This window comes from Platichthys flesus, chromosome 12 (genome assembly GCF_949316205.1).
Source record: "Platichthys flesus chromosome 12, fPlaFle2.1, whole genome shotgun sequence".
NCBI classification, from domain to species: Eukaryota; Metazoa; Chordata; class Actinopteri; order Pleuronectiformes; family Pleuronectidae; genus Platichthys; species Platichthys flesus.
The window spans coordinates 6,842,178-6,951,252 of NC_084956.1; the positions used below are offsets into that span (position 1 = coordinate 6,842,178).

General features: G+C 42.7%; 4 protein-coding genes across 10 annotated transcripts; 2 read left to right on the forward strand and 2 right to left on the reverse strand.

The window, feature by feature from the left end:
* Window positions 1-1,768: 1,768 nt before the first annotated feature.
* fmn2a (formin 2a) lies at window positions 1,769-50,150 on the forward strand. Its single transcript, XM_062401329.1, has 17 exons — window positions 1,769-4,033; window positions 6,423-6,583; window positions 10,224-10,376; window positions 11,469-12,268; window positions 12,795-12,936; window positions 17,353-17,440; window positions 20,638-20,699; window positions 24,812-24,903; window positions 25,002-25,131; window positions 25,228-25,374; window positions 26,276-26,335; window positions 26,994-27,114; window positions 42,695-42,787; window positions 47,531-47,582; window positions 48,521-48,670; window positions 49,713-49,794; window positions 50,010-50,150. Exons 1-17 carry the CDS (start codon window positions 1,849-1,851, stop codon window positions 50,034-50,036), a joined length of 4,545 nt encoding a protein of 1,514 aa, XP_062257313.1. The 5' UTR covers window positions 1,769-1,848; the 3' UTR covers window positions 50,037-50,150.
* Window positions 28,625-41,148, forward strand: LOC133966612 (uncharacterized). Of its 4 annotated transcripts, XR_009923959.1 has the most exons (9): window positions 28,625-29,099; window positions 30,761-30,946; window positions 32,411-32,500; window positions 33,697-33,786; window positions 36,517-36,616; window positions 36,975-36,999; window positions 39,258-39,407; window positions 39,495-39,542; window positions 40,893-41,148. XR_009923959.1 is itself a non-coding variant. In XM_062401598.1 (8 exons), exons 2-8 carry the CDS (start codon window positions 30,767-30,769, stop codon window positions 41,141-41,143), a joined length of 906 nt encoding a protein of 301 aa, XP_062257582.1. In that variant the 5' UTR covers window positions 28,634-29,099; window positions 30,761-30,766; the 3' UTR covers window positions 41,144-41,148. The 4 variants fall into 4 exon arrangements, 3 of the variants coding, with proteins under 3 accessions (XP_062257582.1, XP_062257580.1, XP_062257581.1); XM_062401598.1 differs by lacking the exon at window positions 36,975-36,999 and having other exon boundaries at window positions 28,634-29,099; window positions 39,498-39,542; XM_062401596.1 differs by lacking the exon at window positions 36,975-36,999 and having other exon boundaries at window positions 28,639-29,099.
* Window positions 50,151-51,120: 970 nt separating the features above from the next.
* grem2a (gremlin 2, DAN family BMP antagonist a) lies at window positions 51,121-58,111 on the reverse strand. The gene is made up of 2 exons (XM_062401336.1): window positions 57,608-58,111; window positions 51,121-52,545 (listed from the first exon to the last, which is right to left on the reverse strand). Exon 2 carries the CDS (start codon window positions 52,542-52,544, stop codon window positions 51,966-51,968), a length of 579 nt encoding a protein of 192 aa, XP_062257320.1. The 5' UTR covers window position 52,545; window positions 57,608-58,111; the 3' UTR covers window positions 51,121-51,965.
* Window positions 58,112-59,628: 1,517 nt separating this feature from the next.
* rgs7a (regulator of G protein signaling 7a) lies at window positions 59,629-103,103 on the reverse strand. 4 transcript variants are annotated; one of them, XM_062401332.1, is made up of 18 exons: window positions 102,911-103,103; window positions 101,887-102,005; window positions 77,417-77,513; window positions 74,325-74,375; window positions 67,077-67,183; window positions 65,760-65,811; window positions 64,729-64,793; window positions 64,307-64,383; window positions 64,037-64,118; window positions 63,040-63,114; window positions 62,819-62,917; window positions 62,285-62,346; window positions 61,789-61,899; window positions 61,578-61,703; window positions 60,789-60,975; window positions 60,490-60,579; window positions 59,948-59,984; window positions 59,629-59,796 (listed from the first exon to the last, which is right to left on the reverse strand). In XM_062401332.1, the coding sequence occupies exons 2-17, from the start codon at window positions 101,962-101,964 to the stop codon at window positions 59,964-59,966; spliced, it is 1,380 nt and encodes a 459-aa protein (XP_062257316.1). In that variant the 5' UTR covers window positions 101,965-102,005; window positions 102,911-103,103; the 3' UTR covers window positions 59,629-59,796; window positions 59,948-59,963. The 4 variants fall into 4 exon arrangements, with proteins under 4 accessions (XP_062257316.1, XP_062257315.1, XP_062257314.1 ...); XM_062401331.1 differs by having other exon boundaries at window positions 101,887-102,008; window positions 102,911-103,102; XM_062401330.1 differs by lacking the exon at window positions 102,911-103,103 and having other exon boundaries at window positions 59,629-59,791; window positions 101,887-102,008.
* Between the last annotated feature and the right edge of the window lie 5,972 nt (window positions 103,104-109,075).

Genomic DNA, 109,075 nt, shown 5'->3' on the forward strand with positions numbered 1-109,075 from the left:
GAAATTTGTCTCCATGATTTTTCTTTGATGAATTTTGGTTGTTATATCCAGACCCTGTTCAAATTTATGGAAAGATTAATTCTGTCTATAGTAGTAATATTAACAAATAACTCCCGGTGCTAATATTCTAGTTGTTAGAGACATACAGTAAGTCTTTGTTTGCCTGAAATTGGTTGAAGTACAGAGGCGAGTAGAGATTAAGGTCACACACACAAACACACACACACACACACACACACACACTGGAACAGGTTTTGTTGGGAGGACCCATGCAGCTGACAGTCATCTGGTGATTGGAGGGATGGACTTAAAAGTGGCTCCAGGCTTCACTCAAACAAATGCAGCAAAAACTCTCTGAGTCAATGCAACGTGAGTGGGGGGGAGCCTTTATTTATTGTTCTGTTACATGAGACCCTCATCATTGTCTGACAATACAACAACATTAACCTGAACCACAAACTGAATAAACACCAGAGTGTTCATCGGCTGTAGCCCAGTCCTGTATGTTCCCTGATGAAGCTTGTAAGAGGCCTGTCAGACAGTGCTGATGGGAGATGGCCTCGGAGACCAGACATGTGATGAGGAAAATACCAACTTCATGTGACCCATGGCTAAGGAGCGGCTCGAAGGCAAAGACAAGCGCCCGTTTGTGTTGCTTCCTCCAGTCAGGGCTGAGCCACAGAGGAGAATCCAGCAGTCAGGCAAGTACACTCGTTTAAGTCCAACAATTTTAAGAAACATTCAAGACGCATTGTTTTTCCTCTATTTCATATATGATTGAATTTGACAACAAATTTAGCAAATTTGACTCACGCTGATGTGATTACATAATTTGCGGTTTAGAAAGAAAAGACTCAGACGTGTTCTGAAGCATTAAAAATAGAAGAAGAAAAGTTCATCATGAACACAAACTATATTGAATATGTGAAATGTTGATTTCTGGTAAATGTGCTTTTTTCTTCTTTGAATTGGGTTCTTTAATTTGAGACTGTATATATATTGTAATGGTTAGGAAAAAATTCAAAAAGTGGTGACAAAATATATAATTAATGTTATAATATGTTACTTTGTACCAAACGCATAGGCATTAATCACCTCCCATACCTGCTTGCTTTTAGACTAAAACATACACACCTATAAATGTGTTAGCTCTAATTTGTATTTAAAATGTTTTTTAGAGGCTTTATACAATGTACATTGTGATATATAATATACGTAATATATTTTTGATACTAAAATATAATCTTAAAATCATTGTTATTTCATAGTTTGGATGGTTTGATGAAGGTATTTTCTCAATTAATAAACTTTAGGTTGGTTCTTTACTGTAGATCACAAAGAGAATAATTTCCCCAAATCCATCAGCTGGACAGATCCATATATATTCAAGTCATACAGAAGCAAATTTTTACATTTCATGGTATTTTGGTGTGAAAACTGCAGCCGTTTATGATAAAATGTCATAGAAATTGGGTTGTCATTTATTTAATCAACCAAATAGCTCTACATTGTTCTGTATGTTACCACAGTAATTTCACTGTGTTGTTGCTATATTGCTGTCATCAGGAGAGTCACATGAGTCTCACTGGACCTTTTTCCTGAATTGCTCCACATATCAGTGTCTGTGAATTTAAATGTTTTTATAAATAACAGACATAAGTTCAAACAAAGTGTGAAAAGAAAATCAATACAGGAACAGTTTGTGATCACCTCACAGTGAATCAAAACATGTGACATAAGAGTAAAATTCATATGAAATCTGAGTCCTTTTAAACGTAATAAGTTGTTTTCTCTTCACTGCAGCCTCTGTAGATCATCTCCCTTCTGGATGAAGCCCCAGTGGCCAGGATGCAAAATATCAAGACAGTAGAGACCCAGGTGCCCGTTCTGAAAGAGAGTTTCTTCACCTCCACTTTCAAAGGGAGGAGGAAGAGCAGCGTTACCAACATCCTCCGTAAACAACAGCACTCGCTCCTTAATCAACAACACCTACAGCAGAGCATCATAGAGGATCACCAGCAGCCCAGAGGGCCATTTCTTTCCCTTTCAGCTGAAAATGGGCGAGGGCAGAGCACTCCAGAGCATCAGCGGCTGGCTCGCTCGACCAGCAGCCCGTTATGCAAGACAGCCGAGCGCGCAGGAGCAGATGGGGATAAAAAGGAGGGGCAAAAAGAGAGGAAGGATCAGAGAGTGAAAGAGGCTGTGCAGGGGAGGGGGGGGAAAAGGCAGTCAGTGAGTGGTAGGAAGCCCGCGGCTGTCAGTGCCAGTCTCCTCCTCCCCTCATCATCAGCATCATCCGCATCAGTGTTACCGAGGGAGGCAGCATCATCCTCGCAGCTGCCTGTGGTGGGCAGACAGCGGAGATTAGGCAGCTCTGAAAGTGCTCTGACCAGCAGAAGATCAGCATCGGCTGCAGCCAAGGAGGAAGCCCAGCGTGCCAAGCGTGCCCAGAGTGCCCAGTGGACCCAGCCTCGACCCCAGCCTCGGCCCCAGCAGTATGGCCTGTTAGCCAAGGGAGTGCGCCTGCTCAGAAACATGGGGAACCAGGAGACCAAGCTGAGGAAAGGGGGAGGAAGTGGCGGAGCAGCAGGGGACGTGTCCTGTGAAGGGGACGCTGATGAGGTGGAAGTGGACAAAAAATCCAAGAAGTCCAACAGCAAGACAAGTAAAGGGGAACACAGCGGTAAGAAGAAATCCAAGTCGGAGTCAAAAGGTTCTGTGTTTTCTGGCATCAGGAAGAGTTTGTCGAAGGCCAAAGGGTTGTCCAAGGAGGACATGTTGGAAGATGGAAGGTTTGCACACGTTGGCAAAGCGGGGCTCAAACCCGGTACAGAGGGGAACCTGTCAGCCGACGAGATGGGGATGCCATCAGATGTCGAGGGAGACTTCGGTCTGAACACAGAGAGTCGCCAATCTGTGGTGGATCAGCCTGACCGGAAGGGGAGCTCGGGGTCAGATGCTGACGTCTACAGTTTTCACTCTGCTGAGAATGAAGACCTGCTCTCTGACATCCAGCAGGCCATGAGGGAACAATGTGCAGCCAGTAATGGGAAACTCCAAAGGGTAAACGGCCAATCATCTGAGGGCATGACCTCCGAGGCAACCAAAGCCCATGAGAAGCAGTTGGATATGAATAAGGAGTTTGGAAGTGGAAGTAAAGCTAAAGAAAGTAAAGCGAATAAAAAAGCAGATGACAAAAGCAGTGATTTACCCATTTCCAGTAATTCCTCTGGTCCTGGTTCTCCGAGTGAGAGCGGTACAGAGAGAAGCAGTGGCAGCGTTTTACCAAAGACCAACAGCACGTACAGTTTCCCCGACACGACTGCCACCACCACTTCGTACGAGAGCGCAGAGGAGCCCCAGGACGACCTGGAGAGCCCGGTTTTTCACCAAGATCAGGGTCAAGGTAACCGGGCTGCACAGAGCAAAAACGTGTGCGTGCCGAGTGTTCGCTTGGACCCTGTGGTGGCCGGGCCCGGGCCTCACAAAAGTGTGAGCAGCATGGAGCTGTCGATGGAGAGGGAGGAGCGAGAGGAAACTGGGAGATGGGACTTCCTGTCCCTCAAAAGGAGGAAGAGTAGTATGTCTAATAACCAACTGATGACAGACGGCTCTCAACCCAGACGGACGTCCTCCAGTTCCACCTCCACTGTCAAGCTTTACCCTCCAGTCCACCCCTCATATGTTAAGACCACCACTAGGCAGCTCACCTCTCCCATTGGTTCCCCTATCACCAGCCCCCATGTGCCCAGGAGAACAGACGGAACCGACGCATCGGTGGAATCGTACGCGGCCCCGGGATTAAGGAGGCGCAAGCAGAGGTCCTGCTCCATCGGGGGGCCCGTCACTGGGTCCGCAGACTGGTGCACAGAGGTGGACGAGCACAGGGGAAGGCAGGGTGTTCGATTCCCCGAGCAGGAGGCTCCAGAGAGAAGTCAAGTGGGTGGGACCTACTGGACACTGGGGTCCAGGAGAGCACATTATGGACGACATCACTCCACGACTACAGGACCTTATCTGGATGTCTTCTCGGGTGAGTCACATGTGAACCACGTCACTAATCTGTATCCACACAAACATCTCTCAGAACAGGTATGAAGACTTTTGGATAAATAATAGACTGGACTTTTTATCTAGGATCGAGGAACGGTGAGTCTTCATTGAATGGTTAAGATATTGTATTATAAGAAAATGAATGTGATTTCAAGACTGTTGAGATCTCTATACATCCCAGTGATGAGAGCTCTCTATGTTGGTATGAGAGTGGAGGGGAGTTGTAGGTTCAGGTAACTCGGCTGGATGGTGTGAACCAGTCTCACCAGCCGGAAGATACAGGAATGTGTGAAAATATGAATGGACAGAAACCACGCGGTCTCAGATGAAGTCATGAATGAGGAGGCAGAGAAGAAAGGGATTAAGTAAGAATCAGTCTTCCACACTCATGACCTCTGGAGGGTTTACGTCACCGCCCCGACATATGGATCAAATCCCCCATTTATATCCTGTGAGCTCAAGCCAACGTTATACACTTTTGACTTTGAGAATGATATAAAATAATTTTCTCGTTGTCAACATATTCCATAAAATCCCTTCAAAACAGCAACATCACTCCCTTGATGTGTCGTTTTTATTGGGAACAATTTTCAGCTCCAGATGTGGGAAATAAAGATGAACATCAGTTTCCATGTTCATGGTAACGAAGGGTTGTGTTACCCAGAGCAACACTTTGATTTAATGTGTTTTTGAAAACAGTAGATGTTTACGACACAGACTTAGATCATTCATAACAGGATTTGTAGAACAATTACTTTCTGGGTTATGGTCATTTCATGGGATTTGTTCAGAGCTAAGTCTATGATCGGTATGACGGTGTGTGAATCCCCCAATGGGCCGAAGTTGACTTTGAAATAATGATTATGGAAATGTCCTTTTTTACGATTTTAAATCCTGGTGACTGACAAATAATCCCATTACACAAGTCGTGGTTTAAAAGCACAATGGCTCATGAAAACCACGAAGAATCACTGGTGGATCTTTATTGACAAAGTGATTTCAGAACAAATGAGTCCCTTTAAATACAACAGTGTCGCTTTGTGCCCTCCCTCTCTGCTGTGGTGCCTTCAAGAGCTCGGCTGCTCCGCTCTGTCTGCGCCCCGTGCTCGTCAAGCAGAGGACGGAGTGAAGCACAGCGACGCCATCCTCGTATTCCACCGGCCGAAAGAAAACACACACAAGCATGCATGAGCGCAGGCAGCGGGAGCACACAGGCACACACACTGAACACTGTTGGACACTAAAACAAAGTGACAGCTTATGTGCATGACAAAAATGAGTCATGATGTCAGATCAGGTGAATTTACTGTGGCTATACACTGGAGGTGGATTTTTATCTCCAATTCCTGTTAACATTTGGTCTCACTGACAAAACTGTAGGACTTTGTTTGTTTGTTTATCTGGAAACATTTTGTTCCATCACTCACAAGTTCATTCCTGACTGTGAAAACAATCGGTCACAATGTCAAAAAAACAGGCCTAATAGAACAGAAAGGGGGGACATGTAAAAAAGAAGCACATTCCTGCACAAAACAGGAACAAAACAAGATTACAAACAGAAAATCTGGATCTAATTATTTGAATTATTAATAAATCACAAAAATCCATGACACACTATTAGTTTTGTCCTTTCATGAGTGTTTGTCAACGAAACTACAAAGCCTTCAAATGATTGTCCAAACGACCATGAGTCATGAGATGAAGTCAGTTAAGTCACTGGTGTTGTCCCCTGAGTCACATGGTTTCAAAAGTATTGAACCAGTCTAACAACATTAACATTGTGTCTGCAGGGTCGGCCCCTCTGAAGTGAGAGAGTGCTGTTCCTTTAGTGGCTTCACGTACATATACCTATATGTGGGTCTTTTAGATTATTACAAATATCTATCATCACAGCTCTAAACAACGTCTCTTTTTTTACTCTGGTGCATCAAAAATAAAAGTCTTCATTCTCTGCCTGCACGCTCACCACGACAGACTTTGTCTTTGATTATATTCAAATGAAGACTCTGCAACCACATTACACAGTTGAACCACGTATGTACTTCAACCGAGTCAGTTTTAAAACCCAAATAGCAGATTCAAAGCTGAGAGCGTAATATGAGAAGCAGTGAGGTAACTTGATTTGAATATCATTAAACATTTGTACATTTTTCTGTGTTTCACAATTAACACCTTCTTTTTCGGCACCCATGAGTAAATGTTGCGAAGAAGCGTCTGCAAATGTAGGTGTTTCATTAGCACATGTGAAACTTGAGACTTCTGTCCTCACCTCTGTTATACTTATCTAAAAATAAGTATAAAAAATATTCATTAGACATCTTCTGCAGACCAGTTCCTCCACCGCATTTCATCTCTCTTTATGTTCCCAGGTCGTGTTTTGTTGGACCGGATGTGTATGCATCATGAAGATGGGTCCATGGAAGAGGAGGGAAAGGAGTTGTGTGGCCGGATGCTGGTCCAGGGTCTGCTGCAGCCCTTCAGCGGCTCCTCAGACCAACATGGTGACGGCTCGTCCTCTGCAGGATTTAACGTAAGACCATTCTCTTCATTGACACAAGCTTCTTTAATTCAGCTCTGCCCTGATCTTTGGTTTCGCTCTCAGACAGCATCGATTTTTACCTTGAATTAGAGTTGTGCTATTGATTTGTCCACTAAGCTTGAGACAGAGTGAATTGCATTTCTCACTTCTCAGAGCAAATCATAACCTGAAGACTTATAACGTGTCATCCTCTGGGAACTAGTGGGTGTGACTGGGTGTGTGTATTCCTGTGATGTGTAATTTTGCCTTAATGTTGACTTTTTATTTCACATTTTCATATTTCAATATGTATTTAAGTTCAAAGTTAAAAGGTAAAATTGAATGAAGTGTTTTAGAATAAATCAAACAACCCTAGACTGAGTAAAGTAGATAAAGTGAAACTTGTGTAAGACCCTATTAAAAAGTTTATCCCACAAATAATCATTCATCAAAGAGACCATGTGCTTATCAGATGAACAACTTCTTTAAGGCCTTAGTGGTTTTCTTATTTACTTTATACAGAGTCCAGTAAAACTAATTTAGTAAGTGTCCCCTTATATATCTCAATGTTACTGTGATTCATCCCAGAATCATTTCATTATCTGAAGAGCAACAGTGCATGTCGTCAAGTGGAAGTTGATTTCATGAATCTTTAATTCTTCCACTTTGCCTTGACACCTTTGACAGCCCCCCTCTATCTGGGTCCCTGGGTGTAATGTTAGTATACTGTGGGTTTCAGTTACATAGAACATACATGTGAATATAACTTTAATGCTGTTTTGCATAAACTCTGGAGCTGCTACGGGTCTTGTTATGTTTGTCTCTTGAAAAGCAAAGAATGTCAACAGATTAGTGTTGGTCTGAAGCCGCACAATGCACCTCCCCCACAGATTTACATGCATGGATGTAAACTGTACATGCTTATATGCATCCATAAACACAAAATGCTAAACACACACACACACAGGCACACAACAAAGATTGTGTTCATGCCCAGAAGCTGCTTTCTTCACAAGCCTCTCAAAATCAGTCACGTCTCATTCTGCTTGTGTAGCGTGCACTCACATTAGGCCACAAATGCAGAACGCTTCTCTTTTTATGTGCGACTCTGCCAGCGGCCCACGGCAGCATGAGTGTGATGAAAACACATGTGCACTCATACACACAATAAGGCAAGAGACAACCTTACATGTACAGACATTCCCTCCTATGGCTGGATTAATACCACTGCCTCGGACACTCAGTCCCACACACACACACACACACACACACAAAAGCACACAGACACACGTCTGTGCTTGCGTAGACCATCTGCTGACCATGTTATGCAACAGCTCCACATGCTGCTCTTCCCCAGCAAAAAAATGAAAGCCCCTCCTCCCTCTCTGCTTGGCCTGGAGTCCTGCATTATTCAGCTTGACCAGGAACAACCCCTGCTTGTTGCCACTGAGAGTCCACACCTCATTGTTGTTGCTCTCTGTCGCGCTGCTAATCTCCCTTTAATACATCTCCAGTTTCTTTCTCTGTCACTTTTTCCCATTTGATACCTTTTTAATATCTCAGCTCTTCAAACTCGTTTCAATTAAATCCTTCAGAAAATATTAACGAATCCCCTTTTCTCTTTTTCAATCTTTCTGTCTTTAATTTCCTGCTGCATCTCTCATCCCCTGTTTGTCCTGTATATGGCTTTTGTATCAGTTTCATTCGCTTGAACAGATAAAGGTTTTTTTTTTGCTCTGCATACTGCGTAGAAGATTTAGATGCATTTATTAGTCCCAAACACATGCACAGACATGTACAGGCACACTCATGTAGGTAGGGAAATTTAATCTCTGCTTTTGACCCATCTGGTGCAGGACACACAGAGCAGTGAGCGACCATGTACGGCGCTCGGGGAGCAGATGTTGGGGGGGTAAGGTGCCTTGCTCAGGGGCAATAGACAGGGTAGGGAGACTCTTGGATTTTTGGACAGATCAATCCAGGTTTGTCTTTTGTTGTCTCTCCGTGGAGTTGAACCAGAGACGAACCAGAGACCTTCTCTGCCCATAGTCCAAGTTTCTGCCACTAGACCACCGCCCCTCCTCTCCTAGAATGAAATACTCCATCAGCTTCAATCAGGGGAAGATGAGTATCTAAGGAAGCTATATAAATCCAGTGTCATCCATTTCTACAGTGGAGGAAACATGCTGAGTGGACAAATACTAATGAGTGGCATCGGCTTACATCAGCCTGGGATGCTTTTTTGTACCTGTCTGCATGTTGCTGGCTGCAGGTCAGGTTACCAAATATAAGCAAATTGATTTTCACCCCTCACAAGTCTCTGGAAAAGATTAGATACATAAAACATTCTAAAAACTTAACAGAGAACAGGCTGACACATGATGCATGCACACGTTAAGTAGATTTATATGCTCTGACTGTCCGATGAGCTACGTGTCGCTTTCCATTAAAAGTGACTTGCTGTAGGAAAATAGAAATCATCCACAGTCTCTGGAATAATGTGATTACCTCTAATGAAAGGACAGAACGTATTGTGACCTTCCAGCCGCAGAGCAGAGAACCCACATGACGAGGTTGTCTGAGTGATCTTCACACTGATCTTCAAAGTCTGGTCTGGTCTTTAGAGTCATTAAAATGAAAAGTGCTGCAGCATGGACGGACACACAAACACACTGACCCTCACATTAAAGTAGTTGCTTGTTTTGAGGTGAACTATTTGAGAAACATGCTTCACTGCACGGCCGAGAGATTAAGCAGTTGTCACCCTGACCAAGGACGATTATGTAACAACACTGTCTGACAAACCGTTTTAGCTGGGCATTTGTATTTGCTATGGAAAAGCACACACACACACACACACACACACACACACATTGCACACAGACTATACACAGCTGTGATTGTGAATGGAATCTTTTTCTTAATAGCAACATTAAGAGACCTGCTGCTAAAGAGGTTCTGTATTGAAGCAAGTAGGTAGTATTGTATAGAGATGTCCAGAAGAGGAACGTTTACAGACAAAAGAAAGGGAGGAAATGGTTCCTTCAGATCGTCAAGAACGTCATTGAATATTGCTCCTTTTTACAGAAGATTAGATATTGTACATTAAGGATTATAAAGGTTAGATATTAGCTTTTATAATCTTGTATTAGTCCCACAGCACACAGGACAGTCAAAATAGAAACATTGGTAAAAAAAATTGATTAAAAACTAGTCAAAAGTATTAAATAAAAATAGAAATTACGTACAAATAGAATACAAACTGCACATAATGTAAACAGTGTGAGTGCACATGAGACATTGAAACAACATGATGCTCTCAGACATTGAACTAGCTGCTAATTGGCTTTCACAGTGTCAGATTTTTGTTTTTCTACATTGGCTGTCTGCAAAAGAGGAAGGGAGAAGAGAATTGCTTTATTTTTAATGCTGCTCATTATCCTCAATTGTTTCCATATGTGAATCTTATACATAAAGAGCTATTACTTCTATGATTTATCTTCTAATCAGGATGCATTGCACTAAATGTTCACTCAGTGCAGTACAAGTACAAGTCCTCAGAAGGTTGCAGGTAGTTTGAAGCACAAACATCTGATCTTGGCTCCACTTCTACTATAAGAACATGGTTGTGTATTGAACTGTGTGCATGCAGGAGGAGCAGCTGTACACCTGGGCCTCTGTCGGCCTGCCGGTGGCTCCAAACCTGTGGGAACTGTACGGCGGCCGGAGCACGGGCCGAGTGCCGACCATGAGATCCCCTTTGAATCAGTCGTCCGCCAAGACTCCAGGAGCTCCACTCTCTCAGGTTAGTATTTAATAGTATGGTGGACCTGTCTACACTCTGTCTGTGTCTAATGCCTTGTTTGATTTAGAGTCTAATAACATCAGAAAGCAGTGTCTTCTTTTCGTCAGCATTTGACTGTACGTCCCTTTTTCAATAAGAACTCTATCCACATTGAATTAAAACTTTAAAACCTCACAGGTTTCTTGCAAAGTAGATTTTACTACTTTGAAAAACTAAATCACGTTTTACACTGAGCCCAAGGGAAATGCACCTTTCAGATCAAACCGTCTTTCTGATGTCTTAATTCAAAACTCTGGATGTACATTGTTTGCATCATAGGACTGTCACGACTCACAAATACTTAGATTGTCGCTTGATAAATGTAAGAGATTTAAATCAAAATTGCTGGTTGGATTATTTACAAGATCCAATATTATAACACATTGACAGATATCAATGAGATCATTGATTCACATTTGATCTTATTTTATTATCTGAAACAATGTCACTCATAGTTGCTCTGGAGAAACTTCCATCAGCTCAATTTCTCAACTTCCGTTCCCTCTTTGTCCACCAGAGGTCAGGCTCGTCTCGACAGACCTGTGGGATGTTGCAGCGACCCTCCCTCTTTCCTCCAGTAGTTCATAAATGAGGAAAGACCAAACTGCCCGAACATTCTCCTTAAGACTCAATGATGTGACCACAAGTGGGGAATGTGCACCAGCAGACACAGTCTCTCCCCATGTGAGGCCCAATGAGACTCTCTGTCTCTGGGGTCAAATCTCTCAGTAGCCCCTCGTCCCGGCTCTAACCAGTCTGGAGCCAGGGGTCTGATGGAGTCTAGACATCGTGGACTTCCCTGACTCCTCTTTCCCTCATAGCTCCGTCACTAAGCTCCCTTCAGTTGTGGGTGTTTTTCTATTGTGCACAGAGCGTAATTTATTGAATGATAGTCTGTCCAAGATTTAACGGCAGCTCATTTTCCATCTGACTTTGACATTTAAAGAACAAGTTGGGGCTTGATTAACAGGTTTTAAAGAATGTTTCATGTTGGAAAAAAAAAACAATGTGGCTGCATGTTAAGTGAAACTGATTTCTCTCGTCCACTGACAGACAGAACCCAGCAGGTTGAGGTCAGGTCAGTCGTCCTCGGAGGATGAGAGCTGTGTCATCCCTCAGCTGGAGAAGACCATCGAAGACCTGCGGGTGAAGATTGCTGTGCTGCAGGGCCAGCAGGTCTCCTCGGGCAGTGGGGAGAACATGGGAGCTCTGAGCGCTGCCCACCATAAGGCCGCACAGCCTAGAGAAGGTCGACTGGGAACGATGGGCCAGGAGGTGTCGGTCCAGACCTCGCCGCTGGAGGAGGGATTTAACTTTGTGCCTTTTGGCGGAGGATCAGGCGGCGCCTCGTCCTCCGCCTCCTCCTCCATCCCCAAATCCACGGAGAGCTTTGTTTGCACGTGTCAGCGGAGGCAACAGAGCAGCACCCAACCAGCGCCTCCACCCCCACCTCCTCCTCCACCTTTACCAGGGGGTGTCGCTCCTCCTCCTCCTCCTCCTCCACCCCCAGCTCCACCGCCCTTACCTGGCTCTGGACCGTGTCCGCCCCCGCCGCCGCCGCCTCCTCCTCCACCACCGCCAGGGTTTGGACCTCCACCCCCTCCCCCACCACCTTGCTTCGGAGGTCCTCCCCCACCCCCTCCCCTGCCTGGTATGGGCCCTCCTCCGCCACCCCCTCCGCCCGGAATGGGCCCCCCGCCTCCACCGCCACCCCCAGGCTTCGGGCCTCCACCTCCACCAGGCAACATGCCCTCCATGATGGTGCAGGAAGTCGCCCCTGCCAAGGCTCTGATCGAACCCCCCAAGCCAATGAAGCCACTTTACTGGACACGCATACAGCTGGAAGCTAAAAAGTAAGAATACGCTGCATAAAGTGAAGATAGACACGGGTCACTTGCACTCATGGTACACTCTGAACAGTAGAGAATTGAGAGGAAGCTTGTCCACTTAAGATAAAGATCAGCCGCATGCTGTGACGGCAATAGAGATGCTAACCTCGTGGAAAACGAAAGTGATGCAGTCCAGGCATTGTGGTCAGCAGCGAACAGACGTGAACCAGGTTTTCTTTCCTTAATAAGGCTTGGAAAGTTGTAGTTGAGTAAACATCTAGAAATAGAGCGCTTGATTTACTCGCCACTGAAGAACTTGATACCGAATTCTAATTCTCTGCCTGACAGATCGGACAAGTGTATCATTTATAGAGATTTACTCGACAAATGAGAAGCCATAAAACCCAGGAAGATAATCTAGAAATGTCAAAGATGTCTGTTGTGATGAGAGAACATGATTTAAGTCACGGGTGGACTTTTTCAAACAATCCACTGCAGATTGAAGATCGCCTGCGTGCACTGTAAATAACCTGGTTCCTCCTCTCTCCAGACAGGCGAGCTCGCTGGTGTGGGAGAAAATCGAGGAACCGACTGTGGACTTTGAAGAGTTTGTGGAACTGTTCTCAAAAAGTGCTGTTAAGGAGAAGAAAAAGCCAATTTCTGATACGATCAGCAAGTCCAAGGCCAAACAGGTACTGTGTACTTTATGGCTGTGTATTTGTCTATGGTTACTGGAGTCATGGAGGTGTGTGTGTGTGTGTGTGTGTGTACTTGTACTTATACCTTTGTGAGAGGTTGTGTGAGGCACCTAGTTTTAAGGGTTAAGGTAAGGGTAAGGGGCTAGGGATGACTGTCCAAAGTATAAAAGTGTGTGGGTGTGTACATCCTGGGTCACCCAATCTGACCCCCTCCTCTGGACTCTCCCCCTCTTCACCCTCACTCCTCCGATGCCCGTTCCTTTGCTCATTTCTCCTCCTCGCCCTCGGCCTCCGGGTTGCTCTGAGTGACAGGAGGAACCGCTACAGCCAGACAGTTATTATGTGGTGTGAGCTCTGGCTCCCACCCGACTCCCCCATGACCATCCAGTGGCACCGAGCCAATGTCTCGCGTGCGGCGAGGAAACCTCACGATGGTGATGACTGCTCAGAGGGAGAGAGGGGGGGGGGGGAAGGAAAAAGGGGAGGGAAGGAGAAGCCTGGGAGCCGTATTTCGTGATGTGGTTCCTCCCGTTGTGCTTTCTCTATGACTTGGTTGAAGAGTCCGGCCGTCCCCCCTTCCCCACTGCCCTGCACTGTAAGGCACTCCATCAATCTGAAAGTGAGACATTATCTGAAACCTACAAGCTGACCTAGTTCATATTCATATCTGGTAAAGTCACAGACTAAATCACTTGTTGCAATGTTGCTCTGAAATGACGACATTTTAACTCAAAGATTGACTTGCATGAAATGTATCAGTTTCCGAAGATACATTTTTTTATTCCCAGTGATTCTCCCGTTCCCATTGTCTTTGCTTCGTGGTCTGAAAGGTGAGAAATATCTGATGTCCTCTGGGACCATTTTGAATTTACTTTCCCTCCAGCTTTGATACTTGAGACTGAATCTGAAAAGCTCACTCACAGGGATGAATGGGCCTCATGAACTGTCACACACCTGGCAGATTTAAATTCTGCCAGACATTATAAGTAATGGTTGAGTTGACAATTCCAGTAAGAGCTAGTACAAACAAATTTGTGTTGCTATGGGATATGTGACAGAGGAATATTGGCTTGTGTTTTTGTGTTTTCAGACCTACACATAGTGAATATAATGTAGTATTAATGGATTTTGTTAATTTTGTGATACCTTGGGTTTTAAAGTAGTATTTACTTTCACAAATCCTCTCAGTAATCCCATCTCATTGTATACTTATGTTAACTGCTTATAATATTCTGTCTATAGCAGATATCCAAGCAGATACGGTTGTTAAATTTGCTCTGACAAACTGAAGTCGAGTACATGAATGAAACGGGTGGAAAACTCACCTTGCAGCTTTGATCCAACAGAGCACTAAAGTCAACAGCGAGGGGAAACACTAGATAAGCTCAGTGAGTTTGTCCTTCACAAGAAAAAAAACACACTTTCATAATGGAATTCCTTTTCAGACCCACTTCAGAAATAGCCGCCATCAAGCGTGTTGACACTAGCGGGAGCTGTCGGGTGATTACTTCAACACCTGAGAGACACAACCCAGGGAATTCACTGCTTCACAATCACTAATGGGATCTCGGCAAGGACAAAGGGCAGGGAGGTGGCGAACAACCACAATGAGTATCCTCTTCTCTAATAAAACCAGCTCTCCATACACTGTGATGTTCTGATTGATAGAGCTCTAAATAAGTAAACGACCACATCATGAGGCGGCTCGTGTTGTGGTCGTGTTGCTAAATTGTGCGAGACGGGAGACAAATTGAGTTGGGTGTGGGTTTAATTCCCCTGGTCGGCGCTGTTGCCGATGCTCTCTCCAGCACAACAATGGCGCTGCAGATTTTACGATCAATAACGGCAAAAATACAAAACATACGCGGAACTGCGAGTGACCCCAATTTGGAGCCAACCTTTGACATCTCCAGCTCGTGTGAATCCGCCCCAGGCCCCAAGACAATTGATCACTCTCCTGCTACATCCCGCTCTCCCCAGCACCCAGTGGGTTGTGAGTTTAACTGTTTCCCTGATTGGAGGGGACAAGCCTCCTCTGCAGAGCGACCACTAGGGAGCAGCTTTGACGTCAACTGGCAGAGGCCAGTTTAAAGGCCTCCGCTGACATCACTATCAGATGTGATGAAATGCTACCATGTGTCGGTGGTGGTTGTGTTGACCATTGCAGAGAGAAGGAGAAGCTGTTTTACAGATACAGGCAAAGCGGCTCAGTGAATGTTTGGTTCGTTTGTGTGAAGTGAATTTGAAATGGAAGATTTGGGACTTTTGTTTAATTCTACTTTGTCCAAATTAATGTTGAAGCACAGTTTAGGTCTTCCCAGTTTTATAAGAAGGTTAAATGAGGATATAGAGAGGAGTTTTACTTTGTTACTTTTATGCTGAAAACAATTTAGAAACGTGATGATTCTCGGGCAGGATCTGAAGGTTTAAAGGAGCGTCTTTTTTAAAAGGATATGGCCGTTTATTCGCGATGGACCTCAAAGATCATGTCATCTGAGGGAAGGTTTAAGTCGCACCATATTTAAAAGTATGTGTAACAAGTCTGTGGCTTTAGATTAACCAGAGATAGGACTCAGGAAGGGAGGTGTACTTTTTAACGCAAATCAGACACCAAGCCTTCCACTAGAAAAAACACCCAAAACAAATCTAGACTGGTCAGAAGTCAACATATGAATGTAGAGCAACTGAGTTCAGACTGATATTTGTTTACAGTTCATTCAACTAAAAGTTTTCTGTCCCGTGGTGTCAAGAAATGTTCATTAAATGCAAAATTGTGGCTGCTTATCGTATGAATGCATTTTCAGTAATGAACTTGAATGGAGGTAATAATCTCAAATACATTTAAGTGATTCTAATTATCAGTTTCAGCTTAATCCAAAGTTTAACTAAATAAACAGAGACAAATAGATCGGAGGGAATTATTACTCTTTGTTCGACGTATATTTCAAATCTCTTTTCGGAACTTTTGATGGAAAACATTATACCTCAGGGATTTTGTTTTGACTCAGTGCTGAATGGATTTAATGAAAGTCTCTATTGGCCGAACCCTGAAATGATAAATGGATCAAAAGATGAAGATAGGGTATATTTAAAAGAATTTCTTTAAACCAAACGTTCCCGACACATGGCTCTCATGAGACCAACAAAAAACCTGCTGTATCAGATTAAATTTTCAGGCTGTTTAGGATAATGTTGAAGATGTTCGTCAAGAAAAAATAATTTCAGTCACTGTGGCGGCTCATCCATCTGTGTTTCATTATAAAATAATAAAATAGGAAAGTGATCCCCTGTAATATCAGGGAGCTCCGCAAGGGACTAAACTACTGAACTCTTTAATGCAATTTAAACCTGTTTGTACATTTGAGTCTCAGGTCAGATAAAACAGGACTAATGTCGTATTCTTTTGAACGAGGCCAATGTTCACTCGCTATCACAGACTCGCTGTGGAAGCCGCTCGGCCTCGTATCTCAGACGGCCTGTCCCCTGAAGCTGTGGTTGAGCCAGGGAAACAAAGACAGTCGGGGCCCGGTGATATAACTTCCTGTGTGTTTTGAGAAGTCTGTGGTCTGTGTGATCTGGTTTAGATGGAAGCGTTCTGTCTGGATCGCAGTAGGCTCTGGGTTTCAGGGCCGGTCCCTCCACCACTCGGCTTCACCCAGTGCTTACTTAACCCCCCCCCCCCCCTTGGATCCAGCTTCTCATGCATCGTAACAACTGGCTTGATATTCAACTCCTGGCTCTTTGACAAGTGGAAGCTATGATTATTCAGCCAAGTCGAATATTTACATCGACGGTTTCGGAGCTGTTTAGATTTTGGGAAACGAGTCGTTTTGATTACAAACTATTATTATTTGATATAATGTAAACCCAAGCCTGCAGACTCTGTGTGTTTAAACAGTCGATCCATGTCATCACGCTCTACTTAGCAAATAAGCCTCCCGTTGTGTGAATGATCTGGAAGTTTTTAATCTCCAGACGGCAAGATGATGGATGTGGAGAATTCTGAGAAAATGGAACAAAAATATTAATCAGTGTAATTATGCGAGTGGAGAATTATGATTTTCCAAATGTTAGTGTGTATAGACTTAAGTTTTCCTCCCACAGAAAGAAGCAGACAGAGGGGAGTGATGATGATGTCTCTTGTTTTCCGGTCCAGTTATTACATCTATGTGTGTGTGTGTATGTGTGTGTGTGTGTGTCTGTCTGGGTGTCAGTTTGTCTCGGGCTACATTCGAGTTTTAGACCAAAGAAGGTCAAAAAGAAGATTTGTGAGTCAGCGTTTAAGGTTAGTGTTTGTCGAGTAGTGGTTAGGGTTAACCTCCAGAAGATAATGTGCGTGTGTAGTGTGTGTGCGTGTGTATGTAACGGAATGTGTAGTAGTAATATCCCTGTTCTCTCATCGTCTTGTAGGTGGTGAAGCTTTTGAGCAACAAGCGTTCACAGGCTGTGGGAATTCTGATGTCCAGCATTCATCTGGATATGAAGGACATCCACACTGGTAAGTGTCATGTGGTCCTGTATGCAAAGTGGTACTTTGTGTAGTTGTTTGACAATAGTATTCTGACATTCCATATACCTATATTTCATATCCTAGAAGTGACGATGCCTGTCAGTCAGTGGGATGTTCCACCTCTTTAATCCAAGCTGTAATATCCCAGTTCCTAAACGTGAATAAACTGGAAAGCGATGTTGTACAGATATTCATGGTTCCCAGAGGATGAATTCCAACTCTTGCATCGTAATGATGTTGACAGTTGTGGTTTCTTTCGAGTGAATGTCCTAACTGCTATGGGATGGATTCACAGGAAATGTTGTGCAGACCGTTATGTTCCAGTCAGGATGAATCATAACAACTTTATCTGTCCACGAACTACAACCACAATCAGGCAAATCCCCATCCGCCTCAGCTGTATTGAGCCATAGTTAGCTAATATTAGCATGCTAACATAGCATAACTAGGACAGTGACTTGGTGAACATTACAGCTAAATACCAGCATGTCCGAATTTTTTATGTGAGCATGCTGATGTAATTATATTTTACGACTACAATGATTTTCTAAAAAACGTCCACAGAAAACTGTGGTGAGAAGTTCTGTTTGTTCCAGTCTGCTGGGAGGAGGAGATTGACTCCTGGCTGTGGTCATTGCCGAATCTCAAACCGTAACTTTATCACATGTCACAATGTTTTTCCCAGGTTCATCTGGTCTCATTGAGCATAATCTCTCCCCATCGCACATCCCCATCGCGCTCCTCCGTCTTCCTCTGATGACTTGTCACCATCTTGTCTAAACGTCTTAGTTAACATCGATGTCATTTGGGAGATGTTGATGGGAACAGACTGTCTTCCTGTTTTAGTTTCTCTCTGATTGCTCGCCAGTCTTCGCTCATCCATGTGTCTAAACACTCTTCCCCTTTTCTCCTCCATCGTATTCAACACTTCCGCAGCCGCAGCCTTCATTACGGCTTCAAATCTTTCGTCTCTGTGCATATGGCAGCTGCAGCAAAACGAATGTGTGCCACCGAAACTGCAGATGTACATATTGTATACTTGTTGTAAAGCATTACTGTGGAGGGCTGGTTCCTCTGCAGGATCTCCAGAGCATCTCACTGACTGAATTTGAGGTTTCAGTCTGTGCCGCATCCATCAGGTCAGAGTGGGAGGGCAAGCGAGGGCCACTCTCATCAGCACTTTCATTCATCTCCTATGTTAGGACAGCTTTTGCCATAGTGCTTAATTAGCCCTGATTGGAAACTTCAGTATATCATGGAGAGTAAGATCAGAGTGACGATATCACAGTTCGCTCAGTATCATGTGCTTGTGTCTCCTCAAAACGGTGGGATTTGATCTGCTTTGCACAAAGTAACCCTAGAAAGTGTTTATTTAACTTTATCACGCTTTTTAATTGAAGGATTATTAGGCCTGAACAATTATAGCCTTAAAATGTGCATTGTTTCCCATTTAAAAAAAATAAAAATCCTAAGAAACTTTATATTTGCAAATACATTTGTTTTCCCATTCCTGAAATGGTCTCATGTTCCCTCATGCCCTCAGAGGTTTAAGATGATTAAAGAAGGTTCAAAGACGAGTGAATCATTCCATTTAAAACCTTTTAATTGTCCCTTCATGTGAAGTGAATCATTGATTTGTTTCCCCTTGATTCTGTGATGATGACGAGCGAAGCCCTCATCACCCCGGATATCTCTTCCAAGAAGAAAAACAACTTCTGAATCATCGGATTTTGATTGTGTGTTTTGTATGACAGCCCAGTGAGAAGGCAACACATTTGTCTTTTTTCCTCACAGCTGTTGTTGTTTGTTCTCAGACTTGGCCCGACACCCTGCGTGTTTCACAGGTCACTTCCGCGTGGTGTCTGCTTCCTGCGAGGCTTTGGAGCGCCGGTCACAGTTTCAGATGGAGGTTGCTGGCGCCTCGCTCGGGTTAACTGTGGTAGTCGAGGTTGACCCGGGCAGAAGGGTCGTGCCTTTTCGGTCACAAGAGATCCGTGTCAGAGCGGTGATAGGGCTTTTCACCCGTGTCTTTTAAAAACCCGTCACCAGTCCAACCAGCCAGCCCAGACTCTGGTTCACATAGTAATGAAAACCAAATGCTTACGAGCGCGAGAAACTGAAAAAAAAGGGAGAGTCGGGCAGAAGGAAGTTATTTTTGTGGTGGCTTTGGAGGAGTGTGAAGAGTTTAGAAGACTGACAGCAAACAACCAGGGGAAGAGGGAGTGGAGTTGCCCTTGTGGCATAGAAGTGATGAGATTAAAATGGTTTCAGGATTAAATAAAGAGAGAGAAGAGAATATCAAAGGTAAAAACATGACACAGAACTGACAGGATCAGTATTCTCTCGTTCTCTCTTGATCTTTTTTCATTTTTCTCTCTTAAGTTCACATTAGTGGAAAGCTTAGAAGAAGCCCTGTCATATTCAATGTCCAGACCCAAGACGTGACGCAGAGTGAACAGTACGCACGGAGTCAGGCTCCTTTATCCCGTCTGACACCCGTTTTCCCCCTGTACCTCAGCACCAAATCAGCAGATCAAAACAACGTGAGTAATTTGGACACCCACAGCAACGCGGTGAAATACATATATAGGTGTCGAGAGCTTCGCCGGCTGACTGTGCGGAGAGCAACACCTCAGCCTCAACACCGCAGACCCCCGGGCTCTGTTTGTCTTTAAACATTTACTTTCAAAGGATTAATGCTCGCGGGCGCCAGGTCCTCGCGCCGAGACAAAAAGGCGACACCAGGAATTCAAACACTGGAGTTCAAACACAGATCTTTGTACCTTTGACAGATTTTCTAAGACCTTCGTATTTATGTTTTAGTTTGTGGCCCCTTGCATGCTATCGTGATGAGGGGCTGATAACTATGTAACTCGCAGCATACACCGCATGACGCTGTCTTTTGGCCTTACAGGGATAGTTTTGCCCTTTTATCATGCCCCCCCCCCCCCCTCCTTCCTCCTTTTCAACTCCAGTAAAATGAAATCAGAGTTGAAAATGTGTTTCTGTGACTGTTTATGGTGAAAAAGCAACAATCTAGAGGTTCTGGAAGCGACGGCCCGGTTGGCTCTGGTTTGATTTCTGACTTGTTAACAGCGTTTTCCCTCGAAGGAAGCCCGAGAAATGTCATGACATGTTTGAGTGTTAACGTTTAACATGAACCATGTCGTCCTCTCCGTCCGCAGCCGTCCTAAATATGGACAACACGGTCGTGGATCTGGAGACACTGCAAGCCCTGTATGAAAACGTGAGTACAACAACACGCTGTGGTGCTACTTGGAACTAGACATTAGCCTTTATGGTTTCAACAGTAATAAACATTTTTCAAATCTTGCAGATTCTTTGACTTTGAAGGCGGTGGTGCGGGGGTGGGGGGGGGGGGGGGGGTGATGAAGTCTCATGTGGACAGTGGTTTCAGTAAAAACCAGAAGAAAATTCATTTCTGCACTTTCCTGCCAATGCTGAATCATATGAATACAAAGTGTTGAGCAACAAGCCCAGTGCAATTATTATACAAAGTAACAGCACTGACAGTTCAGGCTGATCCCGACTGCAGCGTCCAGTCTGGGAACAAAACTGTTTTCTCCCCCTGTCCCTCTGTGGTTTTGCAGTGAAAGTGTTATTTTGGAGCAGTTTTTCTGGTGAGAAATTGCCTGATGTACTGTTACACACTTCATGCCATATAGACGAAGACAACGAGGACGATCATTTTGTTAGAGAAGGAAACCTGAGAAGTCTCAACAAGCTGTGATGTCAACAAAATGGCAAAAAAAGAAAAGATAAGTCAGTCATCAGCTGTTAGTGTTGTTTTATTTGGCACTTGACTGAGGATAAACCGCAGAACATCAACTGCCATCCATCAAAGGATGAACTCCAGATCAGCCTGAACGTTTGTGTACAGTGTAGGTGGGAAAATATCCTCTTTTTTAAATGCTGTTCCAGGGTCTGTAATGTCAGCTCACCGTCGGGGAACTTACTTCTCTATGTGGAGCTCTTGTTCCACGCTGCACTTGAAGGAGTGAAGTCAAGGAAGTGTGCATTAGATACCAAAACAAACAGGCGAGTCCCGAGCTGCACTGGTATGTGTGCTGTTTGGCAGCAGAGTCGCTCCTATACACGTCCGTCTGCTGGACTGGGAAGAGAGCAATATATTTTACATAGTAAATATGTTTGAGGTTAAGTTTTCATTTCTGTCCGTTTGTCTGTTGGTTTGTTTGTTAGTGAACAAGTTAACACAAACACAAATTAATGGATTTCAAGTGAACGTGGTCACTTTTGTTAAGATGCTAAATTATCTGTTTTCCTTTCTTTTCTTCTCTGAGAATAATTAATGGATCTTGTTGCAGATCCAAATTTAAATCTGTACCTGGTGAATTTAAATGGGGTTTTATAAAGGAGGTGATGGCTAGGTGTATGCTGTGTATGCTCCACTGATGCTACTTATATGTCGAATTGCTCTTATGGCGCAGGTTATTGTTTGTTGTGATCTTTTGTTATCATGTTGAGTCACCAAAGTTTACAGACCCATAGTGAGTATAATTTCTCTGTAAGATTTGTTAATTTTGTGGCACCAAAGTTTTTTCCTTTTTCAAATCCACCCAATAATCCCACCTAATCCTATAGTTCTCTTCTATCCGACTCAAAATCCATCTTTAGAGAATTTAAATGTGGTTTCACCAGAGGACTGTCGGGCCTTGGCTGGAGGTACGAGCTCCACCGAGTGCCAGGGTAGTTTTTTTATACTGGATCTGATTGACTCCATTTTTCTAATGCCCCCGCACAAAGGAAGCGGTAGTTGGAAACCCACCAGTGCTTGTGTCATACGGCTTCTCTTGAAAACGGCTTCACTCAGCTCTGCCAAATTAAATGACCACATTGTATCAGATGATATTAGCATAAATAGAATTACGGGGCTGTCATCTGTTTTCCAACAAGTCTCCATTTTGGCTTCGAAGGCTTCATAGTAAATACGTATTCATCAACCTTCACCGATAGAAACTCTGCCCCGCCCAGTGGAAGCGGTTCAGGTCCCGGGTCAGTAAATAATGGAACATGAAAACGGGGCATGTTTTCCACATTTCAACAGCGATACAGTTTTTAAGATGCTGTGAAATTCCTGTGAATTGCTTTTTGGCACCACTACACAGGAGAGGCCTGGACCTTTGGCTGCCAGAGGCATATTAATAATGTTGATCATGGGAATGAGACTGGGGCTTGAGACGAGCTGTAGTTATGAACCAATGTGTCATAACTGAGGATCAAAAGTCCTCTAACCTCTCTGCTCACCCCGAGACTTCAAGCGCTCTCCCTCTCGCTCTGGTTCCGTCTCCCCCTTATGGCCCGGGGCTGTGTTATTGGGTTGAGGAGCCAAATTGTTTCTCTTTTGTATTGCGAGACTCCATCCTGTCTGTGGGTCTCCAGCCCCCTAAACCACAGCTGGCAGCACAGTCAGCCTGTTTTGAGGAATGCGAGGGGCTTCTAATGGTTACACCCTCGCTCCCTGCGCTCGGAGCTCGATCACACACTGCTCTCACTCTCTCTTTTTCTCCTCATACACACATGCACGCACACACAAACACACACACACACAGACACACACACCAATGTGCTCACAAACAAACATGTCGGCCCACACCAATGTGCACATGCTGTACTGTAGGACAAACACACCGAAGCAGGGACCGGGTTGCTCGGCCTCAGAGCTGTGGATTACAGCCACTCCTCTTTGAACAATAAGCCAATGCCATTGAAGGGGTCACAGTGATAGTGGGACGCCGCTCCCTCCCCTCTAATTTCCCCAGCCTTAATCTGGGCCCAGACTGGTTGTCTGAACTTGGCTCCTTTCAGCTGACGCTAGCTAAATGTCATGGAGGTCAGTAGAGTTATGGTCCCTCCGATGACTTTTAACACTACAAATCGTGTCCTCGTGCTTTTTAACGCCCTTGTGAAGTCTAAATATATATATGACATGATACAGTCATGTGGGCCTTTTCTCATGAATGGCCTTTCTTTGAAAAATGAGTGACATAAATCGTGATCAAGCCCTGGCTGGCTCAGTCGGTGCCCTGCTCTCAAAACGTGGCTAATGAATACCACTTGGCTCCCGCTCGAGTGCTGGCATCGCGAATATCATCCTCCTTTCCTTTGCATTCGATATTCCACATGGGCCTGTATTTCTCATGCTAACAGCCGCTGCAACATGCCCTAGCAATTCAAAGATCACACGCTAATGCCTACTTGTCCCCAATTACACCAAACACTGCTGGGCTCCACCGCTGCCCTTTGAAATGGATCTGCTTTGTGTTAAATATATTTACACTTGAAAAACATCTCGAGAGGAGGCGAAGGGGAGCTTGCCTTCCTCGGCAGAAGGCGGCAGTGTGTAGAATACTAATCGGGCCCTCGGTTGCGTTTGATGCCCGTGTTTGATGTTTTCCAAGGATCCATGCCGATGCTGAAGCCCCAGAGAGTAGGATGGAGAGGAAGAGGAGGAAGGAGCAGACTGCTCGGGCTCAGGGGGTCAACGGGGTCTGGAGGGACTGAGACAGAGTTTACATTCTCCTCCTGGGGATGGTTTCATTGTTTGGTCCGTGTGCGTCAGACCCATTAGCATCTATTGTCTTTGCCTCTTGTGAAACGAAGGGGCATTTCTGGCTCGTGTTTTTTTTTTAAACCACCTTGTATAGAACTGTGGTCCAGAGTCTGACAGCAGCATAATGGTCCGGAATGTACTCCGGCTGAAAGCAACTCTTCATCAGTTATGAAATTTATACTGTATAGACTGGCACACGTTACGAGTTTGAGCACCGAGTGGCCCAATTTCAGAATACTCTTACACTTGAGTGGAAGTTTGTCAAGGTCCATTTGGTCAGTGGTGTGGTGCTGTCAATCATCTCCTACGATCCTCATCAGAAAAAAAGTATTGGGCCAATATTGTTGCAGTATTATTTGTTGGCTTGTGCGGAGAGTTGTGAAACTGTATCTCAAGCCGTGTGTGTTTCATCAGATTTCTTAATGTGTACAAGAATCCACTAATGTGTGCTGGGATTAACTAATGTGTATTCAGAATGTGTGCATACTCGGATTTGCAAATGTGTAGAAGTGTGTAATGACGTTTGTGTTTATTGAGATGCAAATAGATCAATATTAGTGGCTGAAATGTTTTTTACTTTTTTTCCAAGTCATCAGTTACAACTCAGATGTTTCTCCCAGTTTGCTGTTGGTTTTTAACTTGAGAGCTACAGATACGTGTGTTTTTTGGAATTTGTCCATATCCACGATGTGTACCTGGTGGTATTAAGCACTTAACTAGTCATGGTACATTTCCTACCTAAATAGATCTGCACTTTAATTTGACAGAGAGCTCAAGATGATGAGATGGAGAAGATTAAGAAGCACATTAAATCCTCCAAAGACACGGAGGATGCCAAGCCGCTGGACAAGCCTGAACAGTGAGAGCCAAACCCTTCCCGCTGATCCAAATTCATTAAATGAATCACTGTGTCATGGAACAGATATGTTATCGTGATCCATCGTGTCCCCTCGTCAGGTTCCTGTTCCAGTTGTCCCAGATCCCCAACTTCTCCGAGCGGGTGTTCTGCATCCTGTTTCAATCAACGTTCCACGAGTGTGTCACCTCCGTCCTCCGCAAAATAGAAATCCTTCAGCGAGTGTGCAAGGTGAGCATCTTGCATGTCTCATTTCCTGTTTATTTTTTCTTAATTTAACTTCACATCTTTGTCTCATTTGTGTGTGTGTTTGTTTGTGTGCGCCAGATTCTCCAGAGTAGTCCGATTGTTCTGCAGGTGCTCGGCCTGGTGCTTGCTTTTGGCAACTTCATGAACGGGGGTAATCGGTCCAGAGGGCAGGCCGACGGCTTCTCCTTGGACATTCTGCCAAAACTGAAGGACGTCAAGAGCAGTGTGAGTGTTACACTGAGAGTTTGTGTCGCGCTACAAGAGCACACCCTCAAGCTGCATCTCAATTCAGGGGCCTCAATCCTCTCGGAGGCTGCATTTGGAGACATGACAGCGGCGCGACTAGACTGTCCCATTCAACGGGTGGATTCCCCCCCCCCAACATATCCCAGGATTCATTGCGCTTTGTTGACCTTTTTTTTTTCATAGAGCTTATTTGGCCGGCAAGCGACGAGAAGCTGGTGACACTGATCGAGGAAATCCTCTGTAGACCGGACTCGTCTCAGCTCAGCCTCTTGCGTCCCATGAGGACCACCGGCCCCCCCGAATCGGGACGCAGCTTCAGTAAAAATGTTATCCTGGCAAACAGAAAATACATGTTTGAATCTGCGCAATATGAGGAAAGGAGACAAGCCCGTGATTTATCTGCAACCGCAATGTTATTCTGAAATAAAACATTATACTTGAAAATATGTGATAAACACAGATTCCAGGAGCAGAAGGAGCCCGAGCCTCCCCGCTGCCAAACATGTAGAACGTAGCTGCAGCAGATTTAGAGGAGAGGCCATTCTGTTTACTGTTCTTATTTAATATCACAAGCGGCTCAGCGTACCCTTGGCACTGCCATATAAGGACACAGTGGTTGGAGTTTTTGTGGTGGTGGACTGAGTAAGGTATCCATAAAGAACATCAAACTTTCCACCAACTCTGAGTTATGACAGCCAGCCCCGCACAGTTGTGTTTGGTTGCATTGCTCCTCCAACGTCGTGATTTATCCCCGACTTCTAAGACCGCTGTTCTTATTCTTGTTTGCCCCGCGCAAATTAAATCATCCTGCTCCGAAATGATTACATTAATAAATAGAGAGGTTTTGGTTTATTTATTTGGATCGTTTTCTTTCTTTCAGGATAACTCCCAGAGTCTTTTGTCTTACATCGTTGCTTACTATCTAAGGCACTTTGATGAGGTATGTTTTGGTTCCTGTTTATTTGAATCACTTTTCTGTTTCAGACTAATTTGCTTAGAAATCCTTCCAGAGCTCTCTTTTCATCTCCCCTCTTGCCAGAGGATACCATGGCTTATCCTTTATCAAATTATTTATTTTCCCTTTCCTCATTTACGGCAGGAACAAATCTCTCTCCCTCTCTGGCTCTCTTCTGATCCGCTTTCTGTCTTTCACTCTTCATCTCCCGCTCTCCCGCTCCGCTTTGGTCTGGCTTCATTCAAACCTGCAGCCTGTTCATTGGCACAGCATCCAAAGGAGCGCTAGTGTAAATAATTAGGTTCTCCAGATGAGATGAACTCAGTAGAGTGCTGCCTGCCAAAAACAACCTGCATGACATGAATAGAGCTCTCATAATATCCCTGTAGTAACCCTGAAGGAGTGAACTGCTGTGGACTTTCTGCACGGAGCTTAATTCTCTTCTCTGTTGTACTTTCTGTCGTGTCTTCTCTGGGACGTTTGGGCCACTAATACATGCATGTAGGTCTCTGAGGACCTTTATTTCAATGTGGCCCTGTTGTGTACAGTATATACCAGAGAGGCCTGCTCTCATTTGAGGGAGATTGACTTTGACATTGATGTGTGTGTATGTATGTGATATTTTTTGTTGTGCTTTTACCAGGATGCAGGCAGGGAGACGTCCGTCTACCCTCTGCCTGAGCCCCACGACCTCTTTCAGGCCTCCCAGATGAAGTTCGAGGACTTTCAGAAAGATTTGCGCAAGATGAGGAAAGATCTCAACGGTATGGTCGCCGATTTCCATTCCACGATTTAAGTTCTGTTTGAGCACATTCAAAACTTTGATCATGTCATATAGCATCATGTTTAAAATCCCATCACACTGAGATGTATGTAGATATTTTAGAATATAGGACTAGAGGATGAATATCCCTTATACTTTTATAGGTCTTCTGCACAGTTTAAGTTACCAACTAACGATACAGGGTACGCTGAGGCTGCAGGTAAATCTGACTGGCTACTGGCTCGTAAGGCAGAACTATGAAAGCCATGTGCTCTGTAGATTAGACATCATTACCTCTGTGCTGTCCGATGCCATAGATTACGTATTAATCTATGTGCATATCTCCTGGTACAATGGAAAATAATTTCCCAACCCCTTACCAGCTATGGTTACGTGTGGATCCTGGAGGCGAGTCAACACGGAGATAGCATCTGTTTGTCGTACAGACGAGCTAACCAGAAGCAGATGGGACTTGTCAGATGTAGACTCCTGTTGAACCTGGCGTTCCTTTACTGTCCTCATGAAACAGAGATCAAACTATACAGGGGCGATGTCTGGGAACTTCCACTACCTGTGTGCACTGTCAAAGGTTCATGAGCCTGGAGGACTCTGTGGTGCAGCTCCGAATCCCCTCACTGACCCTGCGAGCCACAAACCTCCAACACACAACAATGAGAATTTCAGAATATTCCTGCGGGTGGTTGTGCACGTCACAGGTCGTCATTTCGCCCGGAGGGGTCCACAATGTGATTCACAGACCAGCTGACTAATAGCTGACTAAGTCGGAGCTGAATGGTTTAATATTTCACTCTATAATAACTTCAGCCATTCATTATTCAACCAGTTCCTGAACCAATACATGTGGTTCATCTATTACGAAACTTTTCATTTTATCTACTGACCAACAGAAATGTCATGAACCGTGATTATTATTCAGTAAAACTTTTATCATCACTGCTAATCAACTTCGAGGAAAGAGGAAATAAAACAACAGAAATGATTTGAGTTGGTTTCACAAGCCAAGAAGTTCGGAGACTGAATTTTCCGTTCAGCTCTGATTACATTTATTTAATCTCCCAGTGAAATCGATACACAATAAAATGAGATCCACGATGACAGTATGACCTCATGCAGAGACTTGATATGTTGCATTTCAACATATTAAACACGCAGTTGGCACATGGATGATCTAAAATGCTGTGTGCGAGAAATGAGTGTGCCCTGCTGCTGCATGTCAGGACCTCGGGATACAAGTGTGGCAATTGGATTATGCTTGACAAGCTAAACTGAGCTGTTGAGTGAAAGAGAGTCCTAATGAACGAGCCTGTTGGGAAATACTCCCTTTCATTACTCTGTCTCAAGTCACACAGCACACTTTCCCAACGCTGCACTTCCAACAGGTGGTAAAAAACCTCTGTGTGTCTTTTGTGTGTGTGTCTTTTGTGTGTGTGTCTTTTGTGTGTGTCTTTTGTGTGTGTGTGTGTGTGTGTGTGTGTGTGTGTGTGTGTGTGTGTGTGTGTGTGTGTGTGTGTGTGTGTGTGTGTGTGTGTGTGTGTTGGTAGACATGGTATTCAGGGACAATTTACCCGTTTACACACCAGCAATCCGCGGACCTTAGGGTAATTTGAGGACTATGCCAAGGTCCCCGAATTTCAAACAATTTATTTGCATTCGTGAGTGTCTGAGGAACATCCTCTCTCATTTTCGTTCATAGTCCTTTTTTACCATAAACCTGTTTTTCGGTGTATCCCAGTGTATAGCACAGCGCAACCTATCTGTGGTGCTTATACTGCACTCTCATACACATTTCTGACACACACGGTTCGATTTTGCCGCCCTTTTCACTGATTGGTTGGTTTGAAAAGTGGGTGGCGTCTACAGGCAGTTCGCTCCAAGGACCGCCCCGACTGACGGCATTTAATCTTTAAAGCCCATTTGAAGCAGCTGGCGACCTAATGGAAGCAGTAGAGGATTTAAAACATACAGGTAAGCATTAAAACTTGTAAATAAAGTAGATAATTGCATGAGGAAGGATTTTTACACCATAACAATAACTTATTAGTTATTAGTTAGTCTAAGTTTTTTTTTATTGATGCATATTTTAATGGAAATAAAGTAAGGCTAAACTAAATGGATATTGGCATTAGGTTGTTTTTACAGCAGTGCTCACGCATGCTGTTGAGGCCTGTGTTACCTGCACAAGCCTGCACTAGTAGTAGAGCTAACAGCTACCAGCTCTCAGCTGCAGCAGCTTCATAGTAGGCAGGAGAGGATCAGTCTTTTGTTTTGGAGGAATGTGCCTCGTGCTGTGTTGTGTAACCAGCTGTCTTGTGGACAAGAGAAGGTGAGGATGTTTGATTCTTGTTCATTTTAAGCCACAGTTGCTTTTCATGCCAGTGGAAGCTGCGTGTCGGGAGTGGCCATGCCCCCTCGTTGAGGTGCATGCTTCACACACATGATAGTAATGAGCACAGGTGGTGGGGATGAGGACAGAACATTTGAGCAGTTAGAGTGGTGTTTGTGTGCTGAAAACAGCTAAAAACAAAAATAACCAAATCTTATGTGATTAAAAAAGTAAGCTAACCGTGTTTCCACAGAGGTTTTTGGCTGTTATCGTTATTATGAAGGTGTAAAGTACAATAGTGAGGAGAAACAAAGCTGTGGTATAGTAACTGGTGCAGTGTGTGCCATTTAAAAATGCTGTTTAATGTTCATGTCGATTATTTAACTATTCCATAGCTAAAAGCAAGGATGAAATGTCAGCAGGTTTTATTTCTATTTCATATTTTTCCCTGAGACTGGGTTCTGTGTATGATAGAGACTCACAGCACTCACGTTGTCTAACATAGTCTTTCTAAATTAACATTTTGCATCTGGTAGAAAACAGGTTGAGCAGTTTATTATTTCAGGTTGTTATTTGAATTAATACAAAATGATGAAAAACTAATCACATGTCAGAAGCACTGATGTGATAACATCCTAAACCACTGTCCTTGTAAATGTCATAAAGGACCTTGGATCAGAAATCTGAACCCAGGAGTGTGCTATCGCACAATAGTCAAGTCATGCTGATGCTGCTGTAAATATAATTGAACGTTAATGTAAAGTTATATATGTAGGTTAAGTTCTTGTTTGAAGAAGCAGGACAAGGTAAGTGAGTGAGGAGGAGATATAGAGACTGAGGATGATCATTTAAGCAGATGAAAGACTGTATTGATTTGTGTGTTTGTTCCTTCTGGGTGATAATGATGGGACATCAATCCCACAGAGGTTCAATGCAGCTGATGTAGTTATAGAATCTCTGTACACTGAGATTATGTTACATTAAATGGTAGAGAGGTCAGTCTGTGGTCCAACACAGCTCTACACTAGAACAGACATCATCCTCCTGTTTATATTTAGTTCATGTGCAGCCTATTTCTATTGTAGAAATGGGTTTCTACCTTTTAATGGGCATATGTAAAGAAATTAATTTCGGTAAAGCATTAAGTCCTTTTGTATTAAATTTAAACTTGAATGTTGATTTATCAGCTCAGAATATGGCTTCTGCTCAGATGCCACATGTACATTACTAGACTTCTAGTACATAATAATCATAACAACAATCTTCTTTTTATTATGTTACTCTGGCTTTTGACACTGGCCAGTGAATCATGCAGAGGCGAAGGCGCATTAATCTCCAGAAATCTGGAGGGATGTCATCAGATGTCCAACATGGTGAGGTACCATCCACATCAAAGCTTTCTACAAGAACTCAAAAGAGGTCAACACATAAGGCCCAAAAAAAGATGCCTGCAGGGACATCAGCTGGTCGTCTTGAATGCTTTATTAAGGTATGTAACAATTTCAAGTTCATGGTTTGTGTAAACAGTTTGAAGCTACTTTTGGATGGTATGTGTTTGCATATTGATTGATTGTGTGCGTAAACTTAAGGAGGCACACCAACAGACTGTCCTCTTCTTGCTCTCATCACACTCTTCATTAGTGTTATTTTCCTGACCATCTCTTACTGCTTCAGGTACACTTAAGCCACTTTCACACATGAAGTGCACTCTGGACTTTGTTTGGACATCAATTGGTGGAACTGTAAGTGTGACCGCAAATGTCAGATTCAGTCACACCGGAATTAACAGGTCTTTAACGTGCCAGCTCCCTAATACAAAATCTGGGTAATGTCTGATATGTGAATACAACAGGTAATAGTCTGCAGGATTCACAGAGTGCTAGTGGGTGTGTTCATGATGTTGATGCATAATATGTACTTTAACTGCTTCTTACTTTTTTCTGATGGCCTGTATGTTATTTTGCACTCTTTTGTTGATATTTGATAAGTTCAAATACACGCAGTTTCGTTATTTTTAACATTAGTGATGAGTCCTTCTGCTGCATGCTCTGACGGTGCTCCTCCTCTCAGCTGATACAATTTGACATTTGCAGTAATGAGATCGCATCTGACAGTCTCTTGCGTGAGCTGCATATGTAAAAAGTGTAGGGTTAGGGTTAGTGTGTGTGTGTGCTGTCACCTGAGTGTATTATGGTGTATAAGGACAATGGTATTTAAGGACAATCTCAGAGGACGTCTTTCAGAATCTAAGGCAGAATAACATTTGAGTGTGTGTGTATTAAGCTCTGACACCAATATGACTTGGGTGGACCATACGTTATTTGGGGTCCCTCCCGTAGATGGGGTTGATAGTGGCATTACTATGGTATTTAAGAGTACTTGTACAACCTGCATTTGATCTTTATGTTAGTTTAATGGGAGTGATAAGTTTTCGTATTCATGATGTATGTCACAGATGTGGACCTGGTCACCAATAATGCATGAAATGCAAGACAAGATCATATTTAAAATCAATCAAAACAAATCTAGGCATGTTAGAGGCCTGGAGTCAGACAGCAAAAAGCTCACAGCCACCAATCACAGGTAGCGTGAGACCAAAATGGGTTGTCAGAATATAAAGAAGGAATCAAAAATCAAATTCATCCGTCACAATTAACTGTGATTAGTATAGTTCTAACAGCTTGCAGGCTGCCGTAATCAGACACTTCAGGTGACTACAAATACTTCCAAAGGACATTTTTCTCCCCACAAAATACTTGGAACCACAGTCATGATGACTGTCACATAATGTTAGAGGTATGAAGATGTAAAACGATCTAGAGAGGTTCCACTTTTGCTTTTTGTAAGCTGTATGTGGTCTTTTTCATCCTGACCTCAAATATCCCTTTTGACTACTGCATTCACATTACATTACTTTTTATTCAACTTTTCTTCCATTCATTATCTGCTACAGATGACGACCGAAAGAGGCCAGATTGAGATGACTGCAAGCAACCTGAACCAGTCAAGTCCAGTGCTTGATCCAATCACAAGGATTGGACAGGTAAGTGAAGTGTGCTTGATGACATGAATTGTGGCAAAATGTAGGGTTAGGGTTAGTGTGTGTGTGTGCTGTCACCTGAGTGTATTATGGTGTACAAGGACAATGGTATTTAAGGACAATCTCAGAGGACGTCTTTCAGAATCGAAGGCAGAATAACATTTGAGTGTGTGTGTATTAAGCTCTGACACCAATATGACTTGGGTGGACCATACGTTATTTGGGGTCCCTCCCGTAGATGGGGTTGTTAGTGGCATTACTTTGGTATTTAAGAGTACTTGTGCAACCTGCATTTGATCTTTATGTTAGTTTAATGGGAGTGGTAAGTTTTCGTATTCATGTTGTATGTCACAGATGTGGACCCGATCTCTTGCGTGAGCTGCATATGTAAAAGGTGTAGGGTTAGTGTGTGTGTGTGCTGTCACCTGAGTGTATTATGGTGTATAAGGACAATGGTATTTAAGGACAATCTCAGAGGACGTCTTTCAGAATCGAAGGCAGAATAACATTTGAGTGTGTGTGTATTAAGCTCTGACACCAATATGACTTGGGTGGACCATACGTTATTTGGGGTCCCTCCCGTAGATGGGGTTGTTAGTGGCATTACTATGGTATTTAAGAGTACTTGTACAACCTGCATTTGATCTTTATGTTAGTTTAATGGGAGTGGTAAGTTTTCGTATTCATGATGTATGTCACAGATGTGGACCCGGTCACCAATAATGCATGAAATGCAAGACAAGATCATATTTAAAATCAATCAAAACAAATCTAGGCATGTTAGAGGCCTGGAGTCAGACAGCAAAAAGCTCACAGCCACCAATCACAGGTAGCGTGAGACCAAAATGGGTTGTCAGAATATAAAGAAGGAATCAAAAATCAAATTCATCCGTCACAATTAACTGTGATTAGTATAGTTCTAACAGCTTGCAGGATGCCGTAATCAGACACTTCAGGTGACTACAAATACTTCCAAAGTGCATTTTTCTCCCCACAAAATACTTGGAACCACAGTCATGATGACTGTCACATAATGTTAGAGGTATGAAGATGTAAAACTATCTAGAGAGGTTCCACTTGTGCTTTTTGTAAGCTGTATGTGTTCTTTTTCATCCTGACCTCAAATATCCCTTTTGACTACTGCATTCACATTACATTACTTTTTATTCAACTTTTCTTCCATTCATTATCTGCTACAGATGACGACCGAAAGAGGCCAGATTGAGATGACTGCAAGCAACCTGAACCAGTCAAGTCCAGTGCTTGATCCACTCACAAGGATTGGACAGGTAAGTGAAGTGTGCTTGATGACATGAATTGTGGCAAAATGTAGGGTTAGGGTTAGTGTGTGTGTGTGCTGTCACCTGAGTGTATTATGGTGTACAAGGACAATGGTATTTAAGGACAATCTCAGAGGACGTCTTTCAGAATCGAAGGCAGAATAACATTTGAGTGTGTGTGTATTAAGCTCTGACACCAATATGACTTGGGTGGACCATACGTTATTTGGGGTCCCTCCCGTAGATGGGGTTGTTAGTGGCATTACTTTGGTATTTAAGAGTACTTGTACAACCTGCATTTGATCTTTATGTTAGTTTAATGGGAGTGGTAAGTTTTCGTATTCATGTTGTATGTCACAGATGTGGACCCGATCTCTTGCGTGAGCTGCATATGTAAAAGGTGTAGGGTTAGTGTGTGTGTGTGCTGTCACCTGAGTGTATTATGGTGTATTAGGACAATGGTATTTAAGGACAATCTCAGAGGATGTCTTTCAGAATCTAAGGCAGAATAACATTTGAGTGTGTGTGTATTAAGCTCTGACACCAATATGACTTGGGTGGACCATACGTTGTTTGGGGTCCCTCCCGTAGATGGGGTTGTTAGTGGCATTACTATGGTATTTAAGAGTACTTGTACAACCTGCATTTGATCTTTATGTTAGTTTAATGGGAGTGGTAAGTTTTCGTATTCATGTTGTATGTCACAGATGTGGACCCGGTCACCAGTAATGCATGAAATGCAAGACAAGATCATATTTAAAATCAATCAAAACAAATCTAGGCATGTTAGAGGCCTGGAGTCAGACAGCAAAAAGCTCACAGCCACCAATCACAGGTAGTGTGAGACCAAAATGGGTTGTCAGAATATAAAGAAGGAACCAAAAATCAAATTCATCCGTCAAAATTAACTGTGATTAGTATAGTTCTAACAGCTTGCAGGATGCCGTAATCAGACACTTCAGGTGACTACAAATACTTCCAAAGTGCATTTTTCTCCCCACAAAATACTTGGGACCACAGTCATGATGACTGTTACATAATGTTACAGGTATGAAGATGTTGAACTATCTAGAGAGGTTCCTTTTTTCTTATTTTTTTTAGCAATACTTGTTCTTTTCATCCAGACCTCAAATATCCCTTTTGACTGGTGCATTCTCACTATATTATTTTTTATTTAACTTTTCTTCTATTCATTATCTGCTACTGATGACGACCGAAAGAGACTTGATTGAGATGACTGCAAGCATCTCAATCAAGGGTGGGGTTGATCCCTTATCATGAGGGAAACGTTAAATACAAATTTACCTTTTTGCCAACGGTAGTAAGATACGGCTATTCAGACTACTGAACAAATATATTGGTGTCTCAAATGGGCTGTCTACAAAGTAACACTGTAAAGAGATTCTGTACTACAATTATAATCAAAAATATTCCATTCACTTTACATTAAAAGTATTTAAACATATACTAATAAATATTATGAGTAAAAAAATGTATTGGATTGGATTCTTCTGGTGTTTCTGGTGTTCTGCCTGACCAGAAACACCAGAAGAATCCAATCCACTTCAGTTGTGGTTTATTCCAGTCTTTGTGCAGAGCAGCGGCAGGTTATATGGCTGATACAGACAGGTGGTAGCTGGTCAAGGCAGTTGAGGCTGTTTTATTTAAACAGAAAATATGTAATGCGTTATCACTACACGTTAAACTTAAAACATAGGAAGCTAATGTTTATGGCTACCATGTAACTATTAAGAGCTAATTCAGTGTAATCATTCTAACCAACAATTCAAGTATCAGAATACTGCAACATTTACTAGGAACAAAGGAACTCACATTTCCAGTCAAACAGTTGTTGTATGTAGAGCACAGGGTTATTCTGCAGGTCAGGGCTTATACCTGAACTCAATCATATATACTGTATATTGGATTGAGTTCACCTCTTAATGATAGCAAATTTGTCCAAACTTAGTGTTGTAGTACAATCAATACGTGACCACTGATGTGTGAAGTGATTTTGCCAAAGGTGTATATGAGTGAAGAATACCCTCCAAGTATAGTATCTCTTTTTTACTTTGTAGATGGTTCCTGTGCACTCTTTGTTTTAATGGAAATTAGGTTGTAGCTCATTTTCTACCTTTTCTACAATTGGGAAGGACTGTTTGTGTTTTAAGAACGTTTCTCCAAGGAGCTATTGATCCGACAGTTGAGGATATTTCCAATTGTAATATGCATGGAGAAAGTCTGTTCTACTGTTCTGTCGCTCTGTACATACATTAACTTATCCCGTGCTCAAAAAAGTAATGGATTAATCAAAACTTGTATCTCATGCAATAGCATATTGAGTCCTTAATTTAATAAAACATTGTCTCAATGACCATCTCTAAGGTATTTAAACCTATTCAGAGCAATACAAATCCTGCAAACTAGTGTTTTTAATTGCATTGTAAATGGATTACACCTTTTTAGTGGGATTTTTGTTGACCTACTGCCCAACTTAGATGCATGTGCATTGTGTCTATTTTAAAGGGTATGTCAATCATGATTACAGCACCGTATAAATATATAGTATATTCAATCTGCTTTTTATTAATTTTGTTAATTGTTACTCATAAGTATCTTGAAAGATTTACCAATACATTTTTTTCTTTTTTTAAAGGAAACCAACTAATACAAACAGATTGTGAAATATCTTGCTTTTCAAATGTTAGACACAAACAAATGTTTCACTTTTGTTATTAGTGTCCGAAACATCGCCTAGTGTGCGCAACAATAGGCTCCTTGGACAAGTGCGTTCAGTGTGTGGGACCTGTATCCTCCTTCAAGTGGCTTCAATGCGAAGGTGAGTTTTTAATGGAGTATGTGGTAAATGGTAGTAGGTGGATGAATGTGCATTGTTCTAATGTATGACTGACCACACTGTAAAGAAAAACGGGTAAAAGAGATTTCATGATGAAATGAAACACTGCAACATCAATTTGGCAGCAAGTGAATAATTGTAATTCCAAAAATATTATGATTACTTGAAGAGGTCAATTTTGCCTCTTTTTCACTGACAAGGACTGAGTTAAATGGATCTAAGTTATCTTTTTTTTTTTTTTTAAACTGTAGTGTTTATCTACAAATCAGATTTATACAGTTTACAGTTCACATGTCTTTCTTTATGTCATACAACACCCATTTTTTCCACTTTGTTATAGAAACATCTTCCTTCAGTCAAAGTTGGTAGGTCATTCTCTCCATAAAGTTTATTTCTCTTACAATCCCTAACCATTGTTTTATGGTAGGAGATTCAGTTTTGTACCAGTTTGTTGTTATTGTTTTCTTAGTTGCAATCAACAGTATCTTGACTATATATCTATCACTTCCAGTTACACTTTCAGTTACATTTCCAAGGTACATAGTTCTCTAATGTTTGTCGTCCTGTAATAAATCCAGTTTGGTGCTCGTCAATTAATTCTGTCATGAAATTCTGATATCTCCCTGCTATAATGGATGTGTATATCTTGTAATCTACATTCAGTATAGAAATGGGTCTGTCATTTTTACAATATTCTGCGTCTTTACCCTCCTTGGGGATTACAGATATGATTGCTTCATTCCATGAGGGTGGCATTCTACCTTCCTTAAGTGTACAGTTAAAGGATGAAACAAGGAGAGGGGTTAGTTCTTCTCTAAAAGTTCAGTTCCAATCCGATGGAAAACCGTCACTGCCTGGTGATTTATTTGCCTTAAGCCTGGATATTGCCTTAGTTATTTCTTCAGGAGTTATAGGTGCTGTGAGAGCATTATATACCATGTTAATCCCTTGTTGTTTCCTAATTCTCCTTGCGAGAAGCCATGTGCCTTTAGGGCCTGTTTCATAATAATCTTGTTTCAGAAATCTAAGTTTTTCTCTCTATTTCGCTCCCTAATATCATATATTATCTATTTCCCCTTTAATATCCTTTATTTCTTGTTGGATTTGGGCTGTGTAAGTAGTTTGGCATTGTACCTCCAAGATTTTTTAGTCTTTCCACTAAGTTAAGATAATTTGCCTGCTTAAGTATTTTTTTGTCTTGACGTGATGGCTATTAATTTCCCCCTTATCACCGCCTTCATTGTGTTCCATAAGATTGTTGGGTTGATTTCTTCTGTGTCGTTTTCCTCAATGCTTTTCTTTATTTCATTTTTAATTTGTTCAATCGTTGTCTTGTTGTTCAGTATGCTTACATTCAGTCTCAAGGTAGAATTTTTCTTTTTATGCTTGTTGTGTCTACCCTATGATCCATTATCATGTGAAAATCACCAGCACATATCACTATACCTTCAGATTCTAAGGCCATGACTGAGAATAATGATTTTAAAGAATTGTTTAGTACTCTCTGGAGGAGCATGTACATTTATTAATGTAACCACCTCTTTCTTTAATTTCCCCTTCACCATAATATATCGTCCCTCTGTAAATCCTTGATTTCTTTGAGACACTCAAAATTATTTGAGTTTTGTATAAGTATTGCCACACCTCTTTTGTTGCTTTGTTTACATTTACTGTAATAGGTGTTTCTAAAACCGAATTTCTTCAGCTTTTCATGTTCTTCCTGGGAAAGGTGTGTTTCCTGCATGAAGACAACTTGGGCCTTAAGTTTTCTCATTTTCAAAATTATCTTAGATCTTTTAATTGGATTGTTCAACCCATTAACATTTAACGACACTAACGATATGCTGTTCATTTATAACTTCGGAGAATGGCGTTATGCATTTCTTTCGGGCCCTTATTGCAGCCATGAGAAAAAAACAACAGCCCAAAGAACATTGAGCAACTCAACACTGAAAAAACAACGAACTAAGACAGTAGGCACTTGCCCCCCACGTTTCCCCTGTGGGTTGAGGGGAAGTTCCCATGAAATATGGGGGCACCTCCTTGGTGAGGTCTATTCTTGTTATACAGATTCTCTTGAACATCTGTCTCATTATAGCTCACACATACACCATCCGATCAATCCTAACAATGAGGACTATTAAGTCCAATCACCCAGATCCACCTATATACAAACCCTTAGACTATTTATCTTCAATGTCTTTTATGTGTTATCTTTCACTTACTTATTCATGTAGATGCACTCAAATACTTTATTAGTCCATTCCTAAGTGATCTTTTTAGATGTGTAGTCAAGTGCCCAGAGCGCAAGTGATTCCTTGAGATGATATCTTCCTGTATGCACATCATTTAACGTGCTTTTCATTCTGAACGTCAAATCAAAAACATCTGGAAGTGCCTTAGTTCACTGGTCACTAACTTTTTCTTAGAAAACCTCGGAAGTTCTAACATATATTGTTTGAGCACACAATGGCTTTTTCTGTTTAACCTTACCTTTACCCTTGTGGATTTACCTAACTCTACTATAGTGAGCTAATATACAATTTCAAATTGTTAATTGATTAATTGTTAGCTTTTCATGTAATGATGATATATTCATGTTAGTTTTAATACCTTTTCCCAGAGGAAATTGCATTGAGTGACACTGAGACCAAGGACAGTGAAGGCGAGTCAGATGACAGTGACACAGCCGTCACAGCATCAGAGGCTGGAAATGCTGGTTGTGCATTAGCTTCTACACTCACAAAACAGGTCCAGGAAACTGCAGATTTTGGTAAGTTGCCATACCCTAAAGTTATGTTTCTATTTCTAAAATGTACCTTTTCCAGTGAAAAAACGACTTCTGTTGTATTGTGTTTAGCAGGAACTGTGACGTCCACAGTAGATGAGGCTTTTTGTCCGTCTGAAGGTAAGGCAAGTTTTAAGGTATTTAGGAATGGTATTAAAGAAGACTAATGCAATAAATAAAGACAGCATATGATTTAATCGAATAAAACAAAAGTATACAATTGCTGGTTAAGAAGCATACTACATAACTGCAAAGTTGGATTCTTGGTGAGGACCTCTGTTGCATGTCATACTCTGCTCTACCCCTGCATCTGTGCATCCCAGTTTCTCTCTATTGTACTCCAATTCCAAGATTCCATTAAACAGCAGAGTAACAGAGCCGAGTCTTTAATAGTTTTTAAGATTATCTTCCAACACTGCATGTATAATGAAGGACTGCATGTATAATGAAGGACGCGTGTGTGTGTGTAAAATCGAGACTTAGCCATCAGTCGCACAGAGTGCACTTTCAAACTTCTATTAACAAATAACACCTCAGGGTGGAGGTAAGGATCCACTGATTTGTGAAGTAATCAGTCCGTTTGCTCTAAATAAATAAATACATCGGTGATACTCATGCGTAAAGCTGCGTGATGGATGCACACAAATGGAAGGATGAGGAAATTCAGTTTCAATGATCACAGTTTTTTGTCCCATGGTGATGACTCATCAGTTAATGTAGATCCCATAGATCTGTGATCTTGGATCTTTGTGCTGAAGGGAGTCCAGTATTAGATTGACCGATGGAACAGAACCATCTCAATAGAAACACAGGCATATCAAAATTAATCTGTTCAATTTTATAGTTTTGGGGCATCACAATTTAATTAGTTGCTTTGCGTTGACCCTTTATGGTTGAATGTCCGCGTGCAGATGGGCAGGATATGAGGCAGAGCCACGTACAAACGTTCCCAGGTGAACTCGGGGATTACATGCAGAGCCAGAAGAGACATTGAGAAAGTTAAAATCCACAGCAGAACTGTGGAAAGCTCCCAAGGATGCTGAACAACCTAACTGCCAAGTATACAGGAGAACGGATGCTCATACCAAATATTGATTTTAACTTGGGGTTTTTCTCCTAACAGTATCTAAATAATTCTCAAACTATTAATGGTACTACTCCTATAAGCATCCCAGATTGATCTGCCTAAAACTTGTGCAGAGTACACTACATACAATATGCACCAATCATCCTCAACATAAAAAAATGAATGAATAACATTGTTTGAATATGAATAACTGAGTTAGATAAATCTAGTTGGGAAAATCATATCAAGTGAACCGTGAACAGGTAACAAGTTATCAAGAATTTTCATCAAAGAGACAATTAGTGGAATTAGTTGGAAGTTTTGAAGGATCAAAGTAGTCATCACATTTTGTTATCTGTTTGTGGGACAAATGTTTTCTACATATTTTACTGTATGTCTTCCAGGCAAAACTCATCAAGAACACGATTCCAGAAAAGTGAAAAAGAAGATCTGGTCCAAGGCTGAGGTGGCTGCAGTAATGCGGCACTTCAAAAGTCACATAATCAAAGGAAGACTAGCCACAAAATATGAATGCAGTCACTGCAAGATGGTCGAAGGCTCCGTGCTAGCACAACGAACAGTGCAAAATATAAGGGACTTTGTCAGAAACCGGGGAATAACTGCAAAGAGGCAGACAGAGCAGCAAAAGCTGTAAATCCACTGACTTTTGTTCATTTGTTTTTGTTTGCATTGTGGTTTGGCTGATGCCTTAACGTTTTAAAAAGCCATTTGTTTCTAAAAATGTGTTATTGCAAAATGGATACATGTAATACTTCATCAGAAAAGCTAATGGAAGTTCATAATGGACGTGTGTTTTGTTTGTAGCGTGTGTGGCTGCTAATAAAAAAAAACTCCAGTTCTGTTATTCTTCATTATTTGGTTAAGCTCAGAATTGAGATCACTTATTTTTAAGTGATCCCTGTATATATATTATATTGTGTTCTTATTTCAACATATATCTAAGGTTTAACCTAATTTTATGGTAATAAAATGATGGTCCCCCTTATGCTGTGTTCTGTCAGGTGTGTGTTTTATGTTAATGAGGAGCTATTTAAAAGGTGACGTCATTGTCCCTTTAAAGTCCCAACTTGGTTTGTTGTGTCCTCAAATGCCACAAAAGATTGATGTCTGCAAAAACCACAACCCAGTCAGGGCCTTGTGTATAGATTTCTGTAGCTCATTTCTACATTCTAAAGTGAGCTGAATTTTTTTCAGATTTTTTAGAGTGTGTTGACCTTACTCCCATTGCTCTAGGACCTCGGGAAAGGGTAGTCCCTGTTTACCACCACCGGGCCTGTTTGAGGAAAAAGTCTTTCGATACCATCTATACCCGTATGTGTGTGTGTGTGTGTGTGTGTGTGTGTGTGTGTGTGTGTGTGTGTGTGTGTGTGTGTGTGTGTGTGACACTTTGTATCGACTATTCCCCGAACCTGGTCTGTTCTCTATCATGTTTTATGTATCTTCGCTGCTAAACCAATCAGATGCCTGCTCCGTGTTTGCCAAATATTGTTGTTCCTCTGCCATAATGATTCTTGAGGCTGTTCATTATTTGCAATTCATAAAGACGGAGTTGCTCGCTGGGGGAAACGGACTTGCGTCTGCTCCGACCCCAGTGGCAGTGGCACATGCTGTCCCTACATAAATACATCATCACATGCTATACCTGCAGACCTCTTCATTACCTAGTCGGGGCTAGCTGAGCGCTCTAACAGACCCGGGGCTTCGATGACAGTTCCCAGAGGGAGGTTCTAATCGGTGGGCGGCGCAGAAATGGCCTTGGCTGGCCTGAAGGACATCAGCACAACACAGCAGCGTGGAGGGAGCTCAGTGTGTACCTTTCAGGTCGAGGCGCCATATGGTCTATGAATTACCATTTGCCTATTCCCGACCATCCCGTTCCCCTAAGCGTCTCATGACCTCTCCACCTCTAAGGCCTTGGCACAGTTTGTGTATCTGTTGTGTTTGCAGATTGTGCGTGACGATGAGTTTCTCCCGGGCTCAGAGCGCAGGCCTTCCTGGCTCCTGGGGGGGGGGGGGGCGTTATTAGTCATTATGGGTCATTATGTCTGAAGTTCAGCAGCGATTTATCAGAGCGAGCACGACCAGGGTGAAGTGCAATGTCAAGTTTGTGATCACAACAGAAATTCTGGATAGGATATTAATGCTGTATCGCTCTGACAGACGTTTTCCCCTCTTGCTGTTTCAGCGTGCTCGGCGGAGACGCAGAAAGTTTGCAAATTGTCCTCTGAAGAGATCCTGCAGCCCTTTAAGGACAAGATGGACACATTTCTCAGCCAAGGTGAGCCTGTTTTCCAAATCAGTTGAGACACATAACTGATGAGACTTTCAACAGTCTCATTAAAGGGTGATGTTCTTCATTTTGAATTTCTGTCAACAAATTCCACGAAAAAGATCAGAAGCAACAAGGAATTGATCCAACTAACAAGTGTTGTCTGATTTCCAATAAAAAAATTGAATGGTACTCTATTAAGCATCGAGTCCAACAGTCCACTTAGAAAATCACATTTAAATTCACCACATCCAGATTTTTATGCTAATCAGCACCAACATGTCCAAGGTCACAGACACTTATCTCCCATTAAAAACAATTAATCATTTACAGAGTGGATAACGAAAAAATATCATCCCCCCCCCAAGATGTTCAGATTGATGGGAAAGTTTTGATGAGTTTAAAATAATTAGTCTATTCATCATATTAATGAGAATATCGCCGGGCTAATCCTTTTAGATCTGATGAATCAATTGAAGCTGAGTCTAGTTAAACATAATGTTTTTTGCTCATGTGTGTTATCATCATGAGAGGGGTTCAAATTTAATAAGGCAAATAATGTTTTAATCCTGATTTAATAGGGTATTCTGTGTCTGTGTGCTGTTGGTATATCGGAGCTTAAGAGTCCTCTGTGGTGTGGGAGCCTGTGCAGCAGCTCATCACTCAGAGGGATGGAGGTCTTCTGTGTCTGCCGACACATTTCCAAATCTGTTTGATGCTGTTTTCACACGAGGGTTCACTCAGTGTTGTTTCCGCAGGGATGCGTGTTTGTTCCAGGGTGTATTGAATAACTCACAGCTATTGTTTGGAGTTTGCCTATCTGCTTTGATGGATTACGATCGCACTTGGTAGCAACACTGTTTACCCTGACGAAAACAGAGAACGTCTCATTCTGCCTCGCAGGAGGATTCAGGGTGGTTAGAGAAGGGGAACCTGTCACGCAGTCAAATTGAGTGCAGGGGGCCGACCTGGACGCCCAAGAAGATCCCATTCTCTTAGAGCTTTTGACATCATGAAATGTTTTTTGTCCTCCTATGTTTTTAAATCAGTTCCTGGCATCCTTTATTTTCCCAGTCGTCTTTGCTTCTATCGCTCCACGCGCGTTAAAAATGACAACGATGAATTTATAGAAACCGTGGACAATAAACGTGCAGCTTTAATATATATTGCATACTGCCTGCAGCTCTGCAAAGCTCTATGTACACTGGTACCATGAACTGGTTAAAGATCTCCTGTATGCGCCAATAGATCTATAGACAGGATAAACTAGAATGGCATTCAGCAGAGCCCATATCTCCGCCAAAGTCCAACTGCCCCCCTTATGAAACAGTTAGATTCATTAGATCCAGGTTTTGTTTTTGTCAAACTCTGTGATTTATTCTTTGAGAAATCAATGAAAATGTTTAAAAAAGGTCATATCGCACAGTGTCAAAGAATTCCTAGGCAGATTCCTGGATCCGCACAGAAGTTTAAAGGGTTCTTTGTTTGGTCACACCGTAGCCCTCCACTAAACTTCATGGAAATTTGTCAAGTTGTTTTTGGGTAATTCTGACAAACTAAAACAAATCAACACCAGACAATCAGGCAAGAAAACACAACATCCTTGGTGGATTTCCAACAAGACCATTTAAACCAAATAATTAAATCTCCAGTAACACTATTTGAGCAAGATAAAGCAAATTAATATTGTGTTTAGAGTCTAAATCCATAGTGAACGCAGTCTTGTTTGTTCCTCACGTCCAGCAGACGTCTCATGCTTTAATCTCAGGGATCTGACAAGTGGTTCCATTCAAATGTGTAGTTTGATGTGCATGTTTTTTAACACGACAAGCCAACTGTCATTCCCTGTGTGGCGTTGGCCGTGAACCCCGGCTACATCCATTTAACTGCGTCCAATCTGTCGGAAGGAGCCGGCTCGCAGGCCTCTCACCGACTGCTTTTGTATTCAAATGAGAGCTTAATGTGTAGCATGTGTTCCTGCGCGGTAATGCTCACTGTCCATTTTAAAGGAAGTCTGCAGATGAAAGCATGTCTCCCGTTTCCACCTCTCCCCCTTCTCTTTTCCCCTCTTCTCCTTTCTCTCTGTGTTTGGGAGAAATATGGGAGCTCTCTCTTTGATGCAAATGACGAGATCCCCCCCCCCCCCCCCCCCCCCCCTTCTGAGAGTCGAATGTACGCACCGTAACGTGGACATGTGACTTCGACAGGCTCCAGACGGGATTCTTGGGGTTCCTCCACTGCTGCGGTGAAAGAAAAAAAAGAACAACAGCCCAAATGTCTTATTTTTGTTATTTCTATAATTTCTCAAAGCCTGAGGTTAAACTGTTTCTGGCTCCATAGTTTAAGCCGCTTTTGTTTATTTTCTGACCATGAAACTAACCACAGAATAACAGTGGGAGCGGACTTGTCGGAGCTCGGCTGTTTGGTCTAGCTCAATTTTCCCCGCTCGCTTCACAAATTCTCATGCATGCAGACCTTTGATGGAGTCGCTGGGACTCGGGAGGGAGCATCGGCCATGTGATAATCTGTTTCTGATGGACGTATAGATCAGTGGGACTGGCAGACTCATCCTGTTCCATTATGGAGCTGGATGTGGTTTAATATCCAACCTAGGGGAATCTTTTTAATGTGTGTGTCTGTAAAAATCCCCCAAAAGTAGACATGTTGATGTTAGTTCAGTAACACAGACGGCACCTTTTAAATAATGTATATTTTGTGGTTCTCAATTATTATCATGTTGTCCCAGGGTACCACTTTCTCTTCAGATCTACCTTCTCATTCTACAAACGTCTGACTGTTGCTCGCATATCTCGAGAGCTGTTCATCTCCTCGGCTTCACAGTTATCACTGGTATTGTCGATGGCCTGAGAAAGTGCAGTGTTCAATTTGATACGTTTTGGACACACGATACATTCAGTATTAACAAACTATAAAACAGACAAACAGTGCTTAACAGTCAGTGTTCCTTTACATCCTTGGGTAAATATCACAAGTGCCCACGGGTCAAAAATTGGTCCACCAGCAATAATAACTGATATTTGTATTATTTTCATTTTACTTAACAGACGTTGATGTGAGTCGCGGGTGCTGATCCCGTCCTAACAGCAACATTCAAAGAGTTAGATCCAGTTCCAACAATTCTCTGCAACCTTAAAGCAAAACTTTTTATTTAGAAAAATTTTATGCAATGTTTTGTTTTGAGCTGAGTTACAAAGCTTTTATTTTGAAAAGTTTGGAAGTAGGGTCTGAAGATTCTGTCGTGTTGTTTAACAGACCTAAGAAATAGCCATAAAACACACACACAAACAATAACTGTTTCATTTTGTGAAGAACATTGGAGATAGACCCGGTAGGATGAACACAAAATAAAAAGGGACTCTATGATTTAGACTCTCTATGACAGGGAATGATTCAGAAGTCGCTCCGGAGCATTAACACAGGACAAGAGAGCCGCCCATTCCAAACAGGGAGGTCCAGAGCCGGCACTGCACTCATCAATAAGACGAACACCATGAATCGCTCAGTGTCGGGGGAAGCTTTCAGTAAAGTGTGTCAGAGTTTCCCTTAATTGATATTCAATGTTTCTAGGAATAGATTTCACATCACAACAGCATCTTCCAGGGTCAGTGGAACAGCAAGTCGCATCTTCAATCAGCTGAGCTGTCAGGACTGGAACACATTCCTGATATTAACATGGCTTTAGAAATTCATATTCCCAATTTTGATCTGTGTTTCGAGAGAGAGAGAGAGAGAGAGAGAGAGAGAGAGAGAGAGAGAGAATGAATATCATGGGCCACTGGGTGATTTAGCTTGGTGTACTGGTAGAGAGCGTAGTGCTGCTCTCAGCGGGTTTGTCCGGGACCTTTTAGATGTGGCTCTGGCTTCAATTACACGTAGCAACCAGATATTCCCAACACAAGAGAGCGGAGAGCACGGATCGGTGCCAGGAAAAGACTCTCCGTCCCATCTACTGTCATGTGTGTCTTGGAAAAGCCACGATGAGGCCATCTCTGGTCATTTGACAGTTTAAGCCAAAAGCAGCTTACGGGGGGGGGGACAGAGGGACAGAGAAGCTGTGTGGGAGAATTTATTGTCCAACCTTTTGTCCGTCAGCGCACTGTGATACAGGCCGGCATGAAATACAGCTGGATTTACTCCACTGCAGCTCTTTTATATATTAAAAAATCAGCCCCCTAGATTCTGAAATTTGATAAGTGGGAACCTGTGGGAATATCCTGACTGGGGCTGTCACATTTCACTGCTGTTCTCCTATATCATAATTTATAACACAGTCGAAAGGGGCCTGATGGCACATCGAGATAAATGTTGCGGCCTGCTGGAAATATCTCCTAATGGGGACCGTGGTGTCCAACTCCTCGTTTTCTTACCTTCTCCCTGTTACTCACACATCTCACTCACACACACTCGTACAGTCACTCACACACACACACACACGCCGTCATCTGTCTCCATTCGCAGTATCCCCCGCACAAAGAAGCACTTGTCCCGAGGTCTGCAGGACTCATTTGTCAGTTGTGCAACGGGTGGACAGTTCAACACTTAATAACCTGGTGGCACAACACTGACCTTGAGAAGACGGGCGGCTGTAAGTAATGGTGACATGTGGAATCCTCCTGCAGTTGAAAGATGGATCTTCTCCTGTGAATGGGATAATTCTCTGTGTACCACTGATCTGCTGTTCTTTTCACCCCCCCCCCCTTCACCCCCTCTCTCTTTTAATTTTCTTCACAGCCAAAACTGAACTGGAAACTCAGGACACGCAGCTGGCAGACACTCAGAAGATGTAAGGACTTTGTTTTGTTTTGTTTTTTAACCGTTTCCCTTCAGCTGAAGAGTAAACCCAGTCACTTCCGTTTCCGTCACGTTTGCTGATCACCAGCGATCAGACCATGTATCTGAAATTGAAAACGCGGAACGGCGCATTTCAAACGCACGTATTCTTCTCGCTGCACTGAAGAAATATAATCTCGGTGCTTTGTCAATATTTAGGCCTCCTGGTTCCTACAGTTACAGGGAAGGTGCGGGCCGTCATGCCAGGCCGGGCCGTCAGCAGACGGGAGGCCCCCGCCGTGTCGGTGTTGTTTATCTAAGCGGAGCGAGAGTAGACAGCCTTGGCTCCAGGCTTCTGTTACTGCTGCCGAGGAATGTGTTCCTATAGCACACTCCAAACAAAGAGACCCCAACCTGTCCACTGTATTGATCCACTGCGAACGGCGTCCGCATTCACTCTGTGCACCCCCCCCCCCCTGATATCCGCTTTGTGTGCAAAGTTGTGCATCTTTTCTTCTCACTCCTGCCTCTGCAGCATGTGGGTGTTTATACACACACACACGCAACATGGAAGTTGCGAAATGAATGCACGCCAAGGAGCTCGGTGACAACGCTAAACCCTGTGCATGATATTTATAAGAGTTTTATTTTCGGCCTGGAAGTTAATCCCACAGAAAACACACAATGACTGTGCGGTTTCTGTGTCAGTAGATGCATTTCTTTTTTCCCCTCACGCGTTTCCTCTGAAATGCAGAGTCATCGTTGGGTTGTGTTTTGTTCCTGTCACTTCACCACTAAGGCAGTAAAAAAGTATTTTATTCCAAGATTAACTTTCATGTTTTGCATAGTTGCGTAGCACAGCCCGATTTCACAACAATCGGTTGTATGTTTCTGTAATCTCATGTTGTAATAGTTTGGTCTTGAAGTAATGTTTTTGTTCTCTGCCCTCAGCTTCTTGGAGCTGAGCACGTCCTTCTCGGTCAAACCCAAGGCAGGCGAGAAAGAGGTCTCTCCCAACACTCTCTTCTCCATTTGGCACGAGTTCTCCACTGATTTCAAAGACCAGTGGAAAAAGAAGAATAAACTGATGTTGCAGGAACGGTGAGAGAGAGTTCCTGTTTCGGAATGTGACATGAGATACCTTCTTCTGACAGGGCACTTGAAGCTATCGGGCCAAAATCAAACCCTGCGGAGACACCGGGGTCTTTCCATTTATTTGTTTTTGTCTTTGGGAGAGGTACACCACACTGTGACCCTTGCAATGTCATTACAGAAACATCAGTGTTCCCCACATTTCGAATTCTCCCCAAGCGTAAGTTTCCGAACCATTAATAACTTGCAGTCCATCTCGTGTTCGCTGGAGATCCTATCAGATTCATCCACATTCATGAAGGGAAAAGAGGTTAAATGACCCGAATCTATGTCCTCACCCCAGTAATGAAAAAAACACATGGAGCATCCAGTTAGCTTCCAGTGGTTTGATGGATATAAAGATACTGCTGCAAATGTCAACAAAAAGCAAATTGGTCCATTATGCCAAATGAAGATTGAACTGTGATATGTGTTTGTGAGAGAAGGGAAATGTCACAAGCTTTGCTTGTACAGTAGGAAAGAATAAAAACAAATTTGAAAGCATTAACTCTTTGCCCTTTGCCATCGGCACTCATCCCATCATACTCCTGCTGGGTTTTTTCCTGTTGGACTGCAGAGGAACTATAGATATTAATCCTCGTTTCCACTATATGGACACACAGTGCTAGCACTCAGAGTATCCATGTGATGAGTAAAGGCAGAGATGCGAGTCAGTCAATGTAGATTGTTGTACCCGCTCATTGCCAACACGCTGCTGACCTGACTCTTTAAAGCCCCGATGAGTGACGCTGCTGGCTCGCTCTGCTCAGTAGTAAACTGGAGTGAGTCACTTCAGAGTCTGAGCTTTGGCCCTTTGACAAACCGACTGCATCGTGTCCAGATACCACATGACCATCGTCTGGACAATCCAAGAAACGACTTTAGTATATTAAACTTTTTTAAATGGTTAAATTCTGAACTCCAGCAGTGAGCTTGGCTGTGAGTGCATCCAGTCATTTGCTTTTTAGTTATCTTTAGGATGACTGATATTTACTGCTGGTCTTTGTTTCAGGGTCAAAATGGCTGAGGACTGTTTCAAGCAGGCCAGGGAGAAGGCTGCCTACAATGTGAAACCCAAACACGCAACTGGAATAGTATGTTTTCTGCTCTTCTTATTACTCTCTGCTTCTTTCAATTTAATACCAGCGGCATCAAACCCTTTTCCCTTTTATCCACTGGTGCATAGTATTTCCTCACCTCGGGTGTTTAGAATGAAGAAACAGTCCCCGGCTCCAGCAGCAACTTATTGAGACGAGTGCTGGAGCTGCCAGTTTGTAAATAAACCCTGACTTCTCATTTCATTCCACAGAAAGCAAAGCTGGGTCAGAAGATCTGAAGCAGAAAGTGGAAAATGATCATCATCAAGCCTGTTGCACAAGCGCTGTTTGTACAATCTGACATGAGTCATCAGTCATTTCTATATTTATGTGCTTCCCGTATTTGTTTTCAATTGATTTAGAGCTGGTTTTATTTTAAGTTGGTTCAAAGTGGATGTTGTATTGTTTGTATAAAAGTGGAATCAAAACAATTTCCTTTCTCGGCCAGCTTTTTGATGGCACCAGCCAGAAATGCTGCGAAGACACCATTAAGATGAGATTAAAATGAAACTGAGTCATTTCAAATGAAAATGTGCATCAGATAATTTGTAGCAACACGAACCTCGCTCGGTATTTTTAAAGCCATGTGTGGTTTATTATCATTTTAAGTCCAACGTCAAAGCCGACTTTTCTTAGTGAGACACGAACCCCGTCTCTTCATTTCTCCCTCAGTGGTGAAAAGCACCGAGTTTTGTAACCTTTCTATACGTTGGACAGAAAAGTGCCTTATCGCAGAGACACATCATCTGTGATTAAATGTTACACGTAAAGAAGAAGAGTGTTTTTTTTTTTTGTACTGGCTAATGCCCGACTTTTCTTAATCATTTCATCAAGTGTGTTTCAGAACTCCTTTCCCAGGCAGCACCTCATCCAGTGTGGTTAAATGTTCTTTCAACAGAAAAGGCCTGAGGGCTGTGATCTCATGTTGTTTTATTCAGTTCTATTTGTCGACTGGTTTTATGTTTTGAGCTGAAGTCTATGCCTTCGTTTTGCCTTTTCCGACTGTACGCGAGGGTGTGAACTCCCAGTTGCAATTCTAGCAACATTTATCATGTGATGTTCGTTTACAATATGCCAACAACATGTCTGGATTGAAAACCCTGGACCATGAACAAATATTTATTGAATAAAAGAAATTACATAAATCTTTGATATAAATTGAGCTGTAACTGTTTTCTTTGTCACTTGTGTAACTCAGAACTAGATGCACTCGCGCTGTTTTTATATGAAATAGATTTAATATATTTTTTTACATACATACATACACACATACATAAAACATATATACTGTATATATTGCATTGAACCCCGATTACACATGCTGTTTTATGCTTTCATGCTGACAAGTGGCGAATGTACAGGAAACAGCCAGGCTTGTGTCCAAGCACGTGGATCCCACCGGCCATTGCTGTGTTGCTTCATGTTTCTTGACTTCCTGTCCTTCACATAAACGTGTGGATCATCTGCGACATCATGTGAGTGAAGGACAACATACAGAAGAGCAGATACAAATTCTTCTAAAACAGTCAATTTAAAAAATATAGTTGTCAAACTGTAATTACTGCAGATGTCATCTTACAAAAACACTTTAAAGGGGTCACAGGGTACAGTTCATTTTCTTTTAGGCAATTGATTATCAGCATGGTCTCTGACGGTGCACATGATGTGTCATAGAGCTCAAGAGTCACATTCTTATCTCCTATATCACAGAAGAGCAGATCTACAAGTAGCAGGTAGATGTGAACGTCGTCTGTGTGTCTCCACCGGACGACTGATCGGCATGACTGGGGGTTTTCAAAATGACTGAGCCCTGCTTCAAACACAACTTCTTCACAAAGGACTCTAGTAACAAACAGTCAAATAGCAGGTAGATATGAGTTTGGTCAAATAGCTGGAGGAGCATTGCTTCAGCGTCTCTTGCGCAGCCACTTGGATCAGTCTCAACAGTATCAGCTCACCAACATCTCTGATTAAATCAATGTAGGCCTTTGTGTATTAATATCAGTTCCATGTTTCATGTCATTTTATCGTGTGACAGGCCATAATTTGTCAAACACGATGCAGAATAGTTCAACTTGAAGCCAGTCTTTGTTTGGCAAAGTTCGGGAATGTCTGCCTTTTGACAATATTCAGATGTCCCTTCGGTTTTCAAAGACCTTTGAAGTCCTTCACAGTTTCCCATGGCTGCTCACTTCCACAGACATGCAGCGACACTGTTTGACCCGCTGCACCTTGCGGTGTCTGAACGGCGGCTGCAGGTCCGGACAGTCCAGCTGCACCGTGAGCTGCGTGATGCGGTGCGGCCTGCAGAAGGAGCAGGACTGGAACGGCTCCTGGGCCTTATTGTGGTTTTTCCTTCCGGACCCTGAGGCCTGGCCGCGGCCCTGGCCCTGCCCGGAGCTCGGGCCCATGTGGCGGGGGATGTAGAAGGAGTTGCACTGGCCGTAGCAAAAGCGGTTGACCACAGTGCGACTGCGGCAGCCCTCCTCGCTGACTGTCTGGCGGAGGGGTTGGGTCTTGCACCAGTCTCTGCGGAGGTAGCGTCGCTCTGTCACCACCAGGGCCTCCCTGCTGGAGGACAACACCTCTGGTTTCGGCTGCAGTAGCCGGTGGTTCCGCTCTGAGGACAGGTTCCCTTTGGTCTTGTGCGGGGACGGGATGGATCCCTGGGGCCGAAGCTTCTTGGTCTCGGCGGTGATGCAGAGCACGCCAGCCAGTATGACTGGGATAGTTATTCTCCACAGCATTCTGCAAAAAAGGAGACACACTGCGATGTATTACATGTCTCAACAGAGTCGGACACGTGTTGTCACATTAGTTGAACTTTCAAATGAGTAACACAATGGGTCTAATTCAGGCAGCGTGTGATGTTGCACAACAGCCGCTGACATGAGGTTCTTGTCGATCGTGTTTGCAGTTGTGTGAACGTGTGTTCACGTCGAACCTCGTCAGGAGTCGAGCCTTCCAGGCTTCATTGAGGAAATTAATCCATCACCAGGGCCGCCATTTGTCAGCATCTCTGTCATTATTATTTGCTTTCCTCTCGGCTACGCAACTCTTGCAAAAATAAACAGATCCCTGCCATCAAAGGATTCACTTAAACACCCATTACGAGAAGGGGAAGTTGATTTTATTGGTCCCGTCGCCGGGTAAAATAATTAGGGCTTTGCTTACTTTAGTCATGAACTATGCCGCAGATATGTAAACAGGCATTAGAGGGGCCCATCTGTATGTTATTAGGGGAAGAGATGGGGAACTCTACAGTACCCTTTGGGAGTCACCGCTTCTTCTCTTTGGTGATAAAGTGTGGAGCCAACTGAACTGAGGATGACCTGTGTCCATGATCGCCATGGTATCTTCTGTATCATGTTAGAGAGACGTTTGAAAGCGCGACGCGGGGAAATTATTCCTCAGCCATTCAGGACGCAGCAACCGCCCTCGTGCACGCTGTCAGTATCTGTGCCAGCACATTTTTGACCATCACTCAAGCATCTTTCCAGCAGATGTTGCTCCCGACAAGCATTGCATGACATCAAGTCAGAAGTTCTGACAGAGAACCAAACTGCCTCAAGGCCACTGGCTGCTCATATTCAGAGACCTTCCTTTGCTGTGCAAATGTAAGTATGTTCCCTTTCTTCTCTGTCTTTCTTTCCTGGACTTGAAACTTACGCTGACATGGAGCAAATAACTTTTTCATAATCCTACTTAGTTTTTTTTTACCTCCTTTTCTCTGCCCTCGACCTCGAGGTCATGGCAGGTTTTGCCCCGAGCTGCTCAAGCACTTAATCCTGTAGATGACTGTCCCAGCAGCACTTAGAGTGAGCTACACAGCAGCTGTGTGACCAGCAGGCTGAGGTGCTGTATGGATTCTAACCAGCCTCTTTCTCAAGGATATCAGGAGACACAGAACATCTCCTTTCCCTTTTAACCCTTCCTTATGTTCTTTGTTTTCTTCATTGAGAGATCAAACCTGTGCAGGAAGGAAGTATTTTGGATTCTGTGAGTTATCCGCCAAGAAATCAGATGTAGGTGTTCTACACTTACAGTCAAGTCTCTCGTTGATGGATCTGTAAGCACAGGCACACACGAGCCAGTGCACACGCCCACACCCATCATAAGGTTACAATAACTAAACCAAAGACTCCCACTGGGTCCTTCCACCACCTACAGCATCAGGGAGTCGTGACCCCACTCCATCTTCCAGTGATCTACCTTCCATGTGCTACACAGTCTCATTTGTCTTTTTGCTGCACCGTCCTGCTGACTGTGTGTTTAAAAGCATCAACCCCCCCCGGTCGGAGGAACAGGCGAAGCTTCTGTGTGCAGAGTCTCGTTCTCTGTTTTCCACCATCCATCGCCTGAAGAGGCGCCCCGTTACTCCGAAGAGCTACGGTCTGCGAAGCCTCAGGGACTGTGGGAGGGATGACCCGGGCGACTGTGTACACATGGCATGACGGATGGCCCATACAGTCGGCAGCCGAGCTCCCTCTCCACTCCCAAACTCGGGCCTAAGTATGATAGTGCCGGCCCTGCCAAGCTCTCCTCATCAATCTCTGCGGGAAGACAAATTGTGGTTTCGGGGCAGGGATTCGGGGGCTTCGGGGGGGAGTGCTGAGGTGGAGGGGCGGGCGGTTAGTGGTTGAGGTTAGAAGATAGAAGGAAAAGGGGGTGAAGATGGTGGGGTTCGGGACAAATGACCTACTGGGAAACCGAACCAGGCCTGCTTGGGCTTCATGCACAGTTTCTGCCGTCCCTCCACTCCTGCATATCTTTCCACAAGCTGTTCGTCTCCCTCTTTCCATCCGTCTCGCTCTGTCACTCTATCTTTCTGTCTCTCCTCGACGCACAGCACTAATCACCGCAGAGTCCCGGGGACGGAAGGAGACTGTGGTTTTGTGTGTTAATGCTGAGACAGGACTAAAAAACCTATAACCGGACCTTTCTGTCTACTAAATACTAATATTGTCCACAAACACAACTTTATGTTTTACCAGAACCACAAATACTTGGGGCTACGCTTCACTGAACTGTGGCAGACCCTGGTTCCAAAATTCAGACCTCTAATGAAATTACAAATACCAGAGAGACTGCTGAGCTAGACACTAGGCTTTTTGAAAACAGCCATTATCATCACTGGGAACTTGTTATGTTTAGTTTTTTCAGATTGGCAGTATAATACCCTGGTAATGTTTTCTGTCTGTGTAGTAATGGGTCTTCTATTTTTTTGTATCTCAGAGTCAAATGAAAAACAAAACTCTTCAGTAAAAGTATCCGGCCCCCTGCTGCTAAATATTTGAATATTTAAAAATCCGCTTGTGGAATAATTGAAGAAAGAGACGAGAGCCCTGTCGAGTTTCTTTCAAATTTGTACACACAGATGTACTCGGGCTAAAACCATGTGAAACATCCTCCCAGCTTGTCTTCAAAGGCAGGTTAAAGCAAACAAAACCTGATGCCTCAATTATCGGTGCGTCAGAAAGTCTCATACACAGACTGGTAAATGCAGTTAATTACAGTAGAACTGCATTTAATTCACCGTGCAGCTCAAACCTCAATCACACACACACACACACACACACACACACACACACACACACACACAGGATAGAGAGGGAAAGAGAGGTAAATTAAATGTTTTCACTTGGAGCCAATTACACAAAGAGGAACCATGTCATTATCTGCATTTTCGGATTGTATTTTCCCATACGCTCGGCTGTTGGCTCATTAACAGTCGGCGAGTTGGTGGGGGCTCCTGTCGGGGGGGGGGGGGGGGCTTTTTCTGTGCAAATGTGTTTAATGCCAACATGGCCAGGAGGCTGCTCTGGGCCGTTCGGGCGGCCATTTGTCACCACAATCCATCTTGATAATCACTAGCAGCCCAGATATAATGCTTTCCAAGCTGAGCACTGGCGAGAGTGCGAGGCAGCTCCTCCGCCTGGGTAACACGAAGCGCTTTGCTGGAGGATGAGGAGCAATTAGAGATGCTGTGATAGTGAAGGGTTTCTCCTTTCCACATCAGGGCAACACTACTTAGCTGCGGTGATTAACACGACCCTCCACTTGCACTTAAAGCAGAGTTTATTTATTCTTGTTAACATCATTTTTTTCCCCATCACATCTTTAAAGTTGTAAAAAAGGCCTCATTTCACACTTTGTACACTGTCACATTAATAGTCTGTATCGGCTTCTTCCAGATCTCTACTGAAGCTGTATAATTTTTTTCACAAGTGAAATAGCCCGAGACGGAGACGGTGCATTTTATGGGTTTGCCATCAATCAAGCAGAAAATATTTCACAGCATCATTTTAACATCTATTCAAGTGTCTTTGGAAACTTTCGGGATCTCCACTAGAGCCTAAAATAAAGTTCTGCGGGTTCGAACAATGTTTGGCCCGCGCAGCGTGACTTTGCAATGGCTGGCGCTCTGACAGGCCACAGCATGTTAAACAGTTTAAATGCATTTCTTTAAAAGCCATATTTTGCACACAAGCAAAAAGAAGAAGAAAAAAAATACCAGAATGCTCTACTGGTTGAAAATGTCGCCGCAGCTGGATGAAGTGCAGCGTTACTCCGCCACTCTAATCCACCTCCCTGCAGGATTTTCTCGGCGCTCGCTCATGTGTGAACTCCAGGTCTTAGGAATGCTGTTAGGCTTTCTATCAAATACCTGTTTTACTATCTTTAGAGGCTTAGAATGAAGTGTTTTCTGTTGCTAAAGAAACTGTAATGTGTCCGTGCGCTAAATCCTCTTTGACATCAGAGCGGACTGTGCAAGGTGGTGCAGTCGCCGGAGCTGTAAGAAGGATCAGAGGGAAAACGCTCCACCATTCACCACGCGCACACTCACTCACTCACTCACTCACTCACTCACTCACTCACTCACTCACTCACACACACTTAGATACACATCAGTATACACATGACTACACACAAATACACCAATGATACCAAGGTGAACACCCAAACATGATTATATCCCTGTAAACATGAACAGAGAGAAAAATATTATTTTGTAAACATAAATACAGGTTATGTATATACATATATATGTATATATTAAAAAATCGTCATTATCTCTCCTTATGTTTTTTATTTTCAATGGAAAAACTGAACTGACGCTTAATCTCACTGAGACACGGTACAACCCACTGTCATCACTCACTAATTCTCTTACTCACAACACTAATTCCCTGGAACCTCCAGCCACTAATTATAGTCATTCAGGAGACACTTTTATCCCGTACACCTCACAGCACCTTGAAGGCACCACATTTTATTGCTATGGGTGGCCCCCAGTGGGAATCAAACCATCGTTGTTGGCAGATATATAACTAAATAGCTGCACGACTGCTGGCGTTCAAATTACATGGTTCTGCTGAGTCACCCGGAGACTCACTGAGTCACTCGGTCTCACACTCACGTGGGAGCGCCGGGATCACTCAGCTGCTCTTTCCTCACTAACTCGAAACAGCACACGATGCTTTCACATGCACAGTCACAGTTTTATCACCTGCACTGCACAGAGTGTACATCGTGAGATAATCTTTTATATTATCTGTTGAAATGATGTGATTAGGAATTTAAATCAACCAATGAAGAGGCGCAATTTGAATATTTCCATATGTAAACTATTACATGAAGATTTACCTTGAAAGAAACATGAATTTGGAAGCAGTCCATGCTATTTATTATAATACCTTACATTTTAAAACATCGATAGGAAGTTTTTCTGACATGTAAAACTTTTGAAAGAGCGTTTTTGACAAAGAGTTGTACAAAAAATATAAAGGATAAACTCTGGTTCTTGTACCTCTCACCACAGTGTGCAGTAATGTGTCAAGGATGGAGTCAGGGATGGTCGTCCACCTTCACTGGTCCTCGCGCCCGCTTCCCAGTTTGGGTTTCCATGGCAACATAGTCTGTAGTATCCTCAGGCTCGTCCTTCCTTCTCTGCAGCTTCTTTTTCTTTTTTCCTCCCTTCTTCCACCTACTAGAGATTTAAAGTCTTGGACACACGATCAGTTTTCCATCTCCCTGGAAAATGAGTACTTCTCTCTCTCTCTCTCTCTCTCTCTCTCTCTCTCTCTCTCTCTCTCTCTCTCTCTCTCTCTCTCTCTCACTTCCTGTCTCTGTCTAGCTCCCTGGTTTGGGTCATGTCTTCGGGTTTAGGAGAGACGCTCCAGGTGGAAGTCCCAGTAAGCCTGTATCTTAGCGCTGCTCAGTCTGCCTCTGGTCTGTCTGTGGAGAGTGTTTGACTCACTGTAAACCCTGCCTTAGTTTGAATCCCCACCACCTCCTCTTCCCTCCTCGAGACTGGGAGGGTTTTTCCTATTGGCCCTGGTCGTTGTGTGAATCAAACCAAGCCTCACGTCGTTTCGTTTTAAGTCTGTCTCCCCCTGTGTCCCTCTCATTCTCTCTCTCTCTCTCTCTCTGCCTATTGATAGTTTTACATCTTTTATGGTAATTCAAACCCGTCCAGGACAAATTCAAAACTGACAGCTTTTCCTTTATGTGCTTTTTTTTGTTGCTGTTTGGTACTTGTGTGTTGTGTTGTTTTTTTCAGGAAGCTTGAGACATTTTGCCACTAAGTAAAGAAACAATGATCTCCTCATAAAAAAACAACAACAACCCTGCAGTAAATCCCCCTCCCTCGTTGACACTGTGACCACATCACATCACGGCCCCATAATCCCCCAATCCATAAATCACTGTGCACCAGACACAGCAAACAACATGCTTGAAAAAAAGGGCTGTGATGCAAACAGAGACAGAGATGTTTGTCTGTGTTGTGGCCCCTTTCTGTGCACTGACCACTGGGCACAGACACTGTCACTTGTGTCATCAAAGGGCTGAAACGTCAACAGACCCTGCGGAACCTCAGCCACTCTGAACAATGCGCCCTTCATCACGGCGGAGGAGGAGGATGATGATGATGATGGGCTCTGCATTACAAAACTTTATTTGTCTGAAAAGGAGTGTGGTGCATTCGGCTGATCTGCACTGACGAGGAGCTGCTTGTTTAGGAAATAATGTATCACCCTCTGCTGGTGGAACACAACAGTGCATTGTTGGGCGTGTGTTATTGTGTTGTGCTAAAACCCTGCAGAATGAGACACAACGTTTTGTGTTCACGCAGAGAGTAAAAAAACAAGATCCATGCGTAGTAACAGATAGAGGGCCAACTTTAATAATACAAGTAATTAAAAGTGTCTTTAAATATGGTATAAAAATAAATGCAGGAGAGAATAACAAAGAATTATGTTCTACATAAGACAGGAGACAGCATTTCATGTTTGATTTTGAGTGTGACTTTACAAGTGCAATGGAAACCATATGTGCTAGTTATTGTAGTGCAATAAAATAATGCAAAGTAAAATAAATGCACAATAAATAATCATAATAATCATAATAATATATGTATATATTTATATATATATATATATATGGTATATTCATTCTGCACAACACTTCCCATAGCGTGACAAAGTATCTGTGACCTCAGATCATGTAAAGCAATGACATTGGTTAGATTTTTCAGTTGAAGCTGTCGTTTTATTTATTTTCACTTTGTGTTTATCGTTACTTTTTTTCTCTCTGACATCATTTGTTTTAGCTGGAAGTGAGAGAGGGAGCTCAAATCCAGCGGTTACGATGGAAAGAACAGGAATACTGGATTTTTATTCATTTTTTTCATCTCGCCAGTCTGTCAGTGTCCTCACAAGTCCAGTAGTACCTCCTCTGTGGGAATACTGGAAATAAAGCAGGTACTGTAAGAGGAGAGAAGGAGGGGCTTCCTCTCTGTTGGACATGCAACATCCTTTGGACGACAGACGGACAGACTCGTCGCCCAGCTGAGCCGAGAGCAGATGGACAGACAATTATGAAGAAGAAGAGATGGGATGGTCCCGCTCCCCATGTCCCAGAGAGAAGGATGGCATTGATTTTAGCATGATGGCACACGACTGGTCAGCCTCTTGGACGCTAGTGGTTTCCCCTGCGCTGGGGGAAGAGAAAGGAGAGTGGAACAGATGGAAATGAGAGAGAATGAATGAATATATTTTGTGGCTGCAGCATTTATATGTGGTTTTATTTCATTTACAGCAACCGAAATGCAAAGTTTTAATATGAATGACTTTGTGTGGGAAGTTACCTGGAAGCAAGAGTCTTCAGAACAAGTTCTTACTTTTCTGTGAAGATAAAAAGGGGATTTAACTGAGCAGAAGATTTGACTGCCATCGTTATAAAACTATAAAAAAATTGCAAAAATACACTTCTGGGAAATAGTGAAGATTGTGTTCCAGTGCATTTTATTCACAAACAAAAGCTTATGTAGATTTGTCTGTTTCTACCTCTTTTAAATCTCCAGCTATAATAATAAAATCTGCTTTTCCAGAATCACAGGCTGAGAAAGTGTAGCAGGCCGATTAATCCACTGAGCTGAAGGATTCTTCATGTTATGGCAGCTTCACAGCGGCTCCTTCGAGCTCAACAGGAGGCCTCATCAGCTCCTCCATCAGGAGGCCTGATCAGCTCCTCCATCAGGAGGCCTGATCAGCTCCTCCATCATCCTCACCTCCAGCAGACTCTATTAATGTCCTGTAGTCCCTGTCCCTGACTGTCGTCTGCATGCACTCGTCTACGTTTCATCTTATTTATCTTGTGTTCCTATCAGTATTCCTTTTTTTTTTTTACCTTCTTCTTGGCCTGTAATAACTCCTGGTAGGCACTGGAACGAATGAAACGACTGTAAGAATCACTCTTCATCAACTTGTAGATATGCTCCTGTGTGGAAACAAATAAAACGAACATGATATATTGAAGCATCAGATGCAAGAAACAGAACAGAGCTGGATAGAAATCGTGAAATGCAATATTCAGTGCGGGGACTCATAAGCAGCGAGCGGTGAAAATGTTTAAAGGTGTAAACCCTGTATTTGAATTCCGACTCCTTTTTTTGCATTTGTATAATCTTCTTTTTGCCTGACACTCACCTGTGCGTCCTCGAAGGCGTAGCGACCGGGATCTTTGACATTCTGGGTGGTTTTGGCGTAGCTCTTGGAGTCCACGTTGATGGCACTGGGCGCTCCGGGGGCCAGAAACTCCTGCCAGATCTCCTGGACCCGGGTCGGAACTTCTCTGATGGGACGTTTCTTTAGCTCCTGGACCGCTAGCCAGAACCTGCAGACCACAGTCAGACAAACACAGTTGCCTCTTAACATGGCGGCTCTGGTCAAGGAAAGTTTTTGAGATCCACACTGGGACTACTTCAGAAAGTTGTCAGCTGATTGATGATATGTTTAGTAATTAATTAATTATTTTCTTAGTTTTCAGAAGTCAATCCAACTTTTTTTGTGGCTCAACCTTGATGTGAGTTCAGTTCTGGATAAACCCACAGACTTTAATTTCTACATCAATCACTAAACTTTATAAAAACAGCAGTTTGGCAAGAGACTTAATGGCTAATATGTAAAAATGACGGCTCACAACCAGAGGAGATGATGGAGCCGAGACTCTTATTGCTCCAATATTAGTCATTAAAATACTTCAGAGGGAATTTATAAACAACAATAAATCATCAGTGATTAATATAAAGTGTCCTGTCTTGCAATTTTACACATGCTACATCAACAAATGTTTGTTTACACCTTTAATTCACTGCAGCGTTTCCGCTATACCATGAATAACATGGTACATGTAAAAGAACTTGTCGCTCTCTCTGTACGTGTGTGTGTGTGTGTGTGTGTATGTGTGTGTTTGTGTGTGTGTGTTTGTGTGTGTACCTGAGATTCTCTGAGCTGAATTCAGACTCCAGGAACTTGAGGAACTGCTCCCTCCCCACAGGATCTTTGAGGACCTCATCGATGCCAAAAGCAAACCTCTTCACCCTCTGCTGGCCTGGCTCCTTACTGGAGAAACACGTCACCTGTTAAAACTTGATCAGCTGACCTCTGTGTCTATCTGAACGCATGTACACACGTGTAGCGCACCCACCTGGCTTCCAGCTCCCAGAGCGTGGCGTCATCTGAGATCCAGGGGTTGGACGGATCTGAAGGCGTGAGGAACGGGTCGTACTCGACGTACTGCTCTGTGTAGGCCAGTAAACTGTGAAGCAACAGAGAGCCTGTTAATGAAGTCACCTCTCTTCCACTGTCTTCACATCTGTTTCGATGATCCTCCATACCTCTCTGTGAGCGATTGAATTATTTGTGAGCGTTAAACGGCAAAACGATAAATTAAATCCTCTTGAGAACAAAACTGGAATGAGAGGTGTTGTCTGGCCAGAGACTGACCTCAGGCCACGAGGACAGAGAGCTCACCGCTGAATGCACCTTTCTATCGGTGAAGGAAACTGCTGCACCGTTAACACGCACACGATCGCTCCTCAAGGTCACCAGGGCTCTTAATCCCTCGCCACGTTGGGCCGTTTAACAGCTCGATAAACAGATCGATGGCCAAACTGAATAAAGACACAGAGAACATCACTCACCTCTCCGCCACTTTGGACATTTTCAGTCGATGCCGGTCTAATTGCAATTGCCAAAAGGTGATCTGAAAACCAAAGGAAGGAGGAATTACCAAGCATCCGTCTCCATGAATACACAAGTCACATTTTGGTTATATTTAAAAACCCACTTCAAGGTATTTCTGTTATTTAACCTGACTCGACTGCATTCTGTGCTACGTCTGATTAGTTGTGTAACGATCAGAATTCAATTAAAGCGGTGAGATATAACACACAGTGGATAAATCTGCCAAGGCCCAACAGATCCTTTGAATCCGATGAAGCTGCACTTAATTGCATTAACTCTATGAAATCACTTCTGTAAATATACCTGACTTTTAACTTTTCATTAAAAATCCAATAAATATTCTCTAGGGGAAATTGTGAGAAATTCCTGGATCAACGTCCTGACCCACAGGACTTCCTGTTCAGTAGTAAACCAACCAACGAACCTCCTTGCTGAGGGTCAACTGTTAAAGACCCTGTCTGTAATAGTGAGGCACCCCCTGCTGGTCTAACCTGTTCCTGCAGTTCCTCTTCTGTGGGCTGCTTGGCCTCCGGGGCGGGGGTGTGGGTCGGGCTGTGGGTGCGGATGTCGTTCTGCAGCCCGTACACAGACTGAGACCACAAGGAGAACAATGTGAAGAAGAGACAACAATGACTTCTACTTCAAGTGAGAGATTCAGTGCTACCAGCCCTGACGATAGCAGAGAGGTGGGATGTGAGAAGAAGTGCTGTACCTTTCTGGTTTTGTGTGGGTTTTTCATTCTGGACGACTTCTTTATGTCGACTTCTGTTGTGTTCACACATCCAGGCTGTGAGAGGAGAGAACCAGCATCGATTTAAATCAGACTCAATCGTGTGTTTTTTTCCGACTCAAGCGTTTATGCCTCTACCCTGTGGGCGATAGCCTCAGTCAGACGTGGAAAGGTGCGTTTTGTTGCCATTAGATGAGTTTTGTTAAATTAAATCCGACGTGCTCACGGCTGGGGCGTGAAGAGATGCAGAAGGAGTCAGCGCAGAACAATGTGTCAGATGCCGGTTAATTAAACATGGAATGTGCCAAATCTAGCAAAAACAAGTAAACCAGAGGGAAATCAGAGTCTTAGTGTGCCGAGAATTCTGGCTGATTGAACAAGTGGTCTAATCGAGGTCTCTTCCCCGAGAACGGAGCTAAAGTAGCTTGACGGCGTCACCCTGAAATTTGAATTAATATTGATTGTGTTGGCTCCAAGGACGCATAAATTGAACGTGTTATTTTTCCAATTAAGCATGGGGAAGTGGCTTTTAGAGAAATACAGCAGAGGGGACCATGAGACCCTTGAGGAGGGGAGGGGAGGGGAGGGGAGGGTGTGACTACAAATGCTAATGCTCCGAAAGAGTGTGTGCACAAGGTAAAGAGCAGCGGTGAAGCTGATGTGTTGTGACAGTTATTGATGTGACGCTGCGTGCGAATGGCAGAGACACACCACAACGGAGGGGTTACAGAGGTCTGTCTCTTCACACCATTAAAAGTCGGAGGAATCATAAAAAAACATTTCACAATCTATGAATCTCTCCTGCAGGTGAAATGTGGGGAAGCTGCTAAAAAAACAACCCGCAGAATTTAGACGATTCCCCGTGAAGCATTGTGAAATTATTATTTTCAACATTTTCTTACACCATGCTCTTAATGTCAGCAGTGTTATCAGCGGAGCAGAAGGTGATCACCACAGCAACCTCAGTGATTTCACTCACCACTGGTCTGTGCACGTCCCAGAACGCTCGCTCCTGACTGTCGAGGATCTTCCTCTCGATTTTGTCTCTTTTCTTGTCCACTCTGAAACAGACACAAGGACGAGGAGTTCAGAACTGCTTCAACATGTTGTCTCACTTATTCCAGCACTTCTACGATCTGGAGACTCCCCGTGCAGGATCAGTCTATGAAGGTGTGTGCAGGACAGTACAGGAGACGCTGTAAGGTTAATCATGACATGATGATCGTCGTTGAGTGTGTGTGAGTCTTACTTTGCTTGTGCTTCTGCTTGCATAAAAATGAACTCCCATTTCCGGGCGAAAGCTCTCTGTAGCCTTGCTAAGCTCTCCTGCAAGTAAAGCAAGAGAACCAAACAGGAAAAGAAAGTTTATTTAGGGGGGGGGGGGGGGGGGGGGGGTTGTCGTTATGAGGGATCTGATCCGATGATTACATTTACTGCACATGCTGCGAGCGGGGGGGGCGCAGCTGGGTTCCATCTTTAATGATCCCCGCTCGCATACCAAACAGAGACAAGCCCTGAGTGCTGAACTGATTCGTTTGATGGCATCGGTTAGAGGAGAGTAACAAATGGTGCAGTGACACGCAGGGGATGAAGAGACAAACGTTTCCCGGTGTCTGTGCGAGCAGGCGATGGCGAATACATCTTGAGAGAGGTTGACACTCTTTCACTTACCGCTTCATAGTCTGCAAGCTCCAGACGTGCTTTATTTTGCATTGTTCTTTTGCAGAGGTAAACAGCTGAGAGAAAGAGAGAGGGAGAGAGGGGGGGGGGGGGGGGGGGGTCAGGGAGGTTGGTAATAGAGGCGGAGCGGGACCTCGGCTGGGTTTTAACAGCCGTAAGTGGCCCCACCGCGCTTACTCATTTAATCCTCTCAACTGCACATTTACACTGGCCTGCAAATCACAAAGGTCATTCTCTGTGGATTGTGTCTGAGCGTCTGTTAGCGTGCACGTCTGTGTGTGTGTGTGTTTGTGTGTGTGTGTGTGTTTGTGTGTGTGTGTGACTTTTTGATGTCTTCCTGCGCTATCATCTTCCCTTCCCTCTGTTAACTCACCATCACGTGGAGGCTTTCATTACCCCATTAGACTGTTTTCATTAAGGTGCACCATTCACATGAATCACAGAGACTCTCTAACTTCCCCCGAACGCCCACAAGACGAGTACCACAATGAGCTCAGGCGCCTTTATCCTCGATTCCCACAATTCAAACAACAAATGGAAGACCTGCAGGGCGGCGGCGGCGGCGGCGAAGGCAGACTATTCAATCTGCACCATTTTCGGCACAATGACAAAATGAAATGCCAATATCTCTCACTGCGTTGCACTGTAAACAATGTGGAGCTTGTCTTTCTTTATCACCATGAAAACGTTCAGTGCAACACAATAGCTAAACACATTCCTGGTCACCCTCACTGTAATCAGCCTGCGTCAGCCAGAGTTGGATGGAATACAGGAAGTTAAATAAATGAAAATAGTGAAATATAAATAGAGCAGAAAGCACACAGAGTAAAGACATGCCCGCTGCTCTATAATTGATTGTGCTGTAGCTGCAGCATTTGAGGAGAACTAAATGTGATTCTACGTTTCTCCCAAACATCCACGTTCTGCAGCTTCATCGTTTGAACCTTCTGTGACGTCAGCACTGATAACACATCCACAGCACCCAGCAGGAACTCAGAATGTAAACGGAGGCGCTCTCTCACCATAGTCTGTGTTTTCTGGTTCCCAGCAGTTTGACGGCCAAAAGTATGGAGTCTGAGGGGGAGGAAAAAAGAACAGGTCATTAAAGAAGCTAAGAAACTCAAAAAGAGAGCTCATGCTTCTGACAGCGTGCGACTAACCGCATGGTGTTTGGATTCAAAGCGTGCAGTGTCAGGCGAGGTGGGCATGCGGGGACAGTGCCGCATCTGTCACAACAAAAGATTTTGTCGTATAATGGGGTCGGCATAATGTCTAAAGCACATAAGCTCCTTTGGGCGAGCGGAGGGAGCAGACAGCGGCGGGAATCTTGACCCTTGTTGTTCACCGTTGTGCTCACAGCTCATCACTGGTTTCAGATGAGAGCTGATTACATGTAAAGAGCTAGATGAAGCCTGAGACGCACACAGACACACAGACATTGATTTACTTCGCTCAGTCCTGGGCTGCACACTGCAGGGAGCTCACTGGGTGTAAAATCATTAAAAGTGTCAGTCAACCCATTGACAGTCAGAGCAATGGGGTTTTTCCTTCTTTCATGAACCTGTAAATATTATGCAGCTCCTAATTAGTCTTGTAACTCCAGGAGACATTTTATATGATCTCTATTTATTCCTCCTGCCTGTTGCTCCATTTAAAGATAAAAACAAATCTCATGTCTGCTAGATTAGAGCTGGAAATGCATTATATTAAAATGTTATTTCCAATATATGTTTTGTATAGACTAAATGTATTTGTTTGTCTATAAAAAACAAAAAAAACAAATCATTTAATATTATAGACATCTCGTGCAACCCTGTCAGATTCTCACTTGACTCTGGGGCTTAAAGATACTTTTACATCAGGGAATCTCTTCCATAGGTCACGTATAGAAAATACATATGGTACAGTTGTGTACAAATACATATGGATATACATTGTTGTGTGTAATGTTTATATACATACATGGAAATAAACATACATGCACATTCACAGATACAAACCTATATCCAATAAAATAATTACATTGATCTAAACTGGTATTATTAATATCACTACTTTTTAGAACACAATCCCATATATCCTTCTTCAGTTATAAACAACATTATTACACATTAAACATGTTTAATCCACATACCTCAAGTTTACAAGTAAAACTGAACATGTTTGTGTTTTGATTTACTAGGTCAATTGAATCTCATGGACCCCATCACTTACAATTAAGTTCTTCTAATTGTTTCTCTTCTCTAGAGTAATTTTTAAACATATCACCGACCTGTACAACTCAGGGCTGATATATGGCTTGCAAATCAAAATCCTTGCATTACGTATTTCACTCTTACCTGAAACCTATAGAAAGTGCCATCGTCTTTGAGAGTGAGGACGTGGTCTGAGATGGGGAAGAAGTAACCATGTGCAGCCATCAGAGTTCCTAAGTGAAGAGCCTCCACTGGGAGAAGACACAGAACACAGGGATTAGATAAACATTATTCACCAGCACGTGCAACTCTACTCATTCATCTAAAAGATCCACACAGACAAATCCTGATGTCTTGAGATTGTGCTCAGGGAGATTCAGGAAGATGGTGTTGTTACCAAACAACAACACAAATCAGAGGCATCGACACCGTGCAAGTGAACACACACACAAGTACTATCGAAGATAAATGAAAACAGGTTCAGGTTCACTTCAAGTTGTCTTTACTCTTCATTTAAAGAGCTGAACAGAAAATCGATTCTCATGCCTTTAAAGGGATTGTACCGCTTTTTGCCTAAATAAACAATAAGCATGATTTCCACACTGTCATACTTTCGCTTTAAGAACAAGGGCGATAAGATTATTCTTCAATCGAAATTCAAAGAAAGTCTCTGTTTATAAAGACATTCACTTTACTCTGAGGTGTTAAAAGATAAATCAGCTCTCGGATCCTTTTCTTTTCTACTTTGTTAAAATTGGATTATTTGACGATCAATACTCTCTCATCTCAGATCCCGGGTCAGCGGGCAGCCTTTTCTTTGCTCCCGGCCACTAATTAAAAATGTTTCACCTTTTCACCCCCCAAGTATAAAATTCCTCGTTGACAAATGGCCGGACTGAGCCGTGTTTTAATAGACTCTGACACAGCTTTGACAGAACGATGGGCGGGGTCACGGCTCCTGAACCCATGAGGACAGCGGGGGGCGGGGCCTTGCTGATTATTCCGTCTTCAGCCGGAACTCATCAGTCAAATCACTCGCTGTGGTGTCAGGGTGAAAACCTGCTTCCCTCGGGCAGCTCCCCGGCACATGACTGTCCCTGATTTAAAACCATCAGATAATGAAAACATGTAATCAGCTGCGTGTCTCGCCTGCTTCCAATTACTCCCCGCTGCTCTCGACCTGTAATTCACGTTTAGTTTAACGTCCTCCCAGTCCTTTGTTGACTCCTGGTAAAATGAAGAATAGTGGGAGAGTCTGTTTACACACTGCTCTGTGTCCTGCTCTAGTCCTGCCGTGTATTTGATGATTTATTGGAATGGTTTGTGCAAATCCCAGGAGAGACTGGGAGTAAACTGGCCTAACACACTAATAAGCTCAGTTCAAATGCTTGACATGCTTGGAACAGGCAGCATTGTAAATGCTGTAACAATGCATACATAAAATATGCAACATCCCTGCTCTCTCACTGTGTCTCACTCTCTCTCTCACACATACACACACAGAGAGGGTGAGTGTGTGCGTGAACAGTTGTGCTTGTGTGTGTCTGTTTGTGTGTGTGTGTGTGTGTACATGTGCATGTGATTATAAATATAGATTGGCTTTTCCTTCACTACTGTCACATCTTTGAGAGGTCAGGCTACTTATATGTGTGCATCTGTGTGTGTGTATGTATGGCTGGGGTCCATAAATTAATAAATTATGAGTCATACGTTATTTAAGACTGTTTATAAACACCCCCCCCCCTCCCCTCCTCCTCCATCCACTGTACTATTTCTAGCAGCAACAACCGCTTTATGTTTATTCATATTTATAAATACATATGCATTTTCTCGCTATATTATATTTATGCGCTTTAATGTATGTTACATTTACGTCAGTGAACCAAAGGGATGAAGCTTCTGTCCATGAAATACTAAGTGAATTGAAGAAGACAGACATTTACAAACAGAACCTGTTCGTCCGTGGAGACTTTTTTACTTATAATCCATTCAAATATTCAATTTTTTTGGAATGTTATCTCAGTAGGAAGGATGTCCGATGAAAGTAAAGTCGGCAGAGTATGAAAAGTGACATCTGACAGAGATCTCTGTCTCCTGTCCTTCCACCAGGGGGCTGATGTGCTCTGATGTGGTGACTGAGCAGAGCTGTCACCTGGGACTGGTCCCCCCCCCCCCCCCCCCTCTGCTTTTATCTCAGTGACACTTTGACATTTTTCTGATGGTATTTTGAGGATGGAAGCTGAATGTAAACTGAATTTTTCTTATTCTCACTTTAGGATCAAATTAAAAGACAGGTATTCATAACATAGATGTAATTACATTAAGTAGATAGAGAGTATTCAAATGCACGAAGGTTGATGTGATGGAGAGTTTTCTTTGGGATGAATAAAGGATAAAACCAAGATGTTTTTTTGTTGTTGTTGCATTTCGGGTATAGGAGTTTATAAGGATCAAGTGGTTGCAGGGGAGTTCATTTAACACAGCGTAGGCTTTTCTATAAGCTTTACGGCTGAGTAAACCTTGGACTGGAATAAGTCAAGTTGTGGAGTAGGGCTCAGAGTCCAGGGGGAAAACACCCTTTGATTTCATCATATTAGCAGCTCGGTGCCAAAAAGACCAGCAGCCTGGAGGCCTGCCAAGTGGAGTGTGGGAGCCGGGCGAGCTTTTTCTAAAGACGTGCAGGAGATTGTTATAGTTCGATGATTTATGTTTGCACTGTTCATAGTTTGAAGAGGTTGAGGTGCAACGAGTCTTTGTTTTAATTAGAGATGAAAAGTAATTAAACACATTGACTCAAGTATAGGTGCAGATTTGAGGTACTTGTGCTTTGAGTATTTCCATTTCATGCTTCTCCACAGTGTTTCAGCAGAAATTATAATATTAACCATAAGAATAACAACAACAATAAGATTAGGATTAGGCTAAATAGTATTATCTCATCTCACAACCTCTCAGCTTAGTCTTGTGAACCTATATAAAGATGGATGATGTGACAGCTCCCAAAAAGTGAAGCCAAAGCCTCTACCGACCTATAATGCAGCCTCGCCCCCTTGTGGCTGGCTGCAGTATAGGTCATAAACTCAGGCTCCTCTATATAAGTGGATGGGACATGGACCAAATTGTGTTTCAAGTGTGTATCTGCAGGACCTCAAACTTGTATATTCCCTCCATCAGTAGATGCATCAAGAGCGAAAGATGGCGTCATCTGAATGCAAGATATTTTAGCCCCATTTTTATACAACTGGAGGAACTGGGGACACGTCCTCCATCTTGTTTTTCCTAATTAAACGATCTGCCCACTGTTATTCCGAAGCTCTTATTGAGCTAATGAGGAGGAAACAGTAGCATCATACGAATAAAATGTGCATCTGAACTAATAAGGGGACTGATAAAAGACGACTGACACTGATTCATGTATCCTTGCCTTTTCCTTTGAAGCGAGTTGCCGACTTCATGCCACTGTAGCGGCGCACTGATCTCAGGAGGCTGAAAAAGACCATGTGAAGTGCTCCACTGCAGCAGTGACTCACGAGGATCAGGAGGCTTAGAGGAGGCTGCGGGAGGAGACCAGGACCATTATGCAGAACAGTGTGCACCCTCTCCATGGCTGTTCTGACGAGCCATATGTCCCCTCTCCGACATCGTGCCACTGTTTCCTGATGCTCAGAGGAGCAGATCATAGATGCTATTCCAAATGCCATTCACACCCTTGATAATACGCTGGTGTGCGCTCACTGACAGGTTGATGGATGCTGGTTTTTGTGGATTTGCTCGTGGGGGAATTTGACTTATTTAAACGACCGGTGTTAAATCCCCCTTAAGAATTTGATTTATTATAAACAAAACTATTTGTGGGCATCACAATAAACTATTTCACATTACATTAAAAAAAAAACATTAATATATTCTTTTAACTATTGTACTGCTATTTTATGTAAGCTATGGTTTTTATCGAGAGTATCGAGAGTTCCATTCATCTGTTATCTCTTATCTGTACAAACACACACAAACACACACACACACACACAAAGGCAATAACTCCATCTCTTTTATCCATCAATATGTTGACAGGTCAAACAAAGCATCATCCTGAGGGAGAGAGATTTTATCAACCTCACAAATTCCACTTGGTGTTGTGTACGCTTCAGATTCTATAAAAAGGGACAGTGCTGTGTTCTTATTCTATTGTGAGGTCCAGCTCAATATATTGACTTTTTCTCTCCCATAAATACACACACACACACACACACATACACATGACTGTCCTCCCTGTGCAAGAGGCTTAATACATCCCATATTTATGTTTTATTGTTAGGTGACCTCATGTGCCTGTAGAATATACAATGGGAGCAGAGCCGTGACGTACTGGTGACGGAGTGGAGACCCCTGTTGGTTCGGTAACCTTAACGGCTTCCTTATTAAATGTTACCATGACAGCCTGAAACGTCAGCTTCCATCAAAGATGTGTACGCAGCTTCTGAGCTCCCTGAACCGATGATCTACTACACGTGGCTCATAATGATCCAGGAGGGTCAGTCATTTTGCAGAGAAACTATATTGATGCTACTTTATGTGTAGGATTTGATTATTTTATTGACGTGGCTTGTTTTAAAGGATCAGACCTGCTGCATGTGTAAGAGCGTTGAAGCACCATAGAATTTATTTCCAGCAATAAAATGCCATATTGACCAGTTCTGCCCCTGCAGGGATTTATTTTCAGGCAGGTGAGAGGTCATAAGGGGCTGGTGACACTCATCTGTTTTTTACAACCCTGCAGCTCTAATGAAATCATAATACAGCAAAGCTAATTCATGGAGTAAGTTACTCTGAGAGAATCAGTCTTTAGTCCATTAACCCATTTGACCCTTCGGCTGTTTTTGCTCCATTTCCACTCTGCTCATTTACAGGCTTAAGGCGCCGCTACTATTCATCTCTCAGTGAATGCAGGCTCCCTATGCTGTTTATTTATATGGTGAATACTGCTTATTGTTTTATCTGTAAGGTGCTATATAACAATGGTTGACTGAATTACTTCTGTTTGGCTCTGGCCCAAAAAATATACAATGGTGTGTCATCAGCATAATGTTGAACATTAAATTCATATTGTCTGATAATTTATAATAAAGGGAACTTATACAGCGAAAACAGAAGGTGTCAGATCATGTCATCCTGTGGCTCCTCGTTCACGTTTATCTTCTAACTGTTTCTAATCCCCGTCTTGACTGAGCTGCGATGTATTTGCATGCTAATGAATTACATCTGCCCGCCAAACCAATTGTCTCTGGAAGAACAATGCCTGCAAATAATCTGTACTGGTCTGAATTGTAATGAAAGTATTATTGTTAAGCGCAACAAGTGCAAAAACGACTTCTTAACCATCCCCCTGAGACGTCATGAAACTTTTGAGAAGAGCTTTGCAGGCCAGAATTTGCATAGGCTAATATAATGTAGCATTGGATGCAAATAGGATTTGAGGCCCTGCAGAGATTGCCCAACGGGACGATAATGAGTTCATGTGGAGGGCGTCTGTATATTATCCGTGGCATGCATTTGGCAAAAACACTCTAAATCCCCAGTCATCTTTGATATAAACTAATCTGCCTTTATATAATAAACACGCTGCTTCCGTGCTGTGAACCAAATTAATTGCATTTCACTTTGCCGTGTTTTGTCAGCCCTGCCAGGAGCTGCTCGGTGCTAAGAGTCACGTCGCTTTGCACAACGCTGTGTTGTGTTCACCACCGCAGGGCGACTGACAGCGGGTTCTGAATCTGTTTGCAAAAAAAAAAAGTGCACGGATGAGAGAATAAAATCTTAAAGGACAGAGAACATCTGCTCGGGTAACAGATATAAAAACTGCAGATTTTGACAATTTTAATTTAGAAAATTGCAGGTGACACGAATTAGAGCACTATACATGTAAATATGCTTCAGGTAACGACACAAATACACACAAACACACCCTCAGTCACAAACACACACAGACCCCCCCCCCCCACACACACACACACACACAGATAGAAAGATCCTCACGTACAAATGGAACTACACAAAGGAATTCTGAGTCAGCTAAGTGCACAATAGACAATGTCACCACTTCGAACTCGCTTGTACAACACTGAGGATCATAGACACTAGAGCAGGTAAACACTGGATGAAGGTGCACACAAACACACACGCACACACACACACACACACACACTTTTAAACACTGCAATAACAGCAGTAAACACACATCTACAGAACTTTCAAATTTGTTAACTGTGCTTCTTTTTATCTGTAACTCAAGCAAGCAAACAGTGTTTTACTTTCCACATTTATCACATCTCAAACCTGCCAACTTTCAAGTTATTTTATGTGCAGTGAAAGGTTCAACTAATGATCTGGCGACCGCCTCGAGACATGCTGGTTCTACTTCATCGCAGTGGAATGGGAAAAAAGACAGGAGGGAAAGAAAAGAGGAAAAATAAGAACAAGAATTGCACAGTTTGATGTGGCTCAAGGACACAAAAAGACAGATCAAAGGAGAAGCAGAGCTGTGGACATTTGCATAGAAGCTTTCACGCAGGTTCCACAGAGGCACAGAGGAGGGGGGGTCTTTCTTTCAGTGTGGACTATAAATATCTATTCCAAAAAAAAGTTGGGACGATATAAACATTTATTGTAATGCTGCGAGAGAGTCAGTGAGTTGGGTGTGAGTAACAACTTAAACCATATTTTAGCCTAACGACTATATTATCCCAGAGAAATCCCCAATTTGATTCATGGTCCACAGGTAGGACAATTTAAAAACACGCTGCTAACCAGTTGGCTGTTTTTCCTTCGTCTGTTTGTATCGGTGCTTTTGTCATGAACAATAATTATTCATCGTTGTTTTCTGCACGTTCTGTCCCCAACGCTGCAATCACACAGGGTCCCCCAGCGACCCAAGAGACTGGGACCAGAAAAGATTAATAAGGACAACAACTCCCATGATCCCATGTTGTCATCAACTAGGTCTTTTGTCATCGCTTGGATTGACACGCCCATAGTGCATGAAGCTACTTATTGTAAATTTAAAATAAAAAAATCGGAATATTTGTCTGAATTTGCTATTAGCAATTCTTTTGGAAAATGTATAAAGGGATGCAGACAAAACTATGAAGTAAATTCTGAATGATTCTAAGTTCTTTATTTGTGGGTGTTTTTTTTGTAGTCGGGGATGATGAAGATACAAAATGTAGGGAGCACTGAATGTCAGGATATATATATCATAACCCTCTGACTGAGTTATGACATCTATGAGCCTCCATGAGCTGTGTGACATCCACTTCTGCAGCTCCAACATCTGATCACAAATCAACTCCCCGACCCTGAACTGTCCCACAGATGAATACTGATCGGCTCCTTTACCTTGATCTTCGATGTCCAGATTCTTGATCATCCACTGAACAATTTCAGAACCTGAAACCAGAGAGAGCAGATAAATATGAATCACTGAATAGACGATGTATTCACAGAGTGCCGAGACATTCTCTGCATATATATGCAAATGAAAGATAAAACAAGGGCCCTGTTAACTCTACCCACCACCCGCCATCATCACAATGCATACTAATTCTTCTCACTTTGCACCACGTGGGTGGGTAATGGGCCATCCATTACCAAATATTATTTTCTGACATCCTCTCCAAGCCAGCTCTCTTCGGCTTTAGCCCATTAATATAAATTAACCAGACAGGTGCAAAGACATAATGAAGCGTCCCTAGTTTATGGTAGCAACAGAATGTGTAGGACTCGGTGACAGCACAGATGCAATTTTTTATTTAGTAGGTCCGTGCGTCATGTTTGACATATCCAGCCCTCTCAAACAAAAGGTAAACAACGGAGACAGGACACTGCATCATTGTTTAAAAACGACACAGTGTTGTCATCAAAATGTATTTTAGGCAAAAGTCTACACATGACTAGTAAATCACCTTTTGCTATTTTCCATTTGAGGATGCAACTTAATCATTTTCACATCTCAGAAAAACAGTTCCCTCCGTCCCCCGGGCATTTTCACACCTCGCAGCAACATGAGACTTTGGCACTTTGGCTAAATATATATTTTATGAGTTATTGTTACTGTCTGTCAGGCTGACAGGTGGAGGTGTGTCGAGGAGATGGAGCCTCAGCAGGCCCGGGGGAAAAGGTGTGAAATGGAGATATGAGGGAATTCATGCATTGAGACAGTGCGTCACTGTCTCTCTGTCCATCTGTGGTTTGTCTCTGCATTTCTCTCTCATTGTTCCCACTTCCTGTTCAGTGCCCCCATAGCCAGATGAGATTTTTCATGGATTAACATCAATAATACAACCGCATTTTCACACTATCAAAGATGACCCACTTTCTAAGATAGAGCTTAAATGAGATGTGTAATGCAATCCTGTAACAAGGCTGTTCTCAGAATTGATTAATATCATTACCATAGATTGGTGTGTGCGTTTGTGTGTGTGTGTGTGTGTGTGTGTGTGTGTGTGTGTGTGTGTGTGTGTGTGTGTGTGTGTCTGTGTGTCTTATAATGTAACAATAATAAAAACAAAGTGATAAACAATAAAATCAAATCCTAATGATCCTAGTGATGGCACATATTGGATAATTGCTGCAGAAAAGGGCAGCATATACAACTGCAAAGGAATACTTCAAATAGATGCATGAATAAAAGTATGAAATGAATGAAACGTACTTATAACATTTAGAGGTTGTTACAGTAGCAACATCTTTTGGGATGAAAGAATGGAAAAACAAATAGTCGTAAAAACGGTATAAATGGAAATAAAATGATGATGTCAGAGTTGCTTCTTAGCTACGTTTGTGTTTCTCACTTAATACTCTAAACAAAAAATCACAAAAGACACAAACCACACAACTGTATGACTGGCGCTATTAACAATAAATGTTAGTTAGATATGCATGCTAATTTGGTTTTAATGACTCTCAGAAAGCTCAGGGAAAACAACGGAAAATGGAAATTGTAGAAATCAATGTATTTTGTCAAAATTGTGGGTCTAACTGGTGCAGAGAAGAAAGTAGTCGCAGAAACCTGCATTGGTCACAGTGTTGTTTACGGTTTGGCCAAGTGGCAGTGCTCACAGAGGGGAAGCTGCCTGTGTCCTTGTTACAGCCTGAGAGACTGCAGGGGAGCTGTGAGGTTTGGGGGGAGGTTGAGTCCAACTATCACATTCCTGAAAAAACTATTACACCTAAAAAAACAATGCACAGTTTGACTTAATTTGTCTGACAATGAAATGCACTGTGATGGTCGTGTTTGCAAAGTATTTTTTAGACACGTAGATGAGATATTAGTATTGTCCAGTAGAATGTAAATGTATGTACTGAACAGTATGTGCAAAGCAGGGCTACATATAAACGCCATCTGTTGCATTCTGGGATGTTCGTGACCGTGGTCATGTTTCCTGTACTGATTCGAAAATATCTGACCAAAAAAAGCCAGGAAAGGATCTGAGCTGATTTGTTTTGTTAAAGACAAACTCACACTGGGTAGCAGACTTGGGATCAGAGACGACCTGTGCATCAGCTGCTCTTTAGATGCCCAAAGCAGTCGTCATTGTTCCACCAACGTCACCACAGCTAAATTTAGCCATTTAAATCTATATGTGTGTTGGTGCCACTCACTGCCACTCTTCTTTTTTAACGTCCTAACAAAACATGTCAAAAGATCCAGGACATGTCCCTGGTTGTGACAGGCTACACACTTTCCTTTATCAGCAGTGATAGCAACCAGTGGTGGTTCTGGTCATTGTTGGTGTCCTGAGACAAATGCATCCTGAGAGAAGTGCACGTTTGTGCACAGTTGACAGGAACAAGACGTTATATGAAAAATCTAAGAATTACATTAAGGATTCGGATTACTCATTTATAAGTAGACTTGTATAAATGTTTAATGTCTTATCAGGACTTTGATGCTCTATTGATCTGTAGCCGTGGAATACACTATGCTTTGTTAAGAGCTCTAACTTTTTTTAGCTGACATAGGCTTTTTAAATGATGCTGTGGTACGTTAAGTATAATACAGTAAGTGCATATAGAGCACTTACAGGGCATTGTTTATTTTTATATTCCTATGCAGTAAAATATAACATCGATGGCTGAGCGCTGTCTAGCTTTTAAATGCAGTGTTTAACTGAGCTCATCTCTTATAGAGTATCACTCCAGCATGAATCTTATCTATTAGGTTGCACAGCTCGAAAAATCAAACATGATCCTCTTGACACCAGCACTGCCGAGATGAAATGCAAAATGGACAACTCTCCAAATACTTTCAATGTTTTGTTTGGCATGAAGAGTGTAGTTGGGTACTTAGTGTGTGGGAGAAGAGAAGAGAAGAGAAGAGAAGAGAAGAGAAGAGAAGAGAAGAGAAGAGAAGAGAAGAGAAGAGAAGAGAAGAGAAGAGAAGAAGAGAATAGAGGCAAGGTGAAGAGAATATTGGAGAAGAGACTTACCTGAAAAAACACTGGGGATCTTGGTAAGAAAACTTTTCACCGTTCGGATGGGGATGCCATTTTTCTCATCTTGCATGTGTGCAATTACCTCCTCCATCTGGACAGCAAAGGGAGAGATGAAAAGGGGGGAGAGAGGAAGAGAGAGGGTGAGCTCTTTCCATGAACTTGCCTTCGAAAGTGGTGGTAGTGTGCGAGCGGCTCAGAGAGACGTAAAACAATACAAACGGCCATGTCTCCAGGGGAAAGTGAGGCAAGTAAGTTGGTGACTAACAATGTCTGCTGTCAGATTTCAGCCTCTTTTTGACAAATCCTTGTGATTTGTGTCATTTATCACAGAAAGCTGCCAGTAGGCTGCGCTCATTGAGTTCTGCAGCGCACAAATTGAATTGTGGAAGCCTAGCAATGAGGTTTCTAGTTATTATCCATCACAATATATCTGTGTCCCGAAACAGCCACACGCACAACACTTTGCGGAGCGGAGAAGATAAATGTTTGTCACTCCAAAGTCAAAACACATTGAGGACACGAACGCTTCGTGTTCGGCTTTGACGGAGCTACAAATTTGAACCAAACGCTGCACGAAGCGATGACATGCACGGTCGATAAGACACAAACGGGCACACATGCAAACACACAAACATGCAAACACACAAACATTCGCGAGCGTCACTGGGACTCAAATGTACTGGGAGTTGTCTCAAGGGCCTGGCAGAGCAGCACAAGGCAGCAACGTTTCCAAGAACACACAGAAGGGAGCAAAGCGGAGAGCAGAGCATGGCCCTGATACAGAGCTGCAGCCAGATCAGATGCCAAGAGATCTCCGTCGACCCCTACCTCGGTGTAAAAATATACACATGGAAATATCTACGCAAACTTGAATTGCCCAGCAACACAGTGATATGTGAAACAGGCACACAAAATGTTGAGGTAATTCTGTCTGTGTATTTTACCAGAGAAATAACAGCCAATCGATTTAGAGCTTTTACGCAGAGATTAATCTGAAAGGAAGTGATCATGGGCATTAGCTGTCAGATTTAATTAATTAAAGTGAAATTGTTTCCCAGTGTCTTTACTCCATAATGAAAAGGTTGGTAAACAGACTCATTAAACCCATTAAAGCCACTATATTAGGAATTAGAACATTTCTGACTGCTTCCTTTCAATGGCAGTGTTATTATGATAGACAGTGATGCTTGCTTCTGTAATGGGGTCGCTTGACCTTATTAATCTCTTAATCAAGCAAATGTTTCCCTCAATAAACTCTTAATATCTATTCTTAACACCACAGTGAATATACACAATAAATGGGAAATTAGTTTTCTGGCTGAGTACACAGTTGTAAAATGTATTGAATTTGTTGCTCAGTTGAATTACCCCTGTCTATAAAAAGTAAATCCATAAGAATGAATTCACTGTAGGTGACAAATGATAGTAAGACTTATTTTTAACATGCTGACAGAAATAATAACATCAGTTTATTCAAATTCCAGAAGTCGCAGATAGTTCTATATAATCCATCACTATTCAAAATAAGACAAACCATTTTGCCACAAATGTACAGCTATATGATGACTTGTTTTTTCTACAAAATGTAGGCAACATGCAGGGACCCAAGACAGATCCCTGGGGGACCCCACATCACAGAGGTTGAAGGGAGAAGTTTCAGTACAAGATAATAAAGGAACCTCATCTGGAAAGAGACAAATGCCTACACGACTAAGGACATTTTCTTTGTATAGTTGTCAGTTGTGTTTAAAGTAGTTTTCTTTTCTCTACTTACTCCAAACATAAAACCAATCGTAACCTTGTGTAGGAAAGTCGTGACTGTGTCTGTGCACTGAACTGAAGTGATAGGTTGTTTTCACAGGTTTGACTTCATGGTTTACAACCACAATTCCGTTTCTTCTCCATGTTTGTGTAATACACACGCAAACATAAACACACATTATCAGTGGATCTCATCTTGGAAAGGCAACACAAAAATTCAAATGCAGCCAATTTCAGTTTGTAACAAATGGAGGGTGTGTGGGCGAAAAATAAAACTATGTGGCAAGGAGAAATGGTGGAGAAGGAACAGTTCTGATTATGGAAAAAGAAAATGCTGGGTTTGACATGTAAATCTGCGATTACTTGGGTTTGGCACTTTCACGAGCTGGTAAGAAACCTTTTAGCTAGTCAAACACCCCGGAGCTAACAATCCTCCCAGTTAGTGATCACAGCCCAATTGACAATGATGGAGCACAGGCAGCTTCTGTGAGAGCTACTGGAGGAGAGTTGAAAGGCCAAGAGAAAACAAATTGATATTAGAAATATATGCTTTGTAAATGTGAGAAGATTTAATGGGAGGCAGGTTGAAGGGTGCAGCTCAGACAGACTTAGCATATTTCATCACATCAGAATGGATGGAAGCTGTTGAACTTCAGGGGATGTTGACGTTTGACAGTTGAATATCAAACGTCTGAATCGTTCTTTGGTGTTCCTCAACAATTCGAGGGGAAAGTGAGACAGGAAGTCGGTGCTAAAATTAAAAACACAAATCCTCCCAGTATTAGAATCAATCTTCAGGCTGGTAAATAAAAAAGAGGCAAAGCAGAAATCTCCGGTGCTCGCGTGGCCTACTTTTATGTCCTGTGTGCATCACTCCTTTTGTTGTTTTTCAAACATATGTCTCTAAATGAATCCTAATTGTGTTGAGCTCATCCCAGTTGAATAAGTATGGCTTAAAACGGCAGCCTCCTCCCGGCATCTAAGTCTCTCTGTCGATCTCTGAGAGTCAACTGGCACCGTGAGACACAGAGCACACAAGGACAACGGCGGCAGTGATCAATACTTCACACGTTCGCTCCTATCTCTGCAAAACCCTCACCGCCTACACATGGTGAAATGCCACCAGCGTGAATATTCGGGATCTAAAGCTCTTGAAGTCAGGATGCTCTCTGGCCTCATGTTGAGAGGAAGAGAGGAAGAAAGGAGGAGAGGAGAGTCGGTTCCCACAAGAGTGAGGGAGAGCAAGACTCTCTCTCTCTCTCTCTCTCTCTCACTCTCTCTATCTCTCTCTCTATCCTCCTCCTTCCTTCTCCCTCTCTTCTTCTCTGTCCCCCACCCATCCACCCACCCAGAGCCGTCTGACTGCATCAGCCCCTTAACAGATAAGAGTGAGTGTTTTGGCTGCACAGTGTGAATCATTGAATAATGATGGCACAGGACTCAGTGCATATGAAGTGACTAACAGAGGCTCCGGATATCAGCGCGCACTGGGCTTCGGCGCATGGCTCCGAGCACTTCAAAGGCAATCACCGAGGGCACTCAGGCTGCAATCACCATGTTCTGAAGCAACGTTCAGAGGAAAGTAACATTTTAAACCGGGTTTGTAAATCGATCCTGGCCTCTTAGATTTCTTTTTAGGCGTTGTTAAGTGCACCATAAGTCCACTTATTGGACAGGCTTTTTCGAGGAAAAAGGAGCCGATAAAAGGGCAGATTATTTGAAAGCTTCTATCCGGAGCACACCAGGAAGGTGGGAGGTTTTTAAAAGGGAACAACACCATTTTTTTCAATATCCTAAGACAACCCAAGGAAGGATGATTAAAAAAAAGGGAGGCTGGAAAACAGTTTCGCTGCCTTGGTAGCAACAGTGGAAGGTGGAAAGGTGGAATTGATTCACTCGAGCGCCTTGTGCGACACACAAAAGTGAATAGTTGTTCAGATAAGATTCATCCCAACTGTGAATAAAATAAATAAACACCATGATTCGACCTGTGAGCTTTTATTCAGTTGGAGTTCAGTGGTGTTACGATAGAGACCTTGGAGGGCTCACTGATGCAGGTGAAGAAATGTGGCTCATTATTGCCATTGAACAACCTTCGACACCTGAAGTGAGCTGCAGGCAGGGGGCGTTCAGTCGGTTGTTGATTGTGCTGCACAATCTACAGGCTGTAGTTTCTATTGTTGACCTAGATTTCTAAGGTAGAACTAATTTCTCAGAATGCAATGAACTCCAAAGCTTGCACCTGCACTTTTACACTTCTCGACTGTGCAACATTCCCTGTGCCATAATCATCTGTCTGAGCAAGATAAATGCAAAACATTCACTATACATAATCTCTCACATAATATATTTCTTTACACTGTATATTTTGGTGAAATTCCATTCATGTTCTTTTATTATTCGATATATTTCTTGTATATTTCTACTTATTACTGCTTTTATATTGCAAATGACTAATAAAGGATCAAATAAAGACGCGCTTTAATAAAGACAAATGTTGCCATGATGCCCACTGACAAAACTTGGAGGCCTGCACACTCTTTGAAATGTGGCTTGTCTTCCTGTTGGAAATTCATACCGAGTTAATTCCAGTTTCTGTTTGTCTGTGTTGACAGACTAACTGAGCTGCTGGGGAAATTAAAAGCTTCCCTGTTCTCCATCTTCTCCTCCTCTCCCTCTCGCCTCTCAGTATTACCTCGACAGTGTTATCTGTGGACGAGTGTGTCTACATGGGGAGAACAGATATTCCTACCAGCTCGACATCGTACATTACAGAGGGGAAAGCAAACATCCACACACGCAGAGAAACAGCATAGATAGTCCCATCATTACAGGATGCACAGAAAACACAGCAACTATCAGTCACAGTGCAAACAGAGCTCGTGGCAGGATGAACACACACACACACACACACACACACACACACACACAGTCTGAAAGCTTATGAACCGCGAAGGTAGGGATGATTATATTTTATAATGTGCATCATCAAAATAGGTGAGCAGCCCAGCTCGTGTCTGGCTTCCTGAGGGGGAGTAGGGGAGATTCTGAACAGACCCTGTGGCTGCACATGGCAGCTCCACCAGATAAGAACCGTCTTTGCAGTCGGTTGATCTCGATTCCCTTCTGAGCCGCAGACCTGGGATCTGTGAAAGGAAGCAGAACCTGCGGTGGAGGCTGAGCGATACAAATTCCACACTTAATTTTTGCCCTCAAAAACCAGCCGTGGTTTTTACATAAAAAATAAAAGCATGCATATCTGAACTGGGGTCAGTAATTTTGAATAGGATCAATACTGTGATAATAAAAGCACTCAGAGGTTCTGCAGCTGCACTAACGCGCGAAGGAAACGCTAAGTCGCCACAAAATGAATCACACATGTCTTCCAGACAGCCCGCTGCTTTGGCATAAGAAGCAAGTCCAAAAACACCATGTTCTTCATGCCGTGCTTTTGGAGGATAAGAGTGGGACACAATGTAGGCAACACAAACTATGTCTCAAAGAATTGCCCCCCCCCCCCCCGGAACAGCTTTTGATCGTGTTACCTCTCGATGTTATTTGATCTTTGATCGACAAGGTCCCACGCCTCCCTCTCTACAAAGGTGACATATTCAAATGTCTCCGCTCCTCTTCGGCGGTGACCTAGATTTAGGTGAGGAGGAGAAATCGCAGCGCTTGATGAACTCGAACTGCCGTAATTAGATTATCCGTTCTTATATAAGCTGTAAATCTCTGAAGACAGACGAGTGCTTATGAGCGGGGGAAAGACTTTCTCTTCTTCTCTGCCCATCACGAGACGTTAAACACGCACACAAACAAGCAGATGATAATGAATGGACACGTTTCCTAGACCCCACTGAGGAACGTAGAGGTCAACTGCTCATTTACTACCAAACACGGGAGAGATAACCTGACCAGAGGCATTCATACCATAACAGCCCTTTGTTAAACAAGAGCACTTTACATGGGCAATGTATCGAGCTCTCATATACAAACACATCCATCATATACGTGACAGCAGCTATAGAAAAACATGTCTGGCATGGTGAATCAGCTTTTGAATAATTAAATGGCATATTTTTCCACATCAATTATTGAGTTAAATAATTCAAATATTAAAAGACAATGAAAGACTTATCATTGTATTACACAGCAGTAGATACAATGCATGACAGACAAACCAGCCATTATATTTCTGAAGTAGAACATGCAAGGGTTCAACTTAAAACACCTGAAAAGTCTGAACCAAGACTCGTGTCTTACATTGTTTACAGTTGATTTAGGTTTTCACATCTCAATTAAGAGAGGAGACCTTTGACCTTCTGTCTGACAAACATATGTCCTGTCGTCATCAGGTCATCATTCTGCCCCTGAGGGGAAATAAAGACACCTTGAACCTATGTAGGCTGCGTCTACCTGTACTTGACATTGATTGGTAACAGGCATGTGCATCTGATGTTGTTGTGTTTTAATGCTTTATTAAACTAGATAGAACTCCTTCGACTTCAACAGAGAAAATGATGGAACCAGTTGACGTTGTTGCCGCTGTCTTATGAGTGCTGTTTGTTTCCTTATGATTTAGGCCTGTTTTTGTTTATTTAGTTTATTCCTCCAGTTGTTATCTGTCTGGGCTCCTATAGGTCAACCTTGGGTCCTATATGAACATATTACAACACAAACATGTGTTGAAGAAAAATGATCTTTTGACTCAATGCTTTGTGCAGTCACCCTCGGTGAGAGAGGCCCAAATATAAGATCAGGACGTTTACTAAGTGCTAGAGTATTGAAATAATTTACAAAAGATTTAGACAAAAACTGTGTGGAGGCAGAATACATTTCCAGGATAAATTCTTTTGATATTTTTATTTCTAAGTATCAATCATCAATTTAATTATAAGCTGCAGATAGTGCACTAGAAATCCAACCCCAGGTCATAACAACACTCAACTGCAACCAACCAATTATATTGCCGGGCACTCACATTTGTGTCAGAATAAACACTTTGTGTCAAATAATAAATAAATAAAACACTGTATTTACTGCAGCTCTGTGCACAAGTGCTGCACCAGATTAAACAGTAAACCCATTCGCTCTGCTAACTGGCTCCTGTTCTGTTGACACTGAAACAAAAACACTGGAATACACCCAAAGTTATTCAGACGTTCCAGGCTGCACCTGTAAAGCACTGCACCACTCGGGGCACTGGAAACGATAATTAGCCTGCAGATAGGTGAGGGAAGTTACCGAGCTCACGCTGACAAGGTTGTTGAATAGATGCCATGAATCTTAAGTCTCTCCGAGGTTACCGCTTGCGAGTTACCACAGCAACACGGCCCGCGACCACTATCACAAGGACATCTTTGGCAGCCTGCCATCGCTCATTCATAAGAGAGAAAGAAAAGAAGGTGGCTGTGGGGGTGGTGCCCGAGGGGGAGGGGTCAGAGACAGGGCGGAGGGACAGAGGGAGATATTGTCTATAGGGGATCAGAAGATGGGATTTGGTTTTCTCTTCTTTTTTCCTTTTGTTGCCGTCACGTAAAATAACCTCATCAATCATTTGTTCATCTATAAGCTGCATTTTACACTGTGCGTGTGTGTGTGTGTGGGTGTGTGTGTGTGTGGTGCATCGGAGTAATATTATTATTGTTATGATTCCACAGTATTATCTTGTACTGCAGCAGAGTTAGTTATCACCAACAAAGTGACGGGAGACGAAAAAAACAGCAGCTCTTCCCTTCGCCCCAGCAACAGATGCTCATGCTCTGTTTGCTCTGCTCACATTAACATCGTACAGGCAACCGTCCTGATTCCTAATCCATCCTATGTAAAATTGATTTTTTCTTCCCTCAAGTACTCACGCCCTGCTTATTTTTGCATTTTCCTTCCCTTATTTTTTCTCCTTTCCACGTTCGATTCCCCTGACTTGTGGAGACGCTGACTCCTCCCAGGCGGATCGGACAGCAGCCTGTTTCAGAGCGGGCCGGGTCAGAGAGCACGAGCAGCAGATGTCCAGGTGACAACACTGCCTGCAGAGAAGGCAATTACTCCCGTCCCAAACACAATGTTTATTTCTCCTTGCTGCAGGCAAGACTCTGCAAACCAGCGAATAGCCGTTTAACAGCATCTGCAGTTCGGTGCTCGATAAGGCATTTCGCTTTCGGTTGTATTCATCGCCACAGTCACCGTGCACACAATCGAGCTCCATTGAGCCATCAGTCAGACGAGAGCATCTGTTTCTTGGAATGTCACTTCACAGTTTCACACTCCAGGATGCTCTCTCACTGGGCACATTTGTTCACCCTGTCATCTTTGTTCTTCATTATATGTCATTTGGAGAAACATTGCATTTTGCATAAAAGAACCTGAGGAGGTAACATTCCTCTCTGCCATTTGCAGCTCTCGTCTTTATCTTTGCAGCAAACTATGAATTTTTTAGAGGGAAATTATTCCTCTTCGGTGCCTCCTCTCTCTCTCACTTCACACCTAACACCATTAATGTGTTTCATAATGTACCAGTTGGTGGTGTGTTGCTGGATCCATAATTTCCATAATGGAGGACTGTGATAGGAAAAGCAAGACGCCACTGGAAAACACAGAAGGTCAGATGGTCGTCTTACTGCGGACGTCGGTTTATCTGGACGATTACGAATGTCGTCGACCCCGACGCCTCCTCGGCTCTGAGACGATCCTCGAGGTGGCAGTCAGAGCCTCGTAATGACTTGATCTCATTTTGATGAGAGTGAGACTGAGGTTCGCAGGAAACAAGTAGATTTGTGATTCCTGGTGTGATGTCACTGACTTCAAGGAGAGACGTATTACGGTATTTCAGTTCTTTCCTTTGTTCTTGTGTAAGTAAAAGTTCTGCAAAGTTTAAAAGCCCAACGTTTACGGTAACGGGAGCTCTTCCTCACCAGAGAAAACAAGGAAGCTCTAGAAACACCTTGTTCGAAGGTAAAGCGAGTCCAGAAGCTTACATTTCCTACATGTGCTGGAAGTGACCAATCACAACAGAGTGGTCCCAGCTGGCCAATCAGAGCAGACTGGGCTTTATTGGGAGGAGAAGGGGGGCTTAAAGAGACAGCAGCTAAAACAAAGTGTTTCAGTCAGAAGCTGAAAAGAGGAGCTGCAGCAATGACCCTAATCACACTGTCAGTAATCATACTGTCAGTAATCACACTGTCAGTAATCATACCGTCCTTTGCTGAATGTGTTTTCTGAACATTAGAGCGAGTAAACCTCTCAAGTCGTAAAACAAATGGAACCTGAAAATGAGCAGAATATGCAGCATCCTTTTTCTAAAATAATAATAATTTAATACTTCAGTGATTTGAAATAAATTAAATACACTTGAAATTTAAAACTGATTACTGGATTGTTTGGATCTGTAGCCCTGTGGAGATTTCTTGCAAACAAACAAAATGCTAGTTAACGTACAGTGTGGTCGATTAAACTCATTGTTTGTATTCTCAATGTTTAACGATTGTAATTCTAAGGGCTAAGATATCTTCAATTCCAGCATTTTTTAATCTATGTTTATTTTTTCAAATTTCCTGCCTAATCTGACAGATGCTGCACATCCTGACATGTTGCCACCACCTGTAGATCAGCACTATACTGTAATATCACAGGCAGGAATATGTGTCATGTCATCCCTGAGCACATGCACAAGATAGACTAAACAGGAGCCCATTCATATGGTCTGGAACCTCAAATGTTGATCAATAAATAAATCCATTCATGTTTCTTTGGGCTGTCAAATAATGCACAATATGAAGAAAGTGTAAATAAAAAGAAACCATTTAAAGCTGCAGTTATTAAAGATTCATCCTCATCAGGCCCAGAGGGGAAAATAGGAAGTAATTTGAACTTCTCTTTCAATCTCACCTCTTTCATTTCTCATTTCTTTTATTTGTCTTCAGATGTTGTTGGACAACAGTTCATACCGACTAGTTCATTTTGAGCAAACTGACCTTTAGTCTCGGGCCCATAACTCATCTGTTCTGCTGTTTTCCTGCAGCAGCAACCCGCTGTCTTTTTTGTGAGATAATAAACAATTGATAAAGTACAGATGTGATAGAACTCATAATCTTTTAACGTCACATCTCTTGATGTTCTTCTGCCGGGAGATTTCAGTCGATTGCGTTAAAGTCCCTGAACCCTCAACAAATATATAAACGTCCTGCTGAAGGCAAAACAAGATGAGATACCGCAACTGCATAATGAACGACCGGCTTCTAATTTATTAAAAACTGCTGCAGTGAACAACTGGTGTTCTTCCCAGGCAGACAAAGACCGAATCCCGGCCCAGCAAGTGTGTCCACAGGAAAGATCGATGTTGATGTGGGACTGAAGCAGAGAGCTGTCAGTCATCTGTGGTTCAGCCGTCTTGATGTCTGTCCCAAAGCTAATCCGTGCAGACCACAATCAGCAAAGAGTAAATCTGCATGACGCTGGCCGATTAACAATCTTGTATTTGCTGGATTATTATATTTTCACTTTGCTATTATCTTATCATTCATCCGTCTCCTTTGCAGCTCCAATATCATTAAACATTTTATAAAAAAGACTACTTGGTTGGCGTTGCTTCTTCATCTCACGATAAAAACACATTGCTACTGAGTTCCTGTGCAGAAGCAGCCGTCGCAGTGTTGTCATCGGGTTTGATGGGCAGATGGTATTAACACTATTTTATTTAAATGCTTTCCAGATGGTTGCCACAGATACTTCCACTGGGTCCTCCTTCGCAGTGTTTCCCTGTCAACTTCTGCAGCTTTCAAGAACACGCGGCCTCTCTCCTCATCCCCATCTCCCCAGAGAATCGTCATCCCCGGTGCATGGCTGCAGAAGGATGCTCAATATTTCCCCTGACTCCTCAACATCACCCTCCCCCAGGGACGACCCTCTGCTATAGGCAGAAAGAGGCGAGCCTTGAATCATGGATGAGAGGTAAACAGCCGGCTATGCCTTCTCCCCGGAAAGAAACTAAATGAAGCACGGGCGTTTATCCCCGTTTGACACTGCTGCAGTTAATGCAGTTCTTGTTTTGAATTGCCGGTAGGTTTCTGTCATTTCATGTTTTTTGCAACCACAGAATTGTTTTCACAAAAGTATCACAAACGTTGTTGAATAACTGTGTATAGTCTTATTTTCAAATTCATTTTCAAGTTTAACATCTCAGTGATGACTTTTTCTAAAGTAAAATACAAACCCATCATTGTATTTGACTCTGACATGATGCGACCACCCTTTTATTTTAACAATAGTCCCTTAAGGATTTGATATTTGAATACATAACTGAATGGTACTGACACAAACAGGAAGTGCCGCTCTCTGCTTCATCTGTTTTTGTTTTTCACGACTAATACAAATGTTTGAACTCTGCTAGTGCAGCTGTGAATGTGTTTCTCTGATCGAAAAGAACTGGGCTTGTTTACTGTTGTTTGCCTGTTTAAAAACCAACTGCAGTTCAGATTTCTGTCTTTGGTTAATGCTGTGATAAAAGAACTTTAAATCTAATACTTTTACTATAAAAATGTAAAATAAAATACCACTGTCTACATGGGATTGGACAGGCTTTGCATGGAGAAAAACCGACAGCAATAATCCAACTCTGCAAAAGCACTATTGTGCATTATATCCAAATTTTAGCTCAGTTTTGGTTTGAGTAGAACTGCATTGTTTTGTTTCCTTCTCATTAATTTAATCAGTTTCTTTTTTAAGCCACAGCAGGCAGCTGTCTAAAAAAAAAAAGAAAATAAACTTATTTATTTTTTGCTACTTCTGCAACAAACAGCAGGTAGACAAGTCAGTGACTGAGCAGAGACACAGTGGAACATTCGACAGAGATTTATTTCAGGAGATTGTTGCATTGGACGACTCGTCTAAAAGCAGAGTGAATATCAGATTTATTTAGGTGGACGGAAAAACATAAACGTGAAGACTGTGTCAACAAGTTAGTATCGAAAAGCTGCTGCTGGTACTGCTGGTAGTGGTGGTTGTGGTGGGATAGTGTTCCGAGGGCAAGGTCTCTCTCTCAATTTCACACTCTCGCTCTCTCACTCTCATCTTCTTGGTGGGCGGGCAGTGGGCGGGATGACTAAGCCAAGGTTGGCCATGTGCTAGAACATAATCTACTGAAAGCCAATATCCCTCCTGCCCACCTACCGTGATGTCATCACTCAAACAGCATGCTATCATAAATTAGCAGAAAAAGGAGGAAGAAAGCTGCATCGCTTTCAGATGTACTTTGCAAAAGTTTTTGATTTGTGAAAGATTACTGAAAGGTGTCCACATGGATGCTCTATTGATCAATCGTGCACCGGTTACATCCGATCTATAATTCAATAAAGATTGGTTTTAAAATACCATACAGTGATTAAACAGGCGGATTTTCATTTAGGATCTATAAGAATCGTGCTCTGACTGTTGGTGGTTAAACAGTCCAGTCCGGCCATTGGAATCCTGCATCACCCCTTTAGCCAGTATTTAGTCTAAGGAGTCTTATCATTGGGCACCAGAGAGCATGTTTACTTACACCAAACAGCAGAACGGGGAGGAAGAGGAGATGGATGAGAGGAAAACAGAGAGGGAGGCTGAGTATGGAAACATGGATGCACTGGGACTAGAAAAGAAGGGAGGATGCTGTCTATTTTTAGGTCCAGATAACATGAGAGAGAAGGGGGCCTCTCTCCTCTCTTCCTCCTCTCTTCCTCCCCTCTCCCTCCCCTCGTTTCCCACATTCCTCCTTGGCACGTGCAACAGACACTCAGGACAGCTCGGTGTGACCTGAATACCAATAAGAGAGAAGCAGCTGGATACTGGCAGGCTGACATTCTTCTGCTTTCTCCTGTCTGCACAACAGAGACAAGACAAGGACTGGGTGTCTGACAGGACACACACACACACACATGCACACACACAAACGTGCACACCTCAGAGGACACATCAGTCAGGATAGATGATAAACCGATGAGGGGCCGAGTGTTTGACGTGAGAGACACTTGAACCCCCGGAGCAGTGAAGATGATGGACGATGGTTGAACCTTTCAAAGCGACCATCAGCAGGTAGAAACCGTTAATATGCTAATGCCTCACGCAGATGAGTGGAAAGCAACAGTACCACACTTGATGTGCTAAATATATTACAAACCAATCATTATGACCACTAAGGTGTATCTGAAGGTTCCCAGTCATCCAGGTCATGGTGTCTTCCAAAGTCGTCCACTAACAGGAATCAACAGCCTTTTCACAACTTGACTCAAAGGACCCAAAGGACCCACTAGCTGGTGGGGGGTCAACGACCTGCCTGTTGAAAGAGCCTACAAGGGTTTCTTTAACTGGTTAAAAAACTGTCTCATATTAATATTGCTGCCTCTTTATGACCTAAAACACTTAAAAGAGACGATCAGGGAGAAAATTGGCTTTTTATCTTTTATCTCTTTAACTATTCTATCTTTTCGCCAGGGGCGGATTACCCACAACATCAGAATGAGAATCAGGATACATCACCTCATCTCCCTGCATCCTGCAAACAGCTGTGTGTCATGCCTCACAGCTGTTTGCAGGATGCCTGCCTCAGTATAGAAGCTTTTCCTATTGAAGCCAAGAGAAGCTAATATCAACAAATCAAATCAGTCTGTTGCAGAGAATAGAGACCCTTCCCGCCATATCCTAATGCATTGTTAGATCCAAGCTTGCTGTCTTTTTTTCCACTGAGCTCAGGCTTAGATAACATGTTTTATTCTTTGTCCAGCACAGGCATCAAGAAGGAGATGTGGGCTGGGGTTGTATTGGGAGATGTGAAAAACTACTTATTATATCCAGACTGGATATAGCAACAGATTGAAATGAGTAAAAGTTTCTTGGCTTGCTGCAGTGATGTAGATGTGTACTTCGGGGTGGCTCAGTACACAGTGACATCACTATGAATGGGTGTGGTTACAGATGCCACAAAACATGTCTAGCCACAGAGAGTCAGTGGAACTCAGTCTGGTGATTTACTCTTTGACCTAAGTCATGAACAAAACAATGTCATCACAAAGTTATGTAATAACTCTACTGGATAAGTAATTAGTGCTTCAACTAAACAAGTGTTTTCATCATCAGTTATTTGTGATTTCTTGATTAATTGATGATCTTATTTTTCTAAAGAACCTGAGGACTGTGAAAATGCCCTTTATAATTTCCAGCCTCCTTTTATCAAGTCTCCTGTTGGTCCGACAAATGGTCTAAAACCAACAGAAATGAAATTCACATTAATGTTAAGATGAGGAAAATCTGCAAATGGTGACATTTACCAAGCTGGTCTCATCATGTTTGGCATTTTGATTTCAAGCCTGACTTGGAACTTGGAAAAAAAAGGTTAGGAGTAAAAAAGCACACTATGTTTTATCTTTATATCTTCCCCATTAACATATCAAGTAGCAATACAGTGAAAGTGAAAAAGGCGGTGGACTAGTGGCAGAAACTTGGACTATGGGCAGAAAAGGTCTCTGGTTCGACTTCACGGAGAAACAACAGAAAGACAACCTGGATTGATATGTCCAAAAATCCAAGAGGATTCTCTCTACCCTGTCTGGTGCCCCTGAGCAAGGCACCTTACTCCCCCAACATCTGCTCCCTGGGCGCCGTACATGGTCGCTCACTGCTCTGTGTGTCATGCACCAGATGTGTTAAAGGCAGAGGTTAAATTTCCCTACCTGCATGTCTGTGCCTGTGTTTGGGACTAATAAATGTATCTTAAAAATAAAAAAAAATATGAAAGAAGGTTAATATCTTAGGTCTGGTGATCCAAGAGTTTTTCATCGTTATATTTGTGTAGATGGAAAATAAATGCTTAGGTGACAGAAGCGTAAACTCAGCCACTGCCCTCACCAGACGGAGCGGCGCCCTTAAAAGCGTGTAAATGTTTGCTCACTCATACACAGTGACACGCACAGGAACACAGAACGCCCACATGTACACACATTCTGCCGCTCAGCTGCGCCTGTGTTGGACACATTCTTGAAGTGTTTGAGATAATAGCACTTGACAGGCTGCTGGTGTGGTTGTCATGGGGATCCCGATAAAACCGCCACCAGCCAACGCAGCACAGACATGATGGAGGGCAGGAGAAAGCACAACCATTCTGCACGTGATCGTCTAAAGGCAGGGGTGTCGCCTCTAAATTAACAAATCAAACGCTATTGCCAGGAGTCAGGAGTCTGGGACACGAGACTAAAATGGCCCTCAAGGTGAGGAATTGAAATAAAAGCAGTGAGACAAGGACTTTCTTGAAGATATTGGCCACATTATTCCTGAAAAGAGCACTTTGTGAGAGGTCCACTTCAAACATGAGAAGGAGACATGCTGGCAGCCTTGTTCACCTCTCAATGCTTCTCTTAACATACAAGCAGGTGGAAGGTACCAAGCAGAGTGGAGGCAGATGGGAATGTCTTTAGTTTTTGCAGCTATTTTGTCTTAAACTGAAGTATTAGAGAAGGTTAAATGTTTGAACTGATGACTATAAAATAAAATCAGTGGGATCACACGTCTTCCTCTGTAGATCGAGAACGTCTCTTTCACGGCAATCCCTCCAAACTGGAGTGAGGGATATTTTAGTCAAGATAAAAGTAGTATAGCCGCCAACGTGCCTAAAAACAGCTCTTAACCTTACAACGTGCACTCAAATGAAATGGAGAATTAATATGCGTTTCCATTGCCAACACACCAGAATAGCAGGGATTCATCATCTTGTTTACATTTCCAGCCCGGACAAGAAAGACAGAACTCCATTTCATCTAATGAGGCCAATTTTTCTCCACACAGATCCTAATTTACATCCATCAAATGCAAAAATATATGGAAAATAACATTGGCTGCTTAGCGTTGGCTTCCAGGTTGCATAAGATACTTAAACCCCACATTTTTTATCTTTTATTTACGTCCCGGCATTTATGGATCTCATCTATATTTATATATGTAGAATGCAGCTACGTGTAGAGTTTAAAGTGGGCTTGACTTGAAGAACATTATTTGGGAACTCTGCTGAAGCTTTTATTGTTTGATGTAGGTGCACTTATGTATACAGCCGGGCTATTTAACCTTCGTGCATTTTGTTTACGGCTTGAAATCTTTATGTTTGCAACCCTCAGCAGTGGAAGGAACAAGACGAGAAGAGGAGGCAGCAGCCGGTTCAGTCAAGATGGCGCCCGAGGTTTATACACCGGGCTGTACTGTGGATGGCTGAGCTTGCTAAGCCGAACTAATGGTGTGAAGCTGTGAGCCTCAGTGGGCTGCAGGTGGAAGCAGCTCAAAACACTGCAAGCTGAGTGTGTGTGTGTGTGTGATTGTGTGTGTGTGTGTGTGTGTGTGTGTGTGTGTTTGTGTGTCAGCCTCAGAGACAAGTTGAGAGGTCACAGGTTTTATTTTTGGCAAAGGTGTGTCTGTCTGTTTGGCAGGTGAAGACGTGCATGGGCTGGACTTTTATTATTTCATCAGAGCTGGATTGGTGCAACGGCACTAAGTCGCGGCAGCTAATCACTGAGACGTGATTGCTTCTGTGAGAGCGGCTCCTCGTTCTGAGGAGAGAGGCGCTGAGCTGCGGTGGGACCGTCAGGGTCGGCACTCTCGCTTTCGGTTACAGTCATTTTGGATGGTAAAAAAATGCCAAATCCAATGGTTGCTTGTTTGGAGAGGGAGAGTGTTCCCAATAAAGCAATGAGTCACAAGTGAATCATTTCATACAGGAGGAGAGATGACTGTGCTCCGGCGGGGTCTAAATCCATTCCTCGCCTGTGATGATAAAAGCTGACTGGAGTGGCATGGGCTCTGACTAGTGCGCTAATGACTTCAAAGAGAGGCGAGCGATGTGAGAGGAGGGGTACGGCGAGATAGAGGTGGAGGGATGCTTCACAGGTAGGGACCAAAACACAGGGGAGGAGGAGGAGGAGGAGGAGGAGGAGGAGGGCGGCTGGGGCTGGAGGTGGGGGGGGGGGGGGGGGGTTGGAGGGCGTAGAAAGAGAGTGCACTTGTGTCAGGGAGCGTGCAGGTGAGACAAAGGGAGAAAAGTTAGTGTGATAGTGCGACTATATGAGAAAACATCAAAGACCCGAAACTGAACAAAAGAGGCCGCGGGCGTGGGAGGGGAGAGTGAGGGGATAAAAGAGATAGAAATGAAAAGAGGGCAAAGTGCGAACAACCGGAGCATGAGACACACAGAGAGGCTTGGGACACAGAGAAGTATTTCCACAGGTCTAGACACAGGGAGACAGACAGAGGTGCAGAGGGAGAGACATAGCAGGGAAGGGATTGTTTTGCAGAGACACAATACTCGTCCTGCCTCGAGCTGCCAGAACACATGGCGGAGAGGGGAGGTAATGCATGAGATCCTCCGCAGAGAGAAGATAACTCTAAGATTTCTTATTTCTGTTTACTTTTGAAGGCGCTTGACGTTCAAATATGATTTTAGCTCTGGCCACGATTTTGAGGGCTGCCATGAAATATGCAGCGGTTGTTTGGAGAAAAGCGTCCGTCCAATTATTTTAGTTTTCTTTGGCAGAACGCTTCAGTGGATTTAATTATTGATTCGAGAAGCACTGACATATTTTTTTTTTCCATTCAGGAGATATTAGGTTGGTTGCGTTTTTTCTCATAATGGATAATTTATTGAAACTGATGATTCACAATCCAAATAGTGTCTGCACTGCAAACATTAAACCAGCACATGTTGACATTACAGTTTTTTACAGTGTTGTAAATATCTCATTTATCTGATATACGTCACAGCAGAAGAAACAAACCCCTGCAGCGCCCACCTGTAGGAAAATGGTGCCGTGAGTCAAATATAACTCAAAGTTATGGTATTTGAAAGGTATGCAATTGACAACATTAGTTACATGTCAAGTCAAAAGAGACAAGCAGGCAAACTTGGGTTAGGGTTAGCTAACTTAATGAGACAGCATGGACAGGAAATGCAGATGGTGTATGTGGAGATGGAGGTTGGGGGAGAGGAGGGACACAGACATTAACAAGGAGAGAATTAACACATGTAGATGTTAACCAGCGTGTGGTGGACATGGAGAAACATGGCATAGAGCTCCAACTGTCACGCTGCCTGTTTCCCTTACTGAGCATCTCTGTCCTTAATGAGACCGTCACACCAGAGACGAAGGAGGACTCGTTCACAGCTGTCGCCACGGTTTGTCCCGGAGTCTTTAGCTAAATGCTGAGCTGCAGTTAAGTGACCAGACGGATGCGAGGCCTGAGTCAGCTTCTGTCTTTAATGCTCCTCCTCAGACCCTTATGTAACCGACAGGACCAAAGACTTGGCAGACGTATAAAGAAGAGACAGTTTAGAGCAAGACGGGCTGAAGTAATTTTTTTAAACCGTCTTCACAGAGCAGCCCAAATCCACTGAAGTCCAATTTTGTATAATTACCACTTAATTTATACGTTTAACTACTTTTTTTACACAAAGTACAATTTCAGCTATTTTTCAAATCTAAAATATGCAAATAACGTTCGATAACAAACTCTGCTTGTGAAAAACAAACAACATCCATGTACACATCTGATACTGGAGAACCAGGATCATGTCAACTTCAGCCAGGTTGCATGAAATAATTATACTTTAAGGACATTCTTGATAAGCAGATAATAATATTAATATCACATGTGTGTCTGTTCAATATATGAAGCCAGAGTCAAGAGACAGTTACTGTAGATAAACATAGAGAAAGGAAGGAGAACCCATCGAGCCTGGCTGCGTCTGAAGGTGAGACAATCCTCCCATCAACACCTCCAACCTCATATATATCACACTGTTTTCCATTTGTTCAAATCACACACTTATATCTTGGAACTTTTTCCCTATAATAAACCAATTAAGTCCGGAAGTGAATATGTAGCAGATACTTCAAATACGGTGGTTTGCATGGTCCCCTCGTTCGAATGTGGGTCTCACTGTGTGGAGTGTGCATGTCCCCACTGAGAAACTGTATGTGTGGACACTCATGACTTCCTCTAACAGTGAAAAGACATTCAGATTATCGCTGACGACCTGTCCAGGGTGTAACCCTCCCCTCCCCCCACCCCCTCTTGTCCAGTCTCAGCTGGGATCGGTGCAAGCCCCCCCCCCCCCATGACCCTCAACATGATAAGAGATAAAAGAGATTTCTGTGTGTCACCGTTGTCATTTTGTGATTTTGTCACAGGAGGGTGCCAAAGTTGGATATTTTTGAAATTCTTGAAGAAACTAAAACCATCCCATACTCCCACTCCTAATTAAAAATAGTGACTCTATGGGAGTAATGTTTTGCAAATGGTTTTGGAGTGTCACTTTAACGGATCGGGCTCTCAGCCCAACGTAGTTTATATCGCAAAAACAAGTTCAATAAGCTTCAATAAGCACTAATGTTCACAGTTAAGCTACCAAATACTGAATCAATGAAAACAATGTGAGTTTAGATGTAGAAACAGATGAGGTAACAGTGATCACTTTCCTCTAACATCGTAGTACCACGTACTGTGTGTATTCTCTCTCTCTGTTTGTTCTTGTCTTTTTACTTTGTCTCTTTGAAGACTATAAGTAGGACTGAGGAGAATGAACTATCCACATAGAAAGCTCTCTGTGCGCTCTCAAATTGGTTTTATCAAGAGAGCCTCAAGTCATTTGTGGCATTTGTGCAATGTATATATATATATATAAATTGAAATTGCATTGTGAGAAGGTGCAGCATGACCGGATGGATTATCTGAGCCCCCCCTCCCAGCCGTATGACGGGATACCAGAAGAACCCCGGAGTAATATTGACTGTCGCATGTGTCAGAGATGCCAGCAGCTCTAATTGGCGTTGAGGTATTGATGTCAGAAAATCCAAGCAAAATGGATTAGAACAGAGCCATAAATGCCATTTTCCATCCGACCATGTCTGCCTAACAACCACACTTTCCCTCTCAGTGCGTGCAGAGAGTAAAACAGAGGACATGTATGTTTTCAGACACTGTGGGAGAAAATCGCCCGGCTGGCAAGCTGACATACAAAGAGCCCTACTTCACACACAAAGACTTCCCTCTGATCTGGCAATTATAGATCATCCCACCTCCCCCTTCTCTCCCCCTTCTCTCCCCCTTCTCTCCCTCTTTCCCCCGGTCTTACTGATCCTCTGATTGCAGATGGGGGAAGACAGGCAGCACGAGAACCCTTCAATATGACTCTTAGCTCAGAAAAAGTAGGAAATATATTCCGTTGCCTCTGCTTTAGGACTCTTGAATCATGCAGGATGGCTGGGAGATGGTATTGATAGCAGAGCGTGGCTGATATCGGGTTAACAGACACAGATCAGGCCGAGCTTGAGGGAGATCTCCACTGAATTCCTCGCAATGTAAAACAAAACTCGCCGTATTAATGTCTGCATCCCTGCGTCTTCTAATAGCACTGTAGTACTGCTGTGTTGCAGTGATGAGGAGGACAGGGGAAAATCGTGTTCCAGCGAAATGATCTCTTGTACACAACCACCTCATCAGCTGACAAATCAATAGCCTGCTTTAATACCTTTGCCCTGTTTGTTATTTCTGTGTGTTCATTAGTGAGTCACACAGAGGAGGAATGGTTTTAAATTTCACAGTGCATGCATCAACACCTCTTTGAGAAGTGTGAAGGACAGAGCCCCCTGAAGCCCAAAAACATAAAGAGCGTTATGATCAGTAAAGAACATGAATACACATAATGCGTAATCTTTCTACTGTCGGCTACAGGTCAAACATAAACATGCAGGGATAATATAGTTTAAGTGAGGTGTTATATTCCGTTATCTGCCACTGTTTGGCCTTAATAGATACAGACTCAAAGTGCCAAGTGGTGACATGTACATGAACAATAAGAACTGCAGACTCATACATTGTGCATCATCTTGAGCTGCAGAAAACAACAGGTTTCAACAGGGGACCAGTTACTTCAAAGACGCAGGGTACTGACATCCATCTGACCACCAGAATGCAAAACAGTCCTCCCCCACAACGGCTGAAGACAACAATAACTGTGTGATAGAATGTTTTACGCGGACGAGAAAAAAATCCCAGAACAGAGAGACAATAAGCATACAGTATAGGATTAATGGCTGTTTACAGAGACAGAGGCTGGGAGAACAATCGCTGGATGCACGTTGGCAGCTCAGATGTAAATAAGAGTGGGCTGTCAGATACGACACCACAGAAGAAGATCAGGCTCCTGCTGTTGAGATTTAAAAAGGTGATCTTGATAATCCTTTATTTTATCCTAAATGGTGTCGTAAAATTGTATCTTTCCACAAACTATCGGCTAATCTGGAATCAACTGCAAATAATCCTCAAATATTCCATGAATAACAAAAAGACAAAGCACTCACTTCGATGAACGTTCTTGTTTTCACTAAATCTCGGATAATTCGATGTGGTGTGAGATGCATCTGAAATTTGAAACATTGTCTCCTCCTGTTCCATTTCTAAGAGGAACTGTGTCAAAGATATAAAGCTACACGAGGGAGTAAACGTGGGTGTCTGGTACATGACAGGACTTCAGTGGTGGAGACTGTTGCCGGTGTCTACAGCCACGGTGCTCGACTCACATTCTTTTCTTACTAACTGAGCAAAGTTGTAGGAAACTGGTGAGTAATACAGACCCTCACATTCTGAGGGTGATGCAACATAGAGAAAAGATCAATATTTCACTTTATCATGCCTTTAACCTGAAATATGATCATCATTATTATTCTTTTTCATATGTCTTAACTAAACGAGAAACAACACAAGTGCACACAAATAGTCGGCGTGTGAATGAAGATGTCGCCCCCCCCCCCCTCTCGCTGAGAAGCTGTGAACTTCACTGGAGCTGTTTTAGGCTCGCATAAAAAATTCAAGACTCTCTCTGAGCAACGTTCGCCCTACATACAGCACACACACACACACACACATGCTCGCACATGCATCGTGGCATTATTCATGGTGCACACATGTGAGCGGGCTTGAAAAACACACACACACACATACACACAGGTACACTTGATGATATAATCCTGGTTAATGTATGAGCAGCGAGACATCACAAAGACTTTTATATGATTATCCTTTGAACAATGAATGTTTAATTGGGATTTCACAATGAACTGAAGCAGTTCTGACACATTACTTGTTAGCATCTTCCTCGGATCCATTGGGTGAGTGATGGAAATTTCCGGGTCAAGATCGACTGTTTGTGTGTGTGTGTGTGTGTGTGTGTGTGTGTGTGTGTGTGTTTGTGCTTTGTGCATTAAGACTGTATTTTGCATTCATCAAGGCGCTTGTGTGTGTGCGTCTCTGCAAACATCTCCAAGGCAAGCGGGTCAACACCTCCGCTCGGCCGTCCATTTTCATTAGACCATAATGACGAGAGTGGAGGAGTGGATGGAGCAGAGAGTAGGAAACATTGAAACAAGTGATAGGACATTCCCAGTAGAAAGACTATCAAAGCATGATCTGCTGTCCTGCACTATAAAATTCCCTCTGCTGATCTTACATAATCCTTCTACTCCTTTACATCAGCCCACAGGTAGACGCAGCCCGCCTGCTTAATATATAATCATTTTATAAAACACTTCCTCTGTATAGTTACTGATGTGAGAGGGTCTGAGCAGCAGAGCACTACATTAAAGCAGGCTTTCCACTTGAGAATCCGTCTCCGTGCGGCCCAGTCAGTGTGTGTTGCAACACCTCTGCCAAGTCATCTCCATCTGAATAGCATTCGGGGCACCCGCTCGCCCCGAGAGCATCCACATGTCTAGAGACGGTGCTCTTTGAGTTAAACCCACTCCAGAAACACAATTTCATCCTCAATGCCTTCGCCGTGTTCTTTCACTCTGCAGTGTATCCGGGGTGAGTCAGTTTACAGAGCCAAGCTGTGGTTAAGTTGTGAGTAGAGAGCAACTTGTCGATTTCTGAAAGTTTAATGACTGAGATATTAATCTGGCCGAGAATTTCACCGCAAGCAGTTACACCAATCTAAAATGATTGTTGCCTCTTTCTAGCTCTGAATTAATATACACACACCCTGGTGGTTTTCCTGTTTTCACACCCGCTTCAGCAGATCCTTAATGACATGATTGAAAAAGCAGGACTTTCAAATCAATAGAGGGAGAAAGAAAGAGAAGTGGCATGTAATTGAATAGCAAAGACCTCAAGTCAATATTTGATGCTCTTATACAGGATGCAACTGGTTTTGAAGGCCCTCATAAATGTCCTACTGGTTCGTGTTTAAAATGAAATTCAATAAGAGATTTCCTCCACCGTCTCCACAAGTGAAACTTACAAGGAACAACAAAACCAGATTCACTCATCGATCTCCATTAACTTTAATATTTGGCCCACTTTATGAACAATGTACTTCAGAAGCCTGTTGCTGTACTTTGGGAATAGGCAGAAAATTGTGTCTCGGGGGGGGGGGGGGGAAATTGCAAAGCACCCCTTCCTCCTACAAGCATAGCAACACTTCCAGCAAATCTTGTCCCATACTGGCAGTGTTATTGCCTAACACGCTGTGAGGGCTATAAAGCACCGTCAATCTATGGTATCATGCTAAGCGTATCCTCTTCCCGGTGTAAAGAAGCAGTCGGTGATGGAATAGGTGCATTTGCCGAGAGGTGAAAAAGAAAGAAATGAGGAAATTCACTCAATGCTTGAGTCGTCTACAAGTATGACGCGAAAATGACCTCTTCATTGGTGCATCTGGGTCTGAAGCCAAACATTACACTGCCCATCAGGCCTTGTCACGTCCACAGACATACACCTGACGGGGAGATACTTTAAATGTTTAATACATTCCCAGGAAAACAAACTAGAAACCTCATTTCATTATTGTGCAGTGATGCTTAGTTTAAGTTAATTATGTACAAGACTTCATGTGCAAGCAATGAACATACCATATGGTTTCTACTAAAAAAGATCAGAAAAAATTACTTATCTCTTAGACAATAGCTGATGTGCTACCAGGGAACAAAACCCTGGTTGTAGCAAAAGCAATTTTCCAAATGGCCTATTGGTTGGTTAATCCTAAAGTTAGCTGTTTTTGTCCTGGGAGAAGAAAACATCAGAAATCAGCGCACGTATCCTCACACATCTATATTCCACCCGACACGTGTTAGAGTTTCTTTAACTGGACCTCGAGCCACAAAGTAAACAAGTGCTATTTTCCCTGCGGATTATTATTTCATTAATCCATTTGATGTTTGGAGCGGTACTGGATTAAGGTGTCTCAACATCGGGCCATTTCACATCCCACCCTCGCTCTCATTCTCTAATATAGGAACAGATTTAACAGTGAAGAAATACACCAGTGGAACTGGGGGGATGCTTAAAAAGCCTTTGGCTTCCTTTCAGGTCCATTAATGTCAGTCAGACAAAAATCTATCCTCCGACCTGTTAGCGATAAAAGCTGATGGTTTAACTGGGAAATGTGGGTGTTTATTTATGTGTGTATGAATGCTATGAATCTACATTGCATGTCATGTATGATGTGAAATCAAAATTGCATGTTCTCTCCATGCCCTCATCAAGCTGAAATTACACTCTTAAATCAACCAGGGCACAGGGAAAAGTCTCAGCATTCGCATTGGCAATTTCCATTGCACTGTTCGTCATCAAGTAAACAGTTACAAGAGAGACACACACACAAACACACACATGCACGTGCAGGCTAAAAATAGCATCAGCCTTACCTTTCTGTACACTATCATGTTGGGGGACTCATCCGCCACCCCATTGGTCCCCTGCCCACCACTGTTGGTCTGTGCCATGATCCAGTGAGTAAATATGCCACCGGAAATGTCAGGTGCTCCTGCTGTGGACAGAATGGATATTTTGGTCCGTCAGAAGAACAACAGAGCTTGAACGTTGCCCTTACCTTGCCAAGAAGGGGAACAATTTACATAGCTTGTGCGGCCTGGATCACCTCTCAGCATATTTGACATTTCCACATGGAAAAGGTGCGCAGATCTGCTATTTGGCTGCACGTGTGCTCTTCTCACAAGGTCTTCACAAGGACATTTATTTGAAAAGAAAGGGAGACGATTTTTGCACAGGAGAAAAGTTTAAACTGAGAAGCAGTGATGGGTGAAATGCAGGAGTGCCACCACTCTTTTTTTCGGTTGCATTCATTGTGCGTGTGTCTGAACCCGTCTTTATTTATGTTTGTTGACATCGGTGCACTCAATCGTCTCCTCCCACTGCAGACGCACGTTAAGATTGAGAAGAATAGGACGAGGTGAAGCCCCGGACCCTGTCAGCCAGCGGCAAATGCAGTAAAACAAAAACACCGACCCTGGAGGAGGCTCCACAATGCAGCTCAGCTTCATCTACTCGGTTACAGCCACCGTGAGCCAAAACACGCACGATCGCATCGGACATCGCACATGCACGTTGCAGCTCCTCCATGATTTCCTCCCACACGACATCCTTGGGAGTCTGCAACACCGAATAGCCCGTAGCATGCAAACAGCGAAGTCATGTAACCTGCCCCGAACAAGAGGCCGTTTTTCTGTATAAACACTGGGCTGGGGTTTCTTACCACGAGCCGCTGGCCGCTTCAGCACCTTGGACAGCGACTGCACACACAAAACGCCCGCGCCCGTTAGATCCGTAATTCAGCTTTGATGACGAAAAGATGCACGGACCACACAACACAACACAGAGGAGAAGGAGAAGAGAGAGAGATAAGATGAGGAGAGGAGGAGAGGGGCTTACCTGAAAAAACGCGCAGCCCCGCTAAAGGACTCCTGAATCCGTGCAGCGGTGGAAGCCCGTCCCTTCTCGTTCACGGTGTCAACTGGCAGACATAGGAATGCGAGGACTGTTCATTGGCAACGCGAGGAGACAGACACTCGGTGGACACTCGGTGTGGCAGCCTCTCTGTCTCGCTCGCTCTCTCTCCTCTCCCCCTATCTCCCTCCAAACGATGCCGTATACCGAGGCACGGGCTCGCCACCTCCGAGCGCCGTGAACGCGCATCGATCCACGACCAATTGCGTGCGAGGAATAAATTACAACGCGTTATGGGAGACAAACAGCGATTCTCTCAAATTGTGCTGCTATGCTGCTGCAGAGATTTATGTGCTGCTTCTGGAGAAACTTGGCTGTGATAGGGAGAGACTAGCAGGTTATTAATATTTTAACAAATGTCAATCTTGCAGTCAAAGGTCAAGGTTCAAAATGCTGCATTTCATTTTTTTATTTTTTTATTTTCATTTTCTGAACCTGGAGGAGAAACTGTCTTGCCGGTCTTCATTGGTTACCCATACACTGTGGAATTGATTTTAGAATTATTCTAATTACACATAAAGCTCTACACATGCAGGCTGCATGGCGCCTCATCATATTTCTGAATTATTGTTTTCCCCTGCACACGGTGAGATCTTTGCGGTCGACCGACCAAGGCCTTCTTGCCATCCCACAATCTAGAATGATAATTATCCCTGGGCATTTTCTGTCATGGCTCCCACCCTCTGGAACCGTCTTCCCTCAATAAATGCAGAGACCGTCAACAGTTTTAAGAGACAGTTAAAAACTCACCTATTTGGTAAATATTTAAACTTGGTCCAGTCCTCATGGTTCCTTATTGTTTCTGCTTGCCCTCTGAGTCGTGTTTTATTCTTCTGTTGTTTGTGTTTTGCGCTGTTAATTACAGTTTTTCTCTTACTGTTTGTTTTGTACAGCTCCTTGTTACATTGGTTTTGAAAGGTGCTCCATAAAATAAATATACTTACTAAGTAAGAAAGTACAACCGTTTCATGAGAAAACAGAGCTATAACACTGCACTATTGTTGCATTTGAATGTTATGGGATATTATTTTGTCTTAACTTGGTAAATTGGATTTAGTCAGCATATAGTGGAAAGTAGCTATGAGTGTGTTTACTCAAGTATAGGTCCGTAGTCTAAAGTGGATCCTATACTTACGCATACACTACAACACCAACTTTTTTAATTTCTATTCTTTTGATTCTACAAAAAACAGAGGAGTTGAAAATTCCTCTTCCACCCATGCATAAGAGAAGATATTCAAGTCAAATTCTGCATTTATATTTACAGGAAGTTCCATAAAACTGTGTAAGACACTGACTTCAAGTGTAGGAAACTGTAATAAATCATCTATGAGTTTCTGTGAATCAGCAGCGGAGCATCCAGCTCTGCGGCGATGAATGAATAAACAGAAAACCTCTTAATTCACTTGCAATCTGTGGCTTTGAGATCTGCAGCAGTCCAGGCGTGAAACATGACAGATGTGCCCTTCCTCCCTATGTAGCTGCCGTACGGGTCTTTATGTTTATTTCCCTCCTGTCCTCCTTATCAACCATGTGGCTCTCTCTCAGGATAGCTCTCTGCAAGATGGATCTAACAGTCGAGTCCACTCGGTTTCATAGTGAGCTGCAACATCAGAAACACACAATCCTGGATTTAATAGAATTGGTAACTGATGTCACAGCGTTGGATACTGAGTCAGATGATGTCCATATTTCATTCACTCTTTGCATTATCTCCTTTGTTTTGCTTGTGTGTCTATTTTAAGCAGGAGCACTGCAAATGGGTCACTTTGATCAGGCTGTCACTTATTGCATTCTCAAAAACAAGAAATACAAAAAAAAAGCAACATAAAATACTTAAATCCTATGTTTAGGGGAATTATTGTGGAAAATCTAGTTTTCAGGTCAACAACTTTAACATAAATTGATCTTATCTGAAAATGGCATCAGAGAGAACTATTTAATGTATTAAATTACTCATGTCTTTATGATTCAGCAAAAACATCTGTGCATGCAGGAAATGAATGCAGCCCTTTAAACCGATGATTATAAAATACTTTTAAATAGTTTGGAAAATGAGGTTTGATTGTCTACTACATTTTTCTGATGGGTGCGCTGAGGGCAGGGGTCATGTTGTTAACATTTGTCATCATGAATCTCTTCATGAATCTGATTTAATCGCTTCGATTTACAGATTCATTATGCTACTTTTAATCTAAATCCTGTAATCCCGCCAACTACTCTAAAGTCGCTTCATGGATGTAAATGCATTAAGAGACTACAGAGAGAATTAAACGTTGGTGTTATAATGGATTCAGATATGAGCTCCGGCAGCTGCTGCAAGGCAGTCGTGGCATCTGTCCATTATGATCTAAACATCACAACAATTAAGATTAATTTCTAGAGGAGGTGAAGAAAAACTAAGTCTCTGTTTTGACTCCAGATTCGATTTAAACAGTGGCTGCTTGTTTGGTTTCACAAACAATCCCCTCAAGCATCTTGACCAATTCAAGATGCTACTCGAGGAACCATTCTGACATTCTATTATCATTCCAGTTAGTAATAGAGTTACATTGTTAGTGTATAAACTCCTTAAGGGCTAATTGAATACATGTTGTGAGTATTTTAAGAATAATCCCAACGGAACCCTCAGTCCTTCGTGAAGCATTCAGCTAAAAGGGCCTCAGGCCAAAATCATACATCACATTAGACTGAGCGACTCTGCTGCTCACAGACGGAACCAGCTCCCATTTAGCCATCATGTACTTGACCTCAACTCAACCAGTTTGAAAGATAAATTTAATATAAATAAATACTTTGTCTTTGGTTGAGTATATTCTAATATGTATACACCCCCCCCCCCCCATGCATTACTACTACAAAACAATATATGTTGAATGATATTATTCTCTGTCGATACATTTATTTCATCTCCATGGGTTGGTTCCTCCTTGTATGTATATACAATACATGTGTAAAAACCAATATGAACACACGCTGTGCTCTCACAATACAAAAAAACTAACATTTTAACCATGCTGCCTCTCTTCCCTTCAATAATCTGAAAGAGAACCTTACCAGAGCTGGTTACAATGAGGGAATTTAAATCGATTAAAGAATTGAGAAAACAGCTGTTATGCTCACATGTGGAAATCCTTTATATTGCTATTGGAATTGAGACTGTATGACAGCTGTAGTTGCCTCTTTGTTTTGTTTTTTATTTATTTTATTTCAATCTCATTGAGACTTTTACATGGTTCAATAAAGGATTTTTTTATGTTGTTTCAGTTTCTGTGTTCAAAATCTTAAATACAAATAAATTTGCCTTGCCTTGTTTTTTTTATATAAATATTTCATGCTCATGGTGATGCCATCCATCTGTCTTGCCTCACCCTGACCAATCAAACTGCTCCCTTCTGCACATGAGGACACTTCCAACCACAGAAATAACCTTTTCCACAAAGCAACATTAGGTCAAGGTATTCCATATTTCATTTGAATTTCTTTGAAATGCCACAGTTGAAAAGAATGTATATACTTTTTAAAGATTATTTCAAACCAAAAAGGCTGAGGCTACAGCTTATTGTAAATTACCTTTTTACAAAACACATCTGACATAAACTCTTTTGCTGACATCCAACAAAAATATGTCTTTTAACTGGAAGAGAATTATATCTGGTTCTCTGTATTTGCTGTTTAAACATGAAAATCTGCTCATTCTCGTTGTAAAAACATTTGGATACTTTTATGTAATAAATAATTTTAAACTGTCTGTTTTGCACCATTAAAATTGTTAAAGCCATTAAACAGCTGGTTGATTTATGGTAAGCAGTTGTATTTACAATCTCTTCTGACTGTTTTCTCTGTATCTTTTTAATAAGCAAAGCGCCAAGATATCACCAACTCATTAGTGAAGCTTACATCATAGTCACATCTGTCCAGTTCAAATACCATATGTTCCTGAAAGGTCAGTCATTAGTCACAACAGGGCCCTTAGAGCAGCTCATTCATCAGAGCGCCACTGATTCTAAAGCTGTAAATGCAATAAAAAAGAGGGTAATAGACAATCACATGTCTGGAGAAAGATAAGCCTTAATTTGAATGTATCCCTGTCAAGAATGACTAATTTAAATAGTAAAAATATAACAGCTTTGCAGAAAATGTGTCAGAGTCAGCTGTCATTCCCAGCTGCAATATGTCAATAAGGGGTGAATAATTTATATGTAATGTGACTGGCTTTTACATTCAAGAATAATATGATTGAAATAAACCTGAAGCCTGCACTCTCCGTTAAGTCAAGCCCAGAGGCTGTGAATCTCTTTGCCTGGGGATATCAGACTTGCAAATTAACATTTATTAAATCATTTCTTAAAACATATGGGTATAGGAAACGCATGTTGTTTGTTATTAATATCTTCTTTAAAGTTATCTCTATTATTTTGGTTGTTGTGTCTTGTTTTGCTCTGTGTTGTACTATTCCCATGTTAGTTTTTAGGGCATTTGCCTTGGATGTTATATTATATTTTATTATGGGACTCTGAGTTTTCAGTCGAGCCGCTTAAAGGGACCATTCACCCAAATATGAAACTAAAGGCTTGTATATGAAATTAGTAAATGTCTATTATAAACATGCTATGTTATTATTATTATTATTAGAAGTAGTAGAAGACTGTTTCTATCCAACTTACTAAAAATTCAACTACCAGAATTTGCTCACATGTTTCGGGTGAACGGTCCCTTTAAGAGGCTCGGGCGAAAACTCCGGGGAGACAGCGAGCTCAGAGGAGGCAGCGGCAGCTCGTAGAGGCACTTCCGGTGGCGACAGAAACTGCCACTGACATGCAAAGGCTTATATATATATATATATATATATATCCAGTGGTGGGAAGTAGCGAAGTAGAAATACTTCGTTACTGTACTTAAGTAGATTTTTCACATACTTGAGTACTGATTTTTCCTGATGACTTTTTACTTTTACTCACTACATTTGAACACAAATTTCTGTACTTTCTACTTCGTATATATAAAGAAGTGCAAATAGGGTATTGTTAAAAATATATTCTTACTACTTGTATAACAGAGCAGGTCAAGGATCTCCGGGAGAAGACAAACACATTTGAGACGTAACCAAATATACATACTCGAGGCGTTTAAGCTGGGCCTGCGACAGGCCTGACCTTTGGGCTGACCTTTTTGTCGGTATGTTCCTGTATCTGTCTTACCTGCCTGCCTACCTGATAGAACCTTGCAGTCCCTTTGTACTCAGGATCATTGGTTGTATCTAAACTGACCCGCCTGTCAGCACTCTTGGTTGTGTGGCCAATTTAGGTTTTGAACATTTCCTTCGTAAACTCCTGATTGTGTAAATAAAATTCCATACATGCACTTATCTCCCTACGTTTGTGAATCAGAATATGGATTGAATTTTTGAAAGGCTTGTCCGAGTAAATTCCGATGCTGCCATATGTGGAACCTACGTGTGAATCATTTAAGAACAGAAAGTCACAGGTAAAACATTTCCATTCGTTTCTTCTCTGTACTATCTTATTTCGTGTGCTAGAACTTGTTTCCCTTTGTTGAGTTATCATAAGGGGCATTGTGTATCATTCCTGCTACTGATGAAAGCTCCATTGTTTAGTGATATTTACAGAATTACACTTTGTAAATATCTAAATGACATTTAGTGGTTATACTGTGGTCTATTAGTGTTCTTAGGTAGACACAAGAGGCACTTGAAGTTCAGATGCACTAGTCCAATACTATTTGAACCTCAGCATCTGGGGTTCCAAATTTGTAAAATTATACATTATATGTATATTGCTGTTATAATTTCAGTTTAAATAAATCCTGAAGAGAACAATTTGGGGTTGTTTTGTGTCTGTGTAGGCCTACTATAAAAAGCACTTTCCATTTTAAATTTTTGTACTTGTACTTTTACTTTTGATACTTGAGTACATTTCAACACCAGATACTTTTGATACTTAAGTCGATTTAATATGAGCTACTTTAAGACTTTTACTCAAGTCATTCTCTTACGGGTGACTTATACTTTTACCGGAGTCACTTCCAGGTAAGATATCTGTACTTTTACTCAAGTATGGCTTTCAAGTA

Bases quoted from the DNA above. Each gene is read 5' to 3' on its own strand.
- fmn2a (XM_062401329.1), top strand. From the start codon at position 1,849: ATGCAAAATATCAAGACAGTAGAGACCCAGGTGCCCGTTCTGAAAGAG. The intron at 12,937-17,352 runs GTACTGTGTACT...ATCGTCTTGTAG, and splicing joins GCAAGTCCAAGGCCAAACAG to GTGGTGAAGCTTTTGAGCAA. The intron at 20,700-24,811 runs GTGAGTACAACA...TTAATTTGACAG, and splicing joins TGCAAGCCCTGTATGAAAAC to AGAGCTCAAGATGATGAGAT.
- grem2a (XM_062401336.1), bottom strand. From the start codon at position 52,544: ATGCTGTGGAGAATAACTATCCCAGTCATACTGGCTGGCGTGCTCTGC.
- LOC133966612 (XM_062401596.1), top strand. From the start codon at position 30,767: ATGCAGAGGCGAAGGCGCATTAATCTCCAGAAATCTGGAGGGATGTCA. The intron at 30,947-32,410 runs GTATGTAACAAT...TATCTGCTACAG, and splicing joins GTCTTGAATGCTTTATTAAG to ATGACGACCGAAAGAGGCCA. The intron at 39,543-40,892 runs GTAAGGCAAGTT...TATGTCTTCCAG, and splicing joins GGCTTTTTGTCCGTCTGAAG to GCAAAACTCATCAAGAACAC.
- rgs7a (XM_062401332.1), bottom strand. From the start codon at position 101,964: ATGGCACAGACCAACAGTGGTGGGCAGGGGACCAATGGGGTGGCGGAT. The intron at 64,119-64,306 runs GTAAGACTCACA...TGTCTGTTTCAG, and splicing joins CAAGCAGAAGCACAAGCAAA to AGTGGACAAGAAAAGAGACA. The intron at 59,985-60,489 runs GTAAAAAAAAAA...TTATCTTCACAG, and splicing joins TATTACAGGCCAAGAAGAAG to AAAAGTAAGAACTTGTTCTG.